General features: G+C 40.6%; 2 protein-coding genes and 1 long non-coding RNA gene across 11 annotated transcripts; 1 reads left to right on the top strand and 2 right to left on the bottom strand.

Moving 5' to 3' along the window:
- Positions 1 to 3,038: 3,038 nt before the first annotated feature.
- Positions 3,039 to 33,774, bottom strand: GDAP1 (ganglioside induced differentiation associated protein 1). 5 transcript variants are annotated; one of them, XM_025478041.2, is made up of 6 exons: positions 33,685 to 33,774; positions 20,699 to 20,746; positions 10,718 to 10,891; positions 9,428 to 9,522; positions 7,280 to 7,394; positions 3,039 to 6,255 (listed from the first exon to the last, which is right to left on the bottom strand). In XM_025478041.2, exons 3-6 carry the CDS (start codon positions 10,872 to 10,874, stop codon positions 5,873 to 5,875), a joined length of 750 nt encoding a protein of 249 aa, XP_025333826.1. In that variant the 5' UTR covers positions 10,875 to 10,891; positions 20,699 to 20,746; positions 33,685 to 33,774; the 3' UTR covers positions 3,039 to 5,872. The 5 variants fall into 5 exon arrangements, with proteins under 5 accessions (XP_025333826.1, XP_025333824.2, XP_025333822.1 ...); XM_025478039.3 differs by having other exon boundaries at positions 20,554 to 20,746; positions 33,685 to 33,705; XM_025478037.3 differs by lacking the exon at positions 33,685 to 33,774 and adding an exon at positions 21,623 to 21,866 and having other exon boundaries at positions 20,554 to 20,746.
- Positions 33,775 to 43,112: 9,338 nt separating this feature from the next.
- LOC125754009 (uncharacterized) lies at positions 43,113 to 53,086 on the bottom strand. The gene is made up of 2 exons (XR_007407174.1): positions 52,635 to 53,086; positions 43,113 to 46,529 (listed from the first exon to the last, which is right to left on the bottom strand). It is a non-coding gene; the product is annotated as an uncharacterized LOC125754009 (long non-coding RNA).
- Positions 53,087 to 53,698: 612 nt separating this feature from the next.
- JPH1 (junctophilin 1) lies at positions 53,699 to 137,765 on the top strand. 5 transcript variants are annotated; one of them, XM_025478036.3, is made up of 6 exons: positions 53,699 to 54,222; positions 60,179 to 60,938; positions 113,919 to 114,037; positions 128,217 to 128,866; positions 135,190 to 135,285; positions 136,117 to 137,765. In XM_025478036.3, exons 1-5 carry the CDS (start codon positions 53,844 to 53,846, stop codon positions 135,268 to 135,270), a joined length of 1,989 nt encoding a protein of 662 aa, XP_025333821.1. In that variant the 5' UTR covers positions 53,699 to 53,843; the 3' UTR covers positions 135,271 to 135,285; positions 136,117 to 137,765. The 5 variants fall into 5 exon arrangements, with proteins under 5 accessions (XP_025333821.1, XP_025333819.1, XP_025333817.1 ...); XM_025478034.3 differs by having other exon boundaries at positions 135,735 to 137,765; XM_025478032.3 differs by having other exon boundaries at positions 135,460 to 137,765.
- The last annotated feature ends 6,414 nt before the right edge of the window (positions 137,766 to 144,179 follow it).

The raw sequence follows: 144,179 nt of genomic DNA, 5'->3' as shown, positions 1-144,179 counted from the left end.
TGTGGAAGCTATCTGATGAATTTTTCACTTTAGTTACAGTGCTTTCCTATTTGGTTCTTTTTTTCTTTTTTAAAGATTTACTTATTTATTCATGATAGACAGACAGAGGAGAGAGAGAGAGAGAGAGAGAGAGAGGCAGAGACACAGGAGGAGGGAGAAGCCGGCTCCATGCCGGGAGCCCGACGCGGGACTCGATTCCGGGCCCCAGGATCGCGCCCTGGGCCAAAGGCAGGCGCCAAACTGCTGAGCCACCCAGGGATCCCCTCCTATTTGGTTCTTTATTGTGGTTTTCATTTCTCCAACGCCTAATCTGTTGGCTCAATCGGACTACATTTTATTTTAATTCTATGAATATATATTGTCCTTTAGCTGTTTTAAGTCTTTGCTAAATCCAACATTTGGGTCACATCCCATTCTGCTGCTGTTTACTATCATCTTTTTGATTGATTTTGGATCCTATTTTCCTGTATCTTTCAGTGTCTGGTAATTTTTTAATTGTGTACTGGACATTGATAGCAGTATGTTATAGAGATTCTGGATCCTGTTATCTTCCCTCTGATGGGTATTGATTCTTGTTCTGGGAGGCAGCTCAATTACTGGCTAATAACTTTTAAATTACATAGGTTTGATTTTATGCTTTGATATGGAGGACATATGGGAGCCCAAGACATTTCCCAAGTACTCTAACTTGGCTGGATCCAACATTCAATATCTATCTCCCCTGCAGATTTTGTCAGGGTTGGTTTTAGGCTTTGTTAGGGTCAATGTAGAATAGAGCCGTTCAACTGGAGATGCTTTTCTCCCCAAGTGACATTCAGTAAAATCTGAAGATGTTCCGAGTTGTCAAAACAGGAAATAAATGGGGAGCTACTGGCATTTAGTAGGTAGAGGCCAGGAATGCCACTAAACACCCCACAACACACAAAAACAGATCTACACAAGAATTACCCGGCCTACAATATCAATAGTGCCAAGACTGAAAAACTCTTCTAACTTAGGCCTTATGTGAGGGCATAGTCCTGACTTTTGCCTGGAGGATTAACAAGGTATTAATGAGGACGTCTAGTGACTTTCATTACTAGCTACTGTCTAATATCTCTGGTAAGTTCCTTTCTAGGAAGCCTAAAATAGTCATGATCTGAGGATTTGAAATTACAAGAGGATTTGTAACATCACATTGCAAGAGAATGAGACAAATTTTTGACCATTTTTAAAACATAGCCACCTCTATTTTTAATGCTAACAATTTTTAGTTCATATCAGTTTTTCAATGTAAATCTTTACTTTTTTATTCATTGAGCTTAAGTGTGGAATTGCTAAAAGTATACCATTATATTTTTATTATGATGTGCATTTGATGTTTGTAAGAGACTGCTGAATATCAGATTCTTAAATTCAAAAGATAGCTTAATCTGATGGTACAAAAACGTATACATAGTAGCCGTATGTCTGAAAAATTACCTATCTGGTTAGGAATTAACTTTATGTATATGGATGTGAATATTTCTGTTAGCAGGGAAACCTGATTTCCATGTACATTAGATTTCATTAACATCTTTATATTTTCATCCATACTATTGGTTTTTCTCTAGTAAAGGAATTTAAAGACAATACCTTGTAATCCAGAAGCCAATGTATAAATAACAAATAGAGTGAAAGGCTGAAGACAAAAAAGTCTAGCTTTCCCAAAGAGAGCTTTATAATGAGATACACCACCTGCTGGAATGAGAGTATATCAGGGCCTGTTATACGTATATTTTGTCTCAAGCTCCACCTGGCCTTGTTTATACCTCAGAGCCTGTTCCACCCTGCTGCCTTGTGACCCATATATCAGTCCTTCTTCCTTCCTAAGACAAAAATCCAGGGCTTAACTCAGATTAAGTAATACAAGATACTGCTTTCATCAGTGTACTGCCCTTCTAATATATGAAGTGAATTCTCTTTTTCTCTCCCTCTCTCCATTTTCACAGTGTAAAACATAATTAAAACTATTATCCTCACTCTAGAAATTATACTTCCTTACTTGGTTTGGAAACTTCTACCCTACCTTGTATAACATAAGTGTTGTGAAAAATTAGAAAACAAAGGCATTCTGAGATGAATATGTAAAGAATAACAATATAAAGGAGCCAAATATTTGGCATAAACAATATGAAAGTTATGACTAAATACCTATCTATTTGGTGCATTAATTTGACTTTTGTGTCTTTAATATGGTGTTTTCCCCTTTTCTGAATAGACAATGGAATTGTATATCATTTGACTTTCTATGGGCATTCGATATTGTGGTTTTTTTGTTTTGCTAACAAACTCAGGGAAAATAAAGTCAATTAGGTTCTCATTTACTTTGTTCCTTGTAACACAAAAATAATATTCAGTATCTATCTGATGACTAGAATAATGGCCAAGACTGGAAATATAGATAATAAGTTGAATATTCATAATATATAATTCAATAAGTGAATTAGCTATATCAAAAATATCCATAAATATCATAAAAGTCATCTTTGAGTAAACATGTAACGAAATTATTTTGAAAAAACAATATTCTCTTGATATTTGTCATTTTATGCCTGTTAGGTAGCTGCAAAAGAAGGCCTTTAATGTTCAAGAACAATATGTTATTCTTTTTTTTTTTTTTTTAAGATTGATTGATAGAGAGAGTACAGTGGGGTGGTGCAGGGAAGAGAAAAACTCAAGCAGACTCTGTGCTGAGTATGGAGCCCCACAAGGGGCTTGATCTCCTGGCCCTGAGATCATGACTTGAGCCAAAAATCAAGAGTTGGACACTTAACTGTCTGCACCACTTAGGTACCCCAGAGCAATGTGTTATTCTTTTCATTATAAAACTGTGTGTATTTAAATAAATCATGAGTCAGTAATTGTTATAAGGAAAATATGACATCCTGTAGCTAAATAGCTTTAATATCTAAAGCCTTTATTTACTTTATTCTTTCCAGTTACCACAGTATGCTTTGATTTAAATGAAATCTCTTTTCTTTAAAAAGATTATAAAATTAACACTTTTAGAGTTCATATTCATTATCCAGTTACTTTTATTGATTTTACAGGCAGAATAGTATCTTGATCTATTACACTCAACAACACCAAAATACCTAGAACTCTGGTGTCGATATCAATAATTCCTAAAAATCAAGCAAACATTTACAAGTATCTGCAATTAAAGAAAAATGGATTCAAAGGGCATGTAATTGCAATAACAATAAAATAGTATTTATGTATTTAGACATACATAGCCAACTTAAATTTAGTACCTCAGGCATTTTTATAATTTTGATATTTATACAAACTTTGGAAACTGAGGAGCACATGGGCCAGTCACCAATGATCATGAAAAAAAAAAAAAAAGAAGTGCTTATTTTGCTGACAGTATTTGTTTAGCTCTTTAGCCTGACATTGTGTGATACTTTTATCCCTTCCAAAGCATTAGAAATCAATACTACATGTGCCTCAAGCTTTTTTACAGATGAATGATCTGATCAAGATCCTTCATTTCAGAAACTAAGGTCATTAATGTTTATCTTCACTTGGGCCATTTTAGAAGGCTTGCTGAACCTAATGCCCCAGCTCAGACTACTGTGTGAGCAGCGACATCTAGTGGGCATTATGACCCCAAACATTTTATTAGTCTAAACCCAGGAGTATCCGTGAAACAAGTGAAATCACTATGATGCATCATCTTTAATATTGACACAAGCATATTTCCAATGAAACTATATCAGAAAATTATACTTCCCAGTAGACTTTCTATGACTCAGTAATAAAATAAATTTAAGAAAAGCCAGCACTAGGCTTCTAATCTTTATTCTTAATCAACAGCCTCTCAATAGGTAAATACACTTTGTAGATTTTTATAAAAACCCAATCGTGTCCTCTTCCTGTCTGAATTCTTCTAAGAGGGTGATATAAAGATCTCAGGAACACAATGAATTACTAAATAACCAGTTTTGTGGCTCTTTCAGGAACATACGAATTGGAGTGTGCCAGCAACAAACAAATCCAGCCAATCTCTATGACAATGCACTGAGGAGCAATATTAAGACATCAGAAAAGCTGCCAGCCTGTTAATTATTGTTGTATTGAGTTTACATGGAGATGTTACTAATTTTTGAAAACTAATTTTGCAAATTTTGCAAAATGGAATATCCATTTCATCAGAATTTTCTAAAACAACTGATTCATGAAATGGAATTATAGACTCATTTTACCATCAAAAAGTCATCATTTCCTATGTATGACTGTTTCCTGTTAATGAAAATTCAGTACATTCTTTGGCTGTTTTGCATAGCCAATCTGAGGCAATCCAAACAAGCTTTTATTGTTTGCTGGAACCTTACTTAGCTCATCATTCTCTGTACATACTTCCAGCCAGAGACCTAAAACTGTCCCCCAACTCCTTTCAGACTAGCTTCAGGGAAACTGTATCTTCATGTCACCATGGAAAATCTTTTCCTGAGTGCTGTGTAGGATGTAGTTGTATAATTGTTCATGGGGCACAGTGGGGTTGCCCTTCTAGATGGACTGAGGTACCCCCCTGAAATCCCTAGACATACATGAATGAATATAAGTGAACATCACTATCAACTTATTTCATTTCCCCTAAATTAATTTCCACAGACTAAGACTAGACCTTTCTCTTTAACCTTTTAAGGCCTTGTTAATGACAATAAACAGATGCAAGGTCTAGGCAACAGGTTTTTTTTTAACACACCAGACTTTTCAAATACAGAATGAGCATATTTAGTACTTCCAGATCATTAAAATATCCACTACCCAGCCACAAGCCATGTTAGTAATTAGCTGGGACATTCACCTGATAATATTCAGGTGAATATTCACCTAATAATATTCCACTTGTGTGCTAAAAAGAGCTGTAGAAGCCAAGACCCCCCACTGACTGGACACAAAGGTCCACAGGAGTGCTATCTCACAGGTACCATCCAGTTGGGGAACTGTGAGGAAAAGAACCACTTAAGACTTTTATGTAAATGCTAGGCAGACATGTTCCAGTGGGCATTCCACACCCAAGTATATAAGCAGTTAGTCTTATTAAAACAAGTGTGAATCACGTGCATTTAAAATAATACTAAGGTCAGATGAGGTGCTATAAGTGTAAAGCCCAGAGTTTTCTCCAGCCCACTCCCCCTAGTAACTCCCTAGTCATTTCCCCAAGGTCTTAAATATAGGAGAATACACGGGCAGTGGCCATAAGTAGTCTGATGTTTACTAAGGGGACATGCAGCCATGAGTGGCATTGGAAGTGCCTGGAGGTTGCCTTCTACTGTTCTTCACTAGATAGACTTCATTAACCCTCTCCCTGTTCCCTTTGTGTTTCTCATTTCTGCCTGAATCTAAGAGTGATCATGTGAAGTACTATTGTACCCTGCTGCTGTCAGAACCCAGGTTGTGAAACAAAGATGATTTCTGAATTCCAGTGGAAAATGTTGCTAACTACTCAACACTCAGCACATCCAGATTGTCTCAGATGAAGAGCTATGGGCAATCACAGATGATTACTGTCTGCTCATAGTAAGAACCTTCTCCCAAAAAGTAATTCAGAACTTGAACTGGCATTCTGACTTAAAGGTCTAGTTCTTTGTCAGCATTTACATATTTTGACCTTGCACATGTTTTGAGGATGGATTAGTTCAGGTTTGCAAATAAGTAATCTCAAAGTTACCAGCCCACAAAAACATTTTCATTACCTCTTCTCCCCACAAAACTACCCAAAGAGTAAAGTAAATTATGCTTTTTACTAATTGCCCAGGGTCATTCTTCACTGGGCCTGGAAGAGTGAACAAGGGCCTAGTTGAATGGTTGGATGAGTTGCCACCACCAGATCCCTACAAGCCTAGAAATAATTTGGTCTGGGTCTAAGTGCTAATATCATGCTGCCAAGTCTCTTTCTGAAAAGCATAAAAGCAAAATATCCCATTCCTGCAAGCAAACCAACCACAAGGGTGGTGCCAAGAACTTTTGGGGCCCTTTTCTTGGCCACCCGGAATGCTGTTGGCAGCACTGCAGAGATTAATATATTGTTGACATGTCCTAAAACCTTGTTAAATGTTTTTCTCTTCAAGACACGTTCGTAATAGGTTTCCAAGTTTGGTCGCTTTCCATTTCCCCAGTTTCTCCTCGCAAACCCCAGGAACTTCAGTCGATGCAATGTGACAGCGAGAGAGACGTCTGCCAGGGTGAAGGATTCTCCGCAGAGCCAAGGCTGGCGGCCCTCTTCTAATCAGAGAAAGGGACATGGAGAATTAGGGGCAAGAGCTGTACAGAGAGACTCTAGCTGGCATCTTTCATCGTGGTCGTAAGGGCAAGTGTGAGAACAGTGAAAAGATGAAGGCCGTGGTACATTTTCTTGACAAATTAATCCTAAGACAAAGTCCATGCCAATGTCACCCAAGCAAAGGGAGATTTGCTTAATACCTGCCAGCTACCTACATCCTTGGGTGAAACGGAAGCTACTTGAGTTCAAATCTATCTTTGATATTGAAAAGGATTCTGAGGAGTTGAGAGCCTCCAAGCCAGAGGAGTCCACAGATCTTTCCTCCTGGCTTAGGAAAACAGCAGGTGAGCCTTAGAAAAATTCATAAAATTGGGCCTGGAATGTCACTCAGTGATTGCTGCTCCTCGTCACACACATAAAGCAAAAGAAAGTTCCTATTGTGAAGTACGTTTCATGTAACATGGTCTTCAACTTTGTTGCCAATTAGAATAGTTGCAAATGGTCCAAGTGCATGCACCTGGGCAATGGCTGGATCCTGCGGTTAGGTTCACAGGTACAATACACAGATGCTCACCAGCCAGCCTACAGATATACATAGGCCAGCCTCCATTTCATACTTCAGATTGGAAGTATTCCCCCTGCCTGGGGTAAAACTAGAGGAAGCTTTCAAGCTAATTACTCAGGTTATTCAACCAAATGAACTACTATAATTACAAATGTGTCAAACAGGCTAAGTAGGAATCTCCCAACCATAACTTTAAATTGGGCAGAAAAATCCTCCACCAGTCACATTTCACATAGACACTGATTGGGTTACCATTAGACATCTGGGTTTTGCTGAGGTCAGTATTATTGTTGCCATGATAATTTAAACTGCCCATGAATAAGAATAACAAAAAAACAGATTACAGAATGTTTTTGGTAAAATCTAATAATATTCCCATAAATATAACATGCCTGGGATCCAGCAAAAGAGAAACACACACACACACACACACACACACACACACACAAATAAGAACCTACCTGGGGTTTCTTCATTTCTTCTTTGCAACTCAGTTTCAACCTGATCCAAGACTTTCTCCAGTTCATCAAGAATTTTCTTCAAATATTTGACATTGTCATGGTCAAGCAGCTTTGACTAATAAGCAAAAATAACTAAATAGGTTATTGATGCTTGCAAAAAACAACACAGAGCAAAGCAGATATAAACTCTTAAAAAGTTGGAGCCTGTTTATCTGAGGCAATGAGAAGATAGAGAATAATGTTAAAGCAAAAGAAAACCTGAGGGAAAATGCTCTGGCTGTGAGAATACTCCACTGACCAGACCCACTGGTCCACAGGTAACTCCCATACACTAGATGACCAGAGATGGCAAAGAATATAAGGAGCACAAAGAGACTCCTCTCAGCCCCCAACTAACAAATGGAATTTCAACAGCTTTCAAGGAATGAACAACTGAAGGGTCAGGCTGAGGGAGAAATCTGAATGCAGTGACTTAGAGACTGAGTGCAAAGTAAGAAGTGCTGTGTGTGCAGGCATTTCTTTTGAGCAGCTCACTTAGCTGAGATAAAGGAAGATGGAAAGTTGAGGAAGGTGATGAGTGTTGACGTTTGCTACATTTTCAATATGGGGGAAGCTTGTGTGTGTTCTTGGGCCCTGAGGAAAGAATCACCTCAGAAAGAGAAAGGCTGACTGGAACAGATGAAACAAAGCCCTGCTCCTTAAGAGGCAGACAAGTCAGAATGGATTAACTCAAAATGGATTAAAAACTTGAACATAAGACCTAAGACCATAAAGCTCCTAGAAGAAAACAGAGGTGGTAAGCTTCATGATGTAGGTCTTGGCAATAATTTTTTGAATCTTACACAAAAACAAAAGCAACAAGAGCAAAAGCACACAAGTGGGACTGCATCAAACTAAAAAGTTTCCGCATGACAGAGGAAACCAAAAACAAAATGAAATGGCAGCCTATTCAATGGGAGAAAATACTTGCAAATTATGTATCTGATAAGGGGTTAACATCCAAAATATATAAAGAACTCCAACACAATAGCAACAACAACAATAAAATCTGATTTAAAAATGTACAGAGGTTCTGAATTGACATTCTTCCAAAGAAGACACATCGAAGGCCAACGGGTACATAAAAAGGTGTGCAACATCACCCATCATCAGGAAAATGAAAATCCAGACCACAGTGAGCTATCACCTCACAGCTGTTAGAATGGCTGTTATCAAAAAGGCCAGAAGTGAGTGCTGGCAAGGATGTGGAGAAAAGGGAACAATCAGGAATGTAAACTGGTGCAGCCACTCTGGAAAACAATACAGAAGTTCCTTAAAAAACTACAAATAGAACCACCACCAGGTGATCCAGAAATTCCACTTCTGGGTATTTATCCAAAGAAAACAAAAACACTAACTCAAAAAGATATATCCACTCCCATGTTCATTGCACCTTCATTTACAATATCCAAGAAACAAGCTTAGTGCCCATCAATGGATGAATGAATAGATGTGGGATATACATACAATGGAATATTATTCAACCACAAAGAATAATGAAGTTTTACCATTTGCACTCACGTAACTATACCTCAAGGGAATTATGCTAAGTGAAATGGGTCAAAGACAAATGCTGTAGGATCTCTCTTAAATGTGGAGTCTAAAAACAACAATAACAACAACAAAACAAAACCCAAGCTCATAGACAATAGATTGGTGGTTGCCAGAGGTGGGAGTTAGACGTGGAAGAAATGGGTGAAAGGTAAGGAAAAAAATAAGAGAAGAGAGAAGAGTATAAGAACAAATTTGCCAATTACCTTATTGGTATTAAAAAAAAAAAAGTCCTGAAGTTCTAGCTAGGCCTTAAAAAGTGGCAGAGTACCCGAAATGACAGATTGATAGTGTATATTATGAACTTGCTTTTACATTTTACAACTTTCCTTGGTAAACAGCATGAGCAAAATCTGCCTTTTAAGCAACTGTCATCAGGTCTGACTATTAAATCAAAGGAAAATTCTTTCTAAAAGCAGAGCGTAAGCAAAAGCTAACGTGCACTGGTGATTTGCAAATATTTAAGAGAAGATGTCCTAGAAATAGTGAGACTTTACAAAATGTAGAACATGGAATGCAAACAGTGGATGTCAACTGAGGACAGCCTGGTTTACTTACTTTAAGTCGCTTCTGTTTTGCGATGTATGCCTCTTGTAAATCTGGGTTTTCTTCAGCAAGTTTTTTCAGTTCAGATTCTGTGTTACCAATTTGGCCTGATAATAAAATCATTTTTGAAATAGGAAATTATTTCCTCCCTTCTAAACAAGAAACAAGGAGAAGCTAGGACACTCCATGAGCTCTAGGGCTCATGCCCTGACTCTGCCTTAGACCTCTTTGTGCCTCAGTTTCCTCAAATTTAAAATGGAACTATCAGAGTGTCTGCCACATAGGCTAAGGATTAAATGTGAGGCACCCAGGAAAGCACTTAGAGCAAGGCCTAGCAGGTCAGAAGTGCTCAGTGCAGAGTGGTGGCTCTACCTTTCAATATCTTTCAAGTTTTTATTAATGGACTTCTATATGAAGAGAAGGAAAAGGCTTTGTTTTTAAAAATATATTAACTCTAGGTGATAGAATTATATTCAGGCCACCTGTTTCAAATCATATGAATACTTATGAAGAGAAGGAGGAGGAACAAGAAGTAAAGCGAGAAGAGGAAAAAAGGAAGGAGGGGATGGAAGAGGAGAGAAGAAGTATCAAAAGGAAAGAAAAATAACATAAGTAAGAGAATTATAAAGGTGAGGTATGATGTAATGGAAAGAATGTGGTTTCTAGAATTAGAAGATCTGGGTTTGAGTATTCCTAATTATACACTCCCAGAGTTTGACCACAGCCACTTTCCCTTACTTTCCTATCTCAATCACCTATGCCAAAGAACACCCCTTCTCCTCCACATCCCATGCACTGACCATCTGTGTCCTCAGAAAAAGAAGGAGCTGGATATCACAACTCAATCTTAGTACATCTCAAATACCTGAATTTAGAGGCAGAGTAATGGTTAGACAGCCTGTAGCCCAGTTCCCTCACATAATGAAACAAAAATTAAGGACCAGAAATGTACATTTAGTTGCCCCCCCCATAATCCCCAGCAGATTCCAGATTTCATGATTCTTAGTCCATCTTCTATGAGAACATGTTATGTTCCTTATTTTTCCACAGGCTACTCTTCTGAGTTTCACCCAAGCTTGGCCCTCAAGACCAAGAGATGGAAAATCAGCTCCCATAGATAATAAATGTCCAGCTGAACAGCTGAAGCACAGATTAATCTGACTGGTGCATGGATTGATCTGTAACATCCATGAAGCAAACCTAACAACCCTGTCCCCAAGTCTTCATGAGATGAGCCCCATCTCAAAAATGAATTAAAAGAACTCTGAGACAGAATTTGAAGTCTTTAAGATTGTTACATACTGCGAATCCTTGTGGTTGCATAAGCAGGGATCATGGAGTCCACAGTTAGCTCAGGATGTAAAATGCAGCCATGAGTATAGGCATCCATTGGCAATGAGTCAAGCAGTTCTCGATAATGTTGTACCCGTGGGTAGTACATGCTTCCTTTATCAGGCATTAACCTGGGTGTTTTTTCTACAAACATTAAAGAAAAAGTTATAAATGAGAGGTGACATCCAAAGCAAAATAAAAAACCCAAACCCCCTCATGAACATTTTCAATATTAAATCAAGGCACTTCAAACATATCTCCCCAAACAAGACATTCAAAATTTGAAAAGGACTGATGTACCAGACTAGAGTCCAAACCATGATTACATTAAAATTCTCTCATTTTTCAACCTTACAAACTGCTGCTCGACCCTCAAGATGCCAACTCCTCTATAGAATATTCCCTAACCTCCTAAAACTACCAATATCTGATTGGGTCAGGTGTGCCTTCCTCCGCACATGAAAAATACCTTTGTACATATACTATCATAGCCTTATCACCTTAATTGGTTGTTTGTATCCTATGAGTTTCTTCAGGGCAGGGAGCTGTGATCCACTGTCTATCATAATGTCTCACACATTTTAGGCTATTAATAAAGGTTCATTAGGTGAATGAAAGCTCATTATGAAAAGATAATCAGATTCCTCTTTCCTAGGTTCCATTAATACCAAGTGACCCTGTTGATGCTATATGAATGTGAACTGACAAAGTTCACAGAATTCACCATGAATTTCTAATATTTTTATGTCTAGAAAGTGGGTTCTACATAAATCCTCATTTGCTGTTAAACTCTAGACTCTAGAGTACTTGAGGGCTGGGACCATGTACTGTTCTCTATTGAGTTCCCAGTACCTAATATAATGTTTGGCTCATAGTAGGTGTTCAGTAAATTTCAATTAATGAATATATTCCCAAATTTCTAGTTGTTATAGAATATTTGAGCTGGAGAAGCTCTGTAGCAGTTAACCAGGACATAAAGGCTAAGGCATTCTCGGCTAATGAAAGGCAGACAACATCATTGTAACATCTTCAAAAGGGTTTACATTTCAGAGACTATCCAAGAAGAATAAAGATGAACCACATGAAGGTGCCTGGGTGGATCAGTCAGTTAAGCATCTGCCTTTAGCTCAGGTCATGATCCCAGGGTCCTGAAATCAAGCCCTACATTGGGCTCTCTGCTAAGCGGGGAGCCTGCTTCTCCCTCTCCTCCCACTTGTGCTATCTCGGTTGCTATCTCTGTCTTTCTCTCTCTCAAATAAATAAAGTCTTAGAAAAAAAAAAAAAAGATGAACCATGTGATCCAAAAATCAGGACTATGTCCCTAGAGAATCACTTCCTATTTCTGACACTCAAATTGCCCCTGAAAAATGCCAATGAGCTTATTCCAACAAGTGAGAAGCCTCAATTTATTCATTTATTTCTTAGTTTGGATTATTTAATTTAGAATCCTTTTGAGCTATCCCACACTCATTCATAAGTGTTGGCAATTCAGAGTAGGTTGCAGAGCATTTCAGACAAGACCTCATAATGCCATAATCCAAGTAGAACAAGTTTTCTAAGCCAACAGACTATTTCTGACTCTCTAAGAAAAAATAAGATGGATTACTCCCTCAAACAGTAGGCAAATATCTAATTCCCTGCTGAGGAGTCCAATTCTGAAGTCTGCACTGGAATAACCAAGAATGAAGTGTCAGCCACATACTGCTTGTCAACAGTGGATTTACCCGACTAGAGCACACTTCCTGCTGACCTTTCAGGATCTCAGTATATCACTAGGATCCCAACCAATGCCTGGTAGACATTTCCATGAGGACAAAAGTCTAGAGTCCTTCTAAGGTCCTTGAAATACTAAAAAGTTATTAACCTTTTGTGTGCCACTGATCTCTTCTCAAAATAATGTTCTTAAACATACAAGACATAAAAATGCAAAGGAAATTGATTATATATTTATCAAATTAATTTTAAATTATAAAATTTTAATATGAGTACCTTTTATTAATACATTAACAAGATCTAGCAGCAGGTCTAATAACTACCATAGTTTCAAAGTTATTTTTAAGATAACTTTGCAATAACTTGACATGCTACGAACATATCTGTGATTTCTATTGGTAAGAAAGTCACGGGAACTCCTAATATTGCTTTGGTTTATGCCTACATTGGAAACGAAAGGAAGTCATAAGTTCTGTTGGAAATTAGTGAAGATAAAGATAATCTTTTTCGCCTCTAAGATCTCAAATCTCCTGAATTCTATTCATAGACCACTTAGAGCAACGGTTCTCAAAATGTGGTCTAAGAATCCCTGGGCTTCCCCAAGAAACTTTCAGGGAGTCCACAAAGTCAAAGCTACTTTTATAGTAATACTGCAATTTTAATTGATTTTTCACTTTTATTGTCCCTCAAGGGTACAGCAAGCACAGTTTTCCAGAGGCTACAGGACATATGGCTCTATCATTCTGACAGTTAATGACATGCTGGCTTGTGTATTCATGTGTTTTATTTTTTTTCAATATTTTATTTATTTATTCACGAGAGACACACAGAAGGAGGCAGAGACACAGGCAGAGGGAGAAGCAGGCTCCATGAAGGGAGCCTGATGTGGGACTTGATCTTGGGACTCTGGGATCACGCCCTAAGCCAAAGGCAGACACTCAACCGCTGATCCACCCAGGCGTCCCTATTCGTGTGTTTTAAATTTTTCTGTTTTAATTTCTGATTTGGCAAATATTGATAGATATAGATAAACAAAAGCTCTCCAGTGTTCTTAATAATTTTTATGATAAAGGGGCCCAGAAACCAAAAAGTTTAAGAACCACTGCTCTGGGGGTCCAAAAACCTCAAGTTAATAACCAAAACTGGTACAGTATTTTAAAATGCTTCCAAGTCATTAAATTTATGGTCACTGGCTCAGGCTACTTTCTGGTGCCAGGCCTGAGGCTTGTCTTCAGAAGAGCATACCACTTCCTTCTGGGAAAGTAAGAGCAGGGAAAATACTGTCTAGTAATTGCTTTCTGGGGAAGCTCCATCTGGCTGAGCTCTAATTCTTCAAAGGAAGATAAATGTTTAAATCCATGAAAACAATTTCCTTCTACTCAGGACACTATTACCATGTAACTATCTTTGTCAGACGCTTTGTCCGACAGAGCATAAGATATCCACTGAACCAAAGTTCTCCTCCAGCTTCACTGTCTCCCTTCCAGGACCTCCATGGCAACACCTGCTATGTGCTGTTATTGTCCTCCTCGACACCAGACCTTGATAGTATCCACTGCCTCTGGAACCAGAGTTTTTCAAAAGGCAACTGGGAATTTCATTTGAATTTTATACAGATCTTCCCTCTCACTCTCATTCTATTTTATTTCCCAGTCCTTCCATAAAGCATGTTGGAAAGAAGGAAGGAAGGAAGGGAGAGAGGGAGGGAGGGAGGGAGGGAGGGAGGGAGGGAGGAAGGAAGGAAGGAAGGAAGGAAGGAAGGAAGGAAGGAAGGAAGGAAGGAAGGAAGGAAGGAAGGAAGGAAGCCAACCTGGTTGGCTCAGTCAGTAGAGTGTGCAACTCTTGATCTTGGGGTCATGGGTTCAAGCCCCACATTGGGTGTAGAGATTACTTTTTTTTAAAATGCTGGTTTTTCTATTCTACCTCTGTCAGGAGTGAAAAAGCAATAGAAGGCCTACAGGGGCAGGGTAGGGAATCAAAGGACTTTTAAGAAGCAGGCATTGAAGAGTTTCCAGCATTAGCCAATAGAGTTGCTGTACTGAAAACCAGGATAAGTTACTAATTTGGAAGAAAAAATAAGAGTAAATGAATGTCAGTCAGGCAAATGACCTGACTTCCTAGAAGAACGAGCAGGGGATAAGACAGGTCTTGTACTGTACCTAAATTTAAGCAGGTACAGATAGCAATAAAACAGAAAGATGTAATAATGAGAGAAAAGTTTTTTAAAACCAGAAAGAAAAGATACAATAAAAGCAATTCTGCAGCTATTTAACAGGGACAAACGGCTGCATACAGTCTCAAGTCTCAATATTGCTCGGTAGAATAACAATGGCTTTGAGCCACGGGGGATGGGGGGGGTGGGGAGGTGGAGATCACATTCAGTTTCCCCAAGAGTAAAAAATTAAAAGAATTTAGGAGCTCATAGGCATAAGTTTCCATTATTTTACTACATTGATTGCTCTGATTTCCTATGTTCCCCAGTCATGGCAGATAAAGAAGGCATAATTATGCCTTGTTTTCAAGAAACACTCCCTCCCCACCCACCCTACTCAGGTCTATTTGAATAACTTTCAGCTCTTCCTTATTATTATTAGTTCAATGAAAACAGACTTCATTTCTATCTTTATCCCCTTGCAGATTTTTTATTTTACTTAGATCACTTGGTGGTGGCATTGGTGTATAAGATAATATGCACCATTTTAAAGCCACTTTTATTGGCACAATCATGGGTTTTAAAGACTCATTTTCTTTTTCCTTACCATATACCATATTTTCTCCACACTTGGTTAGAATCTTTATGCTAACTACAATTTCAGTAGATGTGCTAAAAGGCATAAAGTTATTCAACTATATATGAGAGACTTTCATTAATATATAAAAATTGGAATAATTGGAAATCCTTACCTAAATAACTGCATTTTTAATGTAAGAATTACTTCAGAATTAATGTTTTTAAAATGAGGTTCAATAGATATTTAATCTTATCTATAAAATTTATTTCCTAATTAGATTTATATACAGTACTTTAATATCATATCAGGATACTTAATTTCCAAACCAAATTCTATTTCCTAAGAATCAATGAGATATATAAGCCAAAGATGTGAAAAAGATCTTCCCAGAACTCTTATATATTAATTTACCAAAATTCCATATTCACCATATAACATCCTTGATTCCAGTTACCACTTAGTCATTTGGCAGTAAGAAAAGTAATGTCCTAGTGTTTGGTAGTTATTTCAGACCCCCTTTTTTATTACCTAGTGGCCAAATTAAATTCACTGAAAGAGGTTATGAATCATATAAGAAATATCTAGATAATGGGATGCCTGGGTGGTTCAGCAGTTGAGTGTCTGCCTTCTGCTCAGGGTGTGATCCTGGAGTCCCGAGATCGAGTCCCACATCGGGCTCCCTGCAAGGAGCCTGCTTCTCTCTCTGCCTGTGTCTCTGCCTCTCTGTGTGTGTGTGTCTCTCATGGATAAATAAAATCTTAAAAAAAAAAAAAAAGATTTTAAAATCTGTATTTGTGCATATATTCACTTGTTACATCCACTGTTCCTGAGTTTCCCTAGTTTGCTTAGTATCACACATCATCTAGTTTAATCAATTGCAGGCTTCAGCATATCTACTCTTCATTACATGCCTGAAGAGAAAAAGGTATCACATACATGGAAAGGACTCAGTAAAACTGATAGTAATAATAGCATATGCATGTATTAAATTTGATATTATTATCAAGTTTACAGAATGAAGCTATCTTTAATATTAATAAGCTTCTAATGATTAGGGATCTTTGAAATATCTCAGGTCCTTGCACCAATTAGTACCCCAAAAATACCTATTAAAAGAATGAATAAAGAGATTGTTCTTTGCCAGCCCTTGGTTGAGCAGCCATAATTGAGTGCTTCTAAATTCTTCCTTTGACCTAAATTTTGACCTCAGGAATATCATTGACATCTACATCAATAACTGCTTTCAAAAAAAAAAAAATTAAGAGGTATCTGGCTGGCTCAGTCAGAGTGGCACATGACTCTTGATCTCAGGGTCATGAGTTCAAACCCCATATTGGGTGTAGCGACTACTTAAATAAAAATAAAACTTTAAAAAAATCAAGCATAGCCATCATTCAATTTAGATAATTTTTTTTAGGCTAAGACTTGAAAGGGATTGCCTTGGCTACCAAATTTCTCCCCCCAAACTACTGGTTATTTAATGGACTCATCCCAAAAACATATAAATATAAATACTGACTATATACAAATGTTGAGAAATGTCTACAGGTCAGCAAAATATCATTTGTAATATAATCCCCAGCTGGTAAACTAGTAAGAGATGACAAATGGCAGCAAGGGAGATAACAGGTAACTGCATTCTATTCTTTACATGACTGAATACACTTAAAATCTCCTATTATAAGCATGGGCAACTATGTCTCATGATATCCATTCACTTACTACTCTAAGTTGTAAATGTTCCTCAAAGTTCTATCCATAATTCGACAAAATGTTGTATGTTCTGACCAGTTCACAATCTGCCATGTTCTAGATAGAACCTATACTTTTAAATAACTTGTAATCATATCAGCTTTTTATTATTAGCTTTAATCAAAAACTTTTTAGCAAGCTAGGTCTCCCATCCTTCATTAATGCCCCTGATTTTTTAATTCACATACTACATTTAGCCCTGTTAAACTTTGCTTCATTATTTTTCCATTTTATTGCCCAATGACAAGCACTTCACAAACTAGTCATCATTTTAACTATCTTAGCTTTTGTCATCCACAAATGTAAAAGTATTTCCACAATGTGCTTATTCAAGTCATTTATAGAATTGTTAGGCTCAAGTCAAAGAACAGAAACCTGTAAGAACACCAGTAGATATCCCTGTCCAGGCTGATGCCAAAAGTTCATCCATTTTAATCATTCAAAAAAGTTTATTAAACTCCTGTTAAGGGGATCTCCGGGTGGTTCAGCAGTTTAGCGCCTGCCTTTGGCCCAGGGCGTGATCCTGGAGTCCTGGGATCGAGTCCCACGTCAGGCTCCCAGCATGGAGCCTGCTTCTTCCTCCTCCCGTGTCTCTGCCTCTCTCTATGTCTATCATTCATTAATAAATAAATAAATAAATAAATAAATAAATAAATAAATAAATCTTTAAAAAAATAAAAATAAACTCCTTTTAAAGAACATTCACCATATGAAGCACTGGGAATAGAGCTATTAATGAGACAGACACTGTCTCTGACCTTACGTGTTTATAGTTGTTTATAAATAATTGAGATAAATATAATAAAATTATACAGGATAAGTCTTTAGCTAAATGGGCAACCTTGTGCAACACATTTATAAATGAATATTCTCCAATACAGTGGGTTGTTCATCTGAAAATGTGCATTACTTTTATCCAGCCATATTTGCTTCTTTTTTCCACAAGGGTATCTTATGAAGTAATCTCAAAGGCTCTACTTAAGATACATTATGTCTAGAACCATGTCCAGTACACAATAGATTTATTTTTTTAAGTGTTAAAGCCATTCTTCAGTAATGTAAAATTTAAGCTTGTTCCTTTTAACTGAGATACTCAAAAGTTTTATATATATATATATATATATATATATATATATATATATACACATATGTGTGTATAAGTAATTTATAAGTGCCGCTTAAAATTTAAGCAGTTACTTAACACACAGTAGTAGTGCTTCTCAAATTTTAATGTATATATGAATCACTTGGGGATCTTGTTAAAACGAGGATTCTGATTCAAGAGGTCTACAGTAGAGTCTGGGATTCTGCATTTCTAACAAGCTCCAAGGTAATCCCAATGCTGCTGGTCAATGGAACACATTTTAAGTAGCAAGATTCGTAGAATTCAGCTTTCCCCATCCTTGACAATTGGCTAACATCTGTCTTGTCCGGCTCTTTTCCTAATCTCCAGGGGTTCTTAATAACAAATACAAATTATCTTAATGGTAATTGTGATAACACATGCATGTTTATTTTTTATTTTAATACATTGGGATTAATTTCATCCATAGACCAGACTAGCTTTTATATAACTGTTTTCTTGCTGTCTTCATATCTTCAAACCATGGGTTTTGGGGTCCCTTACTCTTCATTTAACCCTTTTTAATGGAGTAACTACTCTCCTGGGAAAGAGAAAAGAGTGAAATAAGAATTGACTGGACTTGTTTTATCTCTGCAATTGACCAAACTATATCACCTAATCCAAGAGGACAGAGAAACTAAATCACCAAGGATATGCAACAAGTTAGCAACAGCTGCAGATTAAGACCTGGGATTCTTGATTGTTTACTGATTCTATTGGTATAGCCAGAATTAAAGTCCTTAGTTCCCATACTTTCATTTAACATTTAGTCCCAGTGCCTTCTCCTCTGATTCCATAAGCAGCAACAAGAAGAACTTAATATTTCCCTTCTTTGAGTAGGACTCAGAATGTATTTTAGTTTTGTTTTTACATCATCAAAGCAAAAGAAAACGCCTAAGAAAGCCTAATAATCATTAACATTACTATGTTATAAAGTAACATTTTATATTACTGAATATCTTAAAGGAGAAACAATGTAAGGAGAGGAGGAGGAGAATGCTAGTAATAGTAGTAGTTCAAGGGATGCCAACAAAATATTTAAATATGATTTTTCATTTACTATATCTTTTTAAGATTTTTGACAATTTAAAACAGAATTATTATACAGTTTTTATTCATATCATAACCACTTTTCCCAAGAAATACAAATTATTTAACAGACTTGTCCATTTCCAAAAAGCTCAAGGTTGAGAAAAATTGTCTTAAATCAATTAGCCACCATTTTCAGTACAGTCCCCAGCATACATACATAAGGGAGAGCAAGTAATAATAAAGGAGAAAACAGTTCATTAAACTCTTTGATTTAGATCAATGGCCACCTCTAAAACCTCCAATCAGAATCCTAGGGAAGCAAACACTTGGAATAAAAATAGAGGCAGCCACATTGCCAAACTAATTCCCTGGGGTTCCCTCCACACATGTTTAGGTCCCATACAATTTTTTCTAAGTACCTCAAGCATTTTTTGACCTAGTAGTTTCCTTTCTCAGCTTCCAGTAATTTGGGGTTATATTCTAATTTTATCCTGCCCAATTAACCTCAACAGAACTAGTGGTAGATGAAAAGTAACTGGATCTCATGCGGCTTCTTTTTCAGAAGAGTACTCAGCTGAAAGCTAGGAGCCTTCTCTTCTCTCAATTATGCCAGTGAAGCTGTAGTTCACCTCAAAGGATTGTCATTAGGAGCAAGCAAGACAATATGCAAATGGCAATGACTATGGGAGATAGCTAGTATAATATAAAGACGAGGATTTGAAAGACTTCCAGTCCAGCCCTACTCTGCCATAAAATAGCTGTATTACCTTAGGCAACCCTGTTTCTTTTTCCTCACAAACAATGGGAATAACTAGTCTACCATGCCTGTCTCACATGAGTTCTTTTGAAGATTAAATATAAGAGAAGTTATAAAATGCTTAACATAAAACACACTGTCAATTACTTAAAAGCACTATACAAATTTAAGTGCTATAACTCCTTGCAAAAGATATAAAATTCAAACTATAGAGAAGCCACAGGGCAAAGATCTCCAAATATACTAACATTCTATTCTCCCTTGCCCAAGTTTTATTCATCTTTTTCCCTTCTATTGTTTTTAAGATGGAACTATTTGGTAGACTAGAGAAAACTCATAGTGTACATTTCAAATGGTTATGAGTTTTCAAGGCTAAAAATTCACCACCACAAACCACACACCTGCAGAGGTTTTTACAAGTGAATGTAAAAGGAAAGTTCCAACATTAAAATTTGTAGCTACACAAAATCTTTTAAATAGAGTTACTCTGGCTTACACAAAATTTATGGTATTGATCTAATTTGTATTTGTGTGCTTATGGAAATGGAAAAGGTTTTTAGCATGAAACCAAGGGGAAAAAGGAAGGGGAGAAGGAAGGGAGGGAGAGAGAACAGGAGGGATGGAGGGATGGAGGGAGGGAATACACACATTTGTGTTGAAAGTAAATCCAAGAAATCACAAATAGCCTTAACATTACCATCCAGGAAAGTCTGTTCAAGATAATCAATGATCTGAGTGGCCTCACAAATAATGTTTTCCCCGTGGATAAGGACAGGCACTTCTCCAGTTGAGTTCAAACGCATAAACCAAGGCTCATTGTGTTCACTCAGGGGCAGACTTACATCATGTTCCTCGCACTTCAATGCCTTTTCAGCAATTACCAAGCGCACCTGAAAGAGTTCACACTGGTTACTACAACACATGCAGGCTTTAACTGACACCCCTGGATACCATTAAGTAGCCTTTCTGTGTTTCCCTAAGTTATTATTATCAACAACCTCTTTAACTATTCCTGTCCTCGGAATTAACAAGTGAGATATATTCTAGCATCTTAATCATATAAATTAGGACAACAAAATGAGGAACGAAAATAATTCTGGCTGTATTGATTTATTCCACAGTGACTCTCCCATCATCAGTACTTTCTTTGCGTCCTAAACCTAATTATGTGTCCTCCCCAGACAAAAAAATAGTGAAAGGGAATAAAGGAGAAAGGAGAAAAAATGAGTGGGAAATATCAGAGGGAGACAGAACGTGAGAGACTCCTAACTCTGGGAAACGAACAAGGGGTGGTAGAAAGGGAGGTGGGTGGGGGTGACTGGGTGACGGGCACTGAGGGGGGCACTTGATGGGATGAGCACTGAGTGTTATGCTCTATGTTGGCAAATTGAACACCAACAAAAAATAAATTATTTAAAAAAAAAGAATCTGATATCTAGATGTGCTAGGCCTTGTGGAGGAGAGCAAATGCGTACAAAGGGTAAAAGAAGATGATGCGGTTGCAGGAAGGCGCTTTCCTCTGCCTCGCTCTCCAAGGCCCAGGGGACAAGGCCTTCCGCCCAAACACCTAAAGTAGATGCTTTTCTGTCGCATTTCATCCGCGGCAGAGCCTGAGTCATAGCCTTTGCATCTCAGACTAAGTGCGCTCGAAGGGATGCTGCGCCCGGGGAGGCCCGGTTCTGGAGGCCGAGTGCCCGGAGGGCCCCGGGGAGCTGTCCCGGTGCTGAAACCTGATCGGCGCCGCCCGCCCCGGCAGAGGCCTTTACCTTTTGAGAGCTGAAAGAATGTGTCCAGTGGTACAGAATGAGCCTAACCTCCGCGTCCGCCTTGCCTTCCGCCATCAAGGGCGCGCCCCCTGTCTGCTCCTCCTGCCTCCGAGCCATCCTGGGGTGCGGGAGCGCTGCGGGGCCTCGCCCGTCAGCCCAGTGTTTTTCCCACCCGCACGGCCCCGCGCAGCGTCATTAGGTTTTCCGCGATGCCGCCGGGAGCCTGCAAAGACGATTTCGCGCGGACGAACAGGCCACTGGGAAGTGTAGTTTTGCAGGCAAAAAGCCTGCCAGGCGGGGTCTGCGAAGATGTGGGGGGCGCGTCTCCGTGCCAGAAAGCCTCTGGCGTTTGGAAGTCACATAGGAGGTGCAAGTGGACTTGTGCAGGCGAAGCGATCCAAAATAAGAGTCCCTGATTACTAAAATGAGTAATGCATAATGTTGATTGCAAATTACTCATTGGTTTGGGGGGTGGAATAGAAGTTGCTCAAGTATAATAAAAGCAGCAACTTCCTTTTGGAGGATTAGCGCCCTTCACGGAAGGGAAGCTCGGATGGACAACACAGTATAAGGATCTTGGAGTTTTCATTAGAAGATGCGCTTGTGGAGTCATGCAAAATAATAATAAATGACAACAGATCTCATTTTTTTAAAAAATAGCCTAGTTGCTAAACCATGAATTTTTAGGGCAGAACTACTTGGGTTCACGTCTTGCTTTTTGAAATGGAGGTAATAGTTCTATTTCCCTCATAAGGTTTTCCTGACAAATGAGTAAATACAATGTCCAACACTCAAAATAGCTTCACATGTTGTAGCCACTCAATAGTATTCACAAATTCAGTTGTTTTATAAATAACTCTCGTATAGCTGGATGAAAAATCATAGTTTTATACTAGTCTAACTATTGTACACCTCTTAAAATTTGGCATAGTAAATTAATAAAAATTCTCCATCAGCAAATATGTATTGATATGACTGTAAAATGAATGTATAATTCATTCAGTAAATACTTATTGAGCGCCTATTACATTCTAAACATTGTGCCAGGCTCTAGGAATACAAAGATCTGACACTCAATATATGTCTGGTGGCAGAGACAACAAAATAAATAGACAACAATAGAGTTGAGAACTGTCAATCTTAGAGTGAACACAAGGCTCTATGAGAAAAGAGAGGCAAGGATGTAACTCAGGTCAAAAGAGACAAAAATCTCATGAGCCCCTTCCTCCCCTTTACAATATTGCATTTGTTATTCTATAAATTCTTTTATGATTTTTAAAGATTTTAAAATGTCTTTCATACCTGTAAGTTAATTCAAATGCTATAGCAAAAATGATCCTTATCAAATTTGTTTTTTTATCAGTTTGGTCTTCAAAGTAGAAGAGAAAAAGCAAACTTTGAAAATAGAATGAGGTTTAAATTATGGTTCCACCCCTAACTTGATCTCTCTTGAGCCTTCACTTCCTCATGTGTAAAATATGGATATATATATAAATATATATTCCCGCAGTGGGAATTCAATAAGAGAATGTATATAAAGCACTTAAGACATTGCCTGGAATATAGCCTCTTAAGGCCTCAAAATTTTTACAACTATATAATCCTCCATTGCCATTCTTTATTTTAATTCTTTAAAATAAAGCTTTATTGCCATTCTTTATTTTAATTCTTTAAAATAAAGCTTTATTTTAAATTCTTCAACCTCAGATTCCAACATACTATACAGTTAACTTTCCTTAATTAATTCAATCACTTCAATAGCTAAATAGATTCAACACTCTTGGCAGGTCATCTGTCACTTGCCACTGAAAGGGTTCTCACAATAAATCCCATGCATATAAAACACTGAGTACTTTCTCTATCACATCTTCCCAGTCACAAAGCCTTACAGCAAACATTAAATGAATTGATTATTGTGTTGGTTTTTAATATTAAGCATTTATAGATGTCCATGGGAGTAAAAATGTGTACATGATTTCTGAAGGGAAATTTATCCATATGCATCAAAAATCTTGAAAATAGGCAAAACTTCTAACCTAGCACTTCTTCTATTTGCAATTTAAGGAAATAAATTTTAGCAAACTCCAGCAGCTGACCCTAAAATTCTATTTTCTCTTTCACCGATGGTAATAGAAATTTTTAGCTAAGCACATAGGTGCTGAGAATAAAGACTGCATTTCCCTGACTCCATTGTACCTAAATGTGATTTTATGATTCCATCTAATAAATGGGATATTACCCCAAAGATACAGATGCAGTGAAACGCCAGGACACCTGCACCCCGATGTTTATAGCAGCAATGGCCACGATAGCCAAACTGTGGAAGGAGCCTCGGTGTCCAACGAAAGATGAATGGATAAAGAAGATGTGGTTTATGTATACAATGGAATATTACTCAGCTATTAGAAATGACAAATACCCACCATTTGCTTCAACGTGGATGGAACTGGAGGGTATTATGCTGAGTGAAGTAAGTCAGTCGGAGAAGGACAAACATTATATGTTCTCATTCATTTGGGGAATATAAATAATAGTGAAAGGGAATATAAGGGAAGGGAGAAGAAATGTGTGGGAAATATCAGAAAGGGAGACAGAACGTAAAGACTGCTAACTCTGGGAAACGAACTAGGGGTGGTAGAAGGGGAGGAGGGCGGGGGGTGGGAGTGAATGGGTGACGGGCACTGGGGGTTATTCTGTATGTTAGTAAATTGAACACCAATAAAAAATAAATAAATAAATAAATAAATAAATAAATAAATAAATAAATAAATGGGATAATGGACATGCCCCAGGGAAAGTTATGGGAAGTTTCCCTAAGAAAACTGTTAGTCCTGTGCTTCCTCTTTATTTCATCTTGTTTCTGGGAGGGTGAATGCTTATTTTGTTTTTGGGGATTTTTTTTAAAGATTTTATTTATTTATTAATGAGAGAGAGAAAGAGAGAGAGAGGCAGAGACACAGGCAGAGGGAGAAGCGGGCTCCACGCAGGGAGCCCGACGTGGGACTCGATCCCGGGTCTCCAGGATCACACCCTGGGCTGAGGGCAGGCGCTAAACCACTGAGCCACCAAGGAATCCCCTGGATGCTTATTTTGGACCATAAGAAATGGGACCACATCCCAGAGATGGCCAAAGCCATGAGCAGGAGAGAAAGTGAACCCCTAACGACATGGGAGCAGAACCACCACACCAATCTCAGTCCGCAAACCGCCAAACATTTACTTGAAGAAAAAATAAGGCATATTGTTCAAGCCACTGTTATTTTTTGTGACTTCCAGGTGCTATCGTCTTAACCTACACTAATATATCAATCTTGGAAGATATAAATGGCTTTTGCTTATTCTCTACATATAGTAATTTTCCTATAAATGAATATATGCTGCTTTTACCTCTTAAAGATTTGAGTGTTAAAAGAATATCATTCAGCAGATTAGATAAGGAAACATAGTGGTGTTCTGGGTTTTTTGTTTTGTCTTAAATCATGATAGGACTAGGAAAAAAAACTGTTACATCTACTTTCATTGATCCATAACTCCTGTTATTTTCCATCTCACTAAAAGCCACTTGTAGGTAATATGAAAACCCTATTATCCGTTTACTTGTTCATTCATAGAGTTGACTAAATTGCACGGGTATTCTGTAATTGTGTGTTTTTGTACATCATAACATAAGCTGTGGGTTTCTGGAGAACAGGACCCGGATCCAGGTCAATTTATTTCTTCAATATGCATTGTTGACCTTACCTGTCCCAGGAACAGTGCTAGACACAGAAGATACAGACTTAAACATCATAGTCACTGGGAACTCAAGTGTGGAGAAAGAGAAATGAGATTTCAACATGTGTGGAGATTGCTTTGATATCTAGGAGATTATAATAGGAATATAGACAAAGCTACCTAATACAGATAGTCTTCCCAGAAGAGGTGATGATCTTTACTGTAACTACTACCATACTAGTGCAATTACCAATATATCCAGTGTTGTGCCGTCTCTTGCTCATACAGGCCCATGAGAGCTGATTATTAAATTTTCAGGAATTTTATAAGCTGGATGTTCAACCCAGTTATTACAAAAAATTGAATTGCTTTTAAATGAATTACTTACAAAATACAGCTAGCAAGTACTCAAAACACACCAATTCCTGTTTTATTACATTTATTATTTTCTATACTCTTGAATTTCTTTTGTCTAATATATTTGTATTCTTGAATTTATTTATATCTATTATATTTGTATGATGGAAGTTATTTATATGGGTATGCTACAGTGCATCTCTTCTATCTCCTTGTTCAGTGATACCATGTTAATAACTTGAATGGTAGGGGTATTTACACTACAGAAACCAGCAAGTACTATCTATCATGTGTTTGTTTTCTCAGGAAAGTTGGTTGTTAAACATTTACCAGTACACCACTAAATGCACATATTTTACTTAATGTTGAATAAATTGTTTTGAAGATGATAACGATCAGGAGAACCATAAGTATATTTGAGAATGTGTAAGTTTGCATATTAATCTGTATATGGTACCTTTTCCTATCCCAACCAGCATTGGTTCTGCTTTCTCCTCCATTTCTCAGACAACCACACCCTATTTCCTTTTCATTCTCTTCACTGTGTTTAGGGAAAAAGTAGATATGCACACATTTATCAGCCAACTTTCGAACTGAGCACTTTCTCTAGCACATCTTCCCAGCAGCAAAACCATGAGTCATAGTAAACAGAGTGCATTATTACATTGGTATTTAACACTAATAATACCTTATAAACAAAAGGCAAAATGCAGAACTTTTGCATTAAAGATCACGGACCACTTTCTTACAGTCTCATTTGATCCTCATAATAGCCTGTGAGGCAGCTACCATTCCTAATTTAGAGTTGAGGAAATAAGGTTTAGTGATTGAGGGAACAGTCTGAAATCCTAGAGTAAGTGAAAGAGCTGTAACTCAAACATGACTTTTCAGACTACTTGTCAAGGTGTTATTTTCTACTACAGTATGCTAGTTTGAAGCCAAAGAGAGAAAGTTGTGGACTTTAAAGCTATACACAGCCTGGGACAAATTTCTTTCTCATGTGTTACATTCTGAGTCTTTTAAGGCCAAGGACCCAATGTTGTTAATTTCAGTATCGCCAAGAACCCAAAATAGTGCTTGGTGCATAAAGGATGCTCCAAAATGCTTTTTAATTCATAGAAAAAAAGAGTAAGTAGTCATCACCAGCACCAACAGTGACAAATAAAGACAGAAACAAAAAATAATAAGTAATAACAAATTATAGCCTGTTTAGTTTACTGCCCTAGAAATTCTGTGTGTAAAGACAATTACAATTGACAGAATTTGGTATTTACAAATCTGGACTATGGATCATGGCTCTGAAAATGAACTGCCTTTTATGTTAATATTCATTGATATTCTTAATTCATTTAAATATTTGTAGGAATAAAGTGCAAGTGAATTTGATTGATGTTTGAAATAATAGATCACGTAAACTTTCTTAGCCTGAGTCACTTTACTTATAAAATTATGATAAAAATACTCCAGATATTCTGGATACACATACATAACCAGTTTGGAAAAATTCCTTGATCTAGATAGTTATAATATGTATCTTTTAGTGTCTTCTGCTTCAATCAAGTCTTGATTTGTCATAAAGAACTATCATGGCGGAATGATGTATATGTTTATAAAAGCGATTATTCAAAGTCCTATCACTCATCTATATTGGCAGGTATTAATTCATATTTTTTTAAATGTATGTCACCTAAGCCAGAGATCTTGAAACTTTTTGACAAATTGTTCATACTCTAGGTTTCTGTTTTTTAAAGTACTTTTATGAATGACCACAAGAGGTCTCTATTTTTTTAAGAATAATTTGCTTTTCTCTCTTTTTTTTTTTTTTTTTTGCTTTACAAATTAAAAAACAGAAATGATGATATTCTCAAGAGAATATATTTAACTAATTAAGCTATCTCATTCAAAATCAGATTTTCCAAAATGAGGGGAAAAAATCCTTTACACAAATGTAGAAAAAGAGAACTGTCTCCAGTTCTTCCTGATAGAGCAGCATTAACACTAAGCACCCAGAAGCTACTTAGCCTGCTCTGCTTTGACCCATGCTAGTCATCTGACACACATGAATTGCACAGAATTTGTAATTAGTACGCATATAAGAAAAATGCAGGTCCTTCTTTAGAAATTACTTTTGAGAATTTTTTTTTTATCTCAAATGTGAATAGTTCCTGTTGTCTGACATTCTCAAGCATCTACAAAACTCTAAGTATTATCTAATTGAATGAGATAAAAGTTGGCTCATGAGGTACATTGATTTAGTAAAAAGAATTGCAATGAGCTCTAGCCAGAGCTCTAATCTCTAATGAATATGGCCCCTGTATTTGATTTATTGTAGTGGTTCTCAGAGTGTGGTCCCCTGACAAACAGATCAACATTACCTGACAACTTATTAGAAATGTACATTCTGGGGCACCTGGATGGCTCAGTGGTTGAGCATCTGCCTTTAGCTCAGGTTGTGATCCCCGGGTCCTAGGATTGAGTTCCGCATCAGGCTCCCCACAGGGAGCCTGCTTCTCCCTCTGCCTATGTCTCTCCCTATGTCTCTGCCTTTCTCTCTGTGTCTCTCATGATAAATAAAATGAAGAAGAAGAAGAAGAAGAAGAAGAAGAAGAAGAAGAAGAAGAAGAAGAAGAAGAAGAAGAAAAAGAAGAAGAAGAAGAAGAAGAAAAAGAAGAAGAAAGAAAGAAAGAAGAAAGAAAGAAAGAAAGAAAGAAAGAAAGAAAGAAAGAAAAGAAAGAAAGAAAAAAGAAAGAAAGAAAAAAGAAGAAAGAAAGAAAGAAAGAAAGAAAGAAAGAAAGAAAGAAAGAAAGAAAGAAGAAAGAAAGAAAGAAAGAAAGAAAGGCACATTCTACTGAATCAGAAATTCTGGAGCAATTGGTGTTTTAAAAAGCCCTCCAGATTTTCCTGATGCACTTGGGGCTTGAGAAACTACCAATTCAGTGTAAAATTGATGAACCATTCCAATTCTCCATTTGAATTTGCCCCATCTGTAAAATTTATAGAGCACAATTGCATATGAAAACACAACTTACAGTATCTGACTGCTTCCAGTATCTAGAAAAAAAAGGTCAGATGCTTTGAAACCACTTCCACAAAATAGCCTGATAAAACCCCATGGTGCCAAATCACCAGTTATAGTTTATAGGCTCAAGATGCCAAGACCCCTCCACTTTCCCCTCAAAAAATGTAGCTTACCCCCTGCAAGCTTCTAAGCAAAACCCTCAATGACCTTAGAATAGCCCCGATGTACTTTTGAAACTCTAAAATGTTACTTCTGGTCTTTCCTGCATCCCAGAGCAATCATATTTAATACCAAGTGCAACTTATTAATTCAGAAGGCTCTAGTTGTGAGGTTACTGTAGACTTAAAATAATTTGATTAATTTTCTAGTCTCTAAAAGAATGACTACTAAGGTTAATGTACTAAAATCTTTATTTTTAACTAGAGTATTCACTTTGAGCTATATTTCCAGTAGAAAAAATTTGACATATATGTCCACTCCCTCTCATTTATCTCAACTGTGATGAATGATGTACATTTCAGAATAAACACATGAATATGGATTAATATATAATATAAGCTAAGATGTCTTTTCCCTAGATGGTTGCTAATATTTTTTGGAGTGTTTACTGTGTGCCAGGAACTATTTTGAGCACTTATGTGTAGATTGTATTTAACACTTGCAAAATCCCTTAAGACAGGGAGAAGTATCATCTCCATTTTATAGATGAGGATATTGAGGCACTGACATGTCAGGAAATTTCTCAAATTCACATTATCAACCCCAGAAGTCTGGTCTAGAGGTCATGTTCTTACCACTGCAAGATGCAGGCTCAGTATATGCGGGATAACCATGAGGTCATCAGGTCTGATTTCACTAGTCTATATGCAAATATTGCTTATTATCTTCAGTCCCTAATTGTTTTAATTCAAGAATTTTTTGCCCAAGGCTGTTTAGAGCTCATAGAAAAAAGGAGGAATAACAGGATAGAAAGAATATCCTCCTAAAACTAAACTAACACTTATAAATTTGAACCAACACAAATCAGGTCTGAACCAATACCAAAAGATTGGGATCGTCCCTTGCATATTCTCAGACCATAATGCCTTGAAATTAGAACTAAATCACAGCAAGAAGTTTGGAAGGATTTCAAACACGTGGAGGTTAAGGACCATCCTGCTAAAAGATGAAAGGGTCAACCAGTAAATTAAGGAAGAATTAAAAAGATTCATGGAAACTAATGAGAATGAAGATACAACCATTCAAAATCTTTGGGATACAGCAAAAGCAGTCCTGAGGGGGAAATACATCGCAGTACAAGCAGCCATCCAAAAACTAGAAAGAACTCAAATACAAAAGCTAACCTTACACCTAAAGGAGCTAGAGAAAAAACAGCAAATAGATCCTACACCCAGCAGAAGAAGAGAGTTAATAAAGATTCGAGCAGAGGGATCCCTGGGTGGCGCAGCGGTTTGGCGCCTGCCTTCGGCCCAGGGCGCGATCCTGGAGACCCGGGATCGAATCCCACATCGGGCTCCTGGTGCATGGAGCCTGCTTCTCCCTCTGCCTATGTCTCTGCCTCTCTCTCTCTCTCTCTCTCTGTGACTATCATAAATAAATAAAAATTAAAAAAAAAAAAGATTCGAGCAGAACTCAATGAAATAGAGACGAGAACTGTGGAACAGATCAACAAAACCAGGAGTTGGTTCTTTGAAAGAATTAATAAGATAGATAAACCATTAGCCAGCCTTATTAAAAAGAAGAGAGAGAAGACTCAAATTAATAAAATCATGAATGAGAAAGGAGAGATCACTACCAACACCAAGGAAATACAAACAATTTTAAGAACATATTATGAACAGCTATATGCCAATAAATTAGGCAATCTAGAAGAAATGGACGCATTTCTGGAAAGCCACAAACTACCAAAACTGGATCAGGAAGAAATAGAAAACCTGAACAGGCCAATAACCGGGGAAAAAATTGAAGCAGTCATCAAAAACCTCCCAAGACACAAAAGTCCAGGGCCAGATGGCTTCCCAGGGGAATTCTATCAAACGTTTAAAGAAGAAACCATACCTATTCTCCTAAAGCTGTTCAGAACGATAGAAAGAGATGGAGTACTTCCAAACTCGTTCTATGAGGCCAGCATCACCTTAATTCCAAAACCAAACAAAGACCCCACCAAAAAGGAGAATTACAGCCAATATCCCTGATGAACATGGATGCAAAAATTCTCAACAAGATACTAGCCAATAGGATACAACAATACATTAAGAAAATTATTCACTATGACCAAGTAGGATTTATCCCCAGGATGCAAGGCTGGTTCAACACTCGTAAAACAATCAATGTGATTCATCATATCAGCAAGAGAAAAAACAAGAAGCATATGATCCTCTCAATAGATGCAGAGAAAGCATTTGACAAAATACAGCATCCATTCCTGATCAAAATTCTTCAGAGTGTAGGGATAGAGGGAACATTCCTCAACATCTTAAAAGCTATCTACGAAAAACCCACAGCAAATATCATTCTCAATGGGGAAGCACTGGGAGCCTTTCCCCTAAGATCAGGAACAAGACAGGGATGTCCACTTTCACCACTGCTGTTCAACATAGTACTGGAAGTCCTAGCCTCAGCAATCAGACAACAAAAAGAAATAAAAGGCATTCAAATTGGCAAAGAAGAAGTCAAACTCTCCCTCTTCGCCGATGACATGATACTCTACATAGAAAACCCAAAAGACTCCACCCCAAGATTGCTAGAACTCATACAGCAATTTGGCAGTGTGGCAGGATACAAAATCAATGCCCAGAAATCAATGGCATTTCTATACACTAACAATGAGACTGAAGAAAGAGAAATTAAGGAGTCAATCCCATTTACAATTGCACCCAAAAGCATAAGATACCTAGGAATAAACCTAACCAAGGAGGTAAAGGATCTATACCCTAAAAACTATAGATCACTTCTGAAAGAAATTGAGGAAGACACAAAGAGATGGAAAAATATTCCATGCTCATGGATTGGAAGAATTAAGATAGTGAAAATGTCAGTGTTACCCAGGGCAATGTACACATTTAATGCAATCCCTATCAAAATACCATGGACTTTCTTCAGAGAGCTGGAACAAATTATTTTAAGATTTGTGTGGAATCAGAAAAGACCCTGAAGAGCTAGGGGAATTTTAAAAAAGAAAACCATAGCTGGGGGCATCACAATGCCAGATTTCAGGTTGTACTACAAAGCTGTGGTCATCAAGACAGTGTGGTACTGGCACAAAAACAGACACATAGATCAATGGAACAGAATAGAGAATCCAGAAGTGGACCCTCAACTTTATGGTCAACTAATATTCGACAAAGGAGGAAAGACTATCCATTGGAAGAAAGACAGTCTCTTCAAAAAATGGTGCTGGGAAAATTGGACATCCACATGCAGAAGAATGAAACTAGACCACTCTCTTTCACCATACACAAAGATAAACTCAAAATGGATGAAAGATCTAAATGTGAGACAAGATTCCATCAAAATCCTAGAGAAGAACACAGGCAACACCCTTTTTGAACTTAGCCACAGGAACTTCTTGCAAGATTCATTTTTGAAGGCAATAGAAACAAAAGCAAAAATGAACCATTGGGACTTCATCAAGATAAGAAGCTTCTGCACAGCAAAAGATACCGTCAACAAAACTCAAAGACAACCTACAGAATGGGAGAAGATATTTGCAAATGACCTATCAGATAAAGGGCTAGTTTCCAAGATCTATAAAGAACTTATGAAACTCCACAGCAAAGAAACAAACAATCCAATCATGAAATGGGCAAAAGACATGAAGAGAAATCTCACAGAGGAAGACATAGACATGGCCAACAAGCACATGAGGAAATGCTCTGCATCACTTGCCATCAGGGAAATACAAATCAAAACCACAATGAGATACCACCTCACACCAGTGAGAATGGGGAAAATTAACAAAGCAGGAAACCACAAATGTTGGAGAGGATGTGGAGAAAGGGGAACCCTCCTGCACTGTTGGTGGGAATGTGAACTGGTGCAGCCACTCTGGAAAACTGTGTGGAGGTTCCTCAGAGTTAAAAATAGACCTGCCCTACGACCCAGCAATTGCACTGTTGGGGATTTATCCCAAAGATACAGATGCAATGAAATGCTGGGACACCTGCACCCCGATGTTTATAGCAGCAATGGCCACAATAGCCAAACTGTGGAAGGAGCCTCGGAATGAGAGGAGCCATCTGTCCATCGAAAGATGAATGGATAAAGAAGCTGTGGTCTATGTATCCAATGGAATATTCCTCAGCCATTAGAAACGACAAACACCCACCATTTGCTTCGATGTGGATGGAACTGGAGGGTATTATGCTGAGTGAAATAAGTCAATCAGAGAAGGACAAACATTATATGGTCTCATTCATTTGGGGAATATAAAAAATAGTGAAAGGTAATAAAGGGGAAAGGAGAAAAAATGAGTGGGAAATATCAGAAAGGGAGACAGAACATAAAGACTCCTAACTCTGGGAAACGAACTAGGGGCAGTGGAAGGGGAGGTGAGTAGGGGGTGGGGATGACTGGGTGACGGGCACTGAGGTGGGCACTTGACGGGATGAACACTGGGTCACTGGGTGTTATTCTATATGTTGGCAAATTGAATACCAATAAAAAATAAATTTATAAAAATAAAAAAAATTTAAAAACCTGAAAACTTCAGTAAAAAACAATGCAATTAGAAAAAATAATAATAAATGCATAAATAAATAAATAAATAAATAAATAAATAAATAAATTTAAACCAACATTCCCCTGATAGTATCTAATATCCTTTCTAAAAGTTTAAAAAGTGCTTTAAAAACAGTATTCATTTGATTTTCGCAACAAACCCCCCTTTTAGAGATAAGGAATCGGCACTGAGATGTGACGTATACCGCCCCACTAATAAGCAGTAGAGCAGGAACTAAAATGCAAGGCTTACAGCTCCAAAACTTGTGCACATCCTACCACAATCCACAGCTTCAAAGAGGCTCACCACTTGCCTCTGCCTAGATATGGGCCAACCCATGAGCACTCCATTATTTATGACATCACAATCTGATTTCAGTCTCCTTTCTTGACTTTACAATGAAGGATTTGGACACGGTGATCCAGGACTGTGGGATCCTCTCATTGTAGGAGCCCAGTGCCTGAGGTTACACTTCATTCACTGTGTAACTTGTCCACCTTAATTTAGTGTCACCCTCCACTGCAGACCATAGCATAGCAATCAAGAGCTCAGCCTCCAAAGTCAGAGATGGAGACAAATCCTTGCTCCAGCATTCACCAGCTATGTTAGCTTCCTCGCTCATAAACCAAGAAAAATAATCAAACCACTTTCACTGAGATAGACTGAGGATTGATCGCGATTTATAAAGTGTTATTTAACACAATGTTTAGCATAGGGCATATAAAAATTTTAACATAATGATGGTAGGATGGTAAAAGTAATTATGCTGGGTAAATGTTAACTATTAATGTGGTATGTTCTCCAGTCAGAGGAGTTTGGCTGCTAGATTGGCTAATCCTTGGAACTTCATTTTTGGCAATTCTCTCTAATGAGTTCATGTAAACATTACCCATTTGTACTTCAAAAATACGTATGAAAGCATCAGCATTAAGTGGAAATTAAATATTTCTTTTCTTTTTGAAATTAAAAATAGCTAATGAAAGAAATAACAATAAAATATTTAGATTCTATGCATAGATTTACACAGGTTCATTTCTAGACCTCAAGCTCTGCCCTCTGGAGCAGATCACTAAAAGAACACTTTGTTGATTACGTTAATATTAGGCATAGAGAAGTCAAGGAGAAAAAAAGGAGTCACTTATCAGTATGCTTGACTTGCATTTGAATAATATCACTAATGTTCTTTTCTTAACGTTACAATAATTAAAAGGTCTATTTATAAAAGTTTTCAGTTCTGAAAGCCTCCAGGATATTTTAGACACAATCTTGGAAAAGCATAGTCCATAGAAGATACGTAAAGCTCGGGTGTGAAATTGCAGCTTTGTATTCATTGTGTTTCCTAAAGTGAAGTGCTTTCTTACTAATTTACAGCATGCTTGTATACCGTTTATCATTTAATCACAACCATAGAATACCATTCTCTCCGTGGAAGGTGCCTTTTCTCTCCATTTCCCCAAACGTGACTCAGGTGGTGTTCCCAGACACCTTTTAACATTCTCTTTTCATGTGCAAAGGAATCTTTCCAGGGATTTAAGATCATTTGTCACTTATCTTTGTAATTCAAATTAGAATATTCAATAATACACTGGAATTTATTTTTCCAATATCTTTGCTCTTGTATTCTTTTAGTCACTAAACAATAAGTGGAGAAGTTAATTTATGCCTGCATTGTCTCTGGCCACATGAGAAAAATGGCATAAAAACTCAGAGACATAAGATTTAAAGAAAGAAAATGAAAAAAAATTTAAAAAAAATAAAGAAAGAAAATGTGTTGCAAGGATTGCTCTAAGATTTTGCTTTGTTAATGTATAAATAGGACAAGATAAGGTACTGGCAGCAGCATATCCTCAGCACCAAATAGTCGTCTATGTTCCTTTGGCACTAACTTGAACACACTAGGATGATATTTTTTTCTTAACCACCAATGTCACCAGGGATGTTGAGAGAACAAACATGAGAGCCAGTGCTTCAAAAACTACTTCATTTATCTTGTTGGTCTTAATAAGATCCTAAAGAAGCATAAGATAATAGTGATAATAGAATAAAGTGCTGAATTTTACACTGATACCAGTCTAAAGCAGCATGTGCTTTAATTTTTCACATAACCATATTTTTCAAATAAAAGCAATACTGTGGTTCATAAAGAAAAGATTAATTTAAATCCTAAGCATACAACTGAGACAAATGAAACTATGAAATTGAATCTATGCCGGTTAATGCTACATGAGAGAGATGGATGACATGTGACCACAATGAACCTTTGCCAAAGACTCCCTGAGTGACACTGGGGACTGGTTGGGGAGACCAGTGAACCACAAAGATCACAGAGAAAAGGAGCCTGGCTTTACAAGCAATTATATCCTTTTAGAGCAGAGCAGTTCAATAGAAAAAGGAAAACTGGTCAAATTCAGGTGATCCTTTGGTTTCCAAAAAACCAGATACATATATCAACTTAAAAGCTTTTCAGCCTTGCACATTGCTATATGCAAGTTCTGCAAATGTAAATGCCCAGTTTTTCCCATTCCAAGTGGCAAAAGAATGTGAAGATGGTACCACCCAAGAGACATGGCCATAGAATATATGAAATTGGAATATACATGAAATGGGACAGATGAAGATGAAACACCGGGGCCTCCCAGAAATAGCTACAGCCCAGAAGCTTGGTCTGGAAAGGGATACTTGAATAGTTTTAAAGGGAGGGAGATGCCCCTTCCTCCAAGACCTCCGGGGAGCAAAGGTGCTGATTCCATTCAATGAAGTAGCTGAAATCCGATGGGCCCTCTTTAAATAACCGATGACCAACAAGAGCCCTCTTTTTCACCTTCCTCATTACACATGTGCCTTGATGGCTGTGGCAGCTGCAGATAACAGCAAGTTCTCAGGCAGACGTGCAAGGAAGTTCACGGCTCAGCTCTCAAGAGTCCTAAGCCAGCTGTCCTAAAAGCTGATTTAGAACTTACTCCCCTGTGGCCAGAAGGGTGCAGAGCCCCCTCTAGCTCTGCAATGGGTTCTGCACCCTCCTCTTTCTTCAGCTAAGTCACAGCTCCCAAATGAAGGCTCTGGGTCAGCATCAGTTTTTGTACACGTTTCCTCCCAGCTCTGGAGCCAGCCCCTGGTCGCCAGTAGGCCTGTTTGGTGCTGCAAATGTGATCCTGTCTGTCGTTTGGGCCTCAGCAGAAGGGCGACATGACCATATTTATTGCTGTTGCTATTCTGGGGCCCGGATGACGTTTTTTCTCCCCTTGTGGCTGAGCACTGCCCGTTCATCTTTCACCACTCCCTCCAAGTCTGCAAGGCTAAAACCAGGGATACAAATAGACTCTATCAGGAGGAGAGTTATAATGAGAACTTCTTAAGAGGTCTCAGCCCATTTGCTTTAATGCTATGGCCTTAAAAGATTTAAATTCTGTCGTCCTAAGTTTTATACGTGTACTGTTCCCATCCCACTATTATCATAAACTGCTATTGGTGGTGACTTTCCTTAGGAAAGCTTTGCAAAGTGGTGGGGGGGGGGGGGAGGGGGGAGAGGAAGGGGGAGCTTTGACTGATAAACACAGCTTGGAAATTTGGCAAATGTTGAGTTTTCCACTGCTGTGTGTTGGGAATGCCCAAATGTTACCAGAACACTTGAAGATTCTCACTTGCCTCCATCCCTTCACTCTTTGTACTAAGACACTCCCCTTCTGTGACGCGAAAGTGACTACATGACAAGCCACAGAAATTCCTATTAAGGATACAATGATACAGGGCACAGGTGACAGCTCCTGGAAAGTAACTATATACAGATTTTCTAAATGAAGAACGTAGGCACATAAATAACTAATTACCACATGCATTACATGGTGCACCAAAGGGGAGTGCCTCTGACTTTACCACTAGCCCCAAGTCATTCCCCACCGGTTAGGTCTTCACCAAGGCTCATAATCCCTCCACGTTGGCGCTCACCTGGCTGGTCATCTGCGCTTGGCAATCCTCAGGTCTCTCGCTCTGCTAACATGACTCTTCGGGTTTCATAGGCTCTGACACAAATCACATTTGTAAGGGACACAGAAGCAGAAAGCGTAGGGGAGGCAGTGGGTTGCAGGAGCGGCACGCGTGGGCTCCGGTGCCAGCTGCCCGGGCTTGGAGCCTGTGCCCCCTCAATCAAGGCATCGCCGGGGGCCCACTTCGAGCTTCCATTTCCTCCACGAAATCAGGATGATAGGAGGAGCCCCCTCAGGGGTTTTGTGAGAATTAAATGAGAAGACCGTATGGAAACGCAGAAAAATTCACAGGCTGAGAACAGAAGCCTTGTTTCCAAGTTAGAGCAGAGAAATTTCACGTCACTCTAGCGCATTTCCTCTGAATGAGTTGTGGTTCACCTCCAGGCTGGGCTGCTCGCTCTTGCTCTTCGAATGTCAGGATGCAGGAGTTGAGCTCCAGATTCGGATGTTTCTGGCTGCCAGCGGGGAAATACCTTTTCAATATCCAGGGTAGTATTGAAAGCGTACTATCAGCGGGCAGCGTGGAGAGTGTTCACCTATAGAACTATTTAAATAGAAGCACCTAAACAAGGCCCAATTCTTTTTTTTTTTTTTTTAGGCCCAATTCTTAATGTTAAGAAAGTGATATATATAGATCACACACGTAGCTTTATTGCCTTCATTTGTGTTTTTGTCTTTCCTCCGTCTTTTCAGTTGCATATTTCTGCATTCATTTCCACTGATGGTAAAATAACTAGAGACCCATTTCTATCATGTCCTCTTAATTTAGTCCCTTTCCTGGGAATTCAGTTAACTCCCAGCAGAATACAAACCTCTTTGGGGTAAATATTCAAGACTCCATTCTCCTTCTCTCTGGTAGTACAAGTGGGGGCGGGGGAATAGGTCGAATTTTCTGGTGCCTTACTGTTCGCGTGACCTCAACGAAAGGGACATCTGGTTTGCCAACCAGCCTCTGGTCCTCACGGGCCTCCCCTGAGGTGTCTTGTCCAGCTGGATCTTTGGGACTTGAGCTCTGGCCTTGCCGCATGTTCTAAAGGGTTTATGTCTGAGGTCACTCGTGGCCAGTCCCTCTAGCAAGGTCTGGCTAGTCAGCGTGTGGCCATCTACCCTTCCCCAACGCTGACTCAATCTTGGCTCTAACTGATCCTCTGGAATTCAACATCTTCTATCCAGGCCCTGTCCTTGTGTCATCTATCCCACTGCTCGTGGATGGGAAGACTTGTGACAACTTTGAACACTAAACTCTGGCTGACATTCCATATATATTAATCTGATTAATTTACAATTATAGACTACATCAACTTTTGCCTTGTCAGGAGATGCATATTAATTTTACTGACTGTTCTTTGCATTTGGAAAATTATACAAACTGTTGAGTGCTCAGTTTGACAGAGTCCCCACTCGAATTTCTTTGAAAAGTGGTTTTCTTTTTAATTTTTTTAAAGATTGTATTCATTTACTCATGAGAGACACAGATAGAGAGTGAGACAGAGACACAGGCAGAGGGAGAAGCAGGCTCCATGCCGGGGGCCTGATGTGGGATTCGATCCCGGGACTCCAGGATCACGCCCTGGGCTGAAGGCAGGTGCTCAACTGCTGAGCCACCCAGGGATCCCACCTTGAAAACTGTTCTTAAGGGATGCCTGGGTGGCTCAGCAGTTGAGCATCTGCCTTCAGCTCAGGATGTGATCCTGGAGTCCTGGGATCGAGTCCCACATCGGGCTCCCCACAGGGGGCCTGCTTCTCCCTCTGCCTGTGTCTCTGCCTCTCTCTCTCTCTCTCTCTCTCTCTCTCTCTGTCACTCATGAGTAAATAAAGTCTTAAAAAAAGAAACAACTGTTCTTTATGTGCATGAGGGCAGGGCTAAGCTTTCTCAGGACCCTTAATGTTTTCTTCCCACATTCCAGTGGATGGGTTTGTGTACCTGACTTGGAAGGCTAGTGCTGTAAGTCTCTTTCAGCCACAAGGCCCAGGAAGCAGAGATCTCTGTGCTGCCTCTTTCTAATCTTGTCTGTCCTGAGTGCCATAAACAGGAACCACAGGGACTTGTGACCATGTCCCAGTTGGTCTCTCCTTATACTCAAATCTTAATGATCCTTTTGACACCACCAAACTTTGGATTCCGATGATCCCTTTTGAGACTGTTAAACAATTCATTTTGTCTCTATGGCTCTAGGAGAAGGAATAGTTTCCTCTAGGAAGTCCCTGGGAACAATCCACTCTCATTTAGAACAGTCTTCCAAAGGGAAGTCCACACAGCCATGGGAGTTCACCCAAGTATTCTAAGGGGTCTGGTAATTCCAGATTTTTCCATCTCTATGGACTGTTACCTGGTTTTAGTAGGCTAACTTTGACACTGAGTCTTTCTACAATTAATTTGTAGAATGCAGGCATCTCCACCAAGCAGTAGTCAAATGGTATGCCAGTACACTGTACAAAGAAAGGCTTCCTAATAGATCCCATCGAAGAGTCCCTCCAAGGCGTCAGCATGTGTGGAATCAGGAGAAGCTATACCTCTGTGGGCAGTGCTATAATTTTTTTTTTTTAATGCAAGCAGTGATTTCATCAAAACATCATCTGTCACATTAAATTCAGGTTGTTAATTTCAATATTGTTTTCAATTTATCTTGGTTTTGCTGTAAACATACAATAAGTATATAGAAGTCTACCTTGTTTTACAGTTTATATATTTAAGTACACATACACAACGATCACTCATTCAAATGAAATTATTTTAACCACCATGGGAGGGAGATCTGGATAAATTTTTGTTTTCCTTCAAAAGCTATTTGTGCATTTCTCAAGATTGAAAAACGCTGTTCTGTAGTAGAGGGGGTCACATCTCGCTCAGGGTGTGTATGAGAATCAACAAGGGGGGCCTGGCATTTAGCACCAATTTCATATTTTCTTTCTAATAACACCCTTCTTCCTCTCTTTTTTCTCTGCCCTACCCCCAGCTATGGGGTAAGTTGCAAAACAGTCACATATTCTCACTGGACCTCTTAGAATAAGATCACAAACAGGCCCTTATCCCTGCCTCACTCCCCACCATCATCTCTCACTAATATCCTCTCCTTTCTCAGTGAGCCTCAGCATATTGTCCCGTTTCAGTTCCATCTATGTGCCAAGTTCTTTTCTACCCCACAGTTGTTTCCTCTTCTCCAGCTGATCTCCTACGTATTTTCCAGGCTATTTCCTACTCATCCTTCAGAGCTTAGCTTAAATGTCACTTTGTTAAAGAAGCATCTGAGCAGTCTCTGTTGGAATGACGGATGGATGGGTGGGTGGAAGGGGGGTGGGTGGGTGGCTGGGTGGGGAGGCCTTCCCTGACCTTTCATTTCATCTAAATTAAAGTGTCACTTGATATTCCTTTCTAGAGTATTGATTTTTCTTCTATAATACAGCAATTTTCAATGCCATATTGATTTAGGATCTATCCACTCCTCCCACCTTAGTAGACTGTACATTCCATGAGGGCAGCTCACTAATGACTTTATATCCATTAGAAGGTATTCCACTTAGAAGGCATTCACTATATGTATGTATTGAGTACATGAACAAAAGGAAAACCTGAAGATTGCATTCACATCACTAAGTAACTATGAACATTTTAAATTCTTTGAATTAATGGGTTATATAACATGGGACAATCCAAAAAATGATTAAATTTTGAGGAAAATGATAAATTTTGGCCTTTGAGCTGAAACAGCCCATGCATACAGCCAGCCTCCTGAGACTCTAATCAAAGATAAAATATACACTATAATCAGTATGAAAGTGACTATAAAAGCTACAGATTTTTTTCAGTGAAATTCAGTTATTGCTCACACAGAATGGCTCTTAAGATATGTATGATTCAGTAGTCATCAAACCATTTTCTTATAACAGCAGATTTTTTTTCATTTACCTGACATAATGATTTTTTAAAAAATCTAAAAGAGGTAGTCTCAGGATCATTTGAACACATTTTCTTCCTGTGTGTTTCACCCTAAGCCCCTCCTATCTCAACCCTGCTCCAAACCCCCAGGAGGGACAGGAAGAAAAACCAGTTAATCCAGATACCAATAATTAGGAGTGAGCAGGGGGCAGGCCAGTGTGTCCCACTGCCACTGTGCCCAGCTAGTCTAGGACCCCATGAAACTGGCCAGCAGGATAAGGCTATAATTCTAACTGTATGGAAACCTCAGGAACTGGGGCTTGGGATACTTTGCTATGTGGTAACCCTCAGGCCTTCTCAGCTTAGCCCAGACCCTATGCCCTGCTGCTTCTCCAAGATGGATGAAGGGAGACAGGCCTCTCAAGGCCAGGGATTCTGAAAGACAGCATAACTCCCTGAGTCAAAGTTTCAGAGATACTGTTGGGGAAGGAATGGAGACCTTACAAATCCACCAACTGATTTGGCCTAGAGTTATCAGATTTTTGTTAGGGTCTGGATTTCAAGGCCACTCCGTTAATGGCTTGCTTTATTTTATAAGTATTCACTATCTATTGCATACTTATCCTCAGGAGACATGCTCATACGTAGTACTTTTGGATTTTGCTTTTAAAATGATGAGATTATTCTTAATTATCAAAGCATTCTGAAAGAGAATTTATGCAAGAAAGATGAACCAATATTGAGAACTCTAGTATCAGGCAACATTGAATTTGTTTTATCAATTTATGGACTATAATGGGATATGAAGGGATTACCCTAAAATAAGAATGATGTGAGTAGTAATTAAAAATACAGATTCCTGAGCTCCAACTCAAACCCACTAAATCAGAATTCACCAAGAGAGAGACTTAGACATGTATATATTCCCCCTGGTGACTGTCATGAGGGGAGTTTTAGAAATTACCCTACAAAAATGACTCTTCATCAGAGAAATACAGTAGAATCATGTGTGTCATGGGGCTTCTCTCAAAGATTTTGCTAGAGAAGGGTGGAGCCTAAACAAGCATCTTTTGAAAACGTTTACCAAGGGATTCGTACCTGCACTTTGATGAAATATCAGTCCTGAAGTAACATTTAACATGGATCCGAGGTGTGGAAATAAGACATAATTTAACTTAGGCTCTAACACTGAAGAAGAAAATGATGGAGCATACTTCCTTCTAGAAGGAGCAAACTTTTCAAAGCAGCACACACAGCAGGACTGACACGCCAGTATACAGCTGGAGGTTGCTAAATGTCCACTCTGCCACAGTCAGGCAGACAGTCTATGAATTATTCAATCAGTTGGTGAGTCAGAAATCACTCATGCCATCTGGATTACCCAGACAGTCTTTTTCCATTTGGAACACTGTTTTTGAGGGTCGTAAAATTCATGAAGTCTACTCAGTACTGTACGCGTTACTGCATCATATGCCAACAGGAATATGTGATTCTATTCAATCACACATAAAATATTGATTTTTTTTAAACAACATGCTAAGATGTGAAGATTGATTACAATTTAGTTATCAATAGGTAGTACAATTTCAAGATTCAAAATAAAGCAAATCAAAATGCTCTTCAGGGAGCATTGCCACCCCTCCCTTTAATTTTCTCTGTATCTTTACCGGTTTCTATATACATACAAATAAAGAAAAATACAGCAGGTTACATATACTATTCTGAACCTTGCTTTTTTCCCATTAATAGGTCTTGGGGATTTTTCGTTATCAGTTCATAGAGAACTTCATCATTCTTTTTTAAAGACCATGAAATCTGAATTTCTTAAGATTTTATTTATTCAGAGAGACACAGAGAGGCAGAGACATAAAGGCAGAGAAGCAGGTTCCTTGTGGTGAGCCTGATGTGGGACTCGATCCCAGGACCCCGGGACCACCACCTGAGCCACGCAGGTACCCCTTATATCTGAATTCAATTTTATTACATTCAGAGTCAGACCTTCATCTTTGTTTGACCATGGCCCACGTGTAATAAGTGTGTATGTGTGTGTATGTATGTGTGCATGTGTATGTTTGTGTGTTTATTTTTAAAAGATCACTGGGTGATCAGTTCACCTGTCAGTGCAGAGCCTCTTAGAAGCAGATGCCAGAACAGAATTAGACATACACGTGAAGGATAAAGGCCAGAGAAAATCGGAGTAGGTGGGGAAAGCCTCTAGGTCACAATACAGGTCTGAAACCCATGAAAGGAAAGAGGGAAGGAAGGAGGCTTGGGTAGAGGAGCCTCAGATTGCAGTGCAGCCCTGGAGAGTTTCAGCCATCAATAGGGAGCACAGGAAATGTCAGCCTGTCATAGGTGATGTTGAGAAGGAATGTCCAGCTCTAGCAATCCCACTGTCCTCCGTTATAAGGTAGGTGAAGCATGGTCTCAGCATGAACACGGCCAGGATCCAAAGGTGCAGCAAACTGAGGCTGCTGACCGATCTCCCTCCTTGCAGCAAGTCCTCTTGAAGGAAGATCTGAGCAGTGGCCGTGGCCACTACCATCTCTCCTTGCGTTGGGAAGGTCATCTTCTCCACGCACATTTGGGGAGCTCTCTTTTTAAGGGAAAGCTTAGAAATGGGAAGTTACTGGGACAAATAGAAGCCCCATCACTGTAGTAGGTCTTGGGGCTGTGAGTGGTTATCCTCTCCCTCTTCTTCTCACCCTTCTTAAATCCCCCTTACCCTGAGCTACCACAGCAGCAGCTTTTGGAGGTTTACCTGGTCGTGTGGCCCAAACCCTCATTCCTGGAAGGTCCAAACCTTGGTAATTCATGCCCTTCTCATGCTGAAGCTGTGCATCTACAAGGGGTCTGTGAAGTACCAGGAAGCTCCCAATGGAGCATCTGTGTTCCACACATATTCCCTTCTGTCCCCATTTTATAAAAGCCTTCTCCTGCTAAGAATTTGCAGTTCAACAGGATTTTCATTTTGTCCTCTTACAAGTGTTTCCCCACTGGAAGTTCCGTGGGGCCCAGAGTTACACAGAGAGAAAAAGATCATTGGATGTGATGTTGTGTGAGGTCCTCTTGCTTCCACCTCTTAGTTCCTGGAGCCTATGGGTTCTTTTTACGGAGCACATAGTGCTATGTAGAAGCTGATTTAGTGAATATACTGCATTCTGAAGGACACCAATCCATTTTTGCAGATTATTACCAGCAGACTGGAACTTCAGCTGTGCCTTCAGGAGACCAGACCATTCCATGAGGCTGGCTCCTCATGGATAACAGAGGCATGCTGTATGTAGTATGTAAGGCAGCATGTAATAAGCCCTATGGATCCCAAGGTCAGGGCTCACTTTAGGAACTCGTTCATTCTGAAGTAGGTCCCCTGGTCATTCGTGATGCTGTATTAAATTCCATGGCTATGGATCAAGTATCCTGTAAGCTCCTGAGTAGTGGTGATACTGGCTGAGTTCTGTGGGCATGATAGGGAAACCCATACCCAGAATAGGTGTCTACCCCTAGAGAGGATAAACCACTGGCTCTTCCGGGCTAGAAGAGGCCTAATGTATAGTCAACCTGCCACCAAGTACATAATGGTATTCTCAAGAACTAGTCTCTGTTGCTGGCAGGTTGGACATTCAGCAAAAGCAGTTACTAAATTGGCCTTGATAAATTTGAGTCCTTTCTGTTGGGCCCATGTATTACCTCCATCTCTGCTGCCAAGGCCACTAAGTTCACAGGTCCCTTGTTCCAGATCTAGGATGGGTGGCAAGGAAGGATGGCTGACATCAACTGGCTGAGTCCTTTTGTCTGATTGGGTTTTCAGTGCTTCCCTCCGGAAAGCAATGACATGCAACACAAAACTCTATACATTTAGCACCCATTCCCATGTCTCTACCCTAGAACTTCATGTGTCCAATCTTCCAGTCCTCTTCCTTCCAGGCTTTTCACTAGATGTCCAGGCTGTTGGCCATTACCTGGAAATCTATATACATTCCTACCTTATGCCAATTTTTTTTCCACACAAAACAGATGACCTTACCACTAACAGATGGCTTACCACTCACAACCCTGCCCCTTAGAAAGATTTTCCCCCATCTAGAGACTTTCAAGACCACTCCTGAGTAGAGCCTCCATTCATTTTCAGCTTCATCCACATACTGTGCCTTTCCATCTATAAAGCAAATGCAGGCTTCTCTTCCTTTTTCAGCTGGTTGTGCAGAACCTCAATCCTCCCCCAGGTGAGAGCTAAGGAAGAGGTGCTTAGTGCAACACCAGGGAACATGAGGGACTGGGCAACCAGTTCTGGTAGCTTACTCATGCCCTCTGTTCCCACTCAGACTGATTCTGGATATGCCGTGTCCAACCTACAGTACACTGCTTTGGGTCCTTTTGAATTTGTCTTGGCAGGTTCAACAAGACTGAGCTTATAATGGGAAATTCTAGATGGCTGGTCACTTGGTGTCCTATGGTCAAGCATTCCTTTTCTACCAAGGTCAGGCAGCTTACCAAGCACTGATTCTCAAAAAAGAGACAGTTCCCTTTTGCAGAGAATACAGCCTTGCTTCAGATCCCCCATAGACCTGCATTGTGATTCTTCCGCTGGGGCTTGCCATCATCTCCCTATTGTACCTTTTCTCACCTCTGACACCAAACACCCACAACAAAGGATCTGCTTGATTGTATGGTCCAAGAAGCAGAGTGTTTGCAGCACAGCCGGGGCTTCCTGCAAAACTCTTCCCTGCTCTGAGCCCTCTCAGTGCTGGTAGCTTCTTCCATCCATGTCACTTATCACATAGGCTGCAGCACTTTCTAAGTATGATCTGTGTTGCTTCCGGGACACAAGAGGGCTACCTTTTTTGTAGTAGATCCCACAAGACGCAGCTGGTTGCTTTTTACTTTGGAGAGGGCGTTCTGGGCAGAATGCGGCCCTGATGTGAACACCAGAACAGATCTGAAGTTGTGGGAGCCAGAGGCCACCTGCAGAGTACTCTCCTCACAGGATCTCTCTGAGGGGGACCAGAGGGGTGCCCTGCGTGGCCGGCCCCGTGGGGTGTTCCTACTTCTCAGTAAGCTGTACAAAGTGTTTGCCACGTGAAAGTAAAATGCAAGCGATGACAAAAATGCTAGAGCATGTTTAAGGAGAGGACGAGGATCTGAAGCTTCATCTGCAATGCAATCAGCATCTGAAGAATCCAACAAAGCTTCGAGGTGTGCAGGTCGCAGTGAACTGTGGATTGGGCCACCAATATCTGGCAAGGATAGAACACACCCCCATGTCATTCAGTCAAGGGATAACCTTTCCGATTACTGGCTAGAGTTGCAAATCCCATTCCAGAGCTCTTGGAGCCATTCAGTCCCCAGCCATAACCTACTTTTCTTTTATTGCTAATAATTGATTTTTCCCCCTCTCCTCCAGCTATCGGGTACTTAGAGGCTATTTACCCCTCCCTTAGTTATGCTTTCAGCAAACTGTGTGCCTCCCTTCTTTATGCAACTCATTTCAAAAAGGTTCACTCATCAATTTTCACAACTTTTAACATCTTAATACCAACGCTCCCATGAGCCCAGGGTGATGTGTGGAAGCGCTGAATAATTGTATTGGACACCTGGGACTAATATTACATGGCATGTTAACTAACAGGAACCTGAAGAAAAACTTTACAAAAAACCCAACACTTCCAAATACGCTCTTGTATTCCTTCACCACCTCCAACTGGTGCTATTTCCAATACTGAGTTGCCTCAGTATCTTCCTATTTTCAGAATAAATCACTCTTCTGATGCAGCACGAGAGAGAAGCACCCACCATCTTGTGTCACAGGCCTCAGGAGGTCTCCTGTCTCTCACAGTCACAGGTGTGGGTTCCCTTCATTCCCTCCCTCTGTAGGGTGGCTCCTCACGCAAGAAGGTCATCCTGTGTTGATGTCTGGAAGGACAGCCCTTCTACTTTATCCACAAAGCTAACAATATACCCATGATTCCTACAAACTATCGCAGCCCACAAAACCCCTCTGTCCTCTGAGCTCCTAGGACACTTGGCACTTATTCGCTGCTTGGAGCTGTCTCCCTTGCCCCTTTACTACTTGTCCTTTTTTTAAAAAAAAAAAAGATTTTATTTATTTATTCATGAGAGAGAGAGAGAGGGAGAGAGAGAGAGAGAGAGGCAGAGACATAGGCAGAAGGAGAAGCAGGCTCCCTGCAAGAAGCCAGATACAGGACTGGATCCCAGACCCCAGGATCACGCCCTGAGCCAAAGGCAGATGTTTAAACCACTGAGCCACTCAGGCATCCCTTATTTTTCTTTTTTCTACCTCCTGCCTCTTTAGAGATGCTTTATACCCTTAGGAGCAAGTTCTGAGCCTTCTACTTCTCTGTGTCTCCACACCTAACCCAGTGATCATATAAGCACGCGCACACAGGCACACATGGACACGCAAACAGGTGCACACATCCACTTTATGTTTTGCTTCAATTACTGGAGTTTCCGCACAGACCTGCAATCCACTCAGTGCCTTCAAGCTTACTGTCTCTTTGAAGTCTCCCTTTAAGCTGTTTTTATCTTTGTCATTGTGAGAACTTTCCTGAAACCCTCTATGAGCCTCATCATTGGACACATATGCTAAGTGCACGTGGAGCCCTGCCCATTAGGAAAAGTAGGCAGAGAGCCACAGGGACAGGTCATGGGAAGAAACCAAAGCACTACCCTTGAGACTTAAAGAAAAGGCTCAGCTGGTGTTTTTATATCTGAATTAGACTATTTCTAAATTAGACTCTTAGCCCCTTAGGGCAGGATTGCCTAGTTGCGTAAGATAAGCCAACAAGTATCCAGCAATTATACAAAATTCTGGTCCCAAGAAGCTAATGCTTAGAACACAAAAGACAGCCTAAAATTAAGGAGACTAGAAAGGGATCAGAAGAAGAACACACAGGGAAGGAGACCGCTGAAGAGGTAGGAGAGCAAGAGGGTGAGCAGAGGTGACAGACATGGGTTTTTCAGAACCTAAGGGAGAGAAGTGCTCACAAGGGTCAAATTCACAGCTGTCACCAGCAGGACAGACACTGAAGAGATGCCATTATATCTGTCAGCCAGGAGGTCCCTACTGGGTACATAAGTTTCACCAGATTAGTGAGGACAGAGCCCAAATTGAGTGGCATGAGAACAAGAGCTAAGATATACGAGCATATATGATACATGAATATATACGATACTTGAAATATATATTACACGAATGTAATATGCTTTCGAGGAGGCCAGCGATCTTGAGAAGAACAAACAGAGGACTTGAGGTGAAAGCAGGCACCAAGAAATTAGGGCTGTTTTTATGTGGAGGACATAGAAGCGTGGTTGTTGGATGCAAGAAATTACAGCATATTCAAGTGAGAGAAGGAACTGACCCCCGGAACAAGGAGAGGAAAAAGGATATCCATTATCTTTTCCTCTGGGATGGAGTGGTGGGGAAAGGAAGAACATAAGAACCAATGATAAGTTCCAGAGAGAGGAAAAAGAGGGATGATGCTCCTGAGTTAGCTCTTCTCCTCTTTAGAGAGAAGACAAAGCCTCTGCTCAGTAGGAAAGAGCTGGGCTGCATAGAGTTCAGGTGATAGGCATCCGGAAGTTGCCTGGGAAGAGATCTGCTGTGTGTGTGTGTGTGTGTGTGTGTGTGTGTGTGTGTGTGTGTAGGGATTAACGTAAGGCTGGCCCCCAGGGTTTGCTATGGCAAACTGGTAGCTGATGTGACTGCCTCCAGAAGGGGCTTCCTATGAGCAGGGGATGGGAATTGGGGATGGGGCCGGCACCAGTTCACTATAGAAAGCACAGTGTGATAGGGCCGGCAGGCAGGGAAGGGCTAGGACATGTAGCATATGGAAGAAGTAGAGATGGCAAATTGATGGCCTGTTCAGTGACTGGGAAGGCCAGAGAGTGTCAACAAAGAGTAGTACTGTAAACTTCCAGTTTTCAGAGGTGGCCTACATCCTGGTCCTTATAAGGTCCAGGCTGCATCATGACACTGGGAAAGACAATGGGCGGGCAGGATGAATCTCCTCAGGACAATGACAGGAAACAGCGTGCAGGGCAAAGAGGGCATGAGCCACCAGTCCTGGATGAATGGGGGAGTGACCTAGATGGAGACAAGAGTGGACCACCAGTGGAATGAGTGCACCATGCAAGTCTCAAAAAGGAGGCACTACTGAACAGCTGCCAGAGAGAGCAGAAAATCAAGGATTATTTACTTATTGACTAATTTATTTCTAGCTTTTGACCTGCCCCAACTGGCTGCTAAACTAAACATCTTCTCTTGGATGTATTTCTGGATTTTTCTCCTCCTTTAGCGAACCTATCTTCCCACTTCTGTAATTTACTCTTCTTCCTCCATTTCTTTAATACTAGACAGAAGCATTACCATTCATCTGGCCAGCTACTCTTAAAAATAAGAAATAAAAGTCACCTTCACTGCTCTCCATACAGCCTGCTCTCTCTCCATTTGAAAGCTCTCATCCTTGCTCAATAAAGGACAGTATTAAAGAGAACCACCTCTACAGTCAGACTAGGTTTGAATCCCAGCTGGATTGTCTACCTGGAATGATCGTGGGCACATAAACGTCTTAAACCTTATTTTCTTCTTTGTAAAAAGGTTATAATACCACTATTTAATCCCATGGGTTTTTATGAGGTTTAAATGAATTAATGCATGTAAAGCACTGAACACTGAATCTGGAACTCAGGAATTGCCTTCTAAGTTGTCAAAACCATTAATTTTGGAATTAACGGTCTTAATTAATTCTTCCTCTTTCAACATCAAGTTGTCCTCAAAGCTTATAACCATATGTCTTTTGTACTTATTGTGGATAAATTTCTTAAATCTTTATGAATGTTTTATTACAAATGTGCTAGTAATAATTTTGATTGGCTTAACCCAGTAATTTTAATTGTATGAGCTTTTTTACACACCTTGATGCAACACACTTAAGACAATAAACACCCACAGATTAGCTTTTGTCATTTGTAAATTTTTATCAAGAATTTCAATAATTCTAATACTTAAATGAACCGAAGTCACTGAGACATTTTTAAACATGCCTTCATTAGAAAATACTAAATTCTAAGCAAAGCATCCTCATCGAAAGGTTGCTACTAGACATTCACTCTCAACAAGGCTTACGTTTTGTTATGAAATTTTGGAGAATGGAAGCCTAGAATAGCTGAGTTTTGAGCATGGGAAAAAGAAAGTGCTGGAATGGTTGTCAGCCCCTGGGCTTCAATGGCCTCCCCCACCCCACCTGTCAAACCAACATTCACATTCTCTTCTTACTAATCCCTTCTTAAAGCTAAATTCAACTCCCCCTTATCCAGGGCAAAGGTTCAGAGTAAGAGGGAAAATAAGGACATGACTAACCCTGACTGGTGAATTGCAACATTATTCCACTGCCTACTATCTTCTATGCCATCATCCTCGGCACCTCTTCCTCCTCTTACTTCTCTTTCTCAGTCTTCTCCAACCATTACCACTGAACGTGAAAACTTACATGAATGCAACATTCCATTGTGATGGCAGCAGGTAAGTAGAGGCAGGGCTTGTACGGTTACTATGCCAAAAGTTCTAGAAGCTACCAAAAATTCAATACTAATTTCCTCCATGAAGAGAGCCAATGGCAAACTCAGGTTAGGATTACAATTTCTTAAAATTTACTATCAGATATTTGGTGTATCAGGTATCTTCTTCTTTTAATGAAGATGCCTTCCAAAGAAGACATCTATTATGGATAGCAAGAGACAGATTAAGAGATAAATGGCCCTATCTTTCATGTTTCCCAAATCTCCATATTCTATCTATGATGATGTGCGTGGATCCTTTGTCCTTTGTCCACCCACCACTGGCAGGACTAGACATCCACCACAGAAGCCAACCTACTCTGTGCTAGTTTATTTCAGAAAATCCATCATTTGCATGAGAGCTCACTAGGGAAAGTTCAAAAAAAAAAAAAAAAAAAGTTTGCACCGTGCTTGCAAACAAAAACTTAGCCCTGAAATATTCAAATATGGATCCTAACATGTAGGGGTGGAGATTAAAAAAAAAAAGAAGAAGATGATGATGATGATGATGATGATGATGATGATGATTGGGACACCTGGGTGGCTCAGTGGTTAAGCGCCTGCCTTCAGCTCAGGGTGTGATCCTGGAGACCCAGAATCGAGTCCCACATCCGGGCTCCCTACATGGAGCCTGCTTCTCCCTCTGCCTATGTCTCTGCCTCTCTCTCTGCCTCTCTCTCGCTGTGTCTCTCATGAATAAATAAATAAAATCTAAAAATAAGTAAATAAAAGAAAGAAAGAAAGAAGAAAAAGGGAAAAGGACAAAGGTTATTTCATGAAAAAAAGTTAAAAAAGAGGAAAAAAAGATGCTGGTTTGAGCAACCACACTGTTTTTCACATCAAATAAAACCCCAAAATAAATGGCAATATATCCATCTATGCTAGCTCCTGATCCTGGTATATCCCATAACAGAGAAATGGAATTATGGTTCATCAGCAAAGACCTGGGCCCTCGTTTTCCCAGTGGCCTAAACCAATCCCTAGTCCAGGACAAGATGCTGAGCAAGATGCGTAATTATTTCAGGCCACTAGGGTAAGCGCTATTCCTGGCAACTCTGCAGGCAGTGCCATGGACGAGGGTTTCTAATTCTCTTTGGTGATTTGGTTCTGTGTAAACTGAGATTTTTTCTTTCAGTATTTCAGCCAGATAAGCAGGAAAGGCCAGCTCCAGTCCTGAGATAGAGCCAATGAAGGTCCATTTCATTCCTTTTTTTCTGCACACTTTAGTCTATTTTTCCCCTGCTCCCTACCCTGACACCCTGACATCAGATCATTTTTATCTGATTATCAAATACCTACTGAGACAAACTTTGGCAGCCTCCGCTGCTCCCCCAGTCATCCAAAAGCCTCTCGGCCTGAGGAATATGGTGCACGAATCCTCCGCAAAGCAGTGTCCTCAACAGGCCAACCTCAGACCCCGGGCTATGACCACAGAAAGGTGTCTCCCGTGAGTATTTTGGGGAGACCAATGCTTGGTTTCACCAGAGGCAATACTGATTCCAGTGCCTATTGCCAAATCTCTAATTCTTGGCTCCGCGCTGTACCAGCACATACTCAAGTTACTATCGCACGTAGGAAGGGAAAAACAAATCTTATCATTCCCATTTGGCAGATGGTGAACTAGAGGTTTGCAAGTTTAAAAGAGTTGCCTAAAGTGAATTCAGCAGCACAGCGTGGTAGCTTGGAAAACAGCTCAGCTGACACCTGTCCCCAGTTTTTTAGGTCACTGGCTTTTTGTAAGTTTAGAGCAGTGTTTAACTTACCGTATTCCTCCTTGACATCTTCTATTTACTTCGTTAAGCTGTGGATACCAGCGGAGAGGTACCAGGTGTGCATTCCCGACACTTACAGGATATTCACAGACTGAGCCCTCCGCCTGTTGGGTACAGAGGCCCTCCCTGGCTGCAGAATGTCTAAGGTTGTCGGGAGAACAAACATTAGGGGCTCCGATGCGAAAGGAAAGGGCATATACCCCTGCAAAGGCAGATCAGAAAACCCCCTCTTCATTATCGCAAATCAAAAGCTGACCGAGTTAGTTTGTGCTTTTTCGACTTCCATCGCTCTCCCCCCGGATCTTCATTAAATAAATGCAAACACATGTGCTTAGAAATGGGTAGGTGTAAAAGAACATTCTGCACAATTATATCTAGGCTGCCAGCGATTTACATCACATGCATCCATATATCCAGGAGATGTGAATGCACGGTGACAGCTGAGCCTGACAAATGCAACTACACACCGCATGCAGACCAGCCCGCATTCAGGAGTTTTCCCTCAACACACACGTGGTCGCTCTTACAGGAGCTTAACCACGTCGATAAGCCCCAGACAGGGGGCCAGGAGCCCGGCCGCCCGCGGGCCGCCCCCACGCAAGCAGCCGCGCCTCGGGTGCAGGCGGCGGTCCTCGCGCGTCCTGGGCACGCTCGCCCTCCCACCGGCCTCCCACGGGCGAGCACACGCGCGGCCGCCGGGGAGCGCGGGGAGCGCGGGGAGCGCGGGGAGCGCGGGCCCCGGGGCGGGGGCGGGGCGGGGGCGGGGCGGGGGCGGGGCGGGGCCGGGCCTGGGCGCCCGGGGAGGGGACGCGGGGCGGGCGCGGGGCGGCGCCGGGCTCACGTGGGCGGGCGGGCGCCGCTGAAGGTCCGCTCGGGAGCCCGGGCTGTCCTCTCGCGCGCGGCGCTGGCCGGGGCGGCGGCGGGGAAGGCGGCGGCGGCGGCGGCGGAGGAGGAGGCGGCGGCGGAGGAGGCGGAGGCGGCGGAGGAAGGCGGCGGCGGCGGCGGTGGCGGCGGCGGCGGCGGCGAGAGCAGAGGGGAGGACGGGGGCGGCGTCGGACTGGAGCGCAGCGGCGGCGCTTGCTGCCCGGGGCGCTGTCGTGAGCTCGCGCGCCGGGCCCCCAGCCCCGAGCTACACCCTGCCGTGCCCAGCTCTGCCCGCGTCCGTGCCCCCGCGGGGAGCGCGCCGGGGCTGCCCCCCGAATGACGGGCGGAAGGTTCGACTTCGACGATGGCGGCACCTACTGCGGCGGCTGGGAGGAGGGCAAGGCGCACGGGCATGGCATCTGCACGGGGCCCAAGGGCCAGGGCGAGTACTCGGGCTCCTGGTCGCACGGCTTCGAGGTGGCCGGAGGCTACACCTGGCCCAGCGGCAACACCTACCAGGGCTACTGGGCGCAGGGCAAGCGGCACGGGCTGGGGGTGGAGACGAAGGGCAAGTGGATGTACCGGGGGGAGTGGTCGCACGGTTTCAAGGGGCGCTACGGGGTCCGGCAGAGCCTGTGCACCCCCGCTCGCTACGAGGGTACCTGGAGTAACGGGCTGCAGGACGGGTACGGCGTGGAGACCTACGGGGACGGAGGTGAGCGGCGTCGCAGGCGGCTCGGCTGCCCGCGGGCTGGTGCGGGGGGCTCTGCCCGGGCCGCGGGGAGGCGGGGAGGCGGGGAGGCCGGGAGGCGCACGTGTCCGGAAACCCGCCAAAACACCTGGGGGAGCCTCCCCCGGCCCCCCACCCCCCGACGCCCCGCGCCGGCGTGCAGAGGCGGCCAGAGCGCGCGCGGGGAGGGGAGGGGGGGTCTGACCCGGTTCTTGGAACGGGCCGCGTGTGCGCCCCCGGGGGAGCGAGGCGTGAGTGCACCTGGCCCGCGCCCGCGCTGCGCTGCGCTGCCGCCGGGTGGGCTGGGCGGCAGGAGGACGCTGTCACTTGAGCCCGTCACATTACGTTCCTGATCCCTCCCTCTCCCGGCCGGGTTTGAAAACGCCTCTCCCGGGGAGTTAGAGCGAACGCCCGGGGCTCGGGAGGCTGGCGGCCGGGGCTGACCGCTCCCCGGATTGGTTTCACGTGGAGTCGTATTTCGCTTCTGGTCCTCTAGTAGCCTAAAGATAGAAGCCAGAACCCCATAACTAGGATGTAGGGGAATTGTACCTTATTTGGAGCGCATTTGGGAACCTCCTAGCCATGGAGGTGGAGCGGCCACCTGATGCAGGTGGGGCTCACAGACTGAGGGCTTTTCCCTTCCCGGTTTCCATTCGGTTCCCCAAAGTAGTGGTTTTTCCATCCAAAGAACGGTAGTCGCTGTTGATCTGGAGATCTTTGGGCAAGTTACTGGGGAAATGTCTTAGAAGTGAACAACGAAGTCTACGTTTTAAGAAATATTCTCGAAAGATGACATTCCTACAGTTGCTAAGCCAGCAGCCACCGTGGAATCACCCAGTTGCACTACGGTCTATGCCCTCGACCTGGCTAGCTATAAACAAACTTCACTTCATATTTAACAATGTTGCAAAATAAATTGTGTATGTGATAGGGCAGGGTTCCTTTTTTTGTTGTTTTTAATTAGGAAAAGTAGCCATTATTGAAACAGGTGTCAAAACCTGATGAATGTACTTGCGTAATAAGCAGAGAAGGATGAATGGCTTATGGTTTGGCAAAATACATTTTTCTGATTATAAACATAATCATAGCTGAAAAGAGTTAGGGAAGGCAGTGTCAACTTTTGTCATTACACAGCTCGGAGTGGAAGGGTATTAAAAAGATCCAATAAAAGTTTCTCCAGCCCACTGCAACCTCAGGCCACTACTTCTACAGAAGCTTATACAATTTATATACACTTCACTTAATCAGAACACTCGGGCTATATTTCAAATGCAAAATGGTAGGATTTGATAAAAAGGACATCTTTTCGTTCTATGGTATAAATAGAGGATATGATTCTCATGGATTAAAAGGTGGGGGGAAAAAACTTCCTCTAATCCTTTTATATGGGCTACAGGAGTCTTGAGTCTCACAGTAGTTAATTAGGGCCCTTAAATGTTCTGAATGGGCATATAGTGCCTTGGCTGACAGCCCTATAAATATGTTAGCTTGTTACTGGATTTTATTAGAGGCCCTAGGTCTGTAATATAACTAAATTCCATGCGCAAAAGTAGAATGCAAAATTTCTCTTTTAAATGTGCATATTACAACTTCTTAAGACTGAGGATCGTTCTCTTCAGTTTGGGAAAGTTAAAAATAAGTCATAAATAATAAAGTCTTCTTTTAGAGTTACTACTTACTAAACAAAATCTCTTGGTTCTAGAGGATTCGTTACACTTGACAAATTACATTTGCACTTAGCAAAATAGTTTATATATAATATACATATTATATATATATATATATATATATATATATATATATATATATATATATATATATGGCACAATAAAGATCCTCTATGTATGTGTTCTAGAAGCTCAAATAAGTGACCAGGATGACTTTATGGATAATCTGCCTTCTGATGTAAAACTAAATTTAAAAAAATTTTTAAATTTTTGGCATCACCATGGAACTGTGGTTTTCCTTTTCTACCAACTACCAAAAAAAAAAAATCAAATATGCTACCAATTAGGAAGGAAAAAAAAAAAAAAAAAAAAACAACCTTGAATGTCTTCTCTGTGCTAGTTGATTTTCTGCTTTCTTTCAGATGCCACTCCATTTAATTCAAAAGTCCCTAAAGTGGGGAGGTCTAAGTAGAAGTATATTGCTATAACTTATTTTATATAAGGTTTAGCCAAAATAGGAAATACCACCTTCCCTATTCTTACTTAAGAATTCGTTTATTTTTGTCTCTGTGCTACCACAGGTCCATCCCTGGGCACTCTCTGTCAAATTTAGGGAAAATCTGATTCCATGTATTTTGTGACAACATTAAACTAGATGACTAAGGAAGTATTAATTCCAGGTGAAGAGTATCACCTGACTTATTAATGATTGTGTGTGAAGTGTTGCCAAAACTGTCTGAATATTAAGAATAAATTAGTACCATACTAATGAAATCCTAATCTAGGTGCCCAGAATTTTTTGCATAAAGTCTAATCTGCTCTACCTCATTTTTTTCACCAGTCATAAAACTATTGAAAATATCTAGGAAGACACATTGCTTTATTAACTATGTGCATACTTGCATATACCCATTCATAGCACATAAATATAAGTTTGGCATAGCACAGTCTACATTTGACTGGAACTCATTCTGAACTGGATGCCTTCCACTACAAGATTGTGTAGTTAAGATGGCTATATCTAGAAAACCAGCTCCCAGATGAAAAAAAATCATAGAACATAATTTAAGACAAAACCTGTAAAAATAATTTTTACACTTGTGAAAGATACATCTTTGAGGAATGGAAAGGAACTAATTAGAACTTAAGTTGGACAGCAGGGAGAAGGTTGGAACCCACCTGCTTCATAAAAAAAATAGAAGCCCTTTTTTTTTTCTAAGTTCATTGACTAAACCTATTTTAAATTTCAGATGAACTACTAACAGTTTGACTGTAAATTGGTTTTTAGCAATCCAATGGAGGAGGTCTTCCATATACTGTGATTTAACAAAATAGCATAGGAACGTGGCCAATGCTGTTGTCCCTACCCCCTTCCCTGTTTGACAGTTAAGCAGAGACCTAAGCTTTCTAATTACTGCTGTTGCCTTAGACTGCTTGGATTTTCAAACACCACTTATTTGGAAATTGTAAATATTCGTCTTATTTTTGGAGATACCAGTTTAAGGAAACTACTTGTTAATTTTCCCTCACTGTTCATCATTTACTAAGATGGTATGGTTGCATTTTCAAAGTATAAAACATATCAAATAGCACCATTGGAAACTGTCCTTGCAAAAAACAAGGGTTTTTTTTTCAGTACACGTTTTTTTAAGTCAGGTTGTAGAACTTTTATCTTAGAACTTCTATTTTATCTAGGCAAAGGGAAAATCAGAGTTGAAATTTCCTAATTTAATTCCCTTCCCTGTTAAGGTGGTGGTTATTTGGAAATGACTAATATTCAGTAGGAACCTTCTTAGCCTGGGATATTGTATATGACTATCTTATCCTTTGGGGTTTAGTCCTTTTGAGAATGCTATCGCCTACCTACCTCCTCAGTAGTTCATAAATGTCAGATTAAGACTTGTACGTTTACCCAGAATAGGACATCCATAGTACCAGACCTACTTAGAATTTCATTGTTGTCTTGCTGTTGTCTGCTTATCGGACCTCTATCAGACTAAACAGAGAATGTAGTCTTGAAATTTGTCAAAACTTTTGATTTTGGAGCTATTACACTTTTAAATGCAGTGAAATAATCAGCCCCTATTAACACAATGATATGAAACCACTAGCATATATAGCTCAATATTTAAAAAGTAAATGGAAATCTGTATGTGGCAATATAAAATGAAAAGTGACTACAAGGTATGTCAATATAATCAGATACTGAAAGAGGTCAAGACAGACTCTAACCATGATTTATTTTTTTATGATATTGTGAGTTACTCTGAATAATACAGAAATAATTATATCTTAAAATTTCCATAGAGCTTCTTCTGGAGGATACTATAATTTAAAATGTGCCTTTAATTAAAGGAAATTGCCTTGACTTTGAAAAGAAAATTCTAAGTTCCCTAATTTTACTCTTTTCCTAAGTTCCCTAATTTTAATACTCAGTTTTTCCATGCGATTATTTAAAAAGCCACACCAGCTAATTTGTTTAATAGAAAATTTAGCTAATTTATTTAATAGAAAAACATACTAAGCACAAATGCTTTAGATTAGAAATTATCCTATTCCTAGAAAGACATAATATTCATTGAAAAAGCGATCTGGTGTCAACAGAGTTTTAAGGGACATTGTCAAACACACGTTTGCTCTGAGATGTGAATTCTATACTATTAAGAGTGGAAGTTTTATTCTGGCCTTATCTCAGTTTTTCTAGAGGTAAATAGTATATTCTTTTGAGCCACCAAAGCTGTTTACTATAAAGTCATCAAACACTTAGAGACCACAGGACACATAGAGCCATGAGACTGGAAATTTTATGTTTGCTTAGGAGGTAACCCCTGCCCTCAGAGTGCTTCTAGTCTACAACGTGTTTCAATATGTAGTGGCAGGGACTAGGGAAATCCATGAAGAAAATGGCCAGGAGAAAGCAGAACGTTGGCAAGTAGTAGAGGACAAATCTTAAACCAGTTCACCAGGAAGTACAAAATAAATTGCCCATTTTTTTTTTCATAATGGTTCACATATCCTCTTTGTCAAATCACTCTTAGCTCCAAAAATTTCTCCCAAATCTAAATAAAAGCCTAAATATTAAACTATTTTCCCTACCCTAAAAAAAAAAAAAGAAATGGTGAACATGAAAGAAAATGTAAAATAATTTGGCCACTGTCCCGAGTATTCAGATCACTAATAACTTACGTCTTTGAGCTTATTGGACTGTAATAATGACAGACCTGGCGTTTTTAAAGGTTTTTGGCTAAAGGAATAAAATGAGAATCAAATTCACAGATAGAACTCATTTTCATCTTCTGTGACACTGCCTTCCCATGGTGGAGGGGGAGAATAATAATTTCGGGGAGAAAAGTCGTTTTCTGAGGATCATTCCCTTCGAAATGAGAAAGTAGTGGTTTCCAATGAAACACTCGTATAGATTTTGAAAGGAAAAGCGAAGTTCCCAGGCTATTGGAAAAAGCTATTAAAATGCTATGACATTAAGACCATAGACCCGAAAAATAAAAAATAAAATAAAAATTTAAAAGACCATAGACGCGAAGCTACAGGGCGGGAATTCACAAACGGGTGAGCAGTGGCGCTGGGAGCTGCCCGGGTTGGAAGCGTGCGGGGTTTGGCCGCGGGCCGCCTGAAGCCCAGGTGCTTGCAGGTGAGCTGCGGGCCGCCTGCGGTGCGCGCGCCCGGGTCCTTGCAGGTGTGCTGCGGGTCACCTGCGGTGCGCGCGCCCGGGTCCTTGCAGGTGTGCTGCGGGTCACCTGCGGTGCGCGCGCCCGGGTCCTTGCAGGTGAGCTGCGGGTCACCTGCGGTGCGCGCGCCCGGGTGCTTGCAGGTGAGCTGCGGGCCGCCTGCGGTGCGCGCGCCCGGGTCCTTGCAGGTGTGCTGCGGGTCACCTGCGGTGCGCGTGCCCGGGTCCTTGCAGGTGTGCTGCGGGCCGCCTGCGGTGCGCGCGCCCGGGTGCTTGCAGGTGAGCTGCGGGTCACCTGCGGTGCGCGCGCCCGGGTGCTTGCAGGTGTGCTGCGGGTCACCTGCGGTGCGCGCGCCCGGGTGCTTGCAGGTGAGCTGCGGGCCGCCTGCGGTGCGCGCGCCCGGGTGCTTGCAGGTGAGCTGCGGGTCACCTGCGGTGCGCGCGCCCGGGTGCTTGCAGGTGTGCTGCGGGTCACCTGCGGTGCGCGCGCCCGGGTGCTTGCAGGTGAGCTGCGGGCCGCCTGCGGTGCGCGCGCCCGGGTGCTTGCAGGTGGAGCTGCGCGCGCCTCACGCTGTGCTTTCTCTCGAAGGTACCTACCAGGGCCAGTGGGCCGGCGGCATGCGGCACGGCTACGGCGTGCGCCAGAGCGTGCCCTACGGCATGGCCACGGTGATCCGCTCGCCGCTGCGCACCTCCATGGCCTCGCTGCGCAGCGAGCAGAGCAACGGCAGCGTGTTGCACGACGCGGCGGCCGCCTCCGACAGCCCCGCCGGCACCCGCGGCGGCTTCGTGCTCAACTTCCACGCCGACGCCGAGCTCGCGGGCAAGAAGAAGGGCGGCCTCTTTCGAAGGGGCTCCCTCCTGGGGAGCATGAAGCTCCGCAAGTCCGAATCCAAGTCCTCCATCTCCAGCAAGCGCAGCTCGGTCCGCAGCGACGCGGCCATGAGCAGAATCAGTTCCAGCGACGCCAACTCCACCATCAGCTTCGGCGACGTCGACTGCGATTTCTGCCCCGTGGAGGACCACGTGGACGCCACCACCACGGAGACCTACATGGGCGAGTGGAAGAGCGACAAGCGCAGCGGCTTCGGCATCAGCGAGCGCTCCAACGGCATGAAGTACGAAGGCGAGTGGGCGAATAACAAGAGGCACGGGTACGGCTGCACCGTGTTTCCTGACGGCTCCAAGGAAGAGGGGAAATACAAAAATAATATTCTGGTCCGGGGAATAAGGAAGCAGCTTATACCAATACGAAATACAAAAACTAGGGAGAAGGTGGACCGAGCGATCGAAGGCGCGCAAAGGGCAGCTGCCATGGCCAGAACCAAAGTGGAAATTGCAAATTCGAGGTATGTCACTTGCAGGCTGGGTGGTCGCGGCTGGTCCTTCAGAAGAGTGGGCTGCCCCATACTAGGTTTGTCTTTGTGTCGGCGACCTCACCAGGTAGCCTCTACAACTGCCAGAACCACAGCTAGAAGCTGGTTAAGTCCAGCGGAATGAGTCCGAAACCTACCTGCACTGTCCTGAAACGTGATTATCACAAAAGGCCCAAGGCACGTGGAGATGCCCTTCCTGTTACAGATTGCTTCCCTGATACTTAACGTCAGGTCGCTCAGACCCTGTGCACACTTTCAGGGGTGCTTTATTTATCATTTTTTGTTTTTTATTTGAGAAGGCGTCAAAGTCTATATGGCAGAAATGCAGTTATAAGACCACATCTTGCATGCATTCTTTAAAACTCCCATCCAACTTAAGGGCGCTTGTTATGGTGAGCCCTGGGTGTGGTATATGTGATGAATCACTGCCTTCTACTCCAGAAACCAATATTGCACTGTGTGTTAACTACCTAAAATTTAAGTTAAAAAAAAATAGATAATAAAAAAATAAATATCACTGCAAAAAAAAAAGAAAAAATAGAGCCCATCTATATGGGAATGGCAGAGGGACTAAGGCTCATGCAAGTCACCGCATTCTGTGCAGGAATGATTAGATCACTGGTGTATTAAAAGGAAAGGGGGGGGGAACCTGACATGGACAGATGGGACTGTCAGCGTGCCAAAGTTGGAAGAAAGTAGAGCAGTAGAGAAGGGATGGAGTGAGTAGGAGAAAGCGGTGAATTATAGATTGAGAAGTGGGGTGCATGTGGGCATAGAAGGACTATGTGCTTGAAGTTTTACCATTAATAGCTGGGTTCACGGATCCAGCGAGAGGGATGGAGAACTCTAGTGGGAATAGAATTGTCCTATTCAATTCAAAAAAAGGATGGTTATAAATGGAAAATATTATTTTTAGGCTTATTTACATGGCCACTGACTGGCCACAGTTTTGTATGACTTGAGGCATTTATCTTTCTGTTTCAGTAATATTTTTCATAGAAGTAAAGCTTCCTTTCGAAGCCACAAGATATGAGCATGTCTTCAGATTTTTATTCTTAGCATTGAATTAATGAACCCTCTTTTGGTTTGGTTGAGCCATATGAAATTACTGATATTTGGACCTTTTAATGATCAAAATTGCAAAAATGGCAATTTCATGTGGTTCAATGGAATACTTTCAGACTTCTGAAGTTGCTTTTAAAACTATTTTATGGCTACTATTTATTTCTTAGTGTCTGAAGCTCTACTTGGTCTTGTTTTTGCATTATATTGAGATATGCAGGGTTTCCATCTTTATCCCAAACTCATCCTGTTTTAAAGTTAATGTTGCTTGTTGATCAGCACAGACTTTCAGGAAGTTACATTACTTGCTTTTCAGTTTGCTTATAGATGGGATACTTGATACATCTAATCTTACTGGTTCCCCTGGCCCTCAGCTACCTTGGGTTATGCCCTGGCCTATAATTTTAAATGGACTCCTGGATGCTCCCCTTTGTTTTCACCTTACAACCTAGTGATCTAGTAGAGGCAGTTCGATCTTGGCAGATGGAAAGTACACCTGTGCAGGACGATCTAACATGATTTTCTTACACTTGCTTTGATTATTGACTTTTATCGTTAGTTTAAATTGGAGAAATCTACATAATGAAAGGGAAATACTTGTAACACAAGGATCTCCGATTATACGAGGATCATAAAACTCTTACCCAAGTCCTAGCCACATTAACCCTGTTGAAAATCTTTTGGGGATAGTAGTCATGTAGTTTGAGAATACTATATTACATAGTTTATAATCAACAATTTAGCCAGTTAACTATTTCATAAAAATTTCACTTAGCTATTTTGAAAATACGCCATTCATTATACTAAGTGAAATAAGCCAGTCACAGGACAATTGTGATTCCACTTAAGTGAGGTGTCTAAAATGGTCAAACTCCTAGAAACAGAGAATAAAATGGTGGTTGCCAGAGGCTGGAGGGAGGGGGGAAATGGGGAGCTGTTGTTCAACAGCTATAAAGTTATAAATTTGTTAAGAGGGTAAGTCTCCTATTAAGCGTTCTAACCACAGTAAGGAAATATATGTATGCTATTCAGATGACACAAGAGACAAAATACTCCATTAACCTTTTACATCTTACATCCACATATATTACTCCTCTTTCCAGATTCCTTGCTCTTTTTTTTTTTAAGATTTTATTTATTTATTTATTTATTTATTTATTTATTTATTTATTTATTTGAGAGAGAGCACAAACAGTAGGAAGGGTGGCGGGAGATGGAGAAGCAGGCTCCCCACTGAGCAGGGAGCCCGATGTGGGGTTGGATCCTCAACCAACTGAACCACCTAGGGGCCCCAATTCCTTGCTTTAATAAATGCTTCAGGTACAGAGTTTTGTCACTGATTTTTGTAGAAAGTAGCTAAAGGACTGACATTCCCCTTCAGTCAGTAGCTCTGAGTTTAAAATTCTACATTCTTTTAAAAACTTTTTTGGGGTGCCTGGGTGGCTCAGTTGGTTGTCTGACTCTTGATTTCAGCTCACGTCATGATCTCAGAGTCATACGATTGAGCCCCCTGTCGCATGGGGCTCCATACTCAAGAGAGAGTCTGCTTGGGATTCTCTCTCTCCCTCTTACCCTGTGTGCTCATGTGCACACACGTACTTGTGTTCTCTCTCTCTCTCTCTCTCATAAATCTCTAAAATAATAAATGATTGAGTAAAACTTAAAAAAAAAAAAGAAAAAGCTTGTTTGAAGGTTTTGGAACTTGCTGGCTGAGGGAAGGCCTTCTTGCTATGTGTCACAAACCATAGTTCTTTTTTTTTTTTAAGATGTATTTATTTATTTATGATAGAGAGAGAATGGCAGAGACACAGGCAGAGGGAGAAGCAGGCTCCATGCAGGAAGCCCGACGTGGGACTCGATCCCGGGACTCCAGGATCGCACCCTGGGCCAAAGGCAGGAGCTAAACTGCTGAGCCACCCAGGGATCCCCTAAACCATAGCTCTTTATAATGCTTGACTATCTGCTCAGTCCTTTCTGGACCCCTCCAGTAGTTACTATTAATGTTTTGGTTTTAAAAAATATCAAAAGTTTAAGAACGTAGGTGACACTCTCCCCCTGGGCCTCCTCCAGTAATGGCAAAGTAACAACCAGAAAGTGAGGCTCCTGGCAGCTGCAGCTCTCAAAATGGCTCGCTGGCCATTAGCAACAGAGGGAGATGGTAACACTTACTGAGCACCTCAGTTCGCCATCCAGATAATGCTAATCACTATTCTATTGCTGTTATTTCTTAGCCCCTTTTTAAGTCTCAGGAAAATGGATCCATTTTTGTGCCATCACTCCATATCATCTTGAAGCAAAGTCTCAAGTTAGCCTTGAGAGAAAATAATGGTATCCACCTTCAGGGAAACCACCTTTGGCCCGGAGATTCAAGAAGGTCTGTGGACCTTTTCTTTGCTTCTTCGTGGAGGGAGTGGTGTGTCTCTGCAGGAAACGCATGGGAGACTCATTTCAGAAGGCGTATTATGGGGTCTCTGTTTAATTCTTATCAGTAAGGGAATGTGAGGATCATCTAACAGTTAGTGGAAATAATGCAGCAGATAGAGATACTGATAGTTTACTAGAAAGTTAGCACATAAAAGAGTGAAAACTCCAAGGGAGACTAATAATTTGCTGACTCCTATAACTTTTATTCAGGTTTCTGTTCTGATCTAAAAAGTACTGTGTCTATAAGAGGTAACAAAATGTTGTCTTCCCTTCCTATCGTGGTCCTGTGGGTTAAAAATCATGTGGAATTGAGAAAATGTCTCAATCTTGTTTTTAAAGAAATGTCCAAGAGGTAGGAGAGCAACTCTGAATATTTCAGGTTCCTCACATTCACAGGCAGAGACCACAGCTCTGCCCAAGATCACCCCATTCTTCCTGTTGTTTCAATTACAGCTCTCACTTGATCGCTCTTACTCCATGTAACTTTTGTCTCTGATCATTTCTTATGAGATGTTTAAAAAACTGTTCCTTGAGAAAGATGTCTTAAGGAAGAATTTTAGGGTGAGGCGTTTGGCTGAGATAGCAAATAAGTGGCCCTGAGAGAACCACACTTTGTGGAAAAGGACAGATAATCTAGAAAAGGATGTAGACCAAAGAAGAGCTTTGTAGACTCTGAGCCCCAGAGGACATGATCATCCTGCTAAAGAATGGAAGATATCTGGTGACAGGGATGGGAGAGACCAATTGAGAACCACAGGCATTTGTTTGTACTGACTTTGTTGCATCACACAGATTAGAAGAAAAAAAAAAAAAATAAAGTGGGAGGGTAGATTGGACCACCATTCTCTGACTCTGTGGCCCGCCTCACTGAATCTGGGAGGGTATGTGGCTGGACAGGCTTTCCAGGGCTAGTGTGAAATATCAGTGACTGCTGCTCCAAACATCTCCCAGACTTCAGGTGGTGACAGCAGCCCTGAGATAGGTAATGTTGGGATGGAGCCCTGCTGGGCCTGGCACACGTGTAGTAACAGGGCGATGGAAGCCCGAGATACAATGTGGAGGCCCACCCTCAAGGTATCTGGTGCACAGGTGAGCTTGCAGCACCTGTTTTCAGAATTAGAGATCGGATTCCATGTTGCTGATTCTGGACTTTAATATAAAAAAATGACACTTTTTTTTTTTCCCCAAAAATCCTCCATGAAAATATATTTCCTATAGTTTTCTTCTAAGAAGATATAATTCATTACCATTCTCCTTCTTTCCTCCATCACCTGAATGGTTCAGCCACAACAGCTTTTCTTCAGTTCCAAGGGAAGTCTTTGCTTTCCCCCTGCCTGGTGCCCTTGCCCCAGCTGGCCTCTTAGGCCACTCCATCTTCTGGGTAAGGCATCAAGTCTCCTCACGGAAGGTTTCCCTAAGCCCACACCCTCCCACCCCACTGCCACCCCCTTCTACCCAGACGCCCATTTGTCTTAAGTTCTCATCGAATTTCAGTATATTTGTTTGGTATCTCTTTCTCCAAGTAGATCGGAAAGCCAGATCCTGAAGGCAGCTTTGCTCGCTTTTAGACATCCAGCAGCTGGTTTAGATCAGGGCACTCTCGTAAGGGCTCTGGTAAATATTTGATGAATAAGTGAATTAAATTCTCACTACTTAGGCTACAAACACTACCAGTACTTCTAATTCTATTTTCCTGGGCATTTATAAACCAGCCTCAAAGAAAGGAAATCATCATGCTATAAATCTGGCAATAATCAAGGAAGTACAGAAAATGCAAAAGTATGTTACAGGTATGCTTTTTCTTAGCTATGTCAACATCGTTAAAGAGTCATTACTAAGTCAGGGCCTGGGAATAAGAACTTGAGGGTAAGCCAGACTGTTATCTCCATTCTTCATAAGAATGAGCTGGTCCAGTGATACATGTGAGTGCTTCCCTTAAACAGATGTGGAAACTCCAGAAAGTCAGCTTATACTCACTATAAAAAATATTAGCTCATCCTGCCTGTTTGACATCACCAAGTTATGTGATCGGTCAGAAAATAGGAGCTTACTGTTTTTTTTAAGAATCTGTTTGCTAAATATTCAGCTGCCTTTATTCCCTTTTGAAGATTTTTCTTGTCTTTTTTTTTGGCTGAAATTTTTCATGAGCTCAAATAATAGTGTTCAATAGAAACAGTTCCTTAAAAGATTGCTTGACTTGATTCACACTTCACTTATTTGTAATTAAAACCTAGAGTCAACCATGAGTCAGTGCACATTACGGATCCAAATTAAACTTCTACCAATTGTAGGGGAAAAAGGCTCAGCCTCTGCCAAGTTCGTGTGAAGGGCCAGGAATTTGAAATTCTTAAATTCAGTTGGGCAAGCGGATTCCAGTTCTCTTTTGTAAATCAAAATTCTGATTTTTTTCTTTTCTGTAATGTTTGTAGTCCTCTCATATCTTTAAAAATAATTGCAGATTATCTTTTCCATGGATTTTCTTTTTATTTCTTCTACTGGGGCTATCGTAAACGTTCAGTTTTTAACCTAAGTGATTTTCGCAGGAAGGTTGAATTTTTTGTAACGTCTTGCAAGCCATTTAATTGAAGAAGCCATTAAATAACTACAGAAATTTGGGGGGAATCACCTAAAATGTGGATTTCAGTGTTGAGTGCATTAATGATTTTTTTTTAATTTTGCCTTCCATGCTCATCTGTATCAACCTTTGCTGCCTGTCTGGCTTTTCCACCTGTTATTACCAGCCCTTCTACAAACAGATTCCAGAGTCTTGGATAATACACTCAGGCTGAGGTGCAGAAAAGTTCCTGTAAATGGGGATTGATAGTTCCTCTGTCTTTACAGGAGGATTGTCTTAAGAGTTGAATGAGAGAGTGGATGGCATAGGGCTTTGTATGTAAACTGTGAATCACCATATCCAGTTCATGTTTTGAAATCCTATGAGTATGATTCCCATAAGTGTGAGTTGACAGGTGACCAAGAAGCCAGACTGAGATAGAGGTAAAGATGGAGAGAGGAAGGAAAAAGGAAAGGAAGGCAGGCTTGGGAAGCAAAAACAGGAATAAGCAAAAGGAAAGGCGTTAAATCCACCAAGCATGACCTCCTGTGTTTAGATGTGGGTATGTACTAAGACTCACCCCATTCCCAGCCTCAGATCTTTCTGAAGTCAATCTATTGTCAACAGGTAGTTATATATTTTAAGACTGAAAAAAAAAATTGAGCAAGGAAATGGCACATGTATTTGTATCAAGCTGTGCTGGGGTAATGTTCTGAAGAGAAGGCAGGATAATAAAGATTTTTATCTTCATATTGTGTAGGTATACTAGTGTAAGTCACGATTCTTTGATTATTATAGTTTATGTATTGTGCATACAAATTTTAAACACATGTTTCTCCTTACTGAAGAATGCCCATTTCCCATGGGTGAGAGCAAAGAGTCTGCTCTAATTTCCTCATGTTCTTGCCCAGGCTGTTTAAAGAAAGCCTGACTTCTCTGTGGTGAGGGGCCCAGGACTTCTCTGTAGCAGTCACTGAGGATTTTCTGTGTGGGTGTACAGAGGGAGCAGCTGAAACCAGAAAGATACTGAGGCGTCTGCTCTGACCTGCCCCCAAATAAGGGGCAAAGTGTGGATAAGCTGGTACTTCATAAGAGGAACATGCCCAGCTTCTCTCTTTCAGCTCTGATTTTATGGTACCTCACTGCTTAGCAGGTCGTTACACATAACATGGGAACATACTGTGTTATGGGAACCTTGTAAAACTTTCCTAGGGTATCTTGTTTCTGGAGACCTCTCTTTAAAAACTCTTTATCCAACCTTCCCAAGTCCAAGCCCATTCAGAAACTGAGGCCTTGAGGGTGGTGTGTGTTCTAATGACAACCAAGTAGGTTCAAGCAATACAAATTTAATGAAAATTGGTCTTGCACCATAATAACAGGAGGGTCACACAGTTATTCAGATGTGTGGGCCATTAAAAGCATGCATTTTTATAGCCCCGAATCACGTAGGCAAGGCTCTCCACTTTGATTAAGCAGAGAGCATAAGGAGAAGATGCTGTCTGTATATGGTGTGAACGAGATACAAGGTAATGTTGAATTCTGCAGAAATCTACTTGGCAAAAACTGGCTGCAAAGACTGGAGGGAAAAAAGCAATGTTCCAGGGGGATGATAAGCTAGGTTTTTGGGACACATGTTGGCCTTGTTTTAACTGTAAAAATCTGAGTGTGCTTAGACAGTACAAATTGCAGCAGGTTCGATCTCATTTATCTCTGAAGCATGACATTTTTCCCGATTCTGTAAACGTGGAAGAATTAAAGCAGCAGTTACTTCCTAGTGTAACTTCATTTGTAACAAAAGACCCCTTACTCTGTTTCCCAGAAAGCCAAAGGTGTGATAGCATTCGTGTTCCGTCCCACGTGCTCCGTACAAATTTTAGCCTTGATCTGGAGCTACTCTGTTTTCAGGCAAGTGGCGGAGTTCTGTGTGCATGCTAACACAGCTGGGAGACTCCTGAGCTGCAGCTGCCAGGCGGCCAAAGCACCCCGCTCACAACTTTCCATTATGGATTAAGCTGACTCTGCCAACCTCACTTTACTCAAGACACCAAACGGGACGCTTGCAAGACTAGTGCCTTGCAAATCTTTGAGATGCTTTTCTTATTATAGATGAAATATGAACATTGTGTTTGGGAACAGGATCCAACAAATGCCAAAGGTATTTATGTAAGTCATTCAGCTTTAGTACAACGGCCTCTTGAGAATAAAACCAAATAAGCTTTTAATAATTTTGCCCTTCTGTTTCAGTTGGTGTTTCACATTTATTTGTATAATATCCTCAATTCACAATAAGCTTCTTTATCAGGAATTTAATTAATATGTAAGGAATCAAGATCACCTCCAAAAGAGTACGGCTCTTTGAAGTCAAATCTTCTTAGGATTTCCCTGAGTGCCAAAAGAAACTTATTCAAACCAAGGAAAATACATTAATTCCTTTCCTAGCATTTTTTAAATAATTGATTATGCCAGAGATTAACAAATAACTTTGCTATATTTTTGTTTTTAAAAACTTTTGAATAAGGTTAACATTTTTTGCTGAGTTTTGCTGTATCGAGTCCCTCAAGTTTTGATCTCAATTATCTTGGTCCAGAGATCCCTATCTATTTCATTTTTTTCATTGGTGCAGGAGTTTTCTGAATTAGTATTTCAGGATTTCCTATGCTCACTTCCATCCATTAGGGGAAAGGTTTGATATTTATGTCAGGAACCTACTAGTCAAAATGTGTTGAGGAAAAATCTAAAAGAGTTGGACTTTCAGGTTCAGGAGTGGGAATGGAGGAGCCATGCCCATGCTCCACAGGTCCTTGTTACTCATTCCCACTCCTCCTACTCACCTCAGTGATTTGAGAATCAATTGAACTGTGACTACTAGAATACCTTGCAGAGATGCAAATGCCGTGGAAGGATTGCAAATTAACATACTAATTAATACCCTGGTCTGGATTTGCAGGAAAGACACTAGGTTACCAGCCCATCTCATAAGGCTTGGTTTTTATCTCCATGAAATATTAATCTTAATCATTCTTATAACATTAGTGGATGGCATGCTGTGTAAATGTAAAATTATGATTAGGATCCAGTCCTTTCCGTAGCGTGGTAGGACAGATAAAAATGCAGTTATGTCTCAGATGATTGCCGCCTTGCTAGGAGCTAAGGTAGCACATAGGAAGAGCTTAACCCTAGCCTGGGGCTGGAGGCATTGATTGTGCAGGTGGTATCCAGCTTGAAAACCGAAGGATGTGTAGGTATTTCCAGAAAAAGGTAGAGAAGAGTGCAAAGGATAATGGCCCACGTGTATTTGGGGTATTGTAAAATGTTTGGTATGGCTAGAAAAGAGAACACAAGGTGGTGGGGGGTGGGTGTTGAGAGATGAGGTGGAGAAGAAGGCAGGGGCTCACTGACCTATGGGGGGGTGGGGATTAGACGTTATCATAAAGACCAGAGAGAGCTACTGGTAGTTTTAGACAGAAGGATGACATCAAATTTAGAAAGATCACTTTGGATGCAGGTAGTCTAGGGACTAGGAAGGACAAGGGGCAATAAAACTGGAGACTGATTAGATAGTGATCTGCTAACTGATAACCTAGGTAAGAACCTCTGGGCCAAGCTATGCAGTGACAGTGGGGATGGAAAGAAGCACAGCCTCCCAAGCAGACTCCGTAGGAGTCTGGTTGGTTGAATAAATGTGGCAAACCTAGAAGAGGCAGAGGCAGAGTGACCACCAAGTTTCAGGGCCAGCCAACTGGATGGATGCTGATACTGTTTATTCAGACAGGGACAGAGAAGAGGGTACGGGTGTAGAGAGGAGGATGAGTGTGGATTTTTACTTTTTGAATTTTGATATGCTGGCCCCAAAGATAAAAGGAAAATTCAAATGTGTCCCATCCATAGAGAGCTCAGACCCAAACCCTGAGGAACAAAGACATTTATGAGGCACATCACAAAAGAGGAATTCCGCGGACATGATACTAGATGCAGCTCTTAAAGATTTTTTTAAGATTTTATTTATTTATGAGAGACACACAGAGAGAGGCAGAGACACAGGCGGAGGGAGAAGCAGGCTCCATGCAGGGAGCTCGACATGGGACTTGATCCCAGGTCTCCAGGATCAGGCCCTGGGCTGAAGGCGGCGCTAAACCGCTGAGCCACCCTGGCTGCCCAATAGATGCAGCTCTTCTTAAGATGTACAAATTAAGCAATTCTCACATTCAGTAACCAGAAGGAACCTTTGCTTGTGGACAATGCAATTCAGGTATCAGAATGCCTATTCCTGAATTTGTGAAATTCTGCTTTCTAAGATTTGTGCTCAAAGGACCTACCCAGTGAGCAAGATCTGTTGGCCTGTTTCTTTCTTGGCAGCACACTGAAACAAAATACCACTCTCACAAATTATTGTGCTAAAGAAACATCATTTGGCAAACACTTATTTAGTGCCAGCCCTGTCCAAACATGGCACTAGGCCCTAGGAATACAAAGATGAATAAGAAATAAAACTTGTCATAAAGAGCAAAATGCACTGGGGAGTTCACAGCACCCCTGTGCAGCGGGCCGATGCCGTGAGCCAGGTGGGGCTGTGGGGTGAAGGGACCCACCGGGAAGCACCTAGCCCACCTCAGGGAGCCTGTCACTTTCCCTCTCTGCCTGGAGCATCTTCACATCCAGGCCCCTTTCCTTTGCCTAACCTCTGTCCATCTTTTGTGATCATGCTCAAGGTCCTTATGGGACTGAATTAAGAAAACCTAAAAAGTGTGTCTTTGTATATGGACTTTTAACCCCTGACAGTAGCAATGCTATCAACTGAATATACAGAGATTAGAATTTTATAGTGCTAAGGAGATGACTGGTGCTTTCTTAAAAAAAAACAAATCTTTTCAATAGCCAAATAATTTCAATTTAAATTAATTTAACTTTAATTCAATAGCCAAATTTTAATTTAATAAAATTACATAGAATCTATAAGATATGATTTTTGATGGTAGCAGAATCTCAGCATCATTTGGATACAACAACGTCAAAGTTAGCTATCTTGCAGTAAGTTCATTTTTTTGGCCATGTTTCCACATATGGAAGCAGTGTAGACACATCTAAACATTTCCCCCACATACTACACACGAGTGCAAGCACCCATCTGAGGATAGCAATTTGGGTGATGCCTTTTGGCCACATATAAACAGAGCTGACATGGTTAAGTGGTTACCTGGTGCCTGAACTTGTGCCATGAATTTGGCATCTGTTATCTCACCTAATCCATGTTAGTAGGAAAGTGAGACCTAGAAAGGTGATAAAACAAGTAGATGACCTATGTTGGGCAGACCCCAGGCAGCACAGCATCAGAGTCCATGCCTTTAATGTCCACTAGATTTTGGGACTTGAGGTAGGAGTTGTTTTGCTTTTACCCATGCGCTTGCCTTTGGCTCATAAAGGAAGATCCACCTGGGAGCAGTATTATTTGGTCATATGCTTCATTTTGTCAGTTTCATTTATTTATTTATTTTTTTAATTTTTATTTATTTATGATAGTCACACAGAGAGAGAGAGAGAGGCAGAGACACAGGCAGAGGGAGAAGCAGGCTCCATGCACCGGGAGCCCGATGTGGGATTCGATCCCGGGTCTCCAGGATCGTGCCCTGGGCCAAAGGCAGGCGCCAAACCACTGCGCCACCCAGGGATCCCCGTCAGTTTCATTTAACCAATATTATTCAGTAGCCCCAAATCTTGTGACTGAGACAAACATCAATAGATAATACCAGTTTAGTATGGTGAATTCTAAGAAAAACTGAAAATGCAAAAGAAGGAAGAACACTGAGCACATGCGAGGCTAAGGCTGAGCCTGTAGCTGTGGAGGCTTAATTCAAGATTCAGCGGAAAGCAAATGGTGGCAAGGATGCTCTGGACAGGGCATACCTTGAAGAAGACAGAGTAGGTTGAAAGTGCATGGGGTAAGTTCCTAGCAGCAGTTGGATAGAGGGGCAGTGCATCTGCAGATGCGATCCATTCACACTCCCTGCAGTGAATCACAAGGCACTTGAAAATTTCTGGCTCCCACCCAGTGCTGACTTTGCACATCTTTGGGTGAGGCCTAGAAGTCTGCGTTCTACAAACTTTCCTGGTTATTCTGAGGCACACTGAAGGTTGGTAAGTGTAAGTTAAGATGTGATAGGAAATGATGTCATAAAGGTTCAGGAGCTGGATTGTCTACTTGTGTTGATCTTAGGGAGTCTTTGAAAGAAGTGGAGCAGGGAACTCTGTTTCTGAGATGGATTTAAGTGGGGCTGAAACTAGAGCCCTGGTCTGTGGCAAGATGATAAAGACCCAGTCGAGGGCATGAGTAGTAGAGAAGTAGATGAAATTAGGAGGAATTAATGGATAGAAGTGGTGACAAACAGAGACAAATCTAAGATGTTTGTGTGTGATATCCTAATGCTCCTAAATTGGATTAGTGAAAAGGTTCATCATTCCTGGAATGTGGGTCATTTATTTCAAATATATTAAAGCAAAGTCATCTATCTGGATCTCTCATCGATAGATGGGATGAGGGAGAAATTCATCAATGGGGAAGAGAAAGTGGAAAACCCAAGCCTGGGCCTCCATCGCTGTGTGAATTCCCTTCCTTTGCCAGTATTTGAACTTGTCTTCACCCAGCCATACCAACAACACTTTTTATAGAAATTATTCAGTTAGTAAATACAGCAAAACATCACTGACGTTTTACTTTTCCAACTCCAGATTCATCCTCTGTCAGAAAGGGAAAATGTGCCATTGTGTAAACTGTTAAGAATGAGATTACAGTTAGGGACAAAATCAAAACCAATTTTGAAGTACCTGTAAGCATTCCAGGAGCACAGCTCACACACCAGTGATTTTTGATCATCTCAGGGGTATTGTTAAATGTTGACATACCTAGGACCACGCGAGACCTGAAGTGTGAGAAAGGAAGCATGGGCCTGACCCCTCCTTAGGCTTAGGGTTGGAGAGAATTTACACCCACAGGGAGCAGTTAAATAATAACAAAGCAATTCATTTGGTCAACTGTTTATTAGTGCCCACCTCATGCCATACAGGTTTTGAAGTAGTTTATGTAAATGTCTAAATGGTCAGCCTTACAGGAATTAAAGATTGACCTGTCCATAAAGCACCTCCAGAGACTTTTCTTGGCCACTAGTAATATTTTGAGGTATTTTTTTCATGTTACCATACGAACTTGAGAGTAAAAGCATTTTTCACTATTATTATTCTTCATACTCACTAAATCAGAAGAACTTTCAACCCAGTGTTGGAATGATTAAAATCTATAGAGCATGCAGTCCCTAAGGTTTCATTTTTTTTTTTTTAAGATTTTATTTATTCATGATAGAGAGAGGCAGAGACACAGGCAGGAGAAGCAGGCTCCATGCAGGGAGCCCGATGTGGGACTCGATCCCGGGACTCCAGGATCATGCCTGGGCCAAAGGCAGGCACCAAACCGCTGAGCCACCCAGCCACCCACCCTAAGGTTTCATTCTATAAATGAAAACAAAGGAAAGAAGGCCATATATAAGAGCTTTCTTCTTTCTTTCTTTCTTTCCTTCTTTCTTTCTTTCTTTCTTCTTTCTTTTTTTTTTTTTTTTTTGCCTTTGGAGTCTTCAGTAATATGTTAATTTTGTGGTGTTAAAGTTCAGTTGCTAAACTTTACTCTTCAAAAGTTTTCTTTAAATTACAGTTGCTATATTTGTTAACAGTTACAGAGCCTCCACTGTATTCAGTGCCCAATAAGGGAAATTTCAAAGGAAAAAGAAGGCATAAGTCAACAAAGGGAAGACAATAAAAAAGTCTCCAGCATCCCCACCCCACCACCCCTGCAAAGTGTCTATGTAAACATGCATGCATGTGAATATGTAAATTCATGTGTAGAAGATGCTAGCCCTAAGGCAATGCTGAGTAATGAGAAAGGGGAGGAAAATGAGAGAGACAGCGTGAATAAAGGGGTTCCTGGTATAATTGGCATGTCTGGTGCCAGGTGCACTTGGTCTGGAATGATTTCATAGGGAATTTGAGCCTCGAGCAATATTTCGAAGGGAAGCTAAGGCATGATTTGTCATAGAGGCAACAGAGATTTTGCCAGGTGGGGAAGAATGGCATGTCTGATGACTCACAGCCTGAAGAGAATGAGAAATGCTTCAAGGCAGTAAAGATCACCAGTGTTCATTATCGATTGGCAGTACTGTCTTCGTGGTTCCCTGGAGTAGATATTGCTTTTGGCCTCAAAGCCTTATTAATCTTCTGGTGTTCTGTGTTGGTATTCCCCAGTGACTCCGATGGCCAACAGAACCTGAAAACAAGGGTCTTTTGTATGTAGACACTTCCCTTTCACCCTCATCCTACTACCCAGAAAAAAAAATAATAAAAGGTCCAGAAAGTTAGTAAATTGAGGGATAGCAGTAGTGGGGCTGGTCTGAAATTTCTGAAAGCTAATGCTGTTTGGTTTGTAGAAAAGAATAAAAATGATAGGAAGGTAGGAGGCTAGAGACCCTGGATCTAACATTTCTGTTAGATTTTCACTCTGATGCTTCATCTTTTTTTTGAGAAGTCTTACAGTGTGTGTACAAAAGCACACTCAAAACCCTTCTGGGCTGTGCACCCCCCTGCTGGTGTGTATAATGTAAGACGCACAGTGTTTTGCTTTGCTGCGGGTAGTGTAGAGTAAGTACAGCTGAGTCATGGTCAGAGAAGAGGACAATTAGATAAGGGTGCTGACTATTGAAGGATCTTAAAAGCACTAATCAGGTGTTATGCAAGACACAAGTGGAAACTGTTTCAGAGTCCTGAGGAAGTTAGTAACATGAGCAAAACAACATCTGAGGAGAATGGCTTTAGCTGTCATGTACAAGGTGGATTGGAAGCAGCAGAAGTTTGGGACTGGACCATGGAAGACGTGAATAAATGAATGCATAAAGAACTGGGTTCTTGAAAGTGGCAAAGGAGAACTCATCTTGTATACCACTGGTTGTATACAAAGAGAGTCAAAACCCTAAGGATCTGAGGATAATGCACTAAGAGCACACGTGGACCGTAAATAATGGCGGTGACACTTTGGGGAGAAGGATAATGAATCTTTGAGTCCTGGACTTTCAAGGAGGAACAAAGCAAAAAGAGATTCCTCTAAGAATGGTACTCAGAAGGCTTGTGCATTTAAGAGTTTCCAAAGGAAATGAAGACATCAAAATCAAAGGTTTACATAGTCACTTTTAATAGAATTGTCAAAAAATGAGTAGAGAAGCCTGGGGTCGAGAAATTTATAAGGACTCATCAGAGATGCTGTGGAAACGAGGGAATTATTTTATGCTAAGATAAGCTTAGGCAAGATGCTGAGCAGTGTTTGATTGTGGTTATCTCTGTTTGCATCTCTATTTGGATAATTCCATTGTCTGAAATCAAATTAGCAAATCCTTTTTTTTTATTTACTCTATTGATAGAGTGGCCATTGCAGTATCTAGATGGTCAGCTATATGGTAATCAGAGCTTTCATGAACTCTTTTTGCTGCCTGTTGTCTTTGACTAAGTCCATATAAAAGAGTGAAATTGACACCTGTGATTTTCTTTGCCTTGGAAAGGCATCTTTTTGCTTAGTTATTTTATGTACAAAACAGATCAAGAGAATAAGCACATGGCTTGTATGAAGATACTAATTACACAAAGAGTGTGAAAACTTGCAGAGGCTAGTTTCAGGCCCCAAACCATATCACCTAGAACCTGCCCCAAGAAGGACATTAGTAGGAATTGTACCTACATGGAGTAGGTAGGACAAAAAACAATGGGTAAGTTAGTCTTACAAAGAGCACTGGGGTTCAGCTTAAGATCAAGATCACGAAAAAAAAAAAAAAAAAAAAAAGAAAGATCAAGATCACGGGAGAACCAGAGGTCTGTTTTCTCATCATTCTGTTCCCCAGTACCATCTGCTTTTTTTCACTCCCTGGTCTCTGTTCTAACTCGTTGCAAGTCAATTTTGTTTGACCCCTCTCTAGCTTATAATAGTCCACCTCGCTTCCCAGAGCAGCCATGTCCAAGAGCACAGTTCAGCCTTCCTGCAGATTCTTGGCAGTGGCAAGTCCCAGCTCAAAAAGCCCCCCCCCCCCCCCCCCCCCCCCCCCCCCCCGCCTCAGCTGGCTCTAACCACCTGAGAAATCTCCCCTCCTGCTGGAAGTCAGGCAGGTGCAGGAGTGCTTGACGAGGTACAGGGGCCTCTGTTGAGCAGTCTGATTTTCCCATTAAGAAGAAACTGGTAACGTGTGTTCTGGTCTAGTCTGGCAACAGTTTTTCGTATTCTCACGAAACACGAAAATATGAAAAGAAAAAATATTTTTACTGAACGTTAAACACTTACTAAATCAAAATATAAGGTTGTAGCTCTTGCAAAAGCATGGATTACATTGAGTCATGCCTTACAATTTTTGTCTAGATGAAGACTCTGAATTAGCCAGGGATGTAAAAGTTTTAAGTGTTCAAGCTATGGAGATTAGGAAGGGATTTCTTTGTAAGGAAAAAAAAAAAAAACTTGTAGGCAAATACTTACAGTCCCTTTACCAAGAAGGTATAGTGACTTCTAGGAGTTTAAAATAGGCTGTACCTAACTGGTTTTTCTCATGACATTTTCAAGGTTTTTTCCCTCTTAATTTTCTGTTCTTCCTTTTCCTCCATCCATTGTGGCTCTATAAATTAGTTTCAAATGCTACTCCCCTAAATTCTAAATAAGTTTTAGAAATCTGAATACTGAACTAGTGAACTATAAAGCCATAGAGTTACAAGTTTTTCCTAAGAGTTAGGCACAAATCTAAAGCTAGCTAGAATCATTTTAAGTAAGAACTACAAGAGTTAAACCCAGAATAAAATATTTCCTATACCCAGAAAGAAAATCATGATCATGAATAAGAGGTCATTTTTAGACTTCAGTGGCCTACTTTATGTGTATTAATGCATACTGTATAGCTAATAAAAATAAGTCTTCTACATTACATGGGATTCAGCACAGGTATCAAGACCTGATAGGCAATCTAACTACTTGGTTTTGATTCATTCATCATTTTTGAGTTGGCTTTCTTCCTTGGAGACTTAGAATCCCTTATAGACGTAAGATCTCATTGGGTTTCTGATGGTTCATATATAAGCTCGATACAGCATACATATCTTTTAATCCTTATGCTGAGATCATTGCATAAAAGTTAAATTTATTTTTTTAAGTTTTCTTTTTATTCATGAGAGAGAGAGAGAGAGATTGAGAGAGTCAGAGACACAGGCAGAGGAAGAAGCAGGCTCCATGCAGGGAGCCTGACGTGGGACTCCATCCCTGGTCTCCAGGATTAGGCCCTGGGCTGAAAGCGGCGCTAAACCACTGAGCCACCCAGGCTGCCCATAAAAGTTAAATTTAATGAAAATGATCATTCCTTACTGAAAGTCCTTTATAGTTAGTGACCCCGATTTCCTAGGGCTCAGTTACAACACACACATGAAACCTGAGTGATAAGAGACAGTTGGGTGATGAGTTGAATTTTGAGAGGTCCAATTTGCCTGGAGACTGTATCCCTTTCCCGCTCAGGTCAGGGCCCAGGAGCAAGACCCCAAGAGACCCATCCACAGATGACCTGAAGAACATTCCACATCCCTCCTGGTGCTGGCCCTGCCTTATGTTTAGGGGTCAGGATGCCAGAGAGACGCTGGCAGGTTACTGGGCTAGGGAGAAGATTTTACTCAAATATTGTCTATGTGACATTGTAAGCCTTAGATTACTCATCCAAAAAATGGGGTGATTTGACACCCAACTCACAGAAGTTGAGAGAATTAAATTTGATTAATATATGAGTTCCCCTCACACAGTAAGTAGCACCTAACAGGTACTAAATAAGCTGATAGAGCCAGCAACTGTCGATTACTTCCACACTGAGTACTGTGTCAAGACAGACCTTGCCTTCTGAGAGCTCCTATTTCCACGGCAGGAGATTGAGGAGAAAAGCGGCAGATATTATAGGATGGGACACGGCAAAGGACAGTGTATCTAAGAAACCAGCAGAGGATCCCTCACCACCTGGGGGAACGGTGAGGGATGTCCAGGGGCAATTCTTGGGCAGTCTTGAGGAGACAAGTAGCATGTCCAGGAACAAAAGAGGGAAGAAGGGCTTTCCTAGCAGAGGGCACTGCAAGGGCAAACTCGTGGGGGATTAAGAGCTCGTAGGTCCCTTCTGTACTAAAATGCTATTGTTACTGATACTTCTGGAGTTTCAGGGCATGGAGAGGCAGTGCATGTGGGCCATTGCTGGTTAAGAACACACACTGTGGCTACTGTCTGGGTTCGGATCCTGGCGAGGTCAGGTCATGATGGGACTCAGGCTTCACATTCCTTCATCGCAGTGGGGAAAGAACAGTAGTAGCTATTAGCAGGATTATTCTGAGGGTTAAACGAGATAAGAAATTGGAAGTGGAATGCAGATGCTGAATGTTTCATGCTAGTGTAAGTTTTGTAATTATCTCAGCCAGCGGTTCCCGAATCCCATGCTCTGCATAAAGTGGGAAGAGTAGGTGTTTGCGGGGGAAACCAAAATGAACTAGGGCCCTATCCTCTAGGAAATTTATAACCTAGTGGCAGAGATGGATAGGTAAACAGTTTGCAGTGCAGCTGGAAATTAAGGAAGAGCTACGTGGAGGCTGAAGCAATGTGTGGGAGCATCACTAGAAAAGAAATCTGAAAAAAAAAAAAAAAAAAAAAAAAAAAAGAAAAGAAATCTGTTCCAAGGAAGGAGGAATTCTTGGGAGAAATGAAGTTGGTAGAGAATCTTCACCCAGCGCTCATCCTGGCTCGCTTTGGCTCTGTTGCATGTGACTGAGGGCAGGATCCGTCCAGGTGCACTGTTGGGCCCATTTCCTTCCCCGTGGCCGACTTTGTCTTGGCTCCTCGCCCATTTACCTGGATGGCATTCAAATGCTTCCCTGAGAACTGAAGCTGGGAAGGTAAATAAGGTAGGTTTATATCCTCAGCCTAAAAGAGATGCAGGAAAAGCAGGAGCTGATGGCAAGTCAGGCACCAGAGACTTGATCTTCAGTGGGAAGAAGTCAGGTTACCAGGAAGTCCCCAGGCCCTAGGCTTTGGAGCCCAATCACAGAATAGCCTCCCCAGCCCCCGTGCTGCTCCTGTTCTGGTGCTTTTGCTGGTAGTCACTACACCGACTCCCCACATTCAAAGGAGTGCCCCCCAGACTTGCAGGTTGCCATCTTCTTTGCTGCCCCAGTGCATCGTGAGGCCTGCGTTGTGCATGCAAAGCCAGATCTGAGAAAGCAAAGAAGTGAGCAGCCCTCCCCCGCAGTGGAGGAGCACCTGCCAGGCTCTACAAGAGCCCCCATGTCTCCCAGGAGCCACCAGCTCACAGGAAGGAGGAGGTGGGTGTCTACTGCCCCCCCACCCACCCCGTGTCTTTCAACAATTGGGTCCAAGCTATCCTGTTTCTGGCAGAGTCCACTCACAGATGGTGGTTTATGCCTGACTCTGTCCCACAGTTTGAGCTCTGAAAATGTGCCATCTCTTCTCTTTGACCAGTCTGATCCTGGGAAAAGAGGCTTGCAAGTCCACTCTTACTCGGGCATCTTTGCCTTTGAAAATCAAGGAAGAAGTGAATGTGCACTCTAGTGCAGAATTTCAGAAGGGACAAAAGAGGGAAACGATTCAAATAAATGTTTAACTGACAGCCCGATTTTTGCCCAGACCGGGTTAGGGAATTCTTTCTGCAATATGGTAATTGTAGTTATAAGCACAGATGTCAGGGCCACAGCAACTTCAGGTCTTGGCAGTGTAACATTTTTTAGCTGAGTGGCCTCAAGTAAACAACTTTACCTAAGTCTTAATGTCATCATCTGTGAAATGGGCCATGATAATTAATAGTGCCTCCTCACAGAGTTAAAATGAGTACTCCTTGAGTTGGTATATGTTAAGTATTTGGGACAGTGCCTGGCCCCAGTGAGCACGGTGCAGGTGTGCACTCTTACACTTACTATGGTGCCCATAGAGAAATTTGGGGTGAACTTGTTCTCCTGATGCCTCATTGAGCATATCTGAAGAAATAATGCCTCTGAGGTACTATCCAAGGCTTTTATGAAGTTCAAGTAATTTGCATGTTCAGTTATTAGGTTAGTGGAAGCTTCTTGGCATTCCTAGGTTTCTGAGAAGGACAGCTGTAGAGATTCTCCCCCAAATTCTGGAATAGCACAAATGATTTGTTCCTAAGACATCACATACAAACATAAAGACAAATCCCAGCCTGTGGTATATAGAGCCACACCTCTGTTTGAAGTGCCTGCAGGCCGCTCGGTGGTGTGCGCAAACTGTGGATAGAAAGACAGGTTTTCATGATGCAAGTTTCCTTTTTGAGACTCCGACCAGCCAGATTCATTCACCATTGTGTGCTGCATGCTGTGGAATTTAAACAGCTTTGAGCTGAACACCTGTATCTTTGTCCTGGGTCTTGCCTTGCAAAACAGGATTTGATTGGACTTCTCTTTTCAACACGGTTACCCACCTACAGGCCCATACTTCTGCATTCCTACTTCCTAGTGCTTCACAAGAAATAGCCAGACTTGAAAGTATGAGAAAATAACCTGAAAGTTAGATAGAAAATCCTCCTCACGTATGTTTATGTTTGATTAAAAACGAAGCAGTGTGAAACGTGTATTGTAAGATGATGAAAGCGTCTTCATTATGTCCCTTCTGAGGCATATCTGTTTCAGCTTTAGGGAAATAATTGAAACCAGCTTTCCCCCAACTGCATCCCCAATATATTGTTGGGCAAATTTGCAATCTGTGAAATGACATCAGAAGAGTAGAGTAAAAAGTAGGGATCCAGGAGTCAGTACCTACAGACCCATTTGCCATAGGCCATTGTGACAAATTATGGAAGACCCGACCACTGTTCTTTGGGGCACTGAGTACTTAGAGTGTTTCCAGGGATAAACACCGCTTGGAGTTTAGAAGTGAGTCTGAGATCATCCGGCCCTCAGGCAGCCTCCAGTAGGACAGTGTAACAAGTCACCGTAATGCAAGGTGAAGAGCAAGTGCCACAAGAGAGTCAGTGTGTTTTTCAGAATCTTATTTGTCTTGTGTAAAGTTTTAAAAAACATAGGGATATTTTCCACGTGGAAGCATCAGGAGAGGTCTCAGGGGGTAGGGGCTAGAGTTGGATCTTGGACCTTGGGAAGGATTTCTGCAAGCACAAATGGAAGAGAGTCTGTTCTAAGCCAAAAGCGTGAGAAAAGAGCACAAAAAAAACAGCTCTGAGGGCTATGGCAGTGGAGGTCACAGTGGGGTGGGGGGACATCCTGTAAGGGACCCAGCTCTGGTATGCTACTGAAGGTTTGTGATTTATTGTGCCTTTTTCAGTTAAATTCCTTTGGAGTTATCTTCTTTTTTGAAAAATCAAAGCCTTCATTACCATTACTAATCTGTTAGGCCATCCTACTGTTCTTGCTGAGCAGATTTGTGTTATCACCACTCTCTGAAGAGGACCACATTGGAGCTGGTGGTATGATTGTGATATACACACTCATTGCCATAAATGCAGGTATGTCCACCACACTAATCATTTGTTATTTTAACCCCGTAAAGAAATGAAAATTGGATCTAAGTGAACTCTTGCTCCATTCTCTCAGGCAAGGTTTCTACATAAAATGTTATTTTCCCCTTTTTGACGGTTGCTTGGTTTCATGGATTTGGTGGGGTTTGTGCAGGTGTAGTTTTCTGGCCTGGTTTGTTGGCATCTTTCAGAGTTTGCATAGCAGCCTGCTTTCTAGCAGTCCAACCACTCCCTTCACGTGTGGGCGAGGCCAGCAAACTCTTAAGTAAAATCCTCCCTCCATGCACAAAAGAAATGCATAGTTGGAAAGTCACTTTTAAGGCTAAGTAGCTCTACATAGTGAAAATATTTACTAAGGTCTTAACAGAAACGTGTGAATAAAAGATTATTCAAGGGGCGCCTGGGTGGCTCAGTCAGTTAAGCATCTGCCTTCGGCTCAGGTGATGATCCTGGGGTCCTGGGATCAAGCCCCAAAGCTGAGTCAGGCTCCCTGCACAGTGGGAAGTAAGTTCTCCCTCTGCTCCTCCCTGCTCATGCGTGCTCTCTCTCTCTCTTCCCTCCCTCTCTCCCCCTCTCAAGTAAATAAATCGCAAAAAAAAAAAAAAAAAAAAAGGATTATTCAAATAACCTAAGCTTGTCATGACAATTATGTAAGTCTGTGGTTTCATGGACTCTATTTAGTGTTGACTCAGGATGGTAATCACATTGATCTCTTTTGAGAAATTGTCTGTGAGCTCTATTTTCATCTCCTAAAGCATTTCTTTGAATGCTCATGTGCTCCTTAACTCTCTTTCCTTCTGCCTCTTGCTTGTTCTTGTCATCTACCCACATTTGCCCTTCTCCCTGCCAACTTTCCTCACTCCTAGACTTACCATCCACTACCCTCTGGATATGCAGCTCTGCCTGGCGCATTTTTACCCTGTAGACCCAGGTCATTTTAATGGATGTTAATTGAGAGCCTCCTTCCTGCTGACATGATGCAGGTCCAAGAAATGGGTTTTCAAAAGCAGCACTTGCCCTTTGGGTGCTCATCATGTCATGAGGTGAGACAGACAAGTAAACAGCCCATTACAGGGCAGAAGTGCTGGTGCAGCTGAAATTCTGCTGGAGAGGGCGGCAAGAGGCTTAGCAACCCACGGACGATGGGAAGATGAAACCTGCCCCAGCAAAGCCCCTCATGGGGCTGCCTTCCCCAGCTCCCTCCATCTTCCTGTCTGCTCCTTGGCTTTCCATGCAGACCCCTGTTCCGGGGCTTCCTAGACTGTATGTCTGTGCTTGTTTCATCCAGCCAGTTCTTACTAGTAATTGTACACCTCATGGTGGATAGTGGGTAGGACACATCCCATAAACTGTGATTTCCCCAGGCTGGGTCTTTACCTCTGTAAAGTGAGAACGGAGACTTAGAATTCTTTCCAGGGTTTTTCTGACTTTAAAAAAAAAAAAAGGAATTTGCAATTATCAGCCAAAGCAAGAGCATATTTATATGGAAAACCATATAGACATTTTGTCTTTATTTTGTGATGATGCAGACATGATTTAAAAGCAAATTTCTTTTGTAGGATTAATTTCTAAGGATAAAAAGGAAAGAAATTGTAGTTTTTATTTTTGGTGGGTTTTTTTAATGGTTCTGAATCTGAAAGTTTGTTACCAATGTCAAAACAGTGGCCCTGAAGGAAGAGTGTGTGTGTGTATATGTGTGTGTGTGTGTGTATATGTACATGTGTGTGTGTATATATATATACATATATATGTGTGTGTATATATATAGTCAGGAAGAAATTTTACTTCATTGGTCATTAGATGGACTTTGACTCTTCTTCCAAAGTCTCTGCTTTCTGTCTTAAAAAAGAGAAACTGAGCTAATTGTTAAATTGAATATGTATACGTACAGTTTAGTGACCTTTTCAAAAATCATCTTGAAGTGATTCCAAGGATTCTAAGAAATATAAGGATTTGGGCTATTTCTAAATTTAGTAGCCCATGATTTTCAAAGCTTTTGAGTTTTAATATAGGTTCTCAGGACTTATTGCAATTAGTAGAGAACTTATTTCTTTAACAGTACAGGGAACAGATACAATTTTTAATTTACAATAATTCTTCCTAGATCACTTCTTAATGTGTGCAAGAGCACCAAAACATAACTGGGTTTTCCCCAGCATCGATGCACATAGCAACATTTGGAAATTTGGAAATTTAGAATAGCTCCCTGGCAGGCCAGGCTCTACTTTTAGTTGTCATTACAGGTGGTATTTGAGTCTTCAGAAGTCTGCCTTGATTATTTTTTTAAATTCCATTTTCATTATAAAACCTTCCTGGGAAATGATTTTTGTTTTATAGACTTAATTTAGTTTAGCTAGTATTTATCATTTATTATTTGGACAGGCCCTTGGCAGGCTCATTAGGAAGAGCAAATACACAGTATAATTAACCATCAATATAAGAAAGACTGCCAAGCAAAATGTTTAAAGCCAGATTATTTTTATCACCCCTTTCATGAATTTCCAGTGTAATAGAAAAGATAGGACAAATAAGAGAGCATATAGCTAGCCAATACCATGAGTTTTATAGAGTGACACATATACCTGAAGTAACCACAGATAGGCAGGTAAAAGCTTCATTTAAGAAATGAGTTATAAATGGCATTTTGAAGGCAGAAGTGGCAACATAGTGAAGATGTGGGCATGCTTACAATGAGATCCAAGAACAGCCCAAGTTCATGGCAAATCAAGAGGACTAGTCAAGGGGACCCACTGACTGTAGATGTAAACGTTGCCCTACTGAAAACTTGTTAACAAAATGTATTTTAAATGGATCATGCTTTTACCATATGCTTTTAAGTGGTAATTTCTCTTAATTTTAATATTCTTTATTTTTTGGATAAATGATACATGTTCATGGTTCAAAATTGTAAAGTTTCAAAATAGAAGACTGAGTGATAAATCTCCCTCCCATTCCTGATTCCAGCTGATCAGTTCCTTTTCCTTAAGACAGTCAGTGTTGTTATTATTAGCATCTTCATAAAATTTTTCTCATACTTACACATCCAAATATACATCTTACCCTTACCACCTTTAACACAAATGGTTATATACCACAAGTCCATAATTGCTTTCAAGATATTTTGGGTCCGATATGTTTTAGAATTCAGAATTCAGTGGATTCTAGAAAAGCAAAATGGTGCTTATAGCATAAATTGCATAATATCTACAGGAGGGTCTGAACAGCACAGAGTAATCAAACATTAATTCTCCAGGGAAACTGAATATTCACCCCAAAAGGGATAAATAAGGACCATAAATAACCTCATGCCAGTTGCACTCAGGTGTTACTGTCAAATAAGTTTTGGCATTAAACATGAAAATTTTGATTTTTAAAGCTTTTTAGATAGGAATTACAGAAAAAGGATTGTAGCCTAGAATACACACTGTTCCGTACCCTATTGTTTTTTAATTAACAATATATATTAGAAGTCGATTCATACCAGTACATAAAGAGCTTCCTCATTCTATAAGCAGTTAGAACTGGTTCATATACGTACTTCTGGTAGAAAATGATTTAAATACATACAGTAGTTTGTGTTCATAAGCATTTATGTGTGTATAGATATAGAAGACTCATAGATTGGTACAGTTGAGCAGAATCATCATTTTCTCTAAAACTCTTTATAATCCTTTTTTAAAAAGGTAATAGAAATAGTAATGATACTGGTTTATAAAAAAAAAAAAAAAAACAAACCCACACAGTTGAGCCAAACCAACAGAGCAGTAACATACAACATTAAAATTTGTTCAGTATTGGGTTAAAAAAAAAAAAAAAGCCTGGGGAACTAGAATTTACTTTTCAGTATTCCTTGTGAGGATTCTTTGCCAAATAAACACATGCAGGTTTATTCGTAATATGATAATTCTTTATAGAATAGTTGCTACTAGGCAAGGCAAGAGGCTGTTTAAATAACGGAGACACTCTTTTTAATTGGTGTGTCAGCGCCAATGACTGAAAGGAGAAAGACTGGTAATAGCATGCGCTGTTGTCACCGTGCACCGGTGTTTGGGCAGAGAAGTCTGACTATATAAGGCAATGCCCAAGTGAGCCTTATCAGCGTTTGACCGCAATTACGGACAAGCAGCTGATGAGCGTGCTCGTCCGCCCTCTGCAATTCCTTAACGTCTTGGCAGATGTGCATTTATCATCTACCCCCAAAGTTCCTACCTGCCACGCTTGAAGCTGTTGCCACCTGCATTTTCTTTTCTATAGAGCTGAACGTGAAACTTAAAGTCTCTAGAGAGGATGAAAGAGAGAGCTCAGTTTACTGTTCCAAAAATGTGTTATGCATGTAAGCATACTTATTTTTAGTGATGTGTCAGTGGAGAGTTTGTTTAGGAGTTCATTCACCACTCCTGGCTCCCGAAAGCTTTTTCCCCAGCCACCACAGCACCTCCCCAGCCAGCCCCATCTCTCCAAGGCTGGGGTCCCAAGGAAGATTTGCAGCCACAGCCACCACCCCTTGGACTCCTTGGGTGCAGGCTGTGGGGGGAGGGAAGGGAGGAAGGGGAGGAAAAGGGGGGGAAGGAGCCTTTAATCACATCCAGTCATTAGTTTGCCTTTTTGCTTTTCATTGGTCTCCGTTCTGGGTTGTTTCTACTCTGCCAGTCTATGTATTTATAAAAAGAAAACAGAGCGTTTTTTGTAGGAATCAACCCAAGTGTTCAATTCTAATGCCAACGAGTATGGTTTTCAATTAATGTTAGTGTTCAAGCCTACAAACTGGGCTTCTAATCCAGGCTTGGGTGTGCAGTGCTTGGGGGTGGGGATGGGGGTGATTGTGTACACACGGACACATCAAAGAGTGTCCCCAAGCTGGTGGTGTGTACTGTGCCACTATAAGATAGAACAAAGAGATAAAAGTGAATATGGAGACAAAGCTCTGACCTGGATTCGTTTTTTTTTTTTTTTTAAGATTTTTTTTACATTTATTCATGAGAGAGGCAGAGGCATAGAGGGAGAAGCAGGCTCCCTGCGGGAAGCCTGATGCAGGACTCGATTCCAGGACCCCAGGATCACAATCTGAGCCAAAGGCAGATGCTCAACCACTGAGCCACGCAGGCGCCCCTCTGACCTGGATTCATAACTGGTGCCCATCTTCTGCCTGTCTATTCCTCTGTCTTCCCTCCCTCCCCCAGCCTTCTCCCCACTTCCTTCCCTCTCTCCCTCCCTCCTTCCTTGTGTTTTCTTAACCCTTTAGTGGAGAAGGTTAAAGCAATCACATTCCTCAGATCCTGGCTTTCTGTCTGCAACTATTAATGGAAGGTCTCTCTCTACTTTTCCTTCTTTCCCCTTGATTGGTTTCCCCTGGCCCATTTCCTTCCCGTGCATAACCACTCAGTAATAAGTGGATGATAGGCCATTTGATTCTGTACAAATAGAAAAGTATGGTGTTGCTTCTAGATATTTTTAGTTTATATGAATGGCACTATGTCACACAGCTCATTTTCTTCTCTTTGTAATCATTTAATATTAATAATGGTAAAGTTTTGTTTTACATTTTTTAAATAATGTTAAAGTTTTGTTGATTTTTTTTTTTTTGCCACCCAGGACTATTTTAGGATGTACACCTGGTATCCATGCTGCTATATGTACACCTGGGCCATTGGTTGTGACTGCCTCACAATATTCTAAAGTACACATGCATCATATTTTACTTACCATTCCTTCAGTGATGGATGCTTAGTTTGCCTCTACCACCCCACTATCACAAACAGCACTATAATAAATATGATGTTCAACTCTCTTTTAAAAGCCAAGATACAGGGGTACCTGGGTGGCTCAGAGGTTGAGCATCAGCCTTTGGCTCAGGTCGTGATCCTGGGATCAAGTCCTGCATCAGGCTCCCCACAGGGAGCCTCCTTCTCCCTCTATGTCTCTGCCTCTCTCTCTGTATCTCTCATGAATAAATATTTTTTTTTAAAATAAATGAAAATAAAAGCCAAGATTCAACTCATTAAAGTGCCTGTAGGAAAACCCTAGGGCATCTATTTTAAATTCAAATGTTATACATTCTGAAGTTCTTAATTTAAAAGTTTTTCTGTAGTTTGGAATAATGTTGGTAACCCACCACAGAATGAGTATTCTTGGCATCTCTGTCCTGATGGCACAGAAAAAAATAAAACTTTCTGATAGAGCATGAATGCATTGTGTGATTGGGCAGATAGCCTCTGGGTGTTATGTTTTAGAGTAAAATATTCACACATATTCCCCAATAATAGTTTGAGTCTTTGATAGGCAAAGCTTGGAGAAACATTCTAGTCTAGTACAGAGGACGGATCTTATTCACACTCTGTAATTTATGGCATGGAGTGTGGGAAGAACACGCTTTCCAGTCAGGAATGCCTTAACTCTACCTTGGGCAAGTTATTTAACCTCTCTTAGCCCTTGTTTCTTCATCAATAAAATTAGGGATTATAGAGCCTTCCCCATAAGAACATCAAAAGGATTAAATAAGCTACTATATGAGATGGATCTTTTGTAATGCCTGACACATGATGAGCCTTTCATAAGGGGTAACTGTGGAACGTTAGAAAAGTCTCCTCACCTCCGATTAGATTAGACAACTTTCCAAACATTTTTCCAAGAGCCGGCTTGGTCATTGTTCTGTAGCCTCTCCCCATCTTCCATCTGTTGTAATGTCAAAGGTGGCTGACGGTTGGCACTCCTCGGAAGGCAGAGGCTGGCGGTGGGTGGCACCAGTGGTTATAAGAAAAGGACAGGGTGTGGGAGGGGGAAATCCAACTGTGTTTAAGAAGATTTATCCTATGACCTACTATCATCAAAGTATGAATGTGAGGAGATAATTGTGGGCTGAGCTAGGTCAGGGTTGGGCAGCTCCCACTAAGCACAGTGGACAGATGAGAACCGGTCTGGCACATTCGTGGGGAGCCAGGGCTGGGTACTCGGATTCCGGCAATCAGAAGAACATTGAGCATCCTTCACAACCTCTCATGAAAACACTGTATGCTTATCAAGCTTCAGTTAGAAACTTGTCCATAGACACTTGCTTCCAAAGAAGAACGGCGTTGTTTCAGTGTGTTAGATACTGAGACTGGGCCTGTTTGCCTGAAATAATTGGGTAAACACATCTGTCCACTTAGTATTTTCAGCTCTCTTAACCAGTTGGGCTCACTGAGGGATCAGTAGGGTTTTTGCTCCTACTATATTAAGGCAATCCCTAAATGCCCAAGTGACCACTGGTAACATTCTGATCTGGGGAGGACAATGGTAAGCAGAGTTGGTTTAGCCATGAATTTCCAGCTGATTATTAGGTTTACGTGTAGCTCACCAACTGATAAGAACCTTTATCTGAATGATCAACTTAGTGAAAGTTCATTTTATTGGGATTCTATTTGACTTAAATACAAAAACCAGTGTACCAAGCAAACAATTATCACAAGTTGGCAGATTCCCGCCCCCATAACATTTTAATTATTTCCAGCTGATGGGCAGCATAGTGTGGAAGAAAGAGCATGGGCTTTTTCATTAAGCGTACCTGGGTTCAGTCCTGATTCTGCTGTGTACTTTGGACAAAACACTGCGTATCCGAGCTTGATTCCTCATACATAAGAGAGAGAATAATAGCCTTGAAGGACTGTTGCAAGAGTCCAGCACAATAATTTTGTTCATAAAGTGTTTAGCAAAGTTCCTGGATTATATATGCTCAGTAACTGCAGGATAGTATATATTCACATATTATCAGTCTGTGTGTTTGTACATGCACATTACAGTAGTCATATAAATAGGAAAACTTTAATTTCCACATTTCTCTCAGGGACTTAGGATCATTTTTGAATGTCAGACTAACTCTAGTATATTTACTGTGTGGTTACGCTCCTCTATGTGAACCCATAGCAGTCAGCACACTGCTGGCTCTCCTTTCCTCCCCAACTTCCTTCCCCTGTCACCTTCCTTTTGTGTGGGCTGCTCCTTCCCTGCCTCTCCTCTGTCTCTCACATTTCATCACTAATAAGAAAGGTGAGGTGCGCCCAGGTGGCTCAGTCAGTTAAGCATCCGACTCTTGGTTTCGTCTCAGGTCATGGGATTGAGCCTTGAGTCAGGCTCTGTGCTCAGCAGGGAGTCTGCTTGAGATTTTCTCTCTCCTTCTCCCTCTGCCCTTTCCCCTGCTCCTGTACTCACACTCTGTTTCTTAAATAAATAAATCTTTTTTTTTTTTTAAGGGTGAATGTGGTAGTAGTATCATTATTTGAAAAAAATAAGTGGAAACATCTGTCTGCTGAAGAGTAGCCCAGTTCTTGGCAGGCAGACTTGAAATAGCCATCCACGTATACAGGGCACATCCTTTCATGGTCCCTTGAGGATGGCAGGTCTCCTGACTTTCACCACCTTATGGCTGGTGAAATGATACCTTTTGCTGAACTGGTTAGTAATATTACTACTTTGGGCAGTCCGGATGGCTCAGTGGTTTAGCGCCACCTTCGGCCCAGGGCATGATCCTGGAGACCTAGGATCGAGTCCCACATCGGGCTCCCTACGTGGAGTCTGCTTCTCCCTCTGCCTGTGTCTCTGTCTGTCTCTCATAAATAAATAAATAAAATTTTTAAAAAAAGAAATATTACTACCTTGCATCCTGTATGTCTGTTATAGAGCCTCCTACCGTGCCAGCACCACAGTTCAGGAACTGTGGAGCACATAATACAGACACAGACTTCCCCAGTGTGTGTGTGTGTGTGTGTGTGTGTGTGTAAGCCACATAACTGTATCCCCTCCAGGCCTCAGCTTCCTGGTCCACATAAATGAGTTGGAACTAAATGATTTCTGAGGTCTTTCTCCATTTCCAGGTTTTGTAAGATACATTGATGCAATGATTAATAACTCCAGTTTTAATTAGCAGATTACAAGACATTTAAAGGCTGTGACCAGCATTAGAGATCCACTTATAAAAATAATCCGCCATGAATCCTTGAGGACACTTAGGCTTTATGCTCATGTGTACAAACACCTACTGCTAGATTTTTTTATCTATGTTATAAAATATATACAATTGGAATTTTTACTTTCCACAGATGATGTGATTGCTGTGTGGGAGCCATTATTTAGAGTTCTTTATCATTCGAGTTGTAAGAAAGTTTTAGTTAGAAGGTACAGCTGCCTCTCCTACTTGAATCTGATGTCCCCAAGTTTATTTACCAAAGCAAAAATAATTCCTCAGATTTAGTAGGAAGACTGTTACTACTTTTTAAAAAAATAAAAGGAGGTCTAGTTTTTACTCATATGTAATAAGCAAACTTCCCTAGAAATAAGCATAGCTGCCACAAGTTACTGTATATTTAGGTTGAAGAGAACTTTAGAATGCCTTTTCCAGCATAGTTGCACACCTCAGAGTTTTCGGGGTTTATGGAGGGGCCATGGACAGGAGAAGGTGGAGATGGGCACCCTCATGCTATAAAAGTCAGCACTTTTATCCAGTTGTATACGGGTAGGGGAAAGTAGGTTAAGTTTGGTTATAGGAATGAATTAGAGGGCCTCAGTCCGTTAAGTGTATGCCTTCAGCTCAGGTCATGATCCCAGGGTCCTGGGATAGAGCCCCACATCTGGCTCCCTGCCCCACAGAGAGCCTGCTTCTCCCTCTGCCTCTGCTCTTCCCCATCCCCTACCCCCTTACCATTCATGCACATGCTCTTTCTCAAATAAATAAAATCTTTTGGGCAGCCCGGGTGGCTCAGCGGTTTAGTGCTGCCTTTGGCTCAGGGCATGATCCTGGAGACCCAGGATCGAGTCCCACATCAGGCTCCCTGCATGGAGCCTGCTTCTCCCTCTGCCTGTGTCTCTGCCTCTCTCTGTCTCTCAATCTGTGGTGTCTCTCATGAATAAATAAATAAAATCTTTAAAAAATAAAAATAAAAAATAAAGTATTTTTTTTTTCAAAAAGAACGAATTAGAATTCTCATTCTGACTCCTTAATTTTATAGATGAGGATGCTAGTATATCAGAGGAAGGTGAGAGGCCTCTGGTCATAAATAATAAGGAATCAGCAATAGAAGCCAAATCTCTTACGCTCCATACAAGTGCTCAGACCCCTCAGACCCCTGCTTCCCCATACAAGAAGCAACAGACCCAGCTGCAGCCAGTATCAGGGACACAAAGTGATGAAGCCCATCAGCCGTGCCTTTAGAGGACTGAATGCATTCCACTGCTTCTGGGGAAGTGAAGAACACTAGGGCCTTCAGTATGGTCTTATACTCCCCTTCCCAATTTACCCTCTGGTTTATTTTTCAACACTTAAGCTTCGTGTAAAGTAAGAATTTTTGTTGATGCAATTTCAGATCAGCTGTCAGAGAAACTGGATCCATGTTGGAAAAGTTGAACAAGATAGATTTAAGATACAGAGTATAGCCCATACTAACTCTTTGTTGCTCAAGGAAAAGTAGACCTTTGTGACCTTAGGCAAGGAACTGCATCAGGCCAGCCACATACCAGGTCATAGATAGAGACTATTTGTCTCCATATCCACATACCAGTGTTTCCAGAGCAGAAAGAGTAGCCCTGTGGGATGTGGTAGCTTCTAACTGGCAATAACACTGTGGGTGTGTCTGTGCATGTCTTCGGATTTGCAGATCTCATGATATCCCCACAACAAACATGTTGAAAACCAATTTGTGCCTCCAAGACTTTTAAGTAATCTGTCCATGATTGTACAGCTTACAAATGGTGGGACCAGGACACACATACAGGTCCTCTGACTAGAACCCTTGTCACCTCTCTGCTGCCCCTGCTTCACTTGGCTAGTCACACTTGCTGTCATTTCCCATGAAAGTTAAGGATTGCATTAGTTTGGCACAGTATGATGCCCAATGGAATTTGGTGGCCGTTTTGTGGTTGTGTGTCACAAAGGTACAGAAATACAGTATATATGTATTGCTTCTTTTTGTCTGGAAAAGGAAATATGAAATTCCAGTTTTCTTGTATATACTTAAAGAAACTCTGGAAAAGTCTTTAAAAAAAAAGCAACACTGGTTAGCTGTAGCTGGGTTAATACAAGGGTATGAATAAGGGACAAAGTAAGAGGGAGACTTTTCCCATTGAACCACTTTGAATATATTACGTATTTAGCAACTTAATATATTTTTAAGGTATTCAGTTAATTAAGTAGATAAATATTATCTATAATGATGTTGAGTGTTCTGTGCCCAGCTTTATCTGCACTATCTGTTCTTAGAGCCTTACATGTATCACCTGGATCTTCATCATAATAACTTTGCAAAGCAGGTTCTCCCAGTATTCTCGATTTACAGAAGAAACAGTGTCATAGCAAGGGTCAGTAACTTGCCCTGGGTTATGGGCTAGTGAGTGTTGAGAGCTAATTTGTATCCAGGCGGCCTGACTCTAGAATTCAGGTTTATGGCCACTATAGGCAGGAATTCGACAAATAGCAAGAAATTCAATCTTGAGTGTGTTCCAATATGATGTAAGAGATATTTTTAGTTTGGCACTTTTGAAGTCTGTGAATCCTAAATAATGTGTCCACATCTATAGAGCAAGCCCAGGGAGACCGTGAAATTTCCATTATGCTAATCTAATCCAAGGATTACATTGGTGCTGTGGTTGTAACAACATGTGGTAGATTGAGGTATTGGGCTTTCAATGCCAACTATTACCAATGCTGAGACACCCAAGGACATGGTGAGGGCAGTAGGTGTGGGGAAGGAACAGCCAGAGCCTCCAGATGGCAGGAGACAGCAGGAACCAGGATGGATGGCATGGTGGCCTCAGGGTGACCAAGCAGGCGCAAGGCTTCAGATGCCACTACCATGGGGGTGAAATGCCCACTCTAGGGGCGTCTCTCTGAAACCTCAATGAAAGACAGCAGAGCCTCAACATCTTATAAAGGTCTGAGGGAGATGTTGCAACCTGGTTTTAAAAAAATCCCATATCTTAGAGTAAAATCATTTGAAAAGCTGGTGCAGCTAATACTCACTTGTTACTTGATAGTATCGAGTATACTCTTATTTAAACTAAAAATTGTCAGGGTGCCTGGGTGGGCTCAGTCAGTTAAGCATCTGCCAGGGTCCCGGGACCGAGCCCTGTGTAGGCTCCCTGGCTCAGCAGAGGCTCCTCCCCACTCTCCTCCTCCTCCCCCTGCATATGCTCGCACTGTCAAATAAATAAACAAAATCTTTAATAAAAAGAAAAGACAAACTAAAAACTGTCCCTAAAAGATTATTCTATAAAAGAATCAACTCATGAGAAAAGATAAAATATATATGTTAATTTAGATCATATCTGGGGGAAAAAATGCTTATCTTTTAGTAAATTCAGATGATAAGGAAAAACAAGTATTCACAGAATGAAAGGAAAGATCACCGTGGGGAAAGTCTATGGTTTGACTAGGATTTGGGGATGAGGTGGGGGAATGCATGCACAATCCTTACCTTCAATTCAGATTAGCTCCCACCACTCACTAGCTCACAATCCAGGGTGGATTACAGGAGATATTACACCAAAAGTTCTTGGAACAGATAATGCCAGTTAAACCTGACATATACAAAGCACTCAGTAAGTGTTGATGGTATTTATCATCACCATCATCATCAACACTTACTTGCTTGATTAACTTAATACAATGGATATATCCCAGGCATTTATATTTTTCCAATGGTGATACTTCGTAGAGTACAGGACATTGAACTGACCAGAAACAATCTGCCCCTCTGCTTTGTGTCTCGTGCTGTCAGTACCACACAATGACCAGAGGCAGGGCCGACCTCCAGGCCACAGAGACCACACAGGACAGCTCACCGTGGCCTGTTGATCAGGTCACACGAAGCATGGCCCATGGCTGTTGTAAACCTCTGGGTCCTGTCCTATCCATTCACCCTTCTCTATATCCCGCAGACCCAGAAATTTGGCCCGTGCCCCTTTTGTTTTCAGCTCCTACCACCTATGGTTTTATTTTATTTTTTTGTTTTTTGTTTTTTCTGTCTAATGTTCACTTCTCTCCCGGGCTCTTTAAAAAAAATAGGATAGAATTTCTCTTCTCCTTTACCCTGTCCTTCCTAGAAATAATGACACATAAGCCCTTTGTTTATTTTAATCTTGGGACATGTGTGATCTGTATATGTGTGTGTTTTAGTTGATAATACCAGCAGCACACAATATAATAAAAGTTGAACTAGTAATTAAGACATCATTAAAAATGTCTTTTCAAATGCTACTAATCATTTAAGTTGTTTTGTTTTGTTTTGTTTTAAAGCCAGAATTAGTCTCTTCCCTGCCTTGCTCTGACCTAAGAATATGACTCTCATAAAGGCCTTTTCAGAGCAGGGAGTGCAGAAAAGCCTACCTCCTATCCTTGTTCTAGAAGGAAAATCCTGGTGATGTTAATGCAGTTATATTAAGGGATTTGAAGTTCCTTTAGGGACATTATGTTTCTATTATCTGTTGTGCTGTAGCCACAATTATACTCCCATTGGCAGCATTTCCACGGCAGGTTCCTGATCCAGACTTGTAAATACATGATTTATCCTAAATGGTTATGCATGGTTGTGGCGGAAGAGTCGCTCAGTTTTTTTTTATTGTCATGCTGCCTTTAAGGATGAGTTTGGACAGTATTTTAGGAAAAGGAAAGATAGGGAAAACCTTAGGTAATTTTCATTCCTAAAAGACTACCAGGGAGCCTCGCAATGCATTTGGGAAACAGGATGGCATTTTATTTATTGAAATTTGGAATCAAAAAAAAAAAGAAATTTGGAATCAGCTCTGGAGAGAAGCTTAGAGAACTAAAGGGTAATTTATTTTGGGTTGTGTTTTCATGATACTCAGAACATAATGATACTCCATAACGTTGGTGTGCCTTCTAGTAAAAAGCAGGCATCTCTGTGTTGATCCATTTTCTTCATCTCTGTTTTGCTACTGTGTAGATGAATCTGAAAGCCCGTAGCCCTGACTGCATGTAACCAAATAGTCTACTAATGGCCCTTCCTTTGTTAGGGACATTTAAAAGTGGTTTCATATTAATTGACAAGAGTCTGTGTGAGTGAATGCTGTCTTAACATAGTATTTCTGAAATGGTTTTCCTGACCATTCCAGAATAAAAAGGCCTAGTCTTACTTACTCCCTGCTTGGGTAGTAAAGCTGACTCAGCAAAAAAAAAAAAAAAACAAGTAGAGTGTTGGCTCACAACAGGTCAGTAAATTGGTCATTTCTAATAGACCAAGCAGTCAGAGTTAAAACCTCTCAAGTAAACAGGCAGAAATTTGGTTTTTATACCTCGCCTCCCTAGATGGCTAGATGAATAGGATCATGTAACTAGTACAGATTTGAATCCCACTGCCAGCAAAATGAGTATCAGTACCAGCATTTGTACATTAAGGTCTCGAGGCAAAGTTCCTGGACTTGTAAAATATTTCCTTAAAAGTTAAGTGTCTTCTGGTTCTTCATCCCAGAGCCTGCCTTTAGGTTAGCTTTGAACTTCCGAAGTTTACAAGACCTCAGCGTAGTTCTCTGGAAAGGTGTTTTTTTCATTGTATTTAACTTTAATGATTAGTGTGCATTTCCGACCTATTTTTCTTCTCTGAAGGAACAGTGTAACTCCAAGTGAAAACTCAACACTTCTGTACTAGATAGAAAGTGTACAAACCGATGCAGTGGAGAAGGTGGGGGTCCGTTAGGAGGGGCAGGTGAGAACTGAGAGTTTCTTCCAATGTCCGCTTCTAAAAGCTCAGAAATGAGAAAGCTGGCTTTTTAAAAGGTGCATGTAATTTCTCTAAAAAGGTGCATGTAGTTTCTCTTAAGGCTCTCTCAATAGAGGCATAATATTTTACAAAATTCATATCTGGAAGTTCATCTTTGAGAAATTATTCTGCAAATATGCCAGTAACACTCAGCCAAGAGCTGGAGGTGTCTTCATTTTTCCTTTCGTCCTCGTTCCTGTTTCTCAGTTTGCTCTTAAAGTTTTTGGTGGCTGCTCCATGGGTCCCTGCCATGCCTCATGCCTTCCCAGTGAATGGCCCCCACCCCACCTAATGGGTGGGGAGTGGGCGCTAAGCCGGCCTGAATGACACAGAACCTTACACAGCTTGACTCAAAGCCAAAGCACAATTGGATTATGTCAAAAAGGGAAAAGGTGCCACGTGCATTTGCCGTGTTTCTTCACAGAGCAGGCCAACTTAAATATAGCCTACGACCACAACTTGTCCAGAATTAAAATAGCCCAGAACAAGTGGCAAATGGCAGGCAGTGGGGCTCTTTGCCAAGAGATGGCTGAGGGACGGGAAAAATGGGCTTTTGGGATGGATCGTCCAGGCTCCGGTAACAACAGCAAATAGGACACCCCAGGATCCTACTTCATAACTTAAATTTCAGGTCAATGTAAATTCCCAGAGCATAAAAAAGAAGACTGGTGAAAATACTCAGAAGCTTATAAGGCTATCTCAAAAACTGATTAAAATGTGCTGTATTATTATCTTTAAATTAAAATCTGGTTACTGAGTTCCAGTTTCATGATTTCTCATGCAAAGTTAAGGGCAATACCATTGCAATTAGGTTTTCCAGTCATAGGAAACCTTTTTAACTCATGAATTAAATTACATCATGGCCCTGTAATAAAGCCTTATTTTGTCAAAGCAGCCTGGTGCTGTACATAATGAGATTATAATTTAAAAATATAAGCAACCCTAACTTAACGAGTTGCTAGGGCAGTGTTATAGTCAGTATAAGGGTTTTAGCTAGTGTTTTGGTTAAATTATCCCTAAAATTTCTTGTTTGGTTTTTTAGTTTTTCTTCATTCCAACCCCGTTGTGTTCCCTGGGCTCGGTAAAACCAAAGAAACATTTTAGTAGAGGACTAAAAGTACAGTTAGATATTTACCCCCAATGAGAAGAAACAAACAAACAAAAAAAAAACCCTTTTTAGACACTTATAATAGTGGTTCACATTTGTAGGTACACAGATGTATCTCAATCAAACATAGCAGCCACATATTAAAATGTGTGCTATATTGTATATTGACATGTATTTGTGTATTCTTCTCCTAAAACTCACTGTCCAGTTAAACCTACCAAGCATACCTTTAGCACTACTTTAGAAATTTTTAGTGATACCAGAGATTAATGGTCTTAACAGGCATTTAAATTGATAGTTGATGGCTACTTCTAAGATTACAAAGTAGATTTTAAAAAAAAATCCTAGTTCTTTCCATTATGTCTAGAATGAAAAAGATTTGCCTCAAAAATTAATTTCAGACTTACAGGTATCTAAGGTAGATAAGCTGTTTTCTGGAACTATGCCAGCACCATGGAGAAGGTATTTTAACATAAAATGCATGAAGTTATTTATCGTATTAAAATGTGTCGCTTGTGGAAACATTTTATATAGTGTCTCAGAGCTCAGGGTATGAGGGGAAGCCTCTTTCTCAGACCAACATCAACCTTTTTCATTTCACTTTGCCACCCAAGATCACTTATTTGAGCTACTGTTGCTGTGATGTCTCAGGAAAACATTGCAGAGAAATTTCGTATTTACAGTTGACTGTTGCCAGCAGTGATCATCTGCCAGAGAGAAATTTAAGGGAAAATAAGCTTTAATTTCACCACCTGCATTGCCAGAATTGCAGAGGGGTCAGAGCAGGATGGTGAGGTATGCGATACAGATATAGTAAGCCGAGAAAGAAAAGTGAGCGTGATGTTTAAAATTATGTAGAACTATGTGTGCCTGGAGTAGCAAATGACTCAAAAGCATTTCTAGACATTTGTAATGATTAAGTATGTTGAGGTTTTATTTGAGGTAGAAAACATTAGGAGTTGATCATGAAATGAGGATTCAGATGGCAATGGGAAGATGTCAGGAGAGACAGCCAGGGGTGATTATCTTAGGGAGCCAAATCCAAAAGTGATCTGAAACCTGGAGAAGTGTCCATAGGGAGATGAGGAACAGTGGGACGTTCTTAATATTAGTAAGAGCTCCCAACAGCTAGCTGCAAGCTGCTCACCAGCCTCAGACTTCCATGCGCATCTCCTCCTCATCTTGGGTGGAAAGAGCTTCTTAACTCTTGTTCTTAATCTGTGGAACCAATGCCATTCCCCGGGGCATTCTAGTTCTTCTCTGGAGGAAGCACTGTCAACAGGGCGGTGGAGTCCACACATTCTCCTCAAAGAATGGAGGTCTTTTCAGGATGAGCGTGTTATGTGCATCACGATGGACTCTCGTCGGCATCTCCTTCCTTTGATGTCCTTCATGTGTTCAGGGTAACTGATGGGCCCAAAGGGTCTGTATACTAAGCTATAAAGGGACTTTCTGTGCCCCCCATATCATTCCAGAACAAAATGAAGACTGTGAAGTATTACACTTCATGTCCATTGTGGCATTCTTTGGGTCCAAAATTATGTTTTATCAGTTTCTAGCAGAATCTTACAGAGGCTCTCAGGGCTATGGAGTTCTCTGCCTTAGATGCAAGGAGATTTTTCACATTCCTACATCAGTCAGATAGGGCAGAGTGGCCCTAAGGCAAGAGTACATCCCATTGTCCCCAAGTCTGTTGTCATTTCAGTAGATACTGTGATTGTATTGAAAAGGAAGGAAGAACTATTTCCAGAACTCCTGCTGTGGCTAAAACTTAGCACAATCAGGAAATCTAACTTGGAAAGCGTAGCCCAATGATCTGAGATAAACCTGCAGGCCTCTAGAGCAACCATCAGAAAGCAGTGAAGCAGCAGCAGCAGCAGCAGGGAAGACACTGAACCTTTGTGCTAACACTGGACAGCTCTCTGCCAGGGGGAGAGCAGATAACTCCTCCTGTCCCTCCAGAGTTCAATCTGACTTTCCCCTAGTTATAAGATAGCAATTAGTAGATTTGGAATTTGGGGCCTCAAAGGATATCCTCACTTTAATGCAAATCACGTCCTAAAGTTTCCCCTGTTCTTGGGATGTGCGGTATTCCTTCTATGCCTGGAATGCTTCTTCTGATTCTTTGGACTTGATCTAAATCTCAGATTGATGAGCAGTAGTTCCATTTCGGGTAATGCATCTGTCTCTTAAGGAATGGAGTTCCGGAAGACAGCTCCTATACCCCCCAGTGGCTATAGCAGGAGTCCATCCATCCCACTGACAGGCATGGCATCCCAGGCTCCAGAGTCGATTAATTCCAAGAAGAAAAATAAAGGTTAAAAGTTCATCAAAATGTGTCTAGGGTAGGCATAGGCAGACAATAGGCTGCTGGTCAGGAATATTCCAAGTATTATTAGCCCCACAAGGATGTAGTATTGAAGCACATCACTGATAATCTATCAGGACCAGGAGGAAAAGATTCCTATTATTTGAGCCCGAATATAAGATGATTCTTTTACTTTATTTGAATCCTGCTTGTGTTTCTACCACCATCTCTACTGGAGTTTACATTTTTATCTCAATATTCATATATTCCTTCAAAAGTGCCTCTGCCCCCCCTCCCAAGTTATACTGCTACTTTTATTGAAGGGTACAACACAGAAAACTGGTTATCCTGGTTTGTATATCTGTTTCTGTCTCCATTTTTCTGTGTCCTTGGGTAAGCCATTATTTTATCCATTGAATACTGGGATGAAAAATTGCTGTTCTCAGTTTAACACAGCAAGTGCTGAGTACAGGTAAAATTACAACACAGATTTTTTTTTTTTTTTTTGAGATTCTCATGAGGATGAAGAAGAAAACTTTTTAAGAATTCCGGAAGAACTGGATGATCTTCTGATATCTCCTTTTAAAGTCAGAGGCGTTAATTACTAATTCGGTGATTTGGGGAAAGGCAACTATGAGTTGGATGAATCTGTAGTATTTTTAACACCACCTAAAAATGTTCCTGCTAAAGAATACCCTTGATGAAAACCAAATCTTTCCTATAGTCTATAGCGAGATGTTTTCTGAGCTGTGTTATTTTCATTTGAAAGTCAGCCAAAACTGATCTTAAGAAATATTTAAAGAAGAAAGCTCAAAATTCACAATTTTTAGAGGGAGACATAAATTTATTAAGGTTAAAGGATCAGACAGAGGAATAAGGAGGGCAACAGACCCAAAGAGAAAGCATGAATAATAAAGCATGAATCATAAACTATGGATATGAATAAAAACAGAAAGTTTATAACTAGGAGATGAAATAATTAAATAGAATATTTGCTAAAGCAAAATATAGAAGATGGTAATACAGAAACCATTTTACAATATAGTCACCTGCTTTGCCCTAAAGCTTAGGAGACTTGGTGGGTCCTGCCTGACTGCTACCACATGAGTACCTTCTAGTTCTCAGAGTCCCTTCCAGTGAACAGTTGTGTTTTTTCATCTGTCAGGTAAAGCACAACTCTCAAGAGTCACTTCCTCAAAACCAGAAGGTTAACATAAATCAGAGAAAACCCTTCATGCTTTTTATATCATTGTCCCCAGTATCTGTTGCAGCAGAAGACTGAAGATTGAAAGTAAGAACAGTTAGGGACTCTTAGTTGAACTACTGAATGATTCCTTGTCAGGAACCGGGCATGAAATATATGGACTAACTGAATCATAAATCCTACAAGGAAACATAAAGTAACTAAAACCAGTTTGCTGAAAGTATAATTATAGTTGACCCTTGAACAACACAGTTGACCATTGAACATATAAACAGGTTTTTTTTTTACAAATACAGTAAAATACTATAAATATATTTTATTATCTTATTAACCTTTTCTCTATCTTTATTATAAGAATGTAATACATATAATATTATTAAGATACGTGTTAAGTGGCTGTTTATGTGATCAGTAAGCCCTCTGATCAACAGTAGGTGGTTAGTAGTTAAGTTTTGGGAGTCAAGTTATACTCAGATTTTTGGCACCCCTCACCCCTGCGTTGTTCAAGAGTCCACTGTTTATGCCTACTATTTCAGCATTCCTCACAAGGCAAGCCTCTCCTAAACTCTGTAATTTCAAAATACGCACGTTTAACATGACAGCTCAAGATGCAAAATGGTTTTGCATGGTCAGTCCCAAGCCAGTTCTTGCTCATTCTGCATCAAATGTTCGACAGAGACATAGATCCCTTATTGTTCACTTTCTAAACTTATCTAAATAGAGCAAAGTGAAATGGAAACTGTTAGATTTGGGATATTTAGAGAGAACAATTTTAGGTTATATGAGATGGAAATGGATATTTTATTACCTAAGAAAATGTGTTTCAACTATGAGTTCAAGGAAGAATTCTAGAGAGTTTGTGATTTTAATGAGTGAATGATATTTGCTTAATTTTTTAAATGTACAAACATTTATTTAATGGAATAGTTTGAGCACCAGGGTGTAGATGTAATGGGCACCGGCAGCAGTAAGTGAAGATTAGGTCCACCTGTGAGCCAATCACTCTATCATCTGTCACTCAGCTCAGTACTATCGACTGCTAGCATGTCTTTTGACCATTAGTCTTCAGTTGCTCTAGTCCGTAGTCATACTTTAATTGTACCCATAATGGATCCCTGGTAAAGGATAAGAACCATAATAACACTAATGAGATGAGAAATAAAAACAGCATTGACTTGCCAATTCTTGTCATTACTCAGATCTTCTCTGTTCTGAGGGTTGCAAAGTTCTTAACCATGCACATCCAGGTGTTTCTGTTAATGCACTAAATAGAAAAAGTCGTGATTGCATCCAGTTTCATTTTATGGAACATGCATCCATTTTAAAATAATTTGCCCCACCTTTTGTTACCAAGAGCCTCCTGGCTGATAATTTGAACTAAAGATCTACCCTTTAGTAGCGCACCAATTTTAGGCAGAGTAAGGCAGTTTCTATGCATCCGCCATAGGAAAGCCAGATGCCTTATTTCAATCAGTTAAAAAATGCCTAAAACTGTAAAAATAGTCTGCATTGATAGCACTTCACAGTTACCAAATCTCCTTTACATTTTTCACTTGATCCTAACTTAACCCTTGCTGTTTCCCCCGGTCCACAGTCCACCGTAGGCTGTGCCCTTTCTCCCTACACAGGGTTCCATCCACATCTTCCCTGTTCACGTCTCTACCCTGCATCAGGGCTACTTTCTACTGTCTGTGCTTCTCCCAGAAGAGAGAGAGCCCTGCGAGAGGAAGATGTAGCATCCTGGAGACCTGAAATCAGGTCCTCCGGGTCCTCGTCAGCAATTCTAGTATTCCTTATTTCCATTTCCTAGAATCTTTGTGCAGTTCTAATTCCAAATCTTCACCATTGTCACTCCCCAGGTCCTTCCCATCAGCCCTGAATTGTAGCAGAAGGCTAATGATGGCCATTTATTGACTACCTGCCCTCTCCGAGTTAGTACTAAGTGCTTCATATCAACCAGTTCTGATCCAGAACAACTCTACAAGGTAATGTCCTCCCCATTTTATAGATAAGGAAATTGAGGCTAAAGGAACACAGTCAGTATGTGATAAACTGGAGTTTGAACCCAGGTCTGTCTCATCCCATAGCCCACAGCACTCTCGGTCTCTTTCAAGCTATCAAAGGATCTTTCGAATAACCTTAAAATATTGCATCAACCCCCTCACTGTTCTCATGTTTTTTCCTGTTTCCTTTCTTTGCCTTCATCCAGGACCTGTCTCTAACAATTGTCACCTTCTCAAGGCTTCTTCATTTTCCCCTATTGTCTGAGCATCTTTCTTCCCACCTAGTGATAAGATCAGCTCTCGTTTTCTTAAGATAAAGAGTAAAACGCCTTTTCCCTTGGCCCAGCTAATCCTTCTGGTTACTGTCCACATTTCCTCCTTCCTTTCTGGACAAAAGTCTCCAGCATGTGGCCCACACCTGCTTCCTCCACTTCCTCTGCCGGTTTCCTCACCAGCCCTCCTCAGTCTGGCTTCTGTAGTGGGCTGCTTGTTCACACTGCCCTCTCAAAAGTTCTTATTGAATTCAGCAACCTCTCCTCTGCCCTCACCTCTCTCTAGCACAGGGCAGGATTTACCAATCATCCGTTCCTCAGATTCCAACTGTGCTTGTTTCTGGGATTGCACATAAATCAGTGCCTCTGCCCCAGAGAAGAGACCCGTTCACATCTGGCCCCACTTAACTCCTAAGAGGAGTTATCTAAGAATTTATCTAAGAATAAGAACTTGGAATACTTATTTCTTTCTCCAGGTCCCTAAGACAATTTTGCCTCTGCCGTCAGTTCTTTTTTTTTTTTTTTCCCTCAGTTCTTTGCTTTTTTGTGACTCACTTGGGTTCATCCATCTCCATGAACTCTGGAATGTCTTCTCTGATCACCTTCCTGTTTGTAACCTTGACCTTTCCTTTGCATCGCAGCCCTGTATTTCCAACTAGAAATGCCTGTGTTATGTAAAAATCCGGTTTGTCTAAAACTGAACTTGTCATCACCTTCCAACTGTCTCTCCTTACTACCTGCACAGTTTCGATCTGTAGTAAGCCATTCATATGGACACCAAGTTGGATACCTTGGGGTTATCTTGTATGTTTCTCTTCTTACCCATTTACCCATTCTACCAGTATTTGTTGAAACATCCTCTGTTCCAGGATTTTTGTTAAAAGCTGGCAAGACAGACACAGAGGCTGCCCTCAATGTTTCAAAGTTCTGATAATCCTTCCCTTAAAATGTCTGTGTGTTGTTCCTTCCAACTCTTGCCCTTGTTAGATACTTAACGTGCCCTGGCTTGGACTAGCACAGCAGCTGCTCATCTGAGAGTCTAGCCTTTGGTCTTTTCTCCTCACTTCGTCAGAATACATAGGATGATCCATACTTACACATCAAGTGATATCAAGTCGAAGGTATTTTTTATTTTTACTTGTAAAATATACATGCAAATACATACAATAAATTGTAAAATATACACGTAAAATATATGTGCAATCTACCGTCCTAACCATTTGTAAGTGTGCATACAGTTCAGTAGTGTTTAGTACATTCACGTTGTTGTGCAACCAATCTTGAGAACTTTCTTAGTTTGCAAAACTAACACCTGTACCTGTTAAAGGACAACTCCTCATTCCCCTTGCTTTAGAACCCTTGGCAGCTACCCTTCTATTTTCTGTCTTTATGAACTTGACTTTTCTAGGGACTTCATATGAACAAAATCATTGGATGTTTGTCCTTTTGTGACTGGCTCTCTTCACTTAGCATGGTGCCCTCAAGGTCCATCCATGGTTCATAGCAGGTGTCAGAATCTCCTTCTCTTTTACAGTTGACTAATATTCTCTGTATGTGTACACCACACTTGGCCTATCCATTCATCTGTTGATGGACACCAAAGGGTTTCCCCATTTGGCCGTTGTGAATAATGCTTCTGTGAGCATGGGAGCACAGACACATCTTTGAGACCCTGTTCTCAGTTCTTGTGACTGTATACCCTCAGGTAATTGGTGGATCATATAGTAATTCTATTTTTAATTTTTTGAGGAACCACCATACTATTTTCCATGGCAGCTATGCCATTTTACACTCCATCCATGCACAAGGCTTAAATTTTTTCACATCCTTACCAACACTTGTTTCCTTTTTTTTTTTTATAGTAGTCATCCTAATGAGTATGAGGTAGTATCTCAATGTGATTTTCATGTGTATTTCTGTTATAATTAGTGATGTTGAGCATCTTTTCATGAGCTTGTTGACACTTTGTAGATCTTCTTTGCAGAAATGTCTATTCAAGTTTTTTGCCTTCTTTTTATATATTATTTAAATTCAGTTTGCCAACATATAGTATAATACTCAGTACTCATCCCATCAAATGCCCTCCTTAATGTCCATCACCCAGTTATCCCATCCCCCTACTGTTCCTCCCTTTCTGCAACCCTTTGTTTGTTTCCTAGAGTTAGGAGTCTCTCATGGTTTGCCTTCCTCTCTGATTTTTCCCCACTCAGTTTCCCTCCTTTCCCTTATGGTCCCTTTCACTATTTCTTATATTCCACATTATCAGTGAAACCATATGATAATTGTTTTTCTCCAATTGACTTATTTCACTCAGCATAATACCCTCCAGTTCCATCCATGTCAATGTAAATGGTAGGTATTCATCCTTTCTGATGGCTGTATCTTTTTTTTTTTAAGACTTTATTTGAGAGAGAGAGCGTGTGTGAGAGAGCATGAGGAGGGAGAGTGGGAGAGGAAGGCAGAGGAAGGAGGAGAAGCAGACTCTCCCATGCGTGGGGAGTCCAGTGTGGGGCTCAATCCCAGGATTCCAGGATTATGACCTGAGCAGAAGGCAGATGCTTAACCAGCTGAACCACCCAGGAGCCCCTGCCCTTTTTTTAGTTGAGGTGGGGTTTTTTTGTTTTTTGTTGTTGTTATTGTTCTTGTTCTTGTTGTTGTTGTTTTGTTTTTTTGTCATTGAGTTGAAGGAGTTCTCACATAGTCTGGATACTGACCCATTATCAGATAAATGATCAGCAAATATTATTTCCCATTCAGTGAGTTGCAGGTGATTATATTTTAAAGAGAAGTTTTAGTCTAATTTAGTGATAATGTTTTTGAACTTTAGAATGACCCTCAATTTAAAAGGACATTTTCTATAAATCATTTGAAGAGTAAAACATGTCTTAAATGTTTCTTTTTTACGTCAGATTTTTCTCAGTGCATAAATTACATGGGAAGGTCAATTTTAAATAAATGTTATAAAACTCAGAATAAAGTAGAAGATATCCAGTTATTTGGCCTTTCTTCCAACAGAGGATTACAAATGTGCTTTTGACCTGGCTCTCCAGAGAATATAGCCTTTAAGCTTATTAAATTTGATCAAATATTATGGAATAAAATCTGTAAAGTACCTAAGAATGAGGACTTATTTTTCAAGCTTGAAAATGGATATAGAAAAAAATCCTGTGAAGGAAGTTGAATAATAAATAGGTTCTGCTGTCTCTAAGTTATGACCTATGTTCCTAAGCTTTAGCATATTGCGAGGGGCTACAGTTTGGAAAACTTAGTGTAACAAGAGCTTATTGATCTGGTGATTTTTTTTTCAATATCCAGTTTCCAAAAAGGATTTGCAGGGCATTATGATTCACATACATAATAGCATTCCTGACATTAGAGAATGTTAAAGCCATGTAGTGAGAGTACATAACCATACACATAGATTAAGGTTAATTTTACTTCCAGATTCCTAGTAGCCTTAACAAAAAGGGAGAATACATTATGTAGTGCTCATTGTATGATACAAGGAGGCACACAGATTTATCATCGGAGGCTATTTTTTCCTGGCACAAACTTTAAGAGGAATGTGTCACCAAGATCTTTATAAACCTAACAATGTCACACATAGTGGATGGCATTTTACAAAAATACATATAAACATTCTTCATATGAATTTTGGTTCCTCCCATCTGCCTTTGATAAAAAGCCAAGGGTATGATATGATTCTACAAAGGGATTTCGGTGATAGCTAATGTAATGTGGTTTGACTTTTGATCTCATGGACCAGAATCATCTGTGGCCTAGACTGGACTCAGCCTCATCTTTGGCTAGTAATGCTTTCAAAGCCAGCATATTATCACACCTCTGTAAAAGTTTGGGCCCTTGCAAGATCAAATACCAAACTTCAATGGGGATATAACGCCCCTTAGTTTATATTTTATAACTCTATATCACTTTTTGAAAAGAAAGACATGAACTCCTGCCCGGTGAAAGAGACAACTCTTTGTTGATGATGTAACTTGTTTCTAACCAGGACCTAAGAATCCTGTCTTGAAGTTACTGTTCCAGGTCTTGTCTTTAAAAAAAAAAAAAAAAAAAAAAAACAAGAAGGTAACTGAGGGAGAAAATGAACACTGAAGAACTAATAAAATGGTAAAGACTGGACCCATAACAAGTAGTCTTCCCAAACCACGTTTACTGAAAATAGATATTTAACAGAATCATGTAACATGTACCCATTTTCCAGACTAAAATCTTCATCTGCTATGTCAGGCACCAGAAGATTGGAAGTTAGAAGTCAAGCCCAACATATAAGAGCCCTGCCTGTACCTCCACAGGAGGAGCATGTGCTGAGCCTTGCTGGGCTGGGTCTTATCAGAGAACCAAATCAAGATCAAAAGAGCAGTTTCTTCCGGGTACAGTAACTCAGAAATCATGCCTCTGTTTTTTCAGCCAAGATCTGTGCAGCCTCCCCTCTCTTGTTCCTGTCAAGAGTATTCCTCACACAACAGACTGATTTCTTCTTTTTTTTCTTTTTGTTTTTCTTTTTGTTTTTGTTTTTTTTTTTAACTGATTTCTTCTTAAAAAGGACTACAACTGTAGGCACAAGAGAATTGGCTTTCACAGATCTGGGTGTCAACATAAACGGGTAGGGTCACAGTCCAAAAGGAAGGCTAACAAGTCCTATTTCTTTCATGTCCTTATCATGGTGCCTTAGCGCAGGGAAGAATGTTAGCTATCGTCATATGTTTTCAGGAGAACCAGAAGGGAAACGGAAGTGAAGATAGAAACAGGGACTTCAGATCTGCCTTTGCAGTCACCCTGGTGAGAGAGGGTGGCGGTGTGACCAGGGCAGGCACAGCAACGACAACAAGAACTGGCAGGTTTGAGGATATGTTTGGAGGTAGTGCCAACTGGATTTGCTGACCGTGGCTGTGGCGTATGGCAGAAAGGGAGGCATCAAGGATGACTAAAGGGTTTAGACTTGAGGAACTGGAAGATGGGGTTGCCATCCCCTGAGATTTGGATCCTTAGGTACAATTGAGATTATTTTTAAATTTTCCTAATAATCTCCTTTAAATATTTCGACATCAAAGCAAATCATGAATACAGGCCCTGAACCAAATAGATCATCAGCTCTGCTGTCAAATTTTAAATCATATCAGTAAACTTAGATTTAATATAACAAATTTTAAAAAGACATCAAAATTCAAAATCCACATTTTTTTTTTAAAGGAGTTTATTGTTGGGAAGAAAACACATAAAAAGCAGAAATAGCAAAATTTGTTAATATTATATACAGTTTTGTCTTTAGCAGATTTCTTGTCCATTCTAAATTAAAATCTTCATCAGCTACGTCAGTGAATAGATGAGTAAAAGATTGAAGTTAGAGGGTCCGGGGTGGCTCGGTCGATTAAGCATCTGACTCTTGATTTTAGCTCAGGTCATGCTCTCCAGGTCATGAGATTGAGATTGAGCCCTGCCTTGGGCTCCACACTCAGCAGGGAGTCTGCTTGTCCCTCTCCCTCTACTCCCTACCCCCTTCATTCACTCACTCTCAAATAAAATCTGTAAAAAAAAAGATTAAAGTTAGAAGTTGAGACAGACAGCTTAAAGTCCAGTTTGTTACCTTAGCAGGAATATATACCAGGCATGTTTGGTATATTGTTGATAGACTTTTTTCATAAAAGCATTCCTAGGTTTAAGAAAAATCTGGAAAGCCAGGCTATTTTCTTCTGGGTAAGATGACTTGAGAGTTCATGAAAAACTATTTCAGTTGTTAAAGAAAAAAAAATTGGATAGTCCTCATCAAATTACTGATTGAAAAAATAGCTTGAAATTCAGTTGTTGTGTACAGAGGATGCCTCACATCCAGAAATTCTACATTTACTCTTTTGGCTGTTCACAAATGACCTTCCCAGGAGAACCAAGGTCCAGGGGGGACTCACCCAGCTGCTTGTGTGAGCTTAGCCAGCCCCTCAGGTCTTCCTGCCCCTTCACCTATACATAGTAACTCTCTACAAGCTAAAATGGGTTTATTTGGGGGGAAAAAAATATGGCCCTAATGGAAAGTTGCTTTTTACTTACTTTTTACTGCATTTTATGGGAGAAAGTGTATGTGATAATGGTATTTGGAGATTTGTGAGGGCCTGACCCCTTATGGATATTGGCAGTGTGTTGAATACATGCGAGATTTTTTGGGCAAGCATGATCCGTGTGTGTGTGTGTGTGTGTGTGTGTTTTCTATGTGACCAGCTACACAGCAGGGCATCATCTACTTTGCATCGTTGCAGCTGCCCAGCCTGAACCCGCCTCCCTCCCCGCCTCCAGGCCCATGAACAATGGCATGTCTTACCACTTGGCTGAATGAAGGGGTCGTGTGTTGAGCTCTGGAACTGAGCCTGGGATTTGAACACATGAATTCACTAACATGAGCCATTATTGAGCCCAGATTTTTTTCCCCAGGCAAATCTAGACTTGTCAGTGGCCTAGCCACACAAAGCTAGCAGAGACAGCTGATTCAGATGGGTTCCTGTTCTCTTCTACTTCCTGTCATTGGATTTAGGGCTACCAGTAGCTCTCGTGCAGACCTTTCGTTTCAGGTTTGAATGTGGTTTTGACTCATCTTACCAACTGTGCAACAGCATTGACACAGGGAGGGGCTCTAGATGGAACGGTCCCCATCCCTGTTTGGTCTTACCGGAAAGAGCAAGTAGAAAAGGAAAGGGGTTAGGGCTTTACTGACACTGTGCCTCCAAGATATATTTGCAGAAAGGTTAAGCCCGTATTTATTTATTCTCCAGTTTAGCATATCATAAGAAGTGGTGGAGATAAATGGTATCATTTTATTTGTGTATGTGGTGGTGTGTTTTGATATTATCAGAATAAACTCTACTTAGTTTTACAAATTTTTCACTGAAGGGCTAGCAGATTTTGTTATAAGGCAGCATAACTGTTCTCTTACGGCTTCATTAATTATGATGCCTAGACATAATTAGGCTCTATCTAAAAATAGCAGAGAAGATGGAAAATAATTCTGGGGGAAAGAGTTGAGATTCTGAGAAACTGTGAAAGAACATAAAAGAGGGCATCCATGGATTCTCAGGAGGAGCACAAGGGCTACAGTGTTATCCATCCTCAGTGACGGCTCCCGTGAGGGTGTTAGGATGCTCTTACCCTCTTGACTCTGTTTCCGTTTCATGGTACCTTATAATCTGAAACATCCTCTGTGATTCAGAAGTAACAGTTTCGATGATTGAAAGTAGATCCATTCATTTTTAAATAATGGACTTTAGAGTAGTTTTGTGTGTGTACAGCGTTCTCATATATACCTCCTCTCCCCCACACTGTTCCCCCTATTACTAGCATCTTGCACTGGTGGGTAAAGCTGATGAGCCAGTATTGACACTATAGTGTAAACTAAAGACCACAGTTGACATGAGGGCTCACTCTTTGTGCAGTGCTGTTTAGTGGGTTTTGACACATGCATAGTGTTGTGGAGCCCCCAGTACAGTATCAAAAAGAGTAGTGTTGCTCTTTCTCCTGCACTCCACCTGTTCATCCCTCCCCTACTTTTACTCTGAACCGTTAGCAACCACCAATCTTTTTACTGGCTCAATAGTTTTGTCAATCCACTCATTTTTTTAAAGATTTTATTTATTTATTCATGAGAAACACAGAGGCAGAGACATAGGCAAAGGGAGAAGTAGACTCCTCACAGGCAGCCCAATGCAGGACTTGATCCCAGGACCCCAGGATCACGCGCTGAGCCAAAGGTGGATGCTCAACTGCTCAGCCACACGGGTACCCCTGTCAATCCATTCATTTTTAAGTAACTACCCAGATGTTCCTGAGGACACATCATTGACTCCTTTATTCATAAAATGAACCCTCAGTTGATACCATGTGCCAGGTTGTGTCATACACATTGGGAATATAGCAGAGGACCAGCAATGCAAAATCCCAGTCTTCATAAAGCTTACATTTTAGTACTTCCAGCCTTCCGTCTTGGCTAGGTCCTAAGGGGGAGTGAAGGATCCCATGAAGACACAGAATGAGAGGAGGTAGTTGGAGAATTTGGGAACAGGACCTCCTGCCCATTAGCCCCCACCTCAGTCTCAGGGCAGACCCCAACTTCCCTGCTTCCTTCCTGCAGCTAGTCCCAGGAATTCCATCTGCTGACCTCTTCCACCTGCCACCTGCCTTTTCTCTCCTAAGAACTGCTGGGGCACAATGTTGCTTCTCAACTTTTTCTCTCCTATTGTTTCTCTCTTTCCTTTTTCTTCTTTAAGATTTATTTATTTATTTATTTATTTATTTATTTATTTATTTGACACACAGAGTGTGCACAAGCAGGCTCTCTGCTAAGCATGGAGCCCAGTGCAGGGCTGAATCCCAGGACCCTGGGCTCATGACCTGAGCCAAATGCAGACACTTAACTGACTGAGCCACCCAGGTGCCCCCATCTCCTGCTGTTTCCAAAATAAGTGCAGGCACCTTTCAGACTTTCATTAAGCTTTTATTATAGTTACTTAAAGCCCTGCCTGGTGCTAATAAAATTAGAATAGAAAGTTAGCAAAACTAGAAGAAATAGATGCCCATGATTATCATCTAAATACTGACCGGACAAGGTGTTCTTTGGAAGTGGATGACCTAGAGTTCTCTGTCTTACCCACTGAATCCTCTCTTCTTGGGCACGTGGACATCAGTTCTCCTGTGTTGCCATAAACAGCCCCCTTCTCTAAACCTACTGCCTTCTCCCTCACCCTAGTCCTCTGGAAAGACAGGAGGTTTCATGACTGAGGATGGGCCAGAGGGCAGGTGGAAGATTGAGAGACTTCTGTTTCCTCTTTCCAACCTCGGCCTCCTTGTTTCACAAGAATTAATTGATCAATTAAATGGGCTTCTTAGAACCTCCTGAGCATATTCTTAAGTGCAGACCTGGTGCTCTGCTTCTACAGGCTGGTGAGAGCCTGTTGTGTGTGTCTCTTCCCAACTGCACGTCCAGTGACATCACACTGGTCACTTGAATTGGTCATAGAGGGAGTATTTAACCATGGAAATCAATGCTACTTTCTTTTCCAGAGTTACTTTTTTCCAGCATTCTATGGGGCAGACACTCTTGGTCAAATTTTTTTTTTTTTTAAGATTTTATGTATTTATTCATGAGAGACAGAGAGGGAGAGAGAGGCAGAGACACAGGCAGAGGGAGAAGCAGGCTCCTTGCAGGGAGCCTGACCTGGGACTCGATCCCAGATCTCCAGGATCACACCCTGGGCTGAAGGCGGCACTAAACCACGAGCCACCCAGGGATCCCCTTGATCAAATTCTTATATAGATTCTGCCGCAGGAAATAAATTCGTGAACACTGTATTCCTAAGCTCTACCTCTACTCTCCATGGTTGGCGGGGGGAGCTGCCAGCCAAAGGCAGCAGGAGCTTCAACCCATAAGTTTTGAAAACCAGGCTTTGCATCAAGCTGCGCAGAACTTGCTCACCCTTTTCGTTTCCCTTGAAAGGAGGACTGAGGCATTATACAGGTGGTTCCACCCATGTTGTCTTCATCGATGGCTCACAACAATGTGACCATAAAACTTGCAGGGGAGGCGCCGGGCCATGACCACAGTGAGCGTGGCTCTTCCCCAGGCCGCAGACCGTGTGCTTGTCCACGTGTCATGAACAAGGCGCCCCCCTTGCTGACTCCCCTTTCTGCCCTGTGTAGGACTGCACACGCAAGAGCCAAAGCTGACGCCGCCGACCAGGCTGCCCAGGCTGCCCGCCAGGAGTGTGACATCGCAAGAGCTGTGGCCAGGGAGCTGTCGCCTGACTTCTACCAGCCAGGTGAGACCGTTGCCCACTGATGGGAGAACTAGGAGTTGGACCTTCGGTTTCCTTTCTTTTTTTTTTCCTTTTCCTTAAAGGTCTGTGAATACCAGCAATACTACAGAACAAGTAGGTATAAAAAGTGCTAAGTATTTGAAGTCTGAGTGTTAGTGCTGGAGATTTGGTTTATTCCCCAGTGTCTCTCCCTTCCTGCCTCCTGACTCCCAGCAACAAACTTTGAGCTGATAGCATCAAATGAGATGGGAATCCCAAAGGAGTACCTGATTCTAAGCAATGGCATTAGTGTGTTAGTGACTGTCGTGGATGTCGTCACAAACATTCCAAATTCAGAGGCAGGTATAACAATACCGTTAGCGGTAGTAAGAGATGAACCAATAACTATTGTGACTATTTTTTTTAATATTTCTAAACTGAATTTCAAAGGACTGTGGTTAGGTAGGGACATACACACTTAAAGGCAGACTAATATGCATATATTAACAGGAAAATCCAAGTCATGGTAGAAGAAATTAAAATAACAACCTCAAAAAAAAAAATCAGTCTCAGTCCAGATCATCTACCTCTCAAATGTAATAAAGTAACAATACACAAATATTTGCAGTAGGTTTAAATATTTAACTCACTTCCTAGTGGTTTCTTAGTAGATTGTTTCCATCCCTCTCTATAATACTCTAGCCGCTTTTTTATTTATGTTTCTTCATTGTTTTAGAAACATCTCCCTAGTGATTGAGGGATCAACAGATTTCTAAATGAAGGGATCAAAATAAATGCTCTATGAGTTTCTACATGCCAAAATTTGTATTTTCTTGGTAAAGAATTTTTCCACATTGGTTTCTATGAATTCAAGCTGGAAAATTAGCACCCTGTACAACAACAAAGGTGTTCAATCCATGTTTGGTTCCAGTAAACGTAATATAATCCTGGAACCCACCAGATGAACTAGGCAGGTCAAAGTGAACAGTATAACAAGATCCATACAAAAGCTAGAAACTTGGCTGTAATAAAGGATGGAGGAATGAGAAGGTAAAGGACATGGTGATTTTTTTTTCTCCTACAAAGAGTGAAGACAGTAAAAGTCTAGGGGGAAAAGACTCCATTTTTACATGAGAGAGACTAAAAAGGACTCATTCTATTTGTTGCTGAGTGATAGAGCTGTCAGAGGGACTTCTGTAATAGTTCAACTCCAGGGAGACAACCATGGTAATGGGTGTTTTCTTTAACGTACCTCTTTTTTAAGCCTCTGGATGAGACTTCAATCATTTAATGTATATGTATATAATTAAGAAAGGGGAACCCTCCATTCTTTGCAGTGACCTCTGCTAGGAATAAACTATTTCCTGGTGTGACATGAACTCACACTTCTCTGATGCCTAAGTATATTATTGGTCACTACCTGTTGGTGTGACAGCTGCAGATAGAGTGCAGCCACCCAAGAGGTACTGTCCTGTTCCCTCCCCAATGGCACTACCGCTGGGAAGCAGCTCAGTACTCAGGAGATTGGTGCTGCTCCATGAAGTAGTCCTAGGCTTGAGCCTCTCTGAAAGCAAACAAACTTAGTATTGTTGTCTGCGGATGGTAATTTCTAGGTTCTGTTGCTAATTCTCTTGGGGGATAGGGTCCCTATAGATTTCTATTAGGTGTTACCAAGAGGTAAATGATACCGAAGGTCATCTCAGTTTCCCAGACTAAGTGGTTTTAAAAGCTTTTTATGGCCTAAAAGCATTTGAGGGAAGAAAATATTGTGGGAAACTGTAATTCCACCCTCTTCGCTAACATACCAGCTTCATACAAGCAAGTTGTCCATCAGTAATGAATACATCACAGTAGTGCGAGTTGACAACGGGTCTATTTAAGACAAGGGCTGAGGGGAAGGCTGCAGTCCCCTTTGACCCACAGCCAACTCTTCCCTCAGCAACTGGACAGAAAGCCTTTTCTGTACTAAGTATTATTGATCTTCTCAAGGGAGCATAACTCAAGCTTTCCACTCTGCATTTATAGGGTGATCAAATCAGACATTTCTAAAAGGGCTTTCAAGTACTTTTTTAAAATCAGGCTTCTCATTTAATTTATGTATCTTAGATATAAATATTTCCATTGTTTGAAATGCATTTGTCGTGCATAGAAGTTGTTGGCCCTGGGATAAAGGAGGTCTGCTCTACCTTACATTTTGAACGCTTTTTCCCAACGTTGGCAATATTTTCAGATATTTGCCATTAGTTAAATCTAATCTTGCTTTTAGTTCAAAACTGCATTATTCTACAGTTCAGTTAAAAACTAAGGAAAAAATAGACCCATGGGGGATGGTCACCCAAAGGGTTAAGTTCTAACAAATAATAAAAAGCATACAAGTGGAGGTATATGAGTGTATATGTAGATAATTACACATATACACACAAAGAAACCTTACTTGTCATGTGTACAAATGGCACAGTAAGTCATCCCCCAAGAACTTAGATTTGACCTTTCCCTTTGAGAGTTAAATTTTCAAATGACCCGGGATCCTGCACAAAGATATATAGTGATCATAAGAAATAGCACAGGTATATTACAGCAAGATTTCCTTGTAACCTGATTGAGTGTATTAAAACATCTAAACAATTGGTCACCCAAAGTAGTATAGGAAAAAAAAAAAAAAAGCCACAGAGGCAAAAGTTGGCAGCGCCCATCCAGACACCGTCCAGAGGAGAGAGAAGCCGAGGCCAAAATCTCAGAGTATTGCATTTGAATTGGCAAGGACGTTGGTGTTATGGGGAAGGATGCAGGGAACTGCAGCCAACCGTGGATGGCTTTATTGGCAAGATCATCCAACTGAGGAAATGGATGCATCAGGCTAGCTCAGCCTCATGCCTGTCGATATTTGATTCATCTCATGCTTCTTGTCCTGATTCCATGCTCACCGTAACCTTCTGATGTGGGATTGAGCTGCTCACAGAGGTCTACCAACAGGAACAGCATGCACTGGTGCTTTTGGCGCGAGTCCCCTGGCCTAGGCGATGTTTACAGAGCTCATTGTCAACTAACAAATTGACCTTCTGGTGTTTTACATCAGTCTTGTGAGCTCTGCTGATGTGAGTCTGCCCCCAAGGGATGGCTCTGCTTCAAAGTGCTGATGAAATCAGGTTTCTAAGCCAGGAAAGCTGAGATGAGATTTTGGCCCATCACTGAGGAAGCAGAGGAGAGGCTGATTGGGAAACTGTATGGCTCTTTGTCGTGCTCTTCCAGTCTCCTTCCCATCAAGGGACTGACTTTGTTTTTAATTTCAAGGGGTATTAAACGGGTGCAAAACTTTTCTATTTATCAGCTATGGGAGCGACTGGGTGAGAAAAGACTGAAAAGTACTGTCCCAGGATGTGGTATAAGCATATTTACCTTGGCCCTCTTAGGAGACAACTAGCCCACTTCCTGAGGCAACATCCTCAGCAAGTGAGCACTCTTCTCTTCCTATGTTTAAATGTGTGTATTAGTTAACTCAGCTGCTATAACGAAAGAAAGTACTACAGACAGGGTGGCGTAAGCAATCGAAAGTTATTTCTCAGAGTTCTGGAGGCTGAAAATCTGGAGATTAGAGTGCCAGTATTGTTGGGTTCTGGGAGAGAGCCATCTTCCCAGCTTGGTGATGGCCTTCTCCCTGGGTCCTCACGTACCTTCCGTGGGTGTATGTGTATGGTTAGAGACAGAGAGAGAGAGAGAGAGAGAGAGAACTCTGGTGTCTCTTCCTCTTTCTAAAGGTAAGGGCACAAACGCTGTCATGAGGGTCTCACTTTCATAACCTGATCTAAACCTACTTACCTCCTGAAGCCCCCACTTCTAAATATGAACACTCTAGGTGTTTAGAGCTTCAGCATACGTATTTGGGGGAGACACATTTAGTCCATAATAGCGTGTATGTGCACACACATAATTCTCTGTACATTACTTAAAGTGAAATATTTAGGCTATTATGGGCCAGTGTTAACTAAGCTCACATTTCTGGTATGAATTAGAAATCTTTAGAGATCAGAGCATATTTTCATTATATAATGGTCCGTGCTTATCATTAGTATGTAGTATTTTGGAATAAGGGAAGTATCCTGGAACAGATGACTTCTAAACCCACTCTCCAAAACCCAAAACTCAGAATCAGTTTTTTCATGGAAAAAGGGAAAGGGAATAATCCACTAGTTGACATGAAATTAATAATTCATGAGCTTGCTGGTTATTCCTACCACTTACCTCATTTCTGTATATTCAGCTCCACAAATGTGTGCCGAGTGCCAGCCTGGCGCAAGGCACAAGAATGGATGTCCCACAGCGTGCAGACAAGAGCGCTGTGGCTGTGCTCATGGAAGTGGCAGTATTTTTATAGATGGGACTCCTCAAGGCCTGTAGGAAAGGGGCATTCTTTCCACATAGAATATGAAAGTAATCGTGCTACTGGACATACAACCTTTTCAGAATCTCTCAGTGTGATCCTCTTGTACTGATTGGCAGTCTCCATAGAAAATATCTCATTTCTATTTAATGAATTCTGATGTTACTACAAAGCATTTGCGATCAGCCCTGCCCTTGTAGACATTTGTTCCGGGGAATCTTCACGGTGCTCCTTCTGCCCATAGGCAGCCCACCGAGGCTCACCTCTGAGGAACGACTTGCATGCCCTGCTGTTACCATCTGCCGTACCCTCCGTTCAGAGCCTTCCCGCCAACTGTAGCAAGGAACCTTTCAGTGCTCAGTGGTGGGGCATGTCAGTGAGCAGGTGACTTGCATCTGACTTCTTCCTACTATGAATCCCCAAGGGAAGAAGTCGCTTAAGATTCACAGATGTGGCCTGTAAAGATAGAGGAAAAATGCTTACGGTGACGGCTCTCAACATACATGGTCATGTTGCTCCCTGGCAGTCACCTGACTGGTCTCTTTAATGAACTGCTGCATCTCATCAGTTTCATGCTGCTGGCATGGCACTGCTGACACACATTACTACACAGAACAAGGAGCAAACACGACATGTGCCTTCCACGAAGATAGTCCAGGAAAAACTTCTGTCCTCTGCATTATATGTCTTATTCAAGAAGCATTTCATCTTACTCTGGAAAATCTAACTGTATATCCTCCCTTAGCTGGCCAGTCCCCACGTGACTGCCCCATGTTGGAACCATTGCCCGCTGGAGTTAGGCCCACCTCTAGACAACATTTTTTATTTTTTGCAGGCTTTTAAATGGCTATATTGGGTACATTAGAATCACCTGGAGCATGTGTTAGACATTAAGACTTGGCACTTATTCGAGGTCTCTGCGACTTGCACCCCAGCTGCCTTTGATGGACAGCAAAAATGGAGCCACTGCTTCAGAGTACATTTATTTTCTTATCTAGCCATTTATTAATGGACAGTAAAGCTGAGAAATTTAATGTGGAAGGAAGTCCAAGAATGTATGTCCAAGATTCTAGTAAATTCTTTTTATTGAGGAGTACTTGATGTCCAATGTCTCCGGTATACAGTATTGTGATTTGACAATTCTGTGCATTATGCAATGCTCACCTTAGGTGCAGTTACCATCCCCTTCACCTATTTTGCCAACCCCCTTTTTCCCTCTGGCAACCTCCAATTTTCTGTATTTATGAATCTGTTTCTGGGGGGTTTTTAGTTGTTCGTTTGTTTTGTTGTTTAGATTCCACATGTAAGTGAAATCATGCAGTATTTGTCTTTCCAAATCTGACTTATTTCACCTGGCATAATACTCATTAGGTCTGTCCATTGTCACAAATGGCAAGGTCTCATTTTTTTATGGCTGAGTAATACTCCAGTATATGTGTGTGTGTGTGTGTGTGTGTGTGTGTGTGTGGCATGTGCTTACCACATATTCTTTATTCATATGTAAATGGACACTTGGGTTGCTTCCACATCTTGTCTATTATAAATGCTGCAATAAATATAAGGGTGCACATATCTTTGAATTAGTGTTTGTTTTCTTGTGGTAAATACTCGGCAGTGGAATTACTGTAATGTATGGTATTTCCATTTTTAATTTTTTGAGGAACCTCTGTAGTGTTCTCCACAGTAGCTGAGCCAATTTGCATTTCCACCAAAATAGTGCACTTGGGTTCCCTTTTCGTCACACCTTCAACATTTATTATTTCTGATCTTTTTGATAACATAACTAACCTATTCTGACCGGTGTAAGGCGATACCTCATTGTGGTTTTAATTTGTATTTCCTTGGTCATGAGTGATGCTGAGGATCTTCTCAGGTATCTCTTGGCTATCTGTATATATTCTTTGGAAAAATGTTTGTTTAGGTCCTCTGACATTTTTTTAATCAGATTATTTGAGGTTTTGGTGTTGAGTTGTATAAGTTCTTTATATATTTTTTGATACCCCTCATCAGACATATCATTTGCAAATCTCTTCTTCCAGTTAGTAGGTTGCCTTTTCATTTCCTTCTCTGTGCAAAAGCTTTTTATTTTGATGTAGTCTCAATTGTTTAATTTTGCTTTTGTTTTCCTTGCCTGAGGAGACATATCTAGAAAAATTTTGCTACGGCCAATGCCCAAGAGATTATTGCCAGTTTTAGTAGTTTTAGGTTTTCAGGCCTGATGATTAGGCCTTTGATCCATTTTGAGTTTATTTTCATGTATGGTGTAAGATAGTGGTCCAGTTCCCCAGCCATTTATTAAAAAGGGACTGTCTTTTCCTTATTATATATTCTTGCCTCCTTTGCCATAGATTGACCATATAAGCATGAGTTTAATTCTGGGCTCTCTGTTCTGTCCCACTGATCTATGTGTCTGTTTTTGTGCCAGTACCATACTGATTTTGCTTACTATAGCTTTGTAGTATGGCTTGAAATCTAGATTGTGATACCTCCAGTTTTTTTGTTCTTTTTCAAGATTGCATTAGCCATTTGAAGCTTTTGCAATTCCAACAAATTTTAAGACTATTCTGATTCTGTGAAAAATACTATTGGTGTTTTGATAGGGATCCATAGATTGCTTTTAGTAGGGACACTTTAATGATACTAATTCTTCCAATCCATGAGCATGGAACATCTTTACATTTGTGTCATCTTTGTGTCTTTCATCAGTGTCTTTCTTACAGTCTTACAGTCTTCAGAATACAAGTCATCTCCTTGGTTAATTCCTGGGTATTTTATATTTGGTGCAGTTGTTTTCTTAAGTTCTCTTTCTGCTACCTCATTATTAGTGTTTAGAAAAACAACAGATTTCTGTATATTAATTTTGTATTCTGCAACTTTACTGAATTCATTTTCTCATTCTGATAGTTTTTTGGTGGAGTATTTAGGGTTTTCTGTGTATATGGTATAGTATCGTGTTATCTGCAAATATTGACAGTTTACTACTTCTTTACAAATTTGGATAAATCCTAAATTTGTAAGCTGCACCGTTATGGTCTCACATTTTCAAAATGAAGCATGTGGGCTTTATGACAGCTTTATTTCTCATGGTTCAGTGACTGTCTTTTCCTCACAACTTTAAGAATGTATAACCAATCATGTTTGTCAGAGTCCATTTTCCCCTGCTCTTTTCTGTCCTGGTAATTAAGTTAAATATTAGCTTTTAATGTGCCTTTATCTTTAGATTAGCAAAAATAACTTTTGTTCCTACCCCTTAGATTGAAGGCATTAAAAGTATGTTGTAATTTCTGTATTCCAATAATGCTGTAAAATTGAATAGCAGTGAAGTACAAATAAAATCAACCAACTCTGGTGAAATTTTGGCTAGAGGGGTTAAAAGAAGAAATACATAGAGAACACACTGCATCAGACTCTATCAGGTATTAGCCCTTATCACAGGAGAGGTGGAGAGATTTTGTAATAAATAAATAAATAAATAAATGTGCCATGGAATCATGAGGTTCTTTTCCATGAAAGACCCGTATAAATGACCTTAATGGGCTTTTTAATTTTTTTTTATTATTTATGATAGTCACACAGAGAGGGGGGTGGGCAGAGACATAGGCAGAGGCAGAAGCAGGCTCCATGCACCGGAAGCCCGACATGGGATTCGATCCCGGGTCTCCAGGATCGCACCCTGGGCCAAAGGCAGGCGCTAAACCACTGCGCCACCCAGGGATCCCCTTAATGGGCTTTTTAAAGGAGGGGCACATCTGTTGATGAAAGAACACCACTTTCTGGTGCTGCTGCTACTTCTTTCTCTTGGTGGTACGTGCAGGTCCCAGCATCAAGAGAGAATTTAGAAACAGGAAAATAGTCACCTTTTGAAGGATTCTCAGATGCCCCTTTTTCTTCAGTGCACTGAGATACCTTTCTCTAGGCCAAGAATTTATACTTTCAAAGAAAATTGCCAAATTTGGGGGAGCTTACCAAGTTTAGAAAGGAAATCACAATTGTTGACACATGATCTTATCCTATTTGGATGAAAAATGGGATAATACTGTTTGTTATGTTTGGGGCCCTGAATATAACGTATAATTGTGGGTCTTTGGGAATTCTCATTTTTCTGTTTAAAGTATTACATTATACATTGCATCATATTTTATTTTAAGGATGCGCAGGAGCTGTGTGACTTTTTGGTTTTCAGCTACTATAGCTGTTTTCACATTGGTCAATTGACATGATGCCTGCTTCCTAAGATTTTGGTGAAGCTTTAAATTGGAAAATACCTTATCTAAATAGCAGTCTCAGAACAATAAAAACTACTCAGAACACCAGAGAAGAGCAATCGAAAGTATAAGTAGGCCATATGTATTTTAACGATTAAGGATGATCGTTCTTCAGCTTCTCTGTAAATCTTCTGAGTTTGGGTTGAAGAGTAGGAGTAGGGGGCAGGGAGGAAAGTGAACAGATGCCAGTTTCTGTAAACAAATTGGTGGGGTGGTTTCTCCTTGTATACTTAAGGATGATATTGTTGGCTCCTGCCCATTTGCAGAGAATAGGGCCACCTGTACTGTATGACCTTGACTTCACCTCGTGAGATGAAAGTGGCTGATAGGTTGAGCAGTGGCCATAAGAAGTATGTGATCTGCTCATAGGGGAGTTGCTGAGAGGTGAAGTGCCTACAGGGAAAGCGCTGCCTTGGAGTGCTGTCTTGGACAGCCCCAGGGTTTCCACTGCCTGGACCACTGACCTTCATAAACTCTCAAGGCAGTACCATCTTGTGCAGCATAGTCTGGGTCTTTACTCTTTCTTCACTCCTTCAAAAATTCCCACATATCAGTACAATTTTTTAATTAAAATATGGTTGACACACCAAATGTTACTTTATTAAACTTGTTTATTTGTTTTGTAAGAGAAAGAGAGTGGGAGCAGGGGCGGGAGGGGCCGAGGGAGAGAGAATCTTAAGCAGACTCCTTGCTTGAGCATGGAGCCCAGCACAGGGCTCAGTCTCACAACCCTGAGATCAGTCATGACCTGAGCCAAACTCAAGAGCCAGACACCTAACTGGCTGAGCCACCCAGTTGCCCCACCAGATGTTACTTTAGTCTCAGGTGTATAGCATAGTGATTCCACAAGTTTATACATTTAGGCTTTGCTCACCACAAGTACAGTGACCATCTGTCACCATACTATGCTATTACAATATCATTGACTATATTCCCTATGTTATACCTTTCATCCCCATCACTTATTCTGTAACTGGAAGCTTTTATCTTCCAATCACCTTCACCCATTTTGCTCATCCCACCATCTCCCTTCCCCTCTGGCAACCATCCATTCTCTGTATTTATGAATCTGTTCCTGCTTTTAGTTTGTTTTGCATCCATCAAGGGACACCTCGGTTGCTTTAATATCTTGGTTATTGCGAATAATGCTGCAATAAACACAGGGTTGCAAAGATCTGTTCAAATTAGTATTGTCATTTTCTTTGGGTAAATACCCAATAGTGGAATACTGGATCATATGGTACTTCTGTTGTTAATTTTTTGAGGATGTAAAGTGATATCATTGTGGATTTGATTTGCATTTCCCTGATGATTAGTGATGCTTAGCATTTTTTCATGTGTCTTTGAGCCATCTGTATGTCTTTGGGGAAATGTCTTTTCAGGTCCTCTGCCTATTTTTCAATTAGATTGTGGGGGTTTTGGTGTTAAGTTGCATTAGTTCTTGCATAAGGTTTTGGACATTAACCCCTTATTGGACATATCTTCTCCCATTTAGTAGGTTGCCTTTTTGATTTGTTGATTTTCTCTTTGCAAAAGCTTTTTATTTTGATGTGGTCCCAATGGTTTATTTTTGCTTTTGTTTCCCTTGTCTGAGAAGACATAGCTAGAAAATTTATAACTTTCATCCCCTAGGATGGTGCCACGGCTGGTGTCAAACAGATTATTGCCCATGTTTCCTTCTAGGAGCTTTATGGTTTCAGGTCTCACATTTAGGTCTTTAATCCATTTTTATTTTTGTGTATGGTTTAAGAAAATGGTCTACTTTCATTCTTTTGCATGTAGATGTCTAGTTTTCTCAAGGGACTGTCTTTTCCTTATTGTATATTCTTGCCTCCTTTGTCATAGAGTTATTGACCATATAAGCATAGATTTATTTCTGGGCTCTCTATTCTGTTCCATTGATCTATTTTTGTGCCAATATGATACTATTTTGGTTACTATAGCTTTATAGTATATCTTGAAATCGGGGATTGTGGTACCTCCAACTTTGTTTTTCTTAAGGCTGCTCAGGGTCTTTTGTAGTTCCATACCAATTTTAGGATTATTTGTTCTAGGTCTGTGAAAAAGGCTCTTGGTATTTTAATAGGGATTGCATTGACCCTGTAGATTGCTTTGGATGGAATAGGCATTTTAACAATATTCTTCCAATCCATGAGCATGGAATATCTTTCCATTTGTGTCATCTTCAGTTTCTTTCATCAGTGTTTTTGGTGCAGTTATAAATGGGATTGTTTTCTTAATTTCTTTCTGCCACTTTATTATTAGTGTATAGAAACACAACAGATTTCGATATGTTAATTTTATATCCTGCAACTTCCAAATTCATTTATTAGTTCTAATAGTTTTTTGGTGGAGTATTTAGGGTTTTCCTCTTTTTAAAAAAAATTTATTAATTATAGAGAGCACATGAGAGTGAGGAGAGGGGCAGAGGGAGGGACCCTACAAGCAGACTCCCTGGTGAGTGCAAAGCCCATGAGATCATAACCTGAGCCAAAACCAAGAGCCAGGCGCTTAACTGACTAAGCCACCCAGGTGCCCCTAGGGTTTTCTATATTAGTATCTTGTTGCAAATGGTAGGTATTTATATGCCTTTTTTTTTTCTTTTTCTTACCAATTTGTATGCCTTTATTTCTTTCTCTTGTCTGATTGCTGCAGCTAGAACTTCCAGAACAATGTTAAATACAAGTAGCAAGAGTGGACACTCTTATTTCTGATGTTAGAGGAAAAGCTCTTAGTTTTCCACCACTGAATATGATATTAGCTATGCACTTGTCATATGTGGCCTTTCTTATGTTGAGGTATGTTCCCTCTAAACTCACTTTGTTGAGAATTTTTATCATGAGTAAATGATGGATTTTATTAAATGCTTTTTTTTGCATCTATTGAGATAATCATATGATTTTTATCCTTCATTTTGTTAATGTGGTGTATCACATGGATTGATTTGCAAACATTGAACCATCCTTTGCATCCCCAGAATAAATCCCAGTTGATCATGGTTAATGATTCATTTCATGTATTGTTAAATGAGATTTGCTGATATTTTGTTGGGAATTTGCATCTATGTGCATCAGAGCTATTGGCCTGTTATTTTTTTGTAATGTCTGTCTGGTTGTGATATGAGGGTAATGCTGGCCTTATAGAATAACTGTGGAACTTTTACCTCCTCTTCTATTTTTTGGAATAATTTGAGGAGGCTAGGTTTTAAATCTTCTTTAAATGTTTAGTAAAATTCACCTGCGAATCCATCTGGTCCTAGACTTTTGGGAGTTTTTTGATTGCCGATTCAATTTTATTATTAGTAATTGATATGTTCAGATTTCCTGTTTCTTCCTGATTGAGTTTTAGAAGACTGTATGTTTTTAGGAATTTATCCATTTCTTCTAGGTTATCCAATTTTTTGGCAGATAAGTTTTGCAGTAGTCTCTCATATTTCTGTGGTGCTGGCTATTTTATTTCTGATTTTATTTTGTCGTTTTTCTTAATGAGTCTGGCTAAATGTCAAACATTGGGCTTTATTCCTTTTTTTGTAGTTCCTTTACGTATAAAGTTGGATTGTTTGAGATTTATTACTGTAAATTTCCCTCTTAGAAGTGCTTCTGCTCCATCCCAAAGATTTGAATCATTTTGAGTTTATTTTTATTGTCTCCATGTATTTATTTATTTCCTCTTTGACTTTTGGTTGTTGAGTAGCATATTGTTTAGTCTCTGCATTCATGGTTTTTTTCGAGTTTTTTTCTTATAATTGATTTCTCATTTTACACTATTGCGGTCGGAAATGATGCAAAATAGGATCTCAGGCTTCTTAAATTTATTGAAACTTGTTTGGTGGCCTAACATGTGATCTAGCCTAGAGAATCTACCATGGGCACTTGAAAAGGATGTATATTCTTCTGGTTTTGGATAGGATGTTCTGTATGTCATCTGTTAAGTCCATCTAGTCTAATGTATCATTCAAAGACACTGCTCCCTTTTAAAGGGAGAAAATAACAATAATGTAATAGGAGACTTTAACATCCACTTACATCAATGGATAGAACAGCCAGGCAGAAGGCAAATATCTGTTAATATTTGCTTTATGTATTCACATATTCCAGTGTTGGATGCATAGATCTTTACAATTGTTATATCCTCTTATCATTATGTATTGCCCTCCCTCGTGTCTTGTTACAGTCTTTGTCTTAACATCTATTTTGTCTGAACTAATGTATTTATAAAAAAAACTGGGGTAACAATACATATCTGTCAATAATTACTTTAAATGTAAATGGCCTAAACGCTCCATTCAAAAGACATAGAGTGAAAGGATGGATAGAAAACAAGACCTACCTGTATCTATATGCCTATAAGAGACTCACTTAAGAACTAAAGAGATAGCCTGAAAATGAAGAGGTAGGAAAAGATACTCCCTGCTAATGAAAAAACAACAACAACAAAAAAAAAAAAAAAACGCTTGATAGCAACACTTATACCAAGGTCCTTTATTTTTTTTTTAAGATTTTATTTATTTATTTGACAGAGAGCACAAGCAGGGGTAGCAGCAGACATAGGAAGAGAGAGAAAGCAGGGACCTCATTGTGGGGCTCAATCCCAGGACCCTGGGATCATGGCCTGAGCTGAAGGCAGATGCTCAATGACTGAACCACTCAGGCACCCAGGGTCCATTTCTTTAAGTACAAATTTTTCCATTTAAAAGAATAACATGATTGTTATAAACAATCCTAAAATATTCAGAAAAAAATCCTAAGACTAGAGTGTCTAGGACAACTGCCTTGTCATGTCTTTGCTTACAGAAAATAGTGAAATGGATCCATGCTGTGAAAGGACTCCAGGAAATTTAAAGGATCCTTTGATGGGGTGCCTGGCTAGCTCAGTGGATTAATAAGCAACTGTCTTGAGCTTCAATCATGATCCTGAGGTCCTGGGATTGAGCCCCATGTCAGGCTCCTTGCTCAGTAGGAAGTCTGCTTGCCCTCTGCCCCTCCCCCCTCATGCTCTGGCTCTCAAATAAATAAATGAAATATTTAAAAGAAATAAAAAGTAAATGATCCTCTGATGAAATAGCATTACAAATGTCATCTGCAGATTCTGTTCTTACACAGATGTTCTGTTAAATGTTAATTTATTAATTTAAATATTTCAGTATACTAAACATATAAGAGTCAGCTTGAGTATGTACTTTGTGTTTTAGTTATGCTGGATAATTTAAATATGCAGATTAAATATGGTGTTATCCAGTGCTTCATCAACGTGAATTTCACCTCAGTGTTCTGCAAGCAGGTAGGAATGTTGCAATTATTAGGAAGTCAGAACTGTTTGACCTTTATGGCTATCAAAATAGTAGGAATACTGGTAAATATTAAGTTTTTCTGCAACAAATAATCTTTTCCCTGGGAAATGAAGTGTGCTCATGTTTAATCCAAGCCTTGTCAATATTTTTAAAGAAAAAAAAAGAGGAATGGCTAATCTGACGTAGCAAAAATGCATATAGATAGCCAGAAGGAATAGCCTTTATGCCTTATTTTTATTAGCTTCTCTTCTGTTGTCAATTTTTCCCCAGGCCCAGATTATATCAAACAGAGATTTCAGGAAGGTGTAGATGCTAAAGAAAATCCAGAAGAAAAAGTACCAGAAAAGCCACCTACACCAAAGGAATCTCCTCATTTTTATCGCAAAGGCACGACACCCCCCAGGTCTCCTGAAGCAAGTCCCAAACAAAGCCACTCTCCCCAGCCCTCCTCCCCAAAACCCACGAAGAAGCAGAACCCCAGCTCAGGGGCAAGACTCAACCAAGACAAACGGAGTGTGGCTGATGAGCACGTGACAGCCATCATCAATAAGCCTTTGATGTCAAAGGCTCCCACGAAGGAGGTGGGAGCCATGGTGCCCACGTCCAAGTACTCTGGCCGCCACCACATCCCCAACCCCAGTAACGGGGAACTGCATTCTCAGTACCACGGCTACTATGTGAAACTGAACGCCCCCCAGCACCCTCCAGAAGACATGGAGGAAGACGAAGGATCAAGCCAGTCTTCCTCAGCGCTGGTGCACAAGCCATCACCCAACAAGTGGAGTCCCCCTAAATCTGTGACAAAACCAGTTGCCAAAGAAAGCAAAGCTGAGCCAAAAGCTAAGAAGTCTGAACTTGCTATACCAAAGAATCCAGCAAGCAACGATTCATGCCCTTCTTTGGAAAAAGAAGCCAATTCAGTAAGTTGTGCAAGATGTGTTTTTTCTTCCTTTTGATTCTTTGAGGTAGCAGCACAGGGTGACTTACATCTTGATGACAGCTTCTCTAGCTGAAGTCCAGAGGTTAGCACATTTGTATCCTGGGACAGCAAAGAGCTCCCCAGGCAGAAATTCCTCCCTGTTCGCTCAGCCACCCACCTTAGACATCATTCAGGTAGCCAGCTTGTTCGCATCATATGTTAGCAAGCCTTGACTCACACTTCTTGGTAAGTTTTGTGGTAGCTTAGTTCAGACTGCTATAACAAAGATGCCATAAACTGGGTGGCTTAAACAACAAAATTTCTTATTTATTTCTTAAAATTCTGGAGGCTGGGGAGTCCCAAGATCAAGGCACCACAGACTTGATGTTTGGTAAGAACCCGATTCCTGGCTCATAGACCTTCTTGCTGTTCCCTCACATGGCAGAGAGGAAGAGCAAGCTCTCTCAGGTCTCCTGTAAGGGCACTAATCCCATCATGAGGGCTCTACCCCTCATGACCCAGGGCCCACCTCCCAAAAGGCCCCCTTCCAAATACCATGACATTGAGGATTAGGGTTTCAACATACGAATCTTGGAGGAACATGAACACATAGTCCGTAACTACAGCTCAATCCTCCGATTGGCTAGAAAGGAATCATGGGCCCTGAGAATGGACACCTCCTCTCAGAGCCCTAGCTGGGAAGAGGATTCCATCACCATTTGCTAGGTTCTTAGTCCTGCTTTTGATCCTCACAACAGACATAGAATAAAGGAGTAGATAGGAAAAAAAGACCTATCTATGTCTGTGTGCCTGTAAGAGGCTCCCTTCAGACCTAAAGAAATAGACTAAAAGTGAAGGAGAAGGAAAAATACTCCAGTCAGCATCTTTAGACAAAAGAGTATCTTTTCTAGCTGTTGTTGTGAATTATTCCCCTAAATATTTAGTTTGGATTTTACTTAATTAGTCAGGCTTTGCCACTAGAACATTTTCTTTCTTTCCAACTATTTAAAATCACTTTGGTCTTCTAACTTCTCAGAGTATAAATGCTTCTAAAATTTTAGTTTTCTGGTAAAAGCTAGTTTTATTATCAATTAGTCTTGAGAATCTAACATTTTTAAGTATTCAACCAGAAATCTGTATGTTATTGTGTCATTTGATGAGCATGTAGAAATTTGTTGAATGATATATGGAATTCATACTTTATCAAATTCTATAGAATTTATAAACTCTTGAAGCTAAGTAATTAATAATAAATTGATCAACTGATCTGTTGACCTAGTCACATGTTTTTGCAACAGTGGTGTTGCATGTTAAATGTAGCTTAGGAAAAGCCACAGATGACCCAATATTTACTAGTAATTTCTGAGTCATTTGCATAAAGGTGTGGATTATAAACTGATGAACAAGAATATAATACAACTAGGTTTTTTTTCTTTTGTCCATTTTAAGAGTTACACTGTTCACAATTAAATAGTAACAATGTTAAATAATTGAAGTTCATCTTTTTTATTAACTTACATTTGGTGTTTCTTAGGTTTATCATCTAAATATAATTCGATTAATCAGATTAACTTCTTGAGAATCATCCTGCATGGGGATAAATGGTTTTTAAGACAGACTAAGTCGATTATTATTAGCTTGCCTGATTTACAAGGGTGAAATTCAAACAATGCAAGGCCATATAGTTTCTATCCTGGGCATACCCAGTAGTGGGGTTCAGTTGACTTCTAGAACTCCATAAGAGGTGGTGAATGACCCTTTATATGAAATATTACTAATGTTTGATAAATTCATAGCCTCCTTGTTTAGAAGAAGTGTCTTATTTATGTGCAGAACCGTCTGATTCTTGGAGGTAGCCAAGCATCCTCCAGCCTGGTAGGTTGATCTCTAGGGATCCTTCTATACCCCAAAAGAAAGAAAGCCTAGCACTCTGCATGCCAGGAACCAGAAGTCAAGATTGGCTTGGCACCTTCATGTGAAGATTTTAACAATTAACCTTTTTTTCCTGATAATAACAGAAAGCTGCCTTTCGCACTCCTGATGACTGTTTACTTGACAGTTTAGAAGTGATAAAATCATCATAAAGGTAGTTAATGAACCACCCTTAAAACGAAAGAGTACTGCATACAGTTTTAAGATAGACACTGTATAAGTTAGAAGTTTATAAATAACTTGAAAATTTGTAGGAGTAGTCACAGGAAAGCACACCCTTGAGGGAAAACCACAGTGAAGCGGTGTTCCTTGTGAGCAAGAGATCTAGTATGAGTCAGATTCGTCATTTCTTGGGTGGTTGAGTACCCTGGGACCTGGAATTTTAGTCACCAGCTTATTGACTGAGACAGGATAGGCTGGAGGCTAAGGGTGTGGACTCTGGTCCCAGACTTCCTAGGTTCAAATCCCAGTTGTGTTGCTTCTCAGTCATGTGACCTCAGGCAAGTTTCCTAACTGCTCCGTGAGTAGTTTTCCTCATCTCTGCCTATATCGTAGGGTTGTTCGGAAAATTAAATGAGTTACTACTTACCCAATTCTTAGCACAGTGCATGGCACATAGTAAGTGCTCAAAAGGCAATGGCTATTGTACTGTAGTAGTTGAAGCATAAACTAGTTCATAAATATTCCAATAGATTTGACCCATCCTCAGGATCACCCTGGGTATTGATCTCCTAGAAATACAGAAAATCTTCTGAGACATAAGCTAACACTCAAGTGTGAGTGGTAAGAGACAGGAGGCTATGCCACAGATTACTCTACAACGCTTCTCAAGGAATGTGACTCGTATGAGCCATGGTTGCACACAGACTGATGTTTCGTGGAAACACATTCCATGTGGTACCAACATTTTTTGCAACATGGCAACTTGGGTAGGAGCCAGAAGAGACATTACAGCCTTATCAAGCAGACTAGCAAGGGGTCTTCTCATTAGGAATCTTGACTTCTTCTGAGAACTGCCTGCACTTTTTCTTAGCCATTACTCTCTTCCAAGTCTATTTTGAAATTTACCTTTCTTTTGAATTGTAAAACAAGGCATCCCTGTCATGTGGGGGGCGGGCGGGGGGGGGGGGGAGTGTTAAGATTTTATTTGAGAGAAAGCATGAGCAGGGGGAAGGAGCAGAGAGAGAAACAGGCTCCCCACTGAGCAGAGAGCCCCAAAGCAGGGCTCCATCCCAGGACCCTGAGATCATGACCTGAGCTAAAGGCAGACACTTAACCGACTGAGCCACCCAAGCATCCGTGTCACACCCTTTTGAACCATGTACACATACTAACACCCTACAAACAGTGAATATATATAAATTTGGCTATTAATACTGAATTTTGTTCATGTTTTTAGAGAAGTTTTAGATTTAACAAACTATAGTAACCCTTCAGAAGATTCCTCATTGTTTTAAATGAGTAATAGTCTTTTGAAGAAAAAAAAGCTAAATTTCTTGAGTTAGAACTTCCTTCCATATTTTGACTTCCCACACTTTATTATTTTCTGTCTCAAAGTTCTTCCAATCAAGACTTGCACTTTGCCCTGCTGCAGCCTCTTTTATTACACCTGTCTCAGTCAGTCTTGAAAAGCAAGACTGATTTTTTTTTTCATTTTGCTATTTTAAGCCACAACTGGCTACCACAGTCATGTTTATGAGACTTCACCTTAAAGCTTTCCCCACCCTGTGCCCAGCCTAGGTATCTGAAGAACACAGAGGTCACGTCTTCATATCTGCCTATTAAACATAGCATCCCAGAATTTATTTTTCACCTGGTTGCTGTTTGAACTTTCTTTTGCTGCCTTACCCTCATCTTCACTGAGTCATCTTTAAAAATAGCTTTATAAATGGAGTTGTACTAGTTGGATAAATATATATGTGTCTGTGTTATATATGTATACTTATTTACATATATTTACGTATATAAATATGTCATTCATCCAAAAATGCTAACTAATTCAAAAAGTTAGATAAATTCATGGAACCTTATAAGGATTTATGAAATAAGAGTTTAAGGTCCAGACATACCTTAGACTTTAGAAGTTAGATTCACTGAATGCACTTTCTTTGTTGTTCTACTTTTCCTTGGTCCAAAGGACCAAGACACTAAAACTCTACATTGTGGTGTTCTGACCCCATATACTTTTCCTCATCTTTCATATGTGAAAGGAATTATGAATTAAATCCACTGACCCAAAAGAGTCAAGTGAATCCAAACTTCTGATCATATTCATGAGAAAAATCTAATCAAAATTTATGGTAGTAAGAGCATTTCTTTAATCTCTATGCTGAGTTATGACGTTGAAAGATTATTTCAATTATTTTCTGAGTTATAAGAATTTCCTATACCATACATTTTAAGTTAATTATTATTGAAGAGTTACATAGATTAGGACCCTCCTAATAACTTAGAATGCAACTATTATAAAAGAACAATTGGTCATATCAAGATTTGATGGTTTTCTGCTACAATGAAATCAGAGGGATAGAGATGAAAATGCCATTTTCAAGAACTTGATTAGAAATTATCATATTTAAACTAAGTCCTGTGGCTGTAACAAGGATGTAGGGGAAAAAACAGCAGCTCTGAAGTAGACAAAGTTTAATTTTAGTTCTGTAATTTGTTTAAACTGGATGAGTAACCTTGGGCAAGACACCTACCCTCTAATTGTGCTTTTTCCCCTCATTTACTTGGGGTTTAGGGACTAGGGCTTTACTTCTTCCTCGTAGTCCCTATCTCAAGGATACCCATTTTTACTTCTTTTTCTTCCCCACTCTGATTTTTACTAATCACTGTGTTCTTCATTTAAGGCGGTGAATTAATAAGGTCAACAACCACATCCACAGCACCTGGAAAAGTACCAGATGAGATAGTAGGTGTTCATAATGAAAACCTGGATGGACTGGGCAACCCGTGTGTGCAGGTGCACGGTGGTGAGCAAAGCACAGCTCCCGCCACTACGGAACTTAGTCTAAGGCAAAGATGGAAACTAACAAGAAGTCACAAAGTGTGAAGTGTTAGGATAGACAATGGCTGGGGTGTCCTGACCTCTGCCAGGGAAGTTGTGACCTCATCTGGGGAGGAAATCTCTATAAGGATATGACCCAGGCTCTATACCTTGCAACGTGAGCACTAGACCAATTACAATTCCAGTCCTCCTTACCTACCCCACAACAAAAATCACATCAATACAACATTCAAGGACTTGGTTACCCTGTTTCAATGTAGCCTCATTAGATACTCAAATATAGTAAAACTGTTTCCTCATCTGTAAAATAACAGTTAAAATACTACCCCACCCACCTCATAGGGCCAATTTAAAACACATTTAATACTACTTAATACACTATTTTAATAGTAAATACCAAGATCATGTCTCTAATAAAGACGGCCAAGCATGAGCAGCTCTGAAAAGACAGGTCATAAGGTGGGTTTTTGTTTAAACAAAGTTTGGGTACCTTGGGTTGCTGGTATTTATCACAGCCGCATTTATCAAAATAGGATTCTGTAGTTTATTAAATAGACCTTGACTGGGGCACCTGTGTGGCTCAATCGGTAAAGCACCTGCCTTCAGCTCAGGTCATGATCCCCGGGTGCTGGGATCGAGCCCCACAATGGGCTCCCTGCTCAGCGGGGAGCCTGCTTCTCCCTCTCCCTCCGCCTCCCCTCCTCATGCTCTCTCGTGCTGCTGCTGTCTCTCTCTTTCTCTAATAAATAAATAAAATCTTTAAAAAGAACTTGATTTCTGGCATGTTGTAGCTGTGAGCAAAAAAGCAAAGAATTAGGCCGATAAAATAATTTCTGCAAGTGTTCAACTCCCCGCTGGCAATTTTTAAGGATGGGGTGGTGTCCAAAACTATGACCAGGAAAAGCAAGAGTCCTACATTTTTCCTGAGAGGCCTCATACCCTAAAGACTTTATTCTTACTCTTATTCTAACTGCCTTCCTGAGGAGATCACTCTTTCTCACCTAAATTACATCTTCACAAACAGTGCCTGTCCACCTTCCACTAGTCCCGAACCCCATTGTGGCAAACCCTCACCTGGACTGTTGTCAGAGGTTTTGAGATGAATGAACTAGATTATTTGTAAGTCTTTTTTTTTTTTTTTTCTTTTAGACTTAATCAAGACTGGATTCATTTCGTAGTGAAAGTGCGGAGACGGCTCCATCTAAATATGGCATTGCTATTTTTAGTTTATACCTTTTGGAGCTGCTGTCATTTGTTCCTGCTTTATTTACTGCAGCGGGGTTGAGTTTTTTTATATTTTTGGTAATTGATTTTATGAGCTAGTTTGCGCGTTGATATTAACATGGAAACATTATGGCCCTTTTGTTCTGTTTCATTTCCAGGGCCCCAATTCAGTCATGATTGTCCTCGTCATGCTGTTGAATATCGGGTTGGCCATTCTTTTTGTTCACTTTCTAACTTGATTGGAATTAGGAAAGGTAAGAATAGCCTTAATTTCTACATAAAATCACCGCATATAACATTCTTTTCCCGTATTCGAATTTATATATATTTTTTTAACAACTGCATATTGTCCTTCACTTTAAATTTTGGCTGTGCCTGAATGTGATTCAACATAGTTACTTAATGATGTAACTGTTTTGACCCTTCAGTGAAGTCATGACAACTAGCGGTGTTAGCGCACAGTTCTCTGCCGTGGCATCATCAGCCCTTTAAATGGCACACCCCAGTCAGACTCAGACTCAGGGAAGGAGGCTTGGAATTAGGATGGGATCGCGAAAGAGATGACACTTGGAAAATTCAGCCAGAGGACCTGTTCAGTTCCCCTGGGAATGCTTTGTGGCTTTGGGGTCCTCTGGGAGCTGAAGCAAGCAGCCGTGTCGGAGAGCAAAACTTAATAATCATTCTTTTTTAAAATCTGCTGAAGCAGCCCCATCCGGCGAAGTTCTTGGCATTGGCTACTCCATCTGTCCTAGCAGAGAGTGACTAAACTGGAAATGTATGGAGCTGCATTTTTTTTTTTTTTTTTTGATGGAAGTCAACAGCTGCCTTACTATTTTACCATCTGACGTTTTTAGTAGGGAGCTGGGGAAACAAACGACTGCCCGAGGAATGCGGTCGGAGGACTGTGTTGCTGTGGCCATGGTTCCAGCATTCACTCCTATCTCATTAGAAGAAATAGGTAGCAGCATCACTCACCAGTCTTATGCCATGACCTGCTGCTCTAAACATCTCCTGGAATGTTCCAGGAGAGAACGTTTCGTTTGCTTGTGCACGACTATGTTCATTTTTGCTGTTTATTGAAATAGGATGTAGAGTCCTCTACAACGTGTGGTCCTGGCTGGATGAGACACACTTGTTGCATCTCAAGGAAAAGAAACAACAACACTCTAGAGAAGATGTGTTCATTTCGATAGCAATACATCTTTTTTTTTTTTTTTCATGCCGTTTAGTCTTCCTAAACCTGTAACAGGCTGTTTAAAATTTAGCAATGTGAAGGCATCGTACCTTCCTAAGAAATAATTTTAAATATTTTTAACATTACTGAGATGAATTATTTATGCACTTAAGAGGTGCTAAATTTTAAAAGCTGAAGGACAACAGAATTCTAAGAAGTGTAGTCAAAATGTTGCATGGATTGCAGTAATCGGTGTTTAAAGGATTCAGTTTCATTGCTGACGTACTTTACAACCAAATAAAATCTTGTCAGTGACTATGTTAATTCCCATGAAAGTTAAGCAAGATGCTATTAATAACTGCTCTTTTCTTTTTTTTCTCCAACTTAAATTTTTGTTGAATACATTCAGGTAGAGCGTAAAGCTTTGTTAAACCTCTGCTTCTCGATTTTACGCCTTTCGTGTTTTTCAAAGTCCTTTCGTAATTTTATTTCACATTTTAAAGGCTTAGACATTTTTATTTAAATATTTGTCTTTTGCAGTCCTTTGTTATTCTGACATAATCTGATTTTTTTGCTGTTTTATAATTCATCTTTATTACTCAGAAGCATGCTTATTTAGAGACACTACGTGGTCTTTATAAAAATAATTATTTAAAAAGAAATCAGGGGAGGAAAGGTATCTTAAATTTCTCGAAGACATTACATTGTGGAGAAGGAGCTAGCTATTCCTAAATATTTTCACGATCTGCATGGTTTAATCAGATTCTTTTTACCTTATTTGCTACCTTTTTAATGCAGAAGAGACAATTCAGATGTTAGCACAGGTGTGGACTTGAATGCTTTGTCATCTGCAGGGTAGTAACCCAGTGATGTTTTTTGCAGAAGTGCAATATGTTGAGAATCCTGGGTGTGACCAATATGGAATAAAGAAGAAAGCAGAAAGAGAGCAAATGAAAATTACAACTTGTATATTTATTTATTTTTTACATTTTGCTTTGACTTTTAAATTTAGGAAGTACGTTTTTAGCCAAGAAACATTTAAGCTCCTGTGTCAGTCTCAGTACTCTCACTGCGCCTTCCTAACCCTGTAGCTCTTGATGCTGGGAAAGCAGATTTTTTAAAAAAAAATAAAATATTTAATCTTATTAAGTGTTTATTTAAAACGTGTAATGCTTTGGAAATAATGGGTAACAGATAACTAAAGGATATGTTTATAAAGTGAGCATGTTGGTTCCATTTATAAATATATGTATGATTTATAAGCTTTTTTAAAAAACAAAGCTCAAATTGTTGGTATTTTTCTAAAATGTGCACAGCTGTATTTTACATGAAAGGCTCTTTCTAATGGGTTGTTATACTGTACTCTACATTTTGGACAGCACATGAAGTCTGCCAATGTACTTAATAAAACATGACCTTGTTTATTTAAAGTTTCTTGCTGTGAAAAAGAACTCCCTACCTGTGAGTTCCTTTATTTATAATCCTTGAAACCAAAATGTATAATGTACAGTTTTCACAACTGTATCCGCTCTAATAAAAAAAAAGTTGGTTATTAATAAAGTTGCAGGTGTGTTTCCTTTGTGAGTAAATTACTGTCTTGAGTTATGTGGAATTTTTGGGTTGGTGGTTGTATTGAAAGATCTGCTGAAAACTTGACAATAGAAACGGGGTGCAAGATGCTCAATGAAGCCACATGGGAAAAGGTAGTTACACTGTACCATTGTTCTCTTCTACGTTTCTTTCATCCTGAGCTTTTCAAATAATTTTGTAAAATATGTTTCATTTTTCTGCTCACTGCCTTCATTAATTGGATTAGCTCCTTAGCCAGGGATTTTAAGTCTGCTCCTGTTTTTAGGGAAATCTCAGAGTTGGAGTAAATCCCCCTCCTGCATGAGTCCTTTTCAGTTAATTAAAGTTTTTGGATCATTGTGCCCCAAATAAGCTAATACGTTGCTATGGCCCCTGTTTAGACACATTTCTGGAAGGCTAGAGACACTGTGCAGTTGAATAAACTTGCCGCCACCAGAATTTCCAGCCACTGGGCTCCCTTTGCAGCCATCCAGGACTGGCCAAGGCTGCCTTGACACGTAGCAAGCTATGAGGTATATAATAAAAGGACCACCTCCAAACAGCTGCCCAGGGAACTGCCATGGGGCTTTTACGTTCCCAAATGAGTCACTCCTGTTGGAGGCTAAGGTATGGAGACCCCTGTACAAATAATCAAGTTATCACCTCTAAGTAGTAAAAGATTTTTCAACTTAAGTGATTAATCCCCTAGTAAATCCTAAAAGAATGGAACATAGAACAGACTATTCTGGAGCAGGCAGGCAAAGCACAGGGTGTTAGGTTATTGATTCCAGCTTCATGCCCAAACCACAAGTTTCAATGGCTAAAGCCAAAGCTGGGGTGCAGACTTCGTGGTTGGGAAATCTGGAAATTTTTCTACATACCCTTTTAATGCAATAACCATTTCAGGAACTATGGTAAGCAGGCTCCTCAGGAATACGCTCATTGCAATTTGCAGCTCTCCTCCCATGGAAACTTTGGAAACTTGTAGAGCCTCGGCTTCCCAACTTACTATGTGGCCTTGCACACGGCATATTCGGCGAGCACGGCGTAACCAGCGGCTCATCAGGCTGTCTGATGATCCCAGGCTTGTGGACTATCTATGTCCATCATTTCCTTCTTACCCCAAAAGTACTGAAAAATAGTGTTCTGTACTCTTCCTACATGAGTCTCATTTACGGGAGTAGGAGAAAATATATAGAATAAAACAAATAGTCCTAAATGCAGTGAATATGGATAAAATTCTCAGCTGTGGTCATGATTGAGTCTGGATTTTTCTCTAGTCTGTGCCCTGGTTTCCTCATCTATAAAAATGGGTGTAACCACAGCACTGACCTCACAGCGTGGTTGTAAATGTGACATGAGCTCATTTACGTTGTTAGGTGCTTCATATAGTGCCTGGCTCATAGTTTCTGTTGCGTTAGCTTTTGCCAGTTGGAGGAACTAGGAAAAACAATCTTAATTTCTCTAAGTGCCTCAAACACATTAAAAAATATAGTGAGATCCCACTATAAAGGCTGCTCTTTAAAGGTTAATTATGGCACAGGTCAGATGTTGTCTCTTCAGTGGTGATCACTGAGAAAATCAAAGGCCTCTCTGAACAGAGTTCCTGCTCTACACTAAGAGGCAGTTTTCTGTCTAATATGATGTGAGACATTTGCTTTACAAAAAACGTTCGCGGCAGTGACTCATTAGATTCTTAAAAGATCCCAGGACACCTGGGTGGCTCAGAAGGTTGAGCATCTGCCTTTGGCTCAGGGGTGAACCCTGGGTCCCGGGATCAAGTCCTGCATCGGGCTCCCCTGCAAGGAGCCTGCTTCTCTCTCTGCCTGTGTCTCTGTCTCTAATGAATAAATAAATTTTTAAAAATCTTAAAAAAAAAAAAAAGATTCTTAAAAGATTCCTAGGGAAGAATTCCTGCAATTAAATGACTTGCCCAAGGTCGTGTAGCCAAAAAGTTACAAAACTTTGTATCCAAGTCCCAGCTCTGACTCTGAAGGTACTTTCTCATTCACATATTGGTTTATACTATTTCCATACTGTCATGCTCATCGACCATAAAAAAGTAGAAAACATGATGAAATGCAAGGTGACAGTATGGGTTGAATTAGTCCATTTCCGTAAGTTCCTTAATGCCACGAGATTAATGTGACTATAGTAGAGTTTATTAAAAGTTCTGAATAATGTATTTACAGTCCTGTTTCATGACTTTTAATAAAGTATTTGATATATTTTTGAACCTCATAAAATACTAAATAGTAACAAAAGTTAAGCATTTAAATATTTTGGAGTGAGAAGCATGTTGTACATAAACTCTGTGTGTTTGAACTTGATCTCAAGGATTAACCCAGAAATTACACATTGTGCCCAAAAGACTTAAAAGATTTAGACAAATATCATGATGTTCTTTTGTGACATCATCTCAGTGTTCCATACAGTGTCTTTGTATTCTCTTGGATCCCAGATGTGATTTAGGTAAACTATTAAAATTAACACAAAAGTGAGGGCCTAAGATTTGTTTGGCTAGTGATTGGCAAAGCAGCTGTGACTTATCAAAGATGAGGAGTGTATCAATCTTTGAAGAGAATTCTGGAGAGAAGAAATGAAGTGGGAAAGACGGACTCAGTGGAAGGTAACAGTACAGAAGTACAGGTCTTTCCATCCTTGCCCCAAGCAAACTCATTCGTGAAATATCAAGAACAACATCAAGCTTTCAATGGAATTATGATATTTGCTTCAGGAAAAGCAATGGAGTTCTTTGGTTTCAGGAATGTATGTCACATGTCACATTCCTGCCATTTATGGCACATATTTGGAAGAAAAGAAACTGATAGATAAATATCATGCCCCCCATACAGTAAATGCAGAAGCAAAGGTGAGAAGAAGCCAAAGGTCATCTAATTTTCTCATGTTCTGGACATGTTCTAACAACAGCCTCCAACCACTGGAGCAAGTACCTAGAGTCAGGTAGCTGTTCCTGAAGTTAATAAAGGCCAAGAAGATGCTCAAACATACCCTTGTTGTAGAGCTAACAGGTGGTGCAATCTGTCACCTGAGGACTAGACCTAGCATTTTAAAAGCAATTTTACGTCAGATAATTGGGCCAAATAAAAGTTAGCAGAGATTAGAAACATTCAAATCCACATGATATTTAAAAGGATAGACCGCTATCACTTAAGTCCATGGTTATTCATCAGTCCACTGAAACCAAGCAAGAATTTGGGAAGTAATCTCAACACAAGAAAGCGCCAAAGAATGCCCTACATCTTTGCCCAAAATAAAGTTTGACGCTATCTACTACATCTCATTTGTTTGGTGTGATACAAAGTGATGTGGGGGATTCAGCATAATTTTTCATTTCTCAGTGTCCACTTTATTTCCCAATATTTACGTACTTTTCAATTTGGTTTTCTCCCATTAGGATTTTTGTGCATAGGAATCTCTTTCCATGTTTTCTGACAATCCGGTCCATTTTTTTTCCTCCATGAAAGAATATTACTAATCTAAAAGACCCTAGGCTGTATTTTGGGGTTTCTGTTGGTTCACTCCAGCTGTCAACAATTTACCTGTATTGTGTTGACATTCTACAGACTTATCTGAGTAAATTATAAACGAAGCATTGCAAACTGATGTGCTACCCTGCTTTGCGCACTCCCTGGAGTTTTGTTTTGTTTTGTTTTTGCTTTTTTAAAGATATTTTTAAGTAATCTCTACACCCAATGTGGGGCTCCAACTTACAACCCCAAGGTCAAGAGTCACATGCTCTACTGACTAAGCCAGCCAGACACTGCCCCCCACCTTTTTCAAAAGATGAGCTTTCAGGAATTTCAATGTAGCCTGTGTGTTCACTACCCACCCTGACCCCTTAGTGCCCTGAAAAACCGAGCTCTCCACTGCACTGAATCATGGCTCCTCAGCTCACCAGCATGCTTAAAGACACACAATTTACTGGTGCAGTGTGACAAACATGTCAGCTTAATTGAGGATATTAATTCAAAGAGAAAAGCATAAAAAGGCATGTCACTTTCTCAGATGCCAGTTTATAGAACCAACCACACACTTCCTTTTGAGTTATCCCCCAATTCATTGGCTGTGCCAAATGCCAAAACTACATGTCCATTTTGGTATAGTCTAAGGACAGTTTTGGTGTCTATAGAATGGGAACAATAATATCGGCCTCATATTGTTTTTTAGTTTTTTGTTTTTTTTTAAGATTTATTGATTTTGAGAGAGAGCACACATGCACGCATGTGAACTCAGGTGGGGGGAGCGGCAGAGGACGAGGGAGGGACAGAATCTTAAGCACACTCCATGCCGAGCCCAGAGCCCCAACGCGGGGCTCGATCTCACAACCCTGAGATCATGACCTGAGCCAAAACCAAGAGTCAGATGCTTAAGCAACTGAGCTACCCCAGCTCCTCCATAGTGTTTTTATAAAAATCAAAGTAGAGAACTTCAATCAACTCCCTAACACATGGTTAGCTCTCAACATACGGTAGGTAGTATTACACTTGACAGTCTCAACTTTATCGGCAATTTTACTTATCCCTTCATCAAACATTTATTATGTATCATTGAAATGACTTTCTAGGCCCAAGATAGAGTGGCCCTTGCCTGGGGTGCCTTGTCAGCAAACTAGAACTTAGATAACTTTTGGGTTTCTATAAATTCTCTATTTGACCAGAAACACAGTATATCCAGTCAGCCAATCCCCAAACCCCAAACCCCAGGCCAACTCTGGATCACTCACCCTAAGCAAGGTTGAGTGTTATGGTCCCTACCAATCACATTTTTTCTTTTTTCTTTATTCTTTAACCTATAAAAGCTTCCTGCCTTTTACCCCATTTTGCAGTTCTCCAAAAGGAGACTGTTTACTTTATGAAGTGTTAAAGTTTGTTTTTAACACCTAAATTGTTTTCTTGAATATTTCAGTAGTAGTTAACTGATTTTTCTTTAAATTCATTGAAATGAAATTCCTTGGTCATTAAGTATCAGGTCCTCCTGCACTAAGGGATGTATTCTACATAGAGAATCAGCTGTACTTTAAATAGTTAAATGAGTTCAGAGGCAGAAGACAATAAAAAAATGAAAGTCCTTACTGATCCTCAGAAGACACACTAGTGAGCATTGATGCGCTTCTCATTAGAAGCTTAGGAATACTTAATATGGAACACTCATACTAGGTACAACTATTCATTAATGTCTATTACTCACAAAAACTGCATGATAAAAAGATACAATTAAGGTGTATGAGAAATGAGCCCAACAAAGACTTGCCATGATGATTATACTCTTGGTTGTAGGAAAAAACTTCCTGAGGCAGGTAGAGCATCGAGATGTTCACTCATTTGCAGAAATGTGTTACTGGGCCCAGCTATTATGTTTAATCACTATGGTTATGAACATAGGCAAATGGCTCTGGCTTTAAAGAAAATTAAAATACATTTAATCAGAAATAATAGCATAGCAAAACATCCTCATGTCAGATCCTCCAGAGCTGAGTAGTTAGTGTAGCATCTTTAGTTTGTAAGTTCGTCATTAATACTTAGAAAGAACAGAAAAGAGGATAAGAAGTTGCCTGCTCAGTTCAGTGTAGATCTCCTGATAGCTTATCTCAAATCCTGCATTAAGTTAAACTTGAATGCTTTTCTTCAATAGAAAATAAGAAACAATTCTCCTGCTCGAAACATATTTCATTCACCATTTTAAGAAAACCTGGCATTCGAGGAAAAGTCGCCTCCTGGGACTCTAAATAGCTTTTATATCATTAAAACACACCCTCCCCCCCACCACCACCACCACCAAATCTCATTCTATATTAACCACAACAGGAAGGAGACTATTTCGGTGGTTTTCAAACTTCAATGAGCATTAGAATCACTTAGAGGTAAAATACTGCTGAGTCCCACCCAGTTTCTGATTTAGTAGTTCTGGGAATTCGCATCTCTAACCTGTTCCCAAGTGATGCTGATGCTGCTGCCCAGGGAACCACACTTTTGAGAACCACCGTGTTATATAATCACGCAGTGTACAAGTAGGAGTCACCAACTACAGTTAGGCCCACGGCCCGGCTGTGTGTGTGGTGTGGCAAAGAGAAGAGTGGGAAAGAATACATACATACATGTTAACACCCGTTACCACAATACTATTTGATCCTTATAATAGATCAAAGAACTGAGATAACTTTCCCATTTTGCAGTGAGAAACCTCAGGCCGAGTGGGGTAGAGAGCTCTTCAACCAAACACAGCTGATGGGACACCTGGGTGACTCAATGGTTGAGCGTCTGCCTTTTGGCTCAGGTCATGATCCCAGGGTCCTGGGGTCAAGTCCCACATCGGGCTCCCTACATGGAGCCTGCTTCTCCCTCTCCCTGTGTCTCTGCCTCTCTCTATATATATATATGTCTC

Source organism: Canis lupus, chromosome 29 (genome assembly GCF_003254725.2).
Source record: "Canis lupus dingo isolate Sandy chromosome 29, ASM325472v2, whole genome shotgun sequence".
NCBI classification, from domain to species: domain Eukaryota; kingdom Metazoa; phylum Chordata; class Mammalia; order Carnivora; family Canidae; genus Canis; species Canis lupus.
Note: the sequence above shows the minus strand (reverse complement) of the source record. Positions and strands in the feature narration are given on the sequence as shown.

What these genes read in the sequence shown, in the direction of transcription:
- GDAP1 (XM_025478037.3), bottom strand. Translation starts at nt 21,739, where the DNA reads ATGGCTCGGAGGCAGGAGGAGCAGACAGGGGGCGCGCCCTTGATGGCG. An exon ending in TGAACAGACTTTCCTGGATG is followed by an intron (nt 10,892 to 20,553) that starts GTAATGTTAAGG and finishes TAATGTTTGTAG; the next exon opens with AAAAAACACCCAGGTTAATG. An exon ending in AAGAAATGAAGAAACCCCAG is followed by an intron (nt 6,256 to 7,279) that starts GTAGGTTCTTAT and finishes TTCTCTGATTAG; the next exon opens with AAGAGGGCCGCCAGCCTTGG.
- JPH1 (XM_025478036.3), top strand. Translation starts at nt 53,844, where the DNA reads ATGACGGGCGGAAGGTTCGACTTCGACGATGGCGGCACCTACTGCGGC. An exon ending in GTGGAAATTGCAAATTCGAG is followed by an intron (nt 60,939 to 113,918) that starts GTATGTCACTTG and finishes TGCCCTGTGTAG; the next exon opens with GACTGCACACGCAAGAGCCA. An exon ending in GCCTGACTTCTACCAGCCAG is followed by an intron (nt 114,038 to 128,216) that starts GTGAGACCGTTG and finishes ATTTTTCCCCAG; the next exon opens with GCCCAGATTATATCAAACAG.